Here is a 142,966-nt window from a genome sequence, read left to right on the forward strand (position 1 = left end):
TATCTTTATTCTTGTTGTTGTGATTCCATTCTCATCCCGTTTATTTTTATCCTTCTTTTCATTGTGTTATCTGTCCCTATCCTTGTTTTTGTCTTTGGTCTCGTTTTGTCTTTGGCCTTTTAATTGTCTCTTCTATTTATCTTTATATTCATATTTGTTAATATTGTTATTGTTGTGCTGCTGTGACAAATGAATTTCACCTACAGGGATTATCTTATCTTATCTTATCTTATCTTAAGATAATATGGATAATACACTACCACATTATGACACCTGATTTACGCGAATTTAAAAGCAGAATGGTATGTGGAAGAGGTCTGTTATTTGCACTACGTATCTTTGGGAAACACATATTAGAAACACATTACCGTAGCAGCTGCTTTTCATGCACTTTGGTGGAGTCATTTTGTATATTTTTGACATTTGATATTTTATTTTAGTGGCCTGATTTGCATGGTATACACTAATAGCTTTTGAATGGAGAAAAGAGGCCTCGTGTTCTGACTTACAGTGACTTTGAAGCAATAACACACACCTCGTAGTATCACACTGCATGTACTGAATTAATGATTTAGTCACTGACTGCATTTTGCTTTCCCAGTAAACCAAAGCCCAGATGTTTAACAGCAAGGTCATGATAATTAGAATAACTTATTTACAGTAAACAGACCAGATGAACAACATGTACTTTTTTCAAGATACATATATTCAAATAGTTTTTGTTTATATACATAAATAACAGGTACACACACACACACACACACACACACACACACACACACACACACACACACACACACACACACACACACACACACTTTATCCCACTGTCTGCCAGTGTCTTGCTATGTGTCCATATGCATATAAGAAAGAGGCCACCAAAATCACATGTTTATTATGTGTTAATGTATATGCATGTGTCCGCTCACATATTTAAAACATATACAGAATCTGTCTCATGGCGTCTACACTGCTGTCAGCAAATTTAATCGCAGGCTCTGTGACGGAGAATTGTTTCACTGCAGTCAAACAGCTGGAACCATCTTTCGGTTTGCGCCAATCATTTTGAAGTGCCTATTAGCCAAATCAACTGATTACCATCAGAGAACAAGTAAAAACAAAAAGAAAGGTAAGCCCTGCTGTTTGTATTACATGTTTTTTTAAAATGAATAAAGTTTAATGTAAGTGTTTCTCAGAATCCAACTAAGTTGCATGTCTTAGTAAAGAATATAAGAGCTGAGTCCCCTAGCAATACTGACACTATATTACTCAATATTGTCTACATCAATTGTTATCTATAGTTAATGCTTAATCTCACAACTAATGCTTAACTGTCCATTTTTTCGAGGGGTTGTATGACAACGTGACTTATTTTATAAAATTGTCATATGCTAGTAATGTGTGTGTATATATATGTGTGTGCGTGAGAGAGAGAGAATATATGGAGGGTTATTTTTACCAATCAGAGATAAAAGCACATACATACGTTTATCTCATGTATGCTATGCATTTACGTCTGTATGTTATTAAACTCAGACATTGTAGCTGCACATACACGTGACTCCTTTTTAGAAATATGTAAGTGGAGGGAATCTTCGTGCATGCAAGCGCACATTTGTGTGGCTGTAGGCTCACAATCTTTGTCATTCATTCATTGTTACCTTCATTCCCCTAATATGTTATACTTTCAAATATATTTTTGTTATCTTTTTTGCCCTGCTCACCCTGCTGTGTAAATTGTATGAAACATATCATGTGATTTTTTTTTTTCAAATTAATTCAGACTTGGGAACATGTTTATTTAATGCAAAACATTTTTTTCCTTTTGTCTTTTTTTTCCATTTAATTGTGGCACTTTAAGCTATAACATGCCAAAATATGATTTTGAGGAGAATCGAAATGGGTAAAAGAGACAGGTAAGGAAACTAAAATGATAAAACAACTGTATACATAATATATTTTGATTATGAAACTATAGTTTTCTGATGATTATAATACTAAAATAATTGGTCAAATTAGTAAACTCACATACCATCTTGGTTTAAAAAATATAAAGTTCTTATTTTTTGGGGGTGATCATAAACTTGGAAAAGTCAGCAAGTACGGAGTAAGGAGGCTCCAGTCACCCTGAGATTTTTCATAGGAAATCTGCACTTATAAAGCCTGCTTGAAAAAACACATGGCCTGATCCTAAAGCTGAAGAAAATATGCACAGAGATTATTCTGAATGCAGATCTTTGATCCTGCAGCCCCGAGTTCAACCACAATATTAAATCTGAAGCTTTTGCACCTAGCAGAATTGCAGCCGCGTGGTCCCCGAAGCGATGAACAATACTGAACAGTTGGATGAAGCTAAAAAAATGCCTCAAAAAATAACAAAGCACTAAAACAAATCACTAATGCTGTGTATATGCTGTTAGACTTGTCTTTCAGTTTTTGCATTAAAATATCGTGAAATGCAACAGCGGAAACTTCTGTTAATAATTCTGCATTGACATACAAACAAACATACACACATGGATCTTTTAGTAAAAAAAAAACAATGAGCGTGTGTGTGTGTGTGTGTGTGTGTGTGTGTGTGTGTGTGTGTGTCTATCCCTTTCCCTGAGAGGCATGAAATAACTTCTTATAGTGTGTGTACACCTCCAGCTGTGAGTGTCTGGTGTAGATAGATGTTGAGTCAACAACACACTAACAGGCATAACAAGCCACAGATGATGGGTTCTGTTGAAATCATAAAAAAACAGAATAAAACTAAAATTGTAACTTTTCATGACATTGATTTAATCCTTCACTTTATTTTGCTATGTATACATTTTCAAAATCAGGCTGACTTAATAAGCATTCAGGTTGAGATAGGTAATATCACCTCATAAGAACATTAGTTAACACACACACACACACACACACACACACACACACGCACACACACACACACACACACACACACACCATCATTTTCGCAATAACACTGCAATGACAGCTGACACATATGTTCATATTTGCCATGTTAATTCATTTAGCAAACTTCTGATATGACTGATGAATTATTATAAATTCTGTTTCATTTGAAGCTGTTTCACATATTTAGAGGAATCTTTTCAATGTATTATAGGCTCTTAAAAATCATCCAAACACACATTTGCACTAACATTTTACCCATACTACACTTATAAAACACTTTCTTAATAGTACCCTTTGATTTTGTGTAAGACATGCCCTATTTAGTAGTTTTATTCCATTTGTGTTTTAATGTCCCTCTGTTTTGTAATGTTTTTTTTAATTGAAAAAAAAAAAACAACTGACTAAAATAAGCAAGAAAAAGGGAAGTACAAATTAAAAATATTTTCACTTAACTATTATTTAAACAATAAAAATCTCCAAAATGACTTAACTTATGTTTCATGGAATGCAAAGCACTGACAATTTTGATAGTGATGTTAAAAATTGGAAAGACAAATCTGAATTTTCATAGAAAATCCTTGTATTTTTGTTTGTTTTATGTGTGTTTATTAGTGCAGATTCGTCCGGGTCGAGAAACATGCATAATTTGCTGTTTCAAGTTTCCGGCTGTTCCTCCACATCCTGTTTAGAACATGCAATAGATACAAATAGCAAGCTTGAGACAACTGTTCTGTGTTAAGGGTTTGCTTGAAAATATTCTGGCTTCAGCTCTACTTTGTATATCTTCTTTTTAAAGATAAGAAATTATTAATGCTTGTATATCACTATGTCATGAGAAAGAAATTGATATCAGAAGTCTTTTTCTTGCTTCATGATCTTTCCAGAATTTGTACTCTTTGAAAAAATAACTTCAAATCATGATAAAATATTACGAATTATTTGTCATTGTCTAAGATTAGTGCCGGAAATTACTGCATTTTAATTGGTGCTCAGAAAAACTACACAATACTGTTTTAATATTAGTTTGCTGGATTTTATCGCAGGACTTTTGCTGTTATTTTTAATGTGCGGTACTAACCAGGATTGTCTATATTGCTTATAATGCACTCGGCGTCGTGGTGGGGCTGGAGCCGATCTCAGCTGTCATTATCCTTTGGAAAATCTCTAATATTTATGAATAAATAGAGCTATTTTTTCAATTTGAGACACAGAAGTGCCAACTTTCATATTTATAGAACTATAAAATATTTTTTATGCAGCTGAGCAACCAGAACATAAAAAGAGTAATGACTCTTCCATGAGGGGAGACACCACTGCCTCCCAGGAGCCATTTTTAGGAAAACACACGAGATTGAGAAGAGATGTTGTGATTGAAATGTGTTCCGTATTTGTTCTTTATTTGTGAAATAATGATTATCTCATAGTTCAAGGCTCTGTAAATATACCAGAAGGATTGTTTCGTGGTAGCTACCCCGTGATGTATCTTGAACTTGTTATTAAATGGTTTATATCTGGATATATGCAACGCATACAAAAACGAAAAAGTTGATCTTGTCGGTTTGGCATCATGGAAATATTGGTTTCTTCAATACCATCAATTTCTGCTTGGTGAGTGTTGGAAAAAAAAAAAACTTGAAAAAAGAAACAAAAGTATTAAAAAATCAATTCCAACTGACACAGGACTTTTTGGTTGCCACGACTGGTCATTTACTAAGAAAGACTAAAATTTGGAGGACAGACTTTTTTCTGCTCCATGGATTAAACCATCAAAACTGAAATACATGAATAGATAAATAAATGTTCTTTCATTATCTCTAGTATGTTATCCTAAATAATTAACAAACGTATTCCAGTGAAAAGTCATTGGTATGGGAGGTACAGTAAATACTATTTCAGGAAAACCAATGTGTCATCATTTATTTTAATTTTTTTGGATTGCAGAGTGATTACACCTCCTGCCTCATAGCAAAAAGGTTACCAGTTTATTACCAACTGCAGGCTTCTGTGTGGGGTTTGCGTTTTCTCTCGCGTGTGCTTGGGTTTCCACCGGGTTCTCCAATTTCCTCCCACAGTCTGAAAACATTAATTAGGTTAATTGAAGACGCTTTAGTTTCCTAGACGTGTTAGAGAGACTGAATGGTTGTGTGTTTCTGTGTGGCCCTGTGATCGACTGGCTACCGGTTTAAGGTGAACCTGCCACTCACCCACAAACCGCTGCGATTGGCCATTGGGACCCTGAATGCACTTCAATGAAAGTGGACAATGAATGAACAAATACTCCTTTTTTTTGTAATTTTGGTCATCAACAGTTCTGGATCATTAGCAGTATTTTCCCCCTCATTTCAGATTTTATTTGAATAATAATCATTTAATTATATGGAGAAAACTGGCTGTTGCAATTATGAGATTTCTTCCATTTATACAATGCCAGACACATCTTTCAGGGGACAGATATCGTTGGCCATAAATAAACGTTTTTTAGATAGTAGGGTACATCATATTCTAGTGCACACATATTAACTACTTGACACACATTGTTTAAAATCTATAATCTCATTAACTCTACATGTGCAGCCAATTCCTTGAAAATGTCCACCATGTAATGAGAAGAGGGCAGGTGTGAATTGAAGCCAGAAAATTATTTTGGAAGAAGTCCTCAGGACTGGTCAATACTTGGTGTTACAGAGAAACTGCCCTGCACTTTCTAGTTCAAATAGGCAATAGAAAAAGTGAGTTTCTGACATTGCTTCTAGAATCCTCTATGCTGTAGATGTTGCAGCTGAGCTCTTCCTCATGCTATCTGCCCAGTCGTTGCATCCTGACATCACCATGGTTGGCACTGTATCCCTCACATCAAGAAATACATCTCACTGCCAGGTAAAAAAAAAATAGAGACGCAAACAAGAAATATTTCAACCCCAAACTGCGTACAAATGTGTCTTTCGTTTTGTTTATTTTGTTTGTTTTGTTTTTCCTTCCATACGGAGGTTTCCACCAGCAGCACAGATTTTGCAGCTGCTCATCTTTGAACAGAAAAGACAAGAAGAAACAATTAAGGGTCATGAACAAAGCAAACTATCCATAACCGCACTGAGTGAGTAGAAGGGTAATGAGTCCCGAGGATCATGCTGTAGTTTACGGGTGAATGAAGGGGAGCGAATTTGGCTAATGGAAAGGATGCACACTGATCAGTGCATAATGCCTGCTCAGCTCGAGGATTGAATGTCATGAAGAATCCCACATGGGGGAAGCTGGGGACACGAGTTTTACCCTGACAAGAAGGTGCTGTGGGCTGACACTCAGGGTACTCTTCCATAAAATAGATCTATCTTCTGGGGATCCTGTGGTAATCAAGGCCCATTAGGAAAAAAAAACCCAAAAGGATTCGGGTCATTGAACCAATGATTGTAAAACAGAGCTGTGTTGCCCTGGAAACTTGAACACAGCCGACATAAACAGTGTGATCTATTGGTGCCATCTGGAAAAGATTGGGCCAAAGGGTGCCTCACATTTTGCTTCTACTCTTTACTATATGTGAGGGGATCCATTACTGTGTTTATTTGTGAAGCTAAGCATTAGTCCATGGGTTGGATTATGTAGTGAGGGATTTAGAGTAGAATCCTACACAAACAGTGTTGTTAAAGCAGGATTTCTGATATATCCTGAACAATAATGGAATTACAAGACAGGGATTTTTTCTCTCTCATTCTCACAACCTACTTTATTTTCCAGAAATTGAAACCAGACCCGTCGAGAAAAGCGCAGCTCTTCTCCTTCTCTGGTGAGAGCAGGCTGGCCGAATCGGTTTTTATTATAATTCCGAAAAAACATTCATAGTAGAGCGAGCAAAGGAGAGGGTGAGAGGCAGACCCCGTGCTTTACAAAAGAATCCAAGTGTAAGCGTAAGTGTTAAAGCTGTAAAGGATAAACTTGGTGTTCTTCTACATTCTTTTTTTATTATCGACATACTCCATGAAAAGACCCAGCAATGCACTTATCTGCTTTTCATTAATGTCAAACTTATTATATTCCAACTTTCATTAATCACCATCTCCCCCGCTATGATACTTGAGAAAAAAAATACTTTGAAAATTGGCACAAATATAAAGTTTTTTGGAAATGTAAGGATTTTTTGACTTTATTTGTGAATGGAGTACAAAAAAAATCAACAAGCAAAACAACTAAACAAAAAAAAATTACTTTTTTGTCGGTATCCAATCTTAGTGTACATTTATTCCTTAACCTTTTTGTTAAGTCAAGATAAGATGCGAAGCCAAATTTGGGGCATTTAAAGAATTCTGACTGCTCTTGGATATATGTAGATATTACAGTAGATATTGTTTACATGGGTCTATCTAGTGAAACTACAAAGTTGGGAACAACTAAATAAATAAATTGACTAAATAAAACATATTTCTTTGCCAAAGTTGGAAATATAGTGAGCTCATGGCACCTACATAAGCCCTGAAAAAAAGGTTGCCAAATTTCATCATCCTGTCAACCTGTGTTTGTTAATATTGTCGTGAAATAGTGTGCGAAACATGAGAGGTAGCTGTTTTGAAAAGTAAGCAAAAATTTGGAGAACCCGCATTTTGGTGAGATGGAAAATGCCAAGACACATACCTGCTGACACATGCTTCTTGCATTCAGAGTTCACATTACTGTAATTGTGGCAGGAACTTTAATACATCTTATTCATTTCACTCACAAGTAAAAGGGATTTGCCTCAGGCCTTCATGCCGCCATTAACCTGTTTTCAATCTGACCTAGAAGGTGACCACATAATCATCTTAAAACAGGGAATGTGTTTGTGATCTGTTAAAATTCCGTCAATTTGAGAATGATGTTAAGTTGCTGATATGAGACAGCTGAAAAATATTCAACTGAATTTACATACATTTAATATCAAATTTTCCACATATAGTCAATTCAGAATTTTTGTCCCCAGAATTTCCCTCTGGGAGAAATACACCAAGAAAAGTTATTCTTACTTGCTATTTAACTAATCAAAAAGCTACCTCACATTGGGTACATGGACATCACAAAACTAAAACTTGGTGCCATGAGAAATCATTCAATAAAGGAATGTTTTAATATATTTTTTTTTTCCCCAGGTTATTGTTTCAATCAATTTGCTTGATTTATCATCATTGCTGCACCAGTAATTAAATTCCAAGATTTGTTACATTATTTGTCTGCGTAATGCGAAAAAAAAAAAAAAAACAACTCAGCAAAGGCATGGCTTGTGATTTTTCAGGACCATCACAGGATACCTCTACATCTGTTACTGGTTGATGGTACAAAGTGAGCTACCGGTGTAGAGTAAGCAGGCAAAAAATGAGGCAACAAGTGATCTTGCATCACAAGAACTGGCCTGGCAATGACGATGCCAACAAGAAGATGACGCAGACAGAACATGCTAAAAGAGACGGTGTGGGAATCGGGTGAGTCTGAGGCCGGTATCTTTACACTGGTCCTGATTACCAGTGATCAGGTCCAAGGGAGAGCAATCAGGCGATTGAGAGCAGGTGTTTGTCAGGAGGACGGAGCAGTGGAAAAGTACAGATTCCATAACTTAGAATCTGCAGACTGTGACAATGCAGCCATCCACACCATCTGACTGAGAACCAAACCACTGGACATCAAAACAGGCTTTTGAGAAATAAATAAAATGTAGATTCAAAAATATCAGGAATAATCAGGACTGATGGTTTCTGGTTGTCACCACCTCCCAGTCTCCAATGACTAATACCTTGCCATTATTTCAATTATATTGTTTCCCTTAACAACAGAGGGGTTGAGAGGAGATGAGGGAGTATTGTTTATTTGGATTGCCTTTATCTGTTATAGTGGTGAAAGCTGCTCTTCCTGGAAGCATAAATAAAACATAAAATCAATTAAATCGGCAATCCCTCCCATCCTGTCCTGTTTCACTAAGACATGGGGATGGCAGATGGAGGAAAGTTTCAGGCCCTTTGTCCATCTCTTTAATTCGGCTTCCATTGCGGATAAAGATCAAATGCTTTGGTTCAAGCAGGTTGGGATGGATGGAGAAAAGTGTCAGGGATACTATGCGATAGAAGACTCTCAGCCAGAATGAAAGGAAAGGCTTAGGGTTAGATAGAGAACCTTGATTTGCTGCGGAGACTCCTTATTGGAAAAACCGAAAGGAGAAGAAGAAAAAGAAGACCAAGAGACTGTGTTTTTGGCGTTTTCCCTATCGAATGAAAGGGAAGCCTCCCTGCAATTACATGAAGATGTAGGAGATCCCTGACAATTGTTTGTATTTAAAGGCTGAAATATGCAGTTTTTTTGGAGTTGCTGGGCTGGACTTTTGATTAGGTACCATCTGGAGCATGAAGCAAATAACACCGTAAAATAAGAGCACTAAAATGCCACTAAAAGTGCAAGAAGGCACAAAGAACAACATTCAGTGATACAGAAAAAGTCAAATAAAATCCACCTTTCAGGAAAATCAATATATTATACTGGAAGCGAAGGCCTGGTAATTTATGTTTGTTGTTGCAGTTTTGTTTGTTTGGTTAGTTTTTTTGAGAGGTCTTAAAAATGGACAGTGAAGGTACCTGTGAAAAGTGCAGAGGCAAGTTGTTCTATAAAGTGGGAGCCACAGTTTCTGTTCCCTCTGAGCTTCCAGGTAGCTCTGGGTACGTTTAGGAGCAGCTGATCAGCCGTCCTGATGGACCAGGCAGGAATATACGGCAGCTCAAGCAGATCCGAAATCTGAAGCGCTGGTATTTCTTTTACTCTCGCTTAGTTTGTTAAGCTAACTCATTTGACAACTCCATCAGAATTAGTTGTTACAAGGTTTACCAGGTTGATTTATCAAAGACAACCGAAAAAAAAAAAAGGTGCTGAATCGATCTCTTCATTTTCTTACATTTCCTTGATACCTGCTCTTTCACCTCACTTCCATCTTTTCCCAAAAAACAGTGCCTGTAAACAAATGCTACACTGTTTTTATTCTTGGGACGCAATGAACATTTGCAAAAATTTGATGAAAATAATCCAATTATTTTGTAGAAACACTTAATGGTTGTTGAATGCTGGTAAAATGTAACTGCCATTGCAAAGGTACACAAATATGTCATCATATCCATCTATCCGACCCAGATCCTTATCATATATAGAGTATGACAGGTTATATTGATGTTCTACAGATTCCAGAGAGCATTTATGTCCGGCCTGCTGTGCAGATTTATTGAAGTACTAATAGAAAGGGAACATAAGGAGCAAATAAATACAACATTAGAAAATTCAGTATTGATCTAACTTGAAGGCCTGTAAACCCCTGTATACGGAATTTTATATGCATGTAACTAGTCCATATACTGAAGCTTATTTGAGTGAATAGAACATTTCACTGAAAAACAATATGAAGGATATTTCTTCAATAGCAGCAAAGGTATTAAGGTAATATTCCCTTGAATATAAATGGCTGAAAGGCAAAAAGTGTTTCTAAAAAGTATTGTATTAAAAAGAGTAAGAGGAGTGACTCAATGAAACATTTTGAGACAACAATTGACATTACCGTTTATGACCGAGATGGGGGAATTTAGTTTGTAAATGGATACCTAAAAAACTAACATGAAAAAGGTTGGACTTCATATTAGAAGTCTGGAATATCTTCAACCTCAGTAGAGTGACTGGGCAACATTATCTTGAGTTTGAAGTGGGCTGTCAGGTGGAATTTCAAAAGCAGAATGAGCGCCGTCTTTTTCTTTAAGATTTTATTTCTATACACAAAAGAGGCATTGCATGTGGTATGTGTGTATTCCACAGTCGCATACTCTCTTCACAAATGCACAATTAAAACATTTACTGCACAAATTCCAATAAATTAGTCATTCTGAACTAGTCAAATGTTGAGAATTGGTCTGTTTCTGAGCTCTACATCATATTGAGGCACTCATGACAATCACTTGAAATTACCAATTTATTCTTTAAAAAAAAAAACATTTTATGATGGCCTCATTACAGTAAGCCAAAATTGCCTTGTTAGCGTTGGAGAATGTATTATGATGGTAACAATGATAACCATCTGTATAAGGTTAGGGGACAATGATCGTCCAAGCATATTTTAGTGAATACATCTCACTTTACAAGCCTGTGACTTTCAAAAGGAAAAACATGAATAAGTGGTCAGAACAAACAAATGCAGATTGGCTGCATACAGAGCATGTAGGGTCACTGAAAGTTGAATCGTGAGAATGATGTGACTCATAAGCTGTCCACCATTGCCATTAAAACATCAAATGATGGAAAATCTTTTAAGAAGAAAAATGGTAATCTCTCCGGTAAAGTTGTAAATTCGATGCCAAAACACAGAAACTGCTCTTAATATCATGACTCTCAACAGGGACAAAAATGATCACGGATATTCTCATAAGTATAACTTTTTGTAGCAATGGGACTGCTGACATAACTTGCAATGGTCTGTAAAAATCACAAAAAAACAGAAATTTCAATTTTATTGTTTTTTTTTTTTTTATATTCAGAGAAACAAGCCATGGTCCTTTCCTTAATTTGCTCAAACAATTATTTTAGAATAACTGCACTGTGACAGATGGATTCTGGGTCGTTAGCCAGCATGATCAATGCAATACCACAGTTTGTTGGACATTTTTGCGACATGCTTATCTTGCAGTGACATGTGGAATGTATGTAAGAATACATCTGCTGCTATGTTTGGATCACCTCCCAGCACAAAGGAACCCTACAAAGTCTGTGCTGAGTCTATTCAAACAACTATATTACTGGACCTTATCTGGCTTCAATGTGTCATGTATGACTTGGAATGCATTGCTTCAATGAAAGAAGAAAATGAAGAATAAAATCACACAGTTCCATTATTGCAGAGATTCAGGCTTGGTATTAAAACCTAATGTCCAGGACAGGGATGGATCATGATATTAAATCAATAGAATTCACAGACTTGAAAGCTGAAGTTACACCATCAGTTACGACAGCAATGTCAATAATGTGTTGAGTTTGCGTTCTTTATTTTTAAATTTTGGTAGATGGATAAGACATTGAAGCTTTATCTGTATGGTCAGTCATCGCAGGCCCCATTACCACATGCTGATATCTTTTAGTTCATTTTTTGCAAGGCTTTATGAAATTTAAAGAAATAGGAGGGTGATAAAATCAGAGCGGCGGCGACTCTTTGGTTGCGGGGATGAGTGGCGGGCAGATCTTTTAAATGATGAGAATATACAGATACATCTCTAAAAATGAGAATATCATGAAAAAGTTCAATATTTTCTGTCCCTCATTTCAGAAAGTGGAACTGAAGCTCAGATGATTTGAATATTGTGAAAAAATTCAATATTAGAAAGACATGGTGTCACACCCTAAACAGCGAACTGACTCAAAACAGCTGGTGCACTGAGCCACACAATCATGTGGAAGACTGCTGACTTTACAAATGTCCAGAGCACAGTTAGTGACATCCTTCACAGGGAAGGTGTGACACAAAGGTCACAGAAGCTGGTTGTTCATAGACTGCTGTATCTTAGAATAGTAATAGAAAGTTAAGTGGAAGGAAAAAGTGTGGTTGGAAAAGAAGCACGAGCAAAAGAGATAACCGCAGCCTTGAGAGGATTGTCAAGCAAAATCAATTCAAGAATTTGGGGGAGTTTTTACACGGCGTGGACTGGGACTGAAGTCAGTCCATCAAGAGTCATTCCACATAGATTAATCCAAGACCAAGGACAACATTTGAAGCGTCTTTACCTGGGCTGTGGAGAAAAAGAAGTGGACTGTTGCTCACTGGTCCAAAGTCCTCTTTTCAAATGACAGCAAATGTTGCCAGTCATTTATAAATCAAGGTCCAAGAGTCAGGAGAAGAATGGAGACCCACATCGCTCAAAGTCCAGTGTGAAATTACCACATTCACTAATGATTTGGGCTGCCGTGTCATGTGCTGGTCTACTGTTTACTGAAGTCCACAGCCAATACAGCTATCTAAAAGGACATTTTAGAGCACTTCATGCATCTTTCCGCTGACATGCATTTTGGAGATGCTGATTTCATTTTCAGGAATTGGCATCTGCTAAAACTGCCAAGGTGCCAAAAGCTGGCTCAATAATCATGGTGTTACAAAGTTTGATGGGCCAGCAAACTCGCCTGACCATAGACAATCCATGGGATATTGTTGAGACATGTGTTGATGGGGGACACCAGACCCATCCATGACGATGACCTGGGGGCCACTATCTAAGCAACCTGGGCTTCCATTAAATCTGAGCAGTAGCATTGGCTGATCATCTCCATGCCGTGGTGCAATGGTACAGTAATTCATGCAATGGAGGCCCTACAAACTATTGAGTGCATTGAAATGAACAGAATTGTCAGAAGCCTGGCATTTCAATTAATATATTGATCTCATGTAGTATACCCATTTTCTGAGACAAAAAAAATATGGTTTTCATTATCCAGTAATGTTTTGCAAAATTAATCCTATATATGCTAATTTTTAATAAATTGTGAGCAGGAGCAAACAACTCTGTTGGCTTGGTGTGCCCGCGAGCTGTAGTTTCCCCACCTCTGGACTAATCTGCACGATTTGTACCATAAATTATAACTTGAATCAGATAACAAGTGGTGAGCTGGGCTTAATTTAATGAGAATTTCACTCAACCATGGGATAGCATTGGATAATTGACAATAAACATACCTAATATCCAACCTGTCTGTGGAGGTTCTCAATCATCCAGCTCATGGTGAATTACTGTCGAAAAGTTCTTGTTGTGGCAACTGGACTTGAATTTCTTCACTTGAAGACATTTCAACCCTCATCTGAGAGGCTTCTTCACTTCCAATGACCTGTTGGTGTCACAGGACCGCAGGGGGCGGACTCAAGCAGGGACCCACACCTCAGAGCAGGGATCTGGATCGAAAGCGCTTTATTGCATTGAAACGGCAGGTAGGGTGTCGCTGGTAAGCCCCTGGCCCCGAGACAGAGTTGGCTGGGTCTCACCAGGACGGATGGCAGACAGGATGGGTTGCAGGCGGGACAGGCCTCTGGCAGGGTGGCAGACAGGACAGGTTGCAGACTGGACGGAGTCAGAGGTTACACCGGCCGACTGGGTCCGGTCGTAACAGGGTTGGGGTCCGGCCGTGGCGGGGTTGGGGTTGGGGTTGGGGTTGGGGTTGGGGTTCGGCCGTGGCGGGGCGCTGCAGTGGTCTGAGCGCCACAATCCCCCGGCACCAGGTAGAGCATGCCGCTGCCCTTCATAGGGATCTTGATTAGCGGCATCTGCTGCAGCTGGCGCCGATTACAAATTGGGATCAGGTGTGGTACCCTGACAGTTGGGAGTTTCCAAATATGTGTTTGGTGGCTCAACACAGGAGAGCCACCACTTCAGGACAGGACTCGGCGATCCACCTATACCTGAGGGATAAGGGCAATTGTTTTGAAGACAGCAGTATCTGTATTCTGCCCAGAGAAGACAGATGGTTTGAAAGAGGGGTCAAAGAAGCCATACTTGTCAAAACAGAAAAACCATCTCTGAACAGAAGAGAGGGCCTCGGACACAACCTTTCACAATAATATAACCTCATTCTGGGATCAATACCGAGACGAATTTGCACAAACGGACCAGTCCCATCTGCACCCGCTGAACAACCAGGAAAGATTCACCACCAGAATCCCCAGTAACTTCCACATGAGCCTCAGTCCATGTGATCTAACAGGTTTCACGCCTTTTGTCTGGCTTTACCTATTTATATTCCAACCCAGGTAATCCCAGAAAAGTTTCTCTTTTGTCCCAACGAACAACACCATAGCATAACAACCCCCTTAGACCTAGTTTCTACCAATCAACACTTCCTTTACATAATGAGCCATAATAGCCCAGACCCGCCCAATACCCTGGCAGTTATATTTTCGAAACTCCCCACAGGTCATAAAAACTGAAGAAGCTTCTCGGATGAGGCCTGAAATAGCTTCAAGTGAAGAAATTCAAGTCCAGTTGCCGCAATAAGATTTCAGCAAGAATTCATGCTAAATGTTATATTAGGGGGAGGTGTCTCACTCTGCAAGACTACGGTATGAGTTGAGAGTGATTTGCACGCCTGCCTTTTTTTGCAAAGTTGTTCCCAAGTTAGTTCTGCTGCTGGATGTTGAGGATTTAAAGTTCAACCTCACCTTTGGATCCCACGTGTTTTCTCAACACTGCGACACTATTCCGTCTGTACGCCATCTTCTCCTGACTAATGAGAAGCAACACTTGATTGTTGAAAAATGAAACATGAAAAACATTTGGCAGTCCACTCTGTTGAAAACCCAACACCCACTGATTTTCTATTTTTCTTTCCACATGTTTTGTTGTGGAGGGGGATTGCACTGACATCAGGTCAAGAGTCTTGACATTGGAAAAGGTCCAGTATTGTTGCGGTGTGCCATCTGGTGGTACCAGTAATGTATTGCAAAATTAATCCTATATATGCTAATTTTTAATAGATTGTGAGCAGGAGCAAACAACTCTGTAGGCTTGGTGTGCCACGAGCTGTAGTTTCACCACCTCTGGACTAATATGCACAATTTGTACCATGAATTATAAATTGAATCAGGTAACAAGTGATGAGCTGGGCCTGATTTAACGAGAATTTCACTCAACCATGGGATACCATTGGATAATTGACATTAAACATACCTAATATCCAACCTGTCTGTGGAGGTTCTCAGTTATCCAGTTCATGGTGAATTATTGTTGAAATGTTCTTGTTGTGGCCACTGAACTTGAATTTCTTCATTTGAAGATGTTTCACCCTTCATCCAAAAGGCTTCTTCACTTCTAATGACCTATGGGAAGTTTCCGACTATAACTACCAGGTTTTTCCAACCATAACGCTTCATTATAATTAAATACAAGAAAAGCTCTGAAACACACTTTTTTTTTCTAACAGCACGTTTTAAATTTGCACCAGTGATGTGCGGTGAGGTTCATGGCTGGTGAGGCACTGACGTCATCACAGTCAGATTTACAAACATATGAACCCTACAGAGTAGCTTATTCACCATTTTACTGACCGCAGTTAACGTGTTTTGTTTTAAATATCATATCAGCATTCTTTACATATACAAACTGTGGCATAGAAAAAAAAGTACATTTAAAAAAATATATTTTTATCATCTCTTACCTTTAGTTATAAATGAAGTCCATGCGCCGCTCCTTCTGAGGAAAATTATCGAAAACTTGCTTGTAGAAGTCTTCCTTATTTTCAGTTTAAAAGTCTCTCTGTCTCAAAAGAAATCTCTGCCAGTGATGACAGTCGTCCTTGATCGGTCCTGTTCCGACTGTATGTTTTTAGTCTTTTCAGTGCTGAGAATGAGCGCTCCACCGATGCTGTCGTAGCTGGAACAGGGACCACCGGCAGGAGCAACTCTGTCACCCCAGGAACAGTTTGTATGAGATCCTTCTGGGCCAAAGCCCAGGAGATTAACATTCATCGCTCATCATTTGTGGGCTATACAGCTCGATGAGATCGGGAAAAAATAACTGGATGGCTGCACTTGACTTTCTAACTGTTTACTGTAGCTTGCTGTTGCTAATTATATCATTCTGTAGACAGGTAGTAACAAGGCTCCCTGGGATCACTGGTGCCCCCTACCGTGAGGCACCGTTACTGCGTGCCTCTTCGCTGTTGTTTTATGACCACAAGAAAAACACGTTACAGTTGTTGACGAAAAGCATTATACACATCAGCTAAACTATGGAAAAAGTGTTTTTTTAATAGTGACATACACAGAGACAGCAATACGGTCTCAGTGCATAGCATGCCAGCACAGTTAGCATAATCATTGTGCAATCCATAGTGGGCTTGGCTGGTCGCTTTGTCACCGCACGTCTCTTCTTCATTTTTGAACGGTAAATGTGATTTTTTTTTTAGCGATTTTGAGAAAAATAAAACAAAAATGGTGAAGTTAAGTGGACAATAACTTTATAGTACAAATCACTGGATAAATATAACCATTTAATTCATTTTTGAAGTTTACATTTTTTCTTTCCATGATGACAGGTGAGTCCCGGCCTCCCCTGCCTCTACTGACTCCACAGCACTGATCTGCACCTCTGACCCGATTAGAGCAGTTGTTCTTTCAGAGTCTGGTTTGATTTTGTCACACCGCCAATGAATCCACCACACACGCCCCATTTCTGAACAGCATTTGATTAAGATCCTGATAAGCATAAAACACGCATCAATCTGTTCCCGAAACAGGTAACTGCACAATGAAGCCCATTCAAAGCTATGCCAGCAGGCTCCTCTTACAGCCCTTTTGCATGTTTCTGTATGCAGGGATCTTAATACTTTGTGATTCCAAGGACACCCAATCAAATCAGGATTAGCTCAGATAATCTATTACTTTATCATTATTCTGTTTGGCCTGTCTTCAGGGTATCTGGAGCTGATCACTACCCAACCCTATAATTAGATTGTGTTCACAAAGGACTGCTCTCCAGTTGATCACAGGACCACATGTTTTTTAGACTGTGTGTGAAAGCCAAGGGAACCCACAGATCACAAGAAATTTTGCACATTTTACACAGCTCCGGCCACGTTTGAACCTGCAGCCTACTTGCGTTAGGATAACGATTGCATAAGTAATCCACCATCTTATGAAGGGCTGCTGGTGTGGGAAAGTGTACTGATTGTATCAAATAAAGAAGTTCCTCTGTGTTCAGCTACTTTGTGTTTTCTGTGTATTGGTTAGTTTGGCACGACAATTAACCCCCATAGCCTAAAGTGGCTTTTTAAACATTTTCAACCAAATTATACCTTGTCCTTTTGTTGTGTTTGTGATAAGCATTTTTTTGAAATACATAATGTCAAAAGTGCTGATACTTTATTTTTTTGTCATTGTTTTTGCGATTTTGGTATTTCGTCACCATAAAATCAACTTAACACTAGCTTAAAAATATTTTTGTTTTTGTGACATATTTCGTGCTATTGGGATTTTTGCAAGCATTGCAAAAATTGCATTATTGATTCGTTCTACCACTCTACCCTAATATAACCACCCAAAAGTAAAAATGAATCAAAAGTAGAAGTGAAGGAAGGCATTAAGAGTTATAATAAAGGGCACTGAGGGTCTCTGATGGAGACAAATGGCAAAGTAACAGATCCTTGTCTTGTCATTCTGTATCGCAGAAAGAAAAGACCAAATAATTATTTTTGCAGTCTACATTCATTCATTCATAGGGAAAATGATGCCATGGCTATTGTGCGCATGCAACAAAGTGAGTCAAAGTGAACCTGTGTTCACTAACGTTAACAGGTCATACAGGTCAGAAAGAAATACAAAGTATCTACCATTCCAAATGGGAGAGTGGATTGTGACATGGATGCCTGAGAGTAACCTCTAATAATCTGTTATGTTCACTTTATGGTGAAATCAGATAACCAGTGAGGCTTAATGATGCATTTTAAAGCAGACCGCTGTCTAAAATAAGACAACAATACTTCTTTTCTCTGACTCTGTGAAAGGGGAAACAGATATCCCCGAGGGCAAATTGTCAAGAAATAAAACGGCCATCGCAACCTCAGGGGTTAATTTGTCAAAAACGCCTTTATGCAGGCTGAGCTTGCTCTGAATACAATTTTTGGCAAACTGTCGTCAGTAGTAGCCATGCATTTATGAGGAATCAGATTCTAATTTTTTATACATTTCAGATCAATTGTTTAACATAACGGTTTATCACCATCTTCCCCTTGCAGGCAAACTTTCTCCAATATATTCATATCATCACAGTATTGAATGGCTTTGGTCGTGTCAAGACTTATGAATAAACATTCTGTTCCATTTGTATTCATGCAAGACTAGCCCAAGTCAAAATATTATCTCGTTACTTGTGCCAAAACCTAATCAGATTCCAGCCATACCACAGACATATCTCTTTTAGGAAGGGTCGACTTCAGCATGAAATTCTTTTGCATACGTAGTTGTACCTGATAGGTGGGGACCTGCAGAAGGGCTTCCAAAATTTTAAACCTTTATCTTCGTCTTTTATTTATTTAAAACCTGTGGTCTCTTTAGATCTAAACAGGTCTTACAGGTGTACCAGACACCTGCAGACAGCCGCAGTCCAGTTGTGTGTCTCCCCTTAACTCACCTCAGCAATTGCAAGACAGCACAAGACATGGGATTTTGAACTCTTACACCGTGATGGGCAAGGAAGTCTCAGGCCATAAATCCAAAGTTTGGGTATTACTGCAAATTCCTCTCAGAGAACTGTAGTATCAAACACATACATGCCTTCCTCAACTATGACACCGGAATTTGGTGAACATTTTTTACCCGCCTTCCTATCTTTGTTGGAACAACGACTGGGAAGCGAGGAGAGGCGGAGGGTGGCTTTCTTTCCATCAGAGATGCAGCGCTGAGGACTTCTGCCAGCGACTACAGCTTTGAAAGTGAAACGTAAGAATGCTAGATCACAGAGGCAAAAGAAAAATGATACTCTCCTTGTTACTACTCCCCCAGCCAGACCCTTTGTTGTGGGGGCGTCTCCTTTTAACTTAAAACAGGTCTAGGCATCTCCTGTGTCCCTTAGACACACACACAGACACACAAACATAACCATGGGCTCTTTTATCCAGTGCATACAGATATATTCACACAAGAACATGTACATTCAGACTCATTTCTCCATCCTGAAAAGTTCGATGACAGCTTGTTAAATCTGATTCCACATGCAAAGTCTCGCTGTCTGCAGGAACGTTATCCTTACTGGTGGTTGAGATATTGTGTAGCCATGTAGATAAGGGCATCATATTATTGTCTCAGTCATATAATACTTTGAAAAATGGACATCAAATTCTTTTGTCTTACTGAATGTAATGTTGGCAAATTGCTCTTGAGACATAACGGTTTGGAGAAATGTTATTAGAATTGCTTTTATCATTATATCCCAGTGCAAAACAATAACGTCTTGGATCACTGGAAATACTTCCTTATTTTCACTGTGGGAGCAACAAGTTCCAAAGCTGAGTTGCACTGTGGCCCCCGAGGCAGTGTGGTGACTTCCAAGCCCGAGAGTGAGCCCATGCCCGTCATTTGGATATTCTAAAATCATCATCATAAGTTTTGTTTCAAACTGAACGATTAAATTTTTAACCAAACATGAGCAATAGTCATTGTTTCGCCTGGCGGTTGACCCACATACTGTGAGTATCACATATAAAGGACATTTTATTTAATTGCATTGCGTGGAGTTTATGACTTTAAAATGTAATACAATTTTGTTTTATTACCAAATCAACATATTGAATTCCCTTTTTTTTTTGGCAAAAAAGTAGTTGCTGTCAATCAGTCAATCAATCAATCAATCAATCAATTAAGCAACCAAGAGACCACCCCAGGAGAGATAGACCACAACATCTCACTTTAACAGTGCCATTAACATGCATGTACTGAAAATTATCCCCTCATACTTTTTTGTTTTGTTAGATTAAATCATTTGCTGAATCATACTGAAACTAAAAATAATGTGGCGCCACTTTTGATTCAGTAAATATGCTTTTTGTACACTAGTTCAATATTTTGTTCATGGGGAAACCATCAGATTTTTAGAAGCTGTGCCAGGGCCTGTGGCGTGGGGGGCGTAGCGTTAGCATGTGAACACTCATCTTTTTGGAATTAAAAGACGAGATGATTGACAAGTTTTAGTGATGGCTGTAGGGGAGAACCAGAGAACTTATTTTGGCCGATACACACATGCATTCATACACAAAGAAAAACATGTGTGCACGTATTCTTCCCAAGCAAACTGGAGAGAAGAACACTTTATTTATATTTGATCAGGATATCAAAATAAGATTTGACTCTAATGATTAACAAGTTTCCATCCGCTTTGTTAAACCATGCGTTCAAAGTTTTTAATAATATGTATACACAGCAAAATCAAGACAGTTGCCCCCATTACTGATTTAGGTTTGACAAACATTTTTCACATCTAAATTTGACAGTTCCCTTAAAAAAACTTCACAACTTTTACATTTTTTTTCCAGACCTGGTTGTTGAAATATCTGTATTTTTTTCTAATTTTACCATCTTACATAGCCACTGACTGCTTCTTGTTTTATAGGTGGGATTTAAGTGTAATTATCTACAGAGAATGGTGCAGAAAACCCTGTCTGAAATGAAAAGAAATGAGGCGTGATCTTCTCTACCACACAACAGAAAATCCATTAGGCTGACTGCAACATTTATTTAATCAATTATTGTCAGCTAAAACATTAGAGAGGTTTAATGTGTGGGTTTTGTTGATTCAGTATGAACACACTGGAACTAATGAAAGCAATGGTACTTTGGAAAGAATGTGAACTCCTGAAATCTTAAACATGAGCACAATTAAGATACAAATAACCTGAATAATTCAAACCATATTCACGCAGATTAATATTTGGGAGGCACGGTCTATTAGCTTGCCAAATGATTGTGCTGACATTGGAATTTAGATTAAAATCATCAGGTTTTGGCAGGGTGCATGGAGTTTGCTCACTGATTGCCCAACTAAAACACTTAGTGGATTCATTTAAGTCTTCCAGTGTTCAACATCATGTACAGGTTGATAAAAATGTGTTCCATCCTGACATGAAACTAAATTAGGGCTAAGTTATATTTATGTATTTAAAATAAAAACATTTCTCATACACAATACTGCATAAATTATACAAAGCACAAAAGCTCCACGACCTTTGTTTTAAAGGGCAAACTAAGACAACAATGGAGGTGTCTCTCGTTCAGTATCACATTACAAGCTTTTGACAAGGGAGGGTTACAATTTGCATAATTTGTAAGAGAGAACCCGGGAGAGCTGATTAGAGAAAATGTCAAAGTGTATTTCTATTTCAGCAGCAACTGATTGGACATGAAACTTTCCAAATGAGCCTCGAGGATGAAAAGATGTCTTTACATGATGGGCAGGAAAGACTGGAAAATCGACCAGACGGAAGAGAAAAGAAATATAGAAGGAAAAAAAAAGAAAAGAAAAGAAGAAAAAAAAACATAAAGAAATGAGATGTGGAAAAAGAAAAGGAAATAAATGAAAAAGTGAAGCCAAGAAAAGAAAAGATGAGATTAGTACAGAAACATGAGTAAAATAACTACAAGAGAAGGAAAGAAAGAAGAAAAGAAAGAAAAGGGAAAGGTTCTGGCTGGAGAGTGATATAACCCATTGTTTTAAAGAGGCATTAAATCAAAGCTTGCTGGATTCCTAGTGATCAGAAAGAATCATTCCAGAGCATTTATTACTTATTATGAAGTAGAAGAGCTGCACACCAAGAGTTTTATGGGGTTTGTGTTTTTTTTTTTTTTCTTCTTTCTTTTATAAAGTCCTCTTTGATTCTGCGGAGCAAGTTAAAATATCCACCCTTGTAAAAGAGTTCATGCAGGCTGGTATGGGGATTCAAAGTGCCAGGCGTATTAAAAAAAATGTCACGCCTTTGCCCAAAAAACTTATTTTTGAAGTTATCCTGGGGAAAGGTTATTTCATTATGCTGCTGAGTATCAAGGGTATTTTTCTTCCCATATTCAGGAGCAGTTTAAGAGTTTTTTCACATTACCCTAATACCTGGCTTTTGCACACAGTCTGCTTGTATATTTTACTTTCTATTGCAGAGGCAGACTGAAAGTGAAGAAGTTTTGATGCTCAATTTGGAAATCTATGCTTGGAAAAAACCAAAGTATCAGCAAACATTTTCAGTATGAGCAGGGACTCTTCAAGAAACATAGTTGTAGAGTTTGAGGGGAAACAAAGGTTTTTTTTTTTCATTTAAAGTTAGGTTGTCATATTGAAACATACCACTTGCAGAAAAAAAACATTATCTGACATATTGATTTATGATCTGAAAAAAGGGGAACAGAATGAAAAGTGCATGTAAATTGTTTGTGTTTGTATGTGTGAGTTTTGTGGCGAGTACTTCTGTGACAATTTTTCTCCTCAATGTTCCCACTGCCTGGTATTTATATACCATCGACATTGATTGCAGTAGCAATTTTGTATGTGTTCTGTTTCATATTCCTAAAAGAAATAGGGGAATGCATGCAGTTTAAATGTTATGCTGTTTTTTATAGCCGCTGTTAGATATTACTGACTGCTCTAAATATAATATTATGAAGATCCAATGTCACCATTAATTGTCAATATGTGACCTAAGAACAAATCAGTGAATAAATAAAGTTTAATTAAAATCTTGTAAAGTAATCCGAGCCCGCTTTTGTTTTGTTTTGGAAGAATTGTAAATACTGGATCACTGGACAGTGTGTGCCAAACCAGCCTGTAAGATGTAAGACAGATCAATAAATCTAACGACACAATATTAAGAGCCATTTTAATTTGTACTTTCAGCTCTTTTGTATTCTTGGATATTTCAAATGAATTTCAAAGACCAACCCTGTGCACTCTCAAAGAGGAAACAATTTATGCAGAGTTTGTATAACTGAGTGAAGCCACACAAAGAAAGAATCTGTGAGGAAAGGCATTTTCCATTTCACCTTTTTGTTGAAGACAACAACATTTTTGAACATGTTTCCCATGTGTCCTGGAAAAACGTATAGCATGTAATTGTGATGATGTAATTAGCTCGTAACTGTTTCAATTATATTTTTGGTCATTAAATAGCCATTATGGGGCTGACAGAAGAATTTTTCATCAGTGATTTACAATGTGTCTATCATCTCATCCTCTCTTGTTAAATGCGCAAAGCGACCCTCGTCAATGATTTGTCATTGCTTATATTTTAAACCAGAATTCTATTTTTGGATCACAGATGCAACAAAATTATGTTTTATCCTGAGACTGGCACTTGCGATTTAGTTTAATGCTACTTAAATTGGGATTAAAAGCTTGAAAAGGCTTTCACGGCAACATGAAGGGAGGTTCTTTATTTGCTGGAAAGTCATCTCATGAATGATTATGAAAAGTTTGATAAATACTAAGATGTAGTCACTGCCAAATCATGAAAATATATGTTATCAATCACCAAATCTCTAATAATGCTTTTGCACAAAGCATCATTTTAATTTTAATTTAGCGTAATATAGCAATGCAACACAATGCAAGATATACTATAACAACAGGAAGAGAGCTTACTGAAGAAAATAGAAGAAACAAATTCAAAGGGCTGGTAAACTGACACATTAAGGCTACATTAAGGCATGAGGGAATTTATTCAGTGATCAAATCGACTACAGACCTTGAAATACATTGGTCATCATGTTTGCCTGACAAGAGGAAGGTACATGCATATTTTTTTCACCTCTTTTTGTTATAGGTGCGCAGTGGCTCAGGCGTTAAGAACCACCATCCTGGAAACTATTGTTCAGTGTTTTTTCATGAGTTTCCCCAAGCCTGCTAAAGTGTGCTTGAGCAAGACACAAAAACCAAAACAGCCCCCTGGATGCTGCTTTGTGGCTGCCGACTGCTCATTATTCAGCCATGATGAGTTAAATACAGAGGACAAATTCCTATGATGCTTTGCTGTATGAATAACTGGATGTGACAAAAAAAGACACTTATTATCCAAGCAAGACAATGTTGATTAAAATGAAAAAAAAAACAATGAAAAAAAGGGGGGAGTTAATGATAATTGCAAAAGATACACAGCGAAAACTGCAAAAATCAAAGTGTCCTCATAGGAAACACTTTAAGCCCATGATACACCCGAGTATAGGAAAACATGGGTATTTGGGAACCCTCATTTGGAATGAAATCTTAATGAAACAGTAGGAATAAGGCAACATTTTTGACATAAAATCCAGAAACATTTCTGTGTGTATGCAATAGATTTGCTTTCCTTTTAATTGTAAAGTCTGAAGAGTAAAAGTATAAAGTACTATCTAAAAAAAAATTCTCTCCATATTTACCGATATACAGGACTAAATAATGAGCAAAGTGGATATATGCAGTTGCGCAGTAACTGATTATAGTGAGTCACTGTATTCGTTTATGGACATCGCAAAAGAGATTTCATGTTCTCATTTAAATATTTCCTGGTATATAATTACTTAAGTGTATCATTATATTTAACACTCTTTTCAAGACTGTTGCGCAATTAAGAAAACAAAAGTTAAAGTGTTGTTGATGTTGAGGATTTCAACTGCTATAGGAAAGTGGAGAATAAGGAATAAGTCCTTGACAAAGCATGATTAATCAGTTGTCTTTTGGTCTAATTTTCACACGGGGAGTATGATTAAATATGTTTTTTTTTATAGGCCACTGAACACTACAGGCTTTCCTTTTATAGGCCACTGAACAAAACAGGCTTTTTTTAACAACAATGTTTCTTTCATTTGCACTGCAGCCAGATGGGGTTATAAAAGATACCAATAGAACTATCACATTTATCGCTGTCTAACACTAAACTATCAATTCAGCAGTGACGTGCAGTCATGGCAGGCAGGAGAGGCTATGCCTCACTTGCCAATGCAATTGCGCAATGACGGATGACTGCTGGCATGCTCTGCAATGAGACTGTATTGCTTTCACTCTGTATGCCATTATTAAAATGTTTAAACACTTTTTCTATAGGAACTACATTTCCAATGTACAGTGTTTTTTTGTCAACAACTGCATGTGTGTTACTGGTTTCTTGTGCAGACGAATCATAAAACGGCTGCAAAGAGCCACTAAGTGAGGCATGCAGTTCTTCTGCCTCGTGGTAGGGAGCGTGACAGCAAGCAAGAATTAAATGTTTGTACATCTAATTGTGATGAAGTCAGTGCCTCGCCAGCCATGAACCTCACCGCATGTAACAGCGATTCAGATCCACGTAGGCCTCTTTACCAATTAATTTATGGTCTAAAAGTAGACTGAGACAAAAGAGGCGAATGTTGACCTTGCCTGCTATGGGAATTTCTGTGTTATCAGTTGAATAGGTGTGACAATTTGCTGTACGGATGCATTTTTTACCACAAAGAAACTGAAAAAGTGGCATTAAAGTCAGTGTATCAATTTAGTTTAAACATAGTATTAGAAAAATTGGGAAAATGCCCCTGGTGTGTGAATGAGAGAATAAATGGTTGTTTGTCTCCATAAGTGTCCCTGTGATTTATTAGCGACCAGTCCAGAGTGTACCCTGCCACTTGAACCAATAGTTTAGTCAGGATAGGGGGTAGATAATGGATGGATGGATATAGTATTAGACTTTACAGTATAACATAACCACTCAAACAATGATCTCATTGTTTGCACATCATTTACACAAGGTCCACATATCATATATATCTTTCAGTCATCTTTCAGTCTTTTTGACAAAAAATGAGAGTGAGTAAGAGAGAGAGGGGGAGTGAGAGAGGATCTAGTACCCCCACCTACCTTCGTAATGTGTTTTTAGCATCTCTATGACAACCCACTGACATTCAACATCCAACAAGCAGAAGTCTTCTGTAGCTGAACCCTCTGTTCTGGGTCTTTGAGAAAAGTGAAAGTTGTCAACTCATTATAAATGGCCACATTAACATAATGGTCTGTGAGACCTGTCGATGATATCTATCTCTACATGTGTCTGACCTCTAAACATCCTCTGTGATTGTCCTTATAATTTCAACATGCAAAAATACAGATGATCATTGTTGAATTTGTGGTTATGAGCATTTTCAGGAGACAATGTCCCACATGAATCCTGCCATTCTAGGTCAGATCTGTGCCTGTAGGGGTAAAAAAGAAAAGGACTATAGAGCTGGATTTGTATGTAAAGTATGTCATGTTTGAAAATGTTCTTTCAGTTCAAACTGTGGTGATTCCTATAATAGGCATATACAGTGGGGCAAATAGGTATTTAGTCAAACACCCACAAACAAGCAAGATTTCTGGCTCTCACAGACATGTAACTCCTTCTTTAATGGGCTCCTCTGTCCTCCACACATTGTCTTTATTAATGACACCTGTTGGAACAGACACACTCAAAACTCCACGATGGCCAAGACCAAAGAGCTGTCAAAGGACACCAGAAATTTTTTTTAGACCTGCACCAGGCTGGTAAGACTGAATCTGCGATAGGTAAGCAGCTTGGTGTGAAGAAATCAACCATGGGTGCAATTATTAGAAAATGGAAGACGTACAAGACCACTGATATTTTCCCTCGATCTGGGGCTCCATGCAAGAGCTCACTTCGTGGGGTCAAGATTATCCCGGTAATGATGAGCAAACATCACAGAAGCACACAGGGGCACCTCGTGAATGACCAGCAGTAACACACTAAACCGCCAGGGACTCAAATCCTGCAGTGCGAGACGTGTCCCCCTGCCTAAGACAGTACATGTCCAGGCCCTTCTGAAGTTTGCTAGAGAGCATTTGGATGATCCAGAAGAGGATTGGGAGAATGTCTTATGGTCAGATGAAACCAACATAGAACTTTTTGGTAAAAACTCAACTTGTTGTGTTGGGAAAAGAAAGAATGCTGAGTTGCATCCAAATGACACCATGCCCACTGTGAAGCATGGGGGGTGGAAACCTCATGCTTTGGGGCTGTTTTTCTGCAAAGGGTCCAGGACGACTTGTCCGTGTAAAGGAAAGAATGAACAGGGCAATGTGTCGTGAGATTTTGAGTGAAAACCTTCAATCAACAAGGGCGCTGAAGATGAAATGCGGCTGGGTCTTTCTGCATGACAATGATCCCAAACACACCACACGGGCAATGAAGGAGTGGCTTCATAAGAAGCATTTCAAGGTCCTGGAGTGGCCTAGCCAGTCTCCAGATCTAAACCCCGTTGAAAATCTTTGGAGGGAGTTGAAAGTCTGTGTTGCCCAGCAACAGCCACAAAACATCACTGCTCTAGAGGAGATCTGCTTGGAGGAATGGGCCAAAATACCAGTAACAGCATGTGAAGGCTTACAGAAGACTTTTGACGTCTGTCATTGCCAACAAAGGGTATATGACAAAGTATTAAGATGAACTTTTTGTTATTGACCAAATACTTATTTTCTACCATAATTTGCAAATAAATTGTTTAAAAATCAGTCAATGTGATTTTCTGGATTTGTTTTTTTTTCCTCATTCTGTCTACTCGTTGAAGTGTACCCATGACAAAAATTACAGGTCTCTTTCATCTTTTGACGTGGGAGAACTTGGCTGACTAAATCCCTTTTTGTTCTTCAATGCTTCATTAGCACATTCATTCATAAATGTGTGAAACCAAATAAAACCTGTCACTCATTTACAAAAATAAACTGAGTTTTCATTTTCAACAAATTTTAATCTTGCCTATAATTGAGACTAATTATTAATTCAAAATCAAAATATTGTGGCAAGCCAGGGGATCATAAGTCAGGCAGACTCAGAGAGAACCTGGAGTGTTATTGTCACTCCTGTGTTTCATTCACTGTATGGTGTCAGAGGGTGACCTTTTTTAAAAAGTGAATATATTGCAAAACAGGCACTGAGAGGATATTTCAAAAAAGTGCATGTCATTGTAGTGATCATTTAACAAGTATAACATAAAATATAACAAAACATTTTTGGATTACAGGATAATATGGAATAATAAGCATTACATTTTTGTTTTTTTTAATGTATCTATAATGTTGTTTAGTTTCCCTGTAACAGGTTCTACGATGTGCTATGATTCTTATAACTCGCTTTTGTCTTGAAAGGTAAATAGCAATGTAAATGGTTGATTTTAATGGCACAGACAAACATTTTAAGGGCATTTTCTTATACAGGGCTTATACTAGTGCTAAATATACAGGAAGTCATTCTGCAAATGCTACGCAAAGAACAGTGATCATGAACTTCATTGGATTAACCACATAGCCGTCAATTAATCAAATAAGTAAAAACACTGCATACTTTTTTATACTGATACATGTATGAGTTTTTTTTTCTTCTGTTTCATCTGTTTCTCATGTCACGAGAACAGCATTTCCTGAATAAGCACAGATCATGCATGCATAGTTAACGGAAAAAGAAATGCCATATTAGTCATATGCAATGAACAGAGTCTTGAGGTCTTGACAAAATAAAAGTCGGTTTCTGAACTCTGTATGAATTCAGCTTTATCCTGGCAGCAGCACAGACGAAGAACTTTAGTTCTGGCACAGAACTACAAATGAAATTCAATTTACAGTACGATTTAAAACACTTTAAGGTTACAATACAGAAATATATATGAGTTACGACAACAGCAGTTATAGTAATCGTATTTTATATGCCAAATCCTATTTATATAACCAACAACATAATTTGAAAGGGTGTTTTATATTCTTCTAACTGTCTTGCCTTTCAATTCACCTTGGTCTGTAACCGCTTCTTCTGTATCTTGAGTAATAACCACCCCAGTTATTGTGGTTGTGTCATAATTGTGATGGAAAATATGAAACCTGGCGAAAAACAACATTTAATTGAGTCAGACCCACAGCAGGCAGTGATATCGCTTTCAGCATTGATTTGTGACTTTTGCACCCCTTAAATATTTAAGTAAATAAGTATGTGCAGCTTGTTCTCCTGCCTGTGTTTTAAACCATGATGGACAGTCAAACAGCTAATGCATTACCCTCCAATGAAAGGCTGGATGAATTTGTTTGTCATGGACTTGGCTGTATTTGGTCTGTTAATAAATTTGAAAGAGCCAGAGGTGGAAGACTTCAGAGCCTCACCAGGGCATGATAACACCTTGTCAATTCAACACACATGTACTGCAGCATGCTGTGTTGCAGCCTCGGGGCACAACCCCAGCCACCATATGGAAGAGGTTTTCCACTCAGCTTTACCTCCAGCACCTACAAAACAGTGGCCCCGGAGCCAAATCTAACTCAGTGGTATTTGACATCGAGGCCAGCTGTAGATTAACACAATTTGCACCTCTGTGCAAGTAACACTGACATCTCCTTATGGACGCGCAACTTGGAGGATTTTGCTTTTGGTTCCTCATTTGCCGTCTCTTGGTTGATGGCTAAGTTAAAAAAAAACATTTCAGACATACAGACAGAGTGACATCTCACAAAAGTTTTATTAGTAAATATTACATGTACAAGGAATGAATTGTATTTCCAAGGTGTAATTTGAAAATAAAAAAAAGACTTAGAGCCAGATCACTTACTGCCATTTCAAAATACTTCTATGCAGAGTATTTTCCTCTTTTTCAAGAAAACTCAAATACTGAGTCAAAAATTAGAAGGCAAATATTCACATTTTTCCTCATTAACATTTTGGAAGTCAGGTTTTGTTTTTACCTCAGTATTTTTCACTCTGCACCATTAACTAAATCAGTAAAGTAAATGCTTTAGTGCTTAGCTTGGGCACTTTTGAATTAAACTGTTATGATAATGATAATATCAGTGATGCTATGTGATAGGAAGCATGAAGGTGAGGTTTTTTGGTATTTATCAAGCCAAACTTTCTGTGATGTGGAAATCAAAAGTCTGTATTTTTACAGCTTCAAAAAAAAAAAAACTACAACGTCGGGGGCCAAATTTTTTTGTCTAACATGTCACAAACTGCGACGCTTGTTGCGTGGCAACATGATTGTGCACTTTAACATTGCGCAAATGCTTGAGATGCTGGGTGAAAGCTCTTCAGCAAGTCATTGCTCTTCAGCAAGTCATTGGTCATGGAGGTGTTTCCCTCTTACTACTGGTTTGGCTGTTTGTCATTTTGTAAACAGGACATATATGCATGTTTCCTTGTGTATTAATTTTAGCCTAAATCTGTTGGTGGCTTGTATTTTTGTTGAACCTCTATCATCAAACGCTAGCTTGCTTAGGATTTTTATTTTATAATTTCCCCTCTAGACTTGTTTTCCTCCTTTTTATACCCCATCTATGCATTTGTTACATTTGTAAAACAATAATTCATCCAATATTTGCAATGAACATTTTGCGTCATACTGAAATTTCTGAAAATAAGGCACTTTTGAATGATAGGTTCAATGATAGCGCTTTTATACTTTGGATGAATAGAGCAGTTGTAATACACTGGCAATAGTGCAGTATGTATGTTAAAGCAGACAACAAGAATAGTGTACTCGTGCATGTTGTTTGACTGATTACAGGGGGGCCAGTCTGGGGGTTAAAATGCCATGCAGAGTTGTTGTCCTAGTCTAGCCCCGGGGTGTATGGGGTGTAAGAACTGAAATTAAATATGGTGGGTCAAAAGAAAAAAATGATTAAATAGCGGGATAACTACAAAAAAGAGGAGTTATAGGGAAAAAGTAAAAAAAAAAAGGAAGAGGGAAAACCAAGCATGACCATGGATAGGGGAAATGAGGAGGAAATAAGAATGGAGAAAAGGAATGATTGAGAATGAAAACATGAGGCATTTGTTGCCCAACCTTCAACTGACCCATTAGTTTTTATGTTTTTTGGCACAAATAGAGGCTATGTTCCAGAGTGCTGACAGGGTGGCTTAGATGGTGTTAAGCTTGTATGGGCGGAGCATTGCGCTGTTGGGGGGAGGGCTGGTGGGACGTAGGAATGGGAGGCCGAATTGCCCTCTGACACGACCCTGTCACATGAGAGCGGAAGGAGCACCTACTGTAGGCCTGCTGAACAACTTGGGTCAAGGTAAGACTATCATTTTCACCTGAATTTGTAATTCTTCACACTGCTTGTACTTTACGCACCTCCAGTTTAACCTTTTCAACCTCTACCAAAATCAAAATGTATATATATCTAGTGGTGATTAACCACTGGAAATTTAAATAGTAACAAGGTGTGTTTGACAGGGCGTGTTTATCCTTCTATAAAGCATTGAAAAGTTACCATATCCATATGGGTGAAAAACAAGAAAAAAAAACCTGACAGAAGCTGGCTAAATTGTCAACTTGTTTAGCATTACACAATAATAGCAGACAACAGCTATTCTAGAAATCCACCTGAACAATGTGCTCTCAAAAGCCATTCAGTTTGGTTAAAGGACTAACATCTTTCACAGCCTAAACAGAGGCTCACATTCATTACACACAAGCTTGAAAGCTAAACTTTCAAAAGAAAAAAAGGGGTTTAGCCTGACCCGTGGCAATGCTTAACAGGTAGTACTCATTTTATTACCAAGATAAAATTAATGCGTCACGGTGTATTAGGATCCATTTACATTAATACATTGTTTTGGACCCTGCAAATTTCAATCTCTTGTTGAACCATAATGTACTTCCATAAAAGTTTTTTTTTCATGTTATTGGAAGAAGAAAAATACATTTTTTCAAACCTATTTATTTTTTTATAGGTAACCACATTCAATTGCTCTTACCATAAAAAAACGAAAAATCCAATACTTTAACTACAAGTCAGCATTATTAGGGCAATTATATAACTTAAATGTGTATGTGAATGTGTGTGTGTGTGTGTGTGTGAGAGTAAAATGCAATTGTCATTTGTATTCAAAATGTGTTAATCAGCTTTATGACCCTGAATGATTGTTTAAGAATGGGTTTGAATCAGCATTGTACTGCCCTCATGTGTTCATGTTTGAACACAGTTTTTCATTTTCATCTTCTCACATTATGTGATGTGTTTGAATGAGAGTAAAAAGCTTTGTAACCTGTATTCAGCAGTTTTGCCAACATTTTCCAATCTTGAACGTTGTTATATTTTCTCCCTTTGGGGTCTACTTACAGTGGAAACTGTACACTGCTTTTTTACCACTTCTAGATAGAATACTATTATTTGAAGATGGTGTATCAACTGTGTATCAAATTATTTCTAAAGCAAGCATTTACAGCTAATTCCCTTACATTCTGCAGTCGTTGCTAATGTTGTTAATGTTGCTGTTCTTCTTCTTGTTGTCAGTGTTGTTTTGGCATTAAAATGGGAACCAAATAACCCCACTGTAGTCGCTAACATAATAATGATTTGGCCATTTTGAAGAGTATTTACTTTAAACAGTGAATTTATTGTAATTTAATAGTATAAAGGTAAGTAACCATCTGTCAAGAAATATTTTGTTTTTCACTCATGTATTTCTCTGTGTCTTTTTGGCTACATAATTGATATTATATTGAGACTAAATCCCTTTTGAAAAGGAAACACTAAAACCTAAAACACTCTCCAGAAATCTTCATACAAGTGTTAAAACTAGTATTTTTCCTTCTTGAAAACACACTCTGTTGCAGAAATTCAATTCTGCATTATTTTGTAAACCAGATAAAAATACTTAGATTTATTTGATCTTGGTTGAATCAGTAGCAGGAGTGGATTAACAAATTCAAACTTATTCTATTTTTTTTTCTTTGGTCAAACTTCCATCACTGTACAACATGTTGGGAAATGCTATAAAACTCACATTCTGCCCTCTATACTTAAACACTTATCTTCAGTTTTCAGTTTTGTTAAACAAATCTCTTTCAATCTCTATAAAACCAATAACTACATAGTTCAAGTTTAAAACAGGGCATGTGTGAAATAATGATGATGAAAAGTTTAATGCTTCTGATTATTTTGTATAATTTCCAGACTGGAGAAATGATTGAAGAAGTAAAAATAGAAGCTGTTTCGTACCTGTTACTGCGCTTGTCATTAATTCTGTTTTGTGTTTGTTAATAGGTTATGACTCCGACAGCAGAGAGGAAATTCTGTTAAGAGAGAATGAACATTTGTAATCGGTGAGTAAGTGTATGGATCTCCTCTGTCACCAAACAACCCCAGAAGAAGAAATACACAATATATATTTTTTAAAGATATCCATGTTTGATTTTAACTATACTTACACTGCGCTGAATTGTAATTATAATGCAATAGAATCATAATTACAGTCATTTACATATAATACTTGATAAGAACAATTTTAACATGTTATTATGCAGCATAAAGTGTCTTTGCATGAATAATTGCTGGTCACCTGCTCGGAAAAACATGATAGTCACAGTTAATGCTTAAAAGAACCCTCAAGTGTCGTATTGTTTTAATGCATATCGGTCATTTTCTGTCAATCTAAATGGTTGATTTAGAAATTGATTTAGAAAATTTGTAAGTTGGTGGTGTCAACAGTTTAGAAGATGTTTAGAACACTCAGTGGATGCATGAATTAAGGTGGGGAAAAATATACTTGGCTGTCTGCAAGGTGCTGCATGTTGTATAAAATACTGTATATTTCCATAAATGCAACTTCAGATTTTAATGATGGAAAATAGCAATTGAGGTTATTAATTACAATTTATATTTTATTGTATTTCTTATTCTCCCTCCTTCCTACTATTATCTATTATTTTTATGTTTTTGCTTGAAACTCTGGCACAACAATTTCCTTCGGGATAAATAAAGTTGATCTTATCATATCTTATCTTATTATAAAATAATCACTTCAAAAGAGGCCCAGACTGTAGTCACTAACACAATTCATTATTTGCTGCATGTTTTCCGGCAGCAAAACATTTTTGAAATTTTCTCATACATATCGAATTCTTTCCTCTATTAAGACTAGTGTTGAAGGCTACTGGCCTCTGATAGTCTAAACAGCAAAAGGTAAAAACCAACTGATCGCTTCACTCTTGTCATATTGATTTTATAACTCTTTGTATGCATCTTATGATTATATCTGCTATTTGACTTGACCAAATTACAAATCCATGTGATAAGTTTTTACTCTTTTTGAAATATTAAGACTGTGCTTCCCATTTTTAATCACAAATTAATTGATCAAAAATGAAAACTTCACCTACTCTAGTGACTGCCCATGCTGCTGCTGGTCTCGATTAGTCCCTGCTTGAAAAATAAGTTCTTCTTCGATCTTTGAAACTTCACCTGTCCCGTATGCATCAAATGCCCGCTCTGTGCAATGCGATCGAAACAAAGCAATTCAATATTGAATTCAAATCTCTCATTAAGGATACAGCATCTGTTCATAACATCAACAGAACCAGGGAGCCAGCCATGCAACTTAGGTGGGAATAGACAGTAAAAGTATACTTGTTTTATGGTATTTGCATGTCATTATTTTAACATAAACATACTGTGGTAAAGATTTTCTAGAACAGCCTCTCCCTTTCGAGGCATAGATTTGAGATTTAAAAAAAAATGTTTTCTCTTGTACATCGCTGCTTTTACTTCTTTGCAACAAAATCACAACTCTTCAAAATGTAAAAAAAATGGGAAAAGTAAAAATAAAAAGTCATACATGTCAGTCATGTCCTGGATGTGGAGCATATGACTAATTGCAGAGGAAATTACTACTTTATTGAGTTTATTTTTCTGAGACAGCCTGGCGGAACATAATGGATTTATCATTAAAAAGGGAAAACACAATCTAGATTTTCAGCCAATTGTTTGTTACCCCAAGAATTCTATTGTGCGGGGAAACACGTTTCCCTACCATGCATTGGACAATGAACACTTTGCATTTTTGATTTTGAATTCCAGCTATTTAATGGGTAATTTGTCTTTCAAGAACATGTGGTTTGGCAAAATAAAATATTAAAAAAAAAAAAAAAAAAGCAGATACATGAGCCCGCTAAACAGCTGGAACATATAAAAATTGAAATCCATAACTATAGCAAATGATGATTTCTCTTCATGACATTACAGTTGAATTGAATATCAGTGACATAAGATGCATGGTCACACAGCCAAGCAACTATATACAATCAAGGATTGTGTCAACTCGCATTTGGAAAAAAGGAGGTCAGCATATATGGCAAGCCTGTCAAGTTGTCTAAAAAAATAAAGTCTCTACTCCTAGAAAAAAGTCAGACTGCATAAAACATTTCATATCTACTTTTATTTCATTTCCTGACACCATTCTATCTCCATTCTATCCATCCATCTCTCTCTTCCTCCCCTTTATCTTTCTCTTGCTCTCTCTTTAACAATGTCAAGTTGCAAGAGCAAAATTGTATACCTTCAAAATCACCTACATAGAAAATGTTGTGCATAATATGCACGAAATATTCTAATGTAAAGGATCAGTAATACAATAAAAATGGGAGAAAAAGGGGTAAAAAAAACAACAACTTTATTACATTGAGATATGTGAATAGGAAAGAAAATGTTGAACTGTGAAAGAAAGAAATCTTCATGTCTTTGCATTTTTCTAATTTAGCAGGACAAGAATATTTTGTCTACTTTTATTTTAACAATTAATACAAAGTATCTGATCTTTGTTGCCTTCCTCTTGTATGGCAAAGTTTCCTCTTAACAGTCACAATATACACGTACACATGTATTATATATACACACCACATATGTATATTACGTTTCTCTTTGTATAGCGTGGTTTCATTGATTATTCAAAATTATTCAATGTAGTGTTTATTCAGATGGCATTTTTGGCTTTTAGTAAGGCATATTTCAATATTCAAAGGAAAACATACTTGAAACATATTAAAACCAGACAAATCAGATAGTTAATGTTCAGCAACAACAACATCCAGATGACAGTCACCTGAGTGTCCATCTCATATTGTCATAGTTATGTTTTCACATATGTTGAGGAAGCGTTGCTGTGTTTCAGGTTCAGTGAGGCTGAAATGACAGCATTACTCGGCAGGAATCAGGTTCGTGTGTCTTCCCTTTTCAACAGCAACACTGTCTCACTTGGACTACAGTCACTGTGAGCAAATAGTCCACGGTTTGTTGATTTAGAGTTAGTGAGCGGTGCTTCAGCGTAATGTATGTTTCCCAAAAGTTGACATAGTTTGTGTTTTATCTGGAAGAACTTTGACTTGGTCTGATTGTTGATTGTCTTTTAACAGATTTGCGGATTGGAGTTGGGTTTAGGGAAACATTGAACATTCTCAATTGTTTTGCTTTTTCTTTGTTTTAATACTGCTCTGCATGCCCAATGAGTCTCAAAGGGGTGTTTGACAAATTAAATTCTTGCAAAATGAATAACAAAATCTTTGGCAAATTCATATTGTTTTTACCTGTTTCTTTGCTTTACCGGTGAAAAATGTTCAGATAATGATCCTATATGACACTTATGTTGTAGCCTTGCATATGTCCATCCATGTTAGTTTATCAAACTGATATTTTAAGCAACCTGCAAGATAGGTTTGTTTCAAGACAGGTCAATTGTGATTTGGGTCTCTTTTTTGACTAATTCTTATTTGGATGTGCATAGTAAATATCCCAATACCGCAAAACAGTGTGTCTGAAAGGCAAAAATCAGAAATGTCAAAAAACGTGCGAGAAAAGATAAGATAAGATAAGATAAGATAAGATAAACTCTATTGATCCCCATAGGGGAAATTCCTTTGTCACAGCAGCGTAACAGTTATAATGTTAAGAAAAAAAAAAAAAAAAAGGGAAATAAAAATGAATACCAATAGAAATGCAAAAGCAGAGGACAGAGGATAGCAAGGCAAAAAAAAAAAAATCCACCACAAATCAACTAAGCGACAAAGATTGGACATTCCTAAGACAGAAACACATTTCAATTTATGGAATCAAGCATTTAAAAGCAGTTGTAATTTGCAATGAGATATGATTGGTTGAATGCATGTTTTGGACAGTCAGAATATCCCATCTGTCTGTTCTCCAATGGAAAGATTTTGTGAAAAAAAAAAATCACGATAATTGAAATGTAAGATGTGGTATATGAACCCTGAAAAAAGTCGTGGTGGCTTTTTTGTTGTTGTCTTTTGTGGTTTTCAGAGCAATTATTACACTAACTGTGTGCAATTCAAGAGTAGGCTTTCACTTCAAATAATGGCTCAATGTTTTCCAAATAATTTCAATTAAAATCCTGAGAATAAAACACTATGAATTTGGTTTGACGATTGCTGCTTTTCAACAGTACCTCATAAGGAAATCACTTCAGCTTACAGGCAAATTGAAATAAAGTCATCATATAAATCTTGTTGCCAGATTTTCAAAATGCTATGAGACACCAATTTAATCAAAATGGATTGACTGTCATTCAGTCATGACAGTCAATCAACCCACAATATGTTGTGTCCAAAAGCAATACTGATACATTGGGCAGACTTTCCGAATCTTGATTTACAATGATAATTTGAGTTGCCAATAATCGGGCATGTTTTCCAAATACCACCTCTTGATGGTAATGTTGTCCATTCACAAAGCTTTGAAACAGTTGAACTTTAATCACTTAAAAGTTTGTGAGACGATTTTCACATGTCAAGGTACTTGTATTTACTAATAGATTTTATCTTATATAATTTCACATAAAAACACTGGCTGAGAGCAGAGTTTCAGGTATTTAAGACTGGAATTAACCCTCATGGAGCACTTGACTCCTGGATCCAACACAGCCATCTGGGTGAAAAGAGTCTTGACATCAACAGAAGCAGGTCAGTTAAGCTGTGTGACAGTGTAGGTGAGAGTCATTGGGGTCAGTTGTAAGTCACCGACCCACATCATTTTTAGAGTTATCAGGGGTCATACAAGTTCAAGGGTCAAAATGATTTGTTCAGCTTTGGGAATGATCAATAAACAAGTATGTGTGGCTGAAAGATAGTGTCTTAGAATGCTCCTTTGTTGCTAGTTGTGATTTTGACGATGCGTTTTACCCTTCTCACAAGCCATATCTCCTCCTCCATCTATTTTTTTTTTCTTTTATTAAATGTAAAACAATTTGTGGTCTTTTCCTTTTCTACATGTACATACTTCTCCATGAAAAGCTTTGCTACTTTGTTGTAAAAGTCCTCCTTGTTTTATTTAATCTATCTTGTTTATTTTATCCTACATTGCTTATAGTAGGACAGCAGTATCTAGCACCTGTCAACTCGCTTATGCCCCCTCAGGTGAGGCACAGTATTGTCTGCCTCACCTCATGACGGTTCTCTATGGATTATTTTCCGATCAGGGAGAATAATTGTATCACACACTTATGCTAAAGACATTACACAGCTTGTAGAAGGTTGTGGTGTATATAATAATATGATAAATCTTTCTACAAGCATTCTATTGGCGGCATACTGAGAAACAATCCCGTGCCACACAGCTTGTGCAGAGATGAGCTTGGTTGCCGAACCTTAGCTTTCTTTATTTTTGTTCCTTTTTTCCCTTCCCCTTGCACTTTCAGGGAAAACAGAAGTCCCTGATGGCGGAGAGTTCTGATAGGTCCTAGCTAGTCGGAAAAAGGAAGAAGTGAGCAGTGTGCAAGGATTTTGGATCAAATATCAGTGTTTTCATTTTCAATTCATACCCTGCATTAAGACAAAGCCAAGTTTTTATATTTTTCTATGTTGACTGGAGCTTTGAACATGTCCGCTTCCCCCGATTATATCTTGATCCAAGTGTCATTGACATATTTCCACCAGCAGGTGGGTGCAGTGCTCCTGAAGGAACAGACAGCGCCACACGCTACTGCTTCTATTTCAAGGTTTCCCAGCGCTGGCAACAAAAGTGTGCCTGTTGCAAAGCCAAACCTCTGCCCTTGTTGTATCAGTGGTGTATAATGACAATGCAGCCGTGCACAAGTAAGGGTGGTCTTTTATGACGTTGGTCTAATGGTCAAGGTTTGTCCTATGCCAGTCAATTATTGACCATTGTGATGGCCCAAGGGTGGGAATACAGATGAAAACGTACTTCATGTTTAGGAGAACCATGGCTTCATATAGGGTTTTAAATATTATAAAATATAATATATAATAAATATTATTTATCATTACGCATGAAAATGTACTTCATGTTTAGGAGAACCATGGCTTCATATAGAGTTTTAAATATTATAAGCTGTTATTTTTGTGCTGTGGCGTAGTATGTGATGGTGACTGAATTAATCCCACTTATGATCGATCTTGGGTGTCTTTCTCTCCTTGTGCATCACCGGAATTCCATCAATCAAGATATGCTGGCTTTTCCTGGTTTTCTAGTTGTAAATTGATTTATCTAATACTTGGTTGTTTTTCCAGTTTTGGCGAACAACTAACTGCTAACTACTTTCTGCACTAGGATTTAGTGCAGCTAAAACTTTTATCCCGTGTTGTTCTGCCTCTGTATCTTATAGATAGTTGTTTGTGGTAGCTGTTGCGTTGATGAGATATACTGTAATACTGTAATACTGTGATTATATTGATTAACTGAAATCAGTTAAACCAATTAAATTCAATCATAAATTTGTGAACAAAATCATAAACACAGGACTGTTTTGAATTAAATTCATCAAGTTTCCTCATTTGACTTTAGATGTAATTTTGTTACAGTCTCAGAGTTTTTGTAGGGAAAAGAAGGAGATGGTAACTTAGCCGACTTCAATTGCTGATAATTTATTTGTTTCTGCTGTCTAGTTTGATGATAAGTAGAAGTAAAAGAATTTAAATTAAATCATGTGAAGAATTAGACTTATCGAAGATATGTCAATGAATCATTCTTATTTTCCTTCTTAATATTCAGATTTGAATTAAATGTTCTTGATGGAGAGGCTACTTTACCTTCCTTAAAACAACAACAGAAGTTCTTGCTCTTTCTCAAATGTTACAAAAATAGTACTTGCTTAAATAATGCCTGTTGGAGCCTATCTTTCCTAGTCGCCAAGAAAACAGGGACAATTTATTTCCATTTTCAAACACAATGATTTTCCTTGGACATACTTTTATTGTAATTCATGAATATTGAAAACAGAAAACCTATTTAGTTAGTATTTTTTGTCATGTGAAACTATCAAGAATCTTGTTACAGGCAGTGGCTTTTTGCCCTTATAACACTTATAGAACATTTGACAAAAACAATGAAATAATAACAAAGCCAAAAATGAATGGCAGCACATAAAATCCATATTTGAAACAATAGAAATAATTCTGTGGTCCATATCCCACTTCCCACAGTGTTTGGCTCATTTACATGTGTGTGTGTGTGTGTGTGTGTTTGTTTGTGTGTGTGTGTGTGTGTGGGGGTGTGTGTGTGGGTGTGGGTGTGGGTGTGAATTTGCTGTCTTATTTCTTTCACAACACAGATGGGAGGAACTTGAAAAGAATGTTGCTGACTATCAGGCAGCCTGAGGAAAAAAACAGCAATCGACATTTAAACGATTCAAAGCAACTATTATATATCCTGGATTGTCTGGTCTTCAGTGAATTTCAAAGAAGGTCTTACACTCATTTAATCTCAAAATCTTGAAATGGTGTGTTTTGTGAAATGTTGCAGTGTTTTGTGAAATGTTTTGTGCTTTGAAATGTGGTTATATATATTTTTTTTTGTTTGTTTTATTTTATTTTTTTGTGTTTTGTGAAATGTTGCAGTGTTTTGTTAAATATTGTGTTTTAAAATTCAAGGCCATTGTACCTGAGGCTGTGTTTTGTTGTTTTGTTTTTTTTTCTTTTTTTTCTTTTTTTTTAATAAAGTACATAGTTCCTCAAGATCCTGCCTGGCTGCAAAGGTTTTTCTGCATTTGGGTCCACCTGCCTCCACCTACGACCAACCGTGACACAAAGGTTTTTTTGGGGGGGGGGCAAGTCAAGAGGAGATGGAAACTAAAGACACACAGAATTTAAGGCAAGGACTTCCCAAAAACAATCATTTTCACAAAACTTAAATTTCTCATTATATTTATGATATTTTCACAGCGACACAGCTACAGGCTACAGTATGTTCCGATGTGCATCTTTGTTTGTGCAATGCCTTTTTCAGACCTATTATATTTTATTTGTGCCTACAGAAATTATGCATTGAGTACGGGTGATGCAGAAGCATGTGTGTTTTGGTGATATTGAAGGGTTTACTGATGAAGAAGTTTTTTGTGATTTTAAAATAACACCTATACATTTCTTTTGAGATGTCGACTGAGGTGTGGAATTCAGACCCCTTGAGTATATGTATTATCATTATTATTTTTGCCGTTATGTTTGTGATTCTATGTGTATATTCCAGGTTTTTAGGTCAAAGACGAAAACATGGAATCTTCGACAATATATGTCTATGCATATTTATTGTTGCATCAACCTTTTAGCATTTTTAGATTGTTGTACGCATTATTTGTGGTTCATGTAGTGCATGCAATCAGTCCAGTACTAGATATGCTTAAGGCCTATTTAGGAAGTAAGATTATTTTCCAGTGTGATGGGCTTTTCTGTACAACATATCTCTAAACAAGCATTTTACACTGGTATTTCAATTGAATTAAAGAATGCCTGACTTCCATACATCCAGCTTTTCCTATTTTCTACCGGCTTTTCAAATGTGCAAGTTTGTGAAAAATAAAAAGGGTTAACAAAAGAACAGCTGCTCTGTGTACCAATGGGAAGATAGGCACCGTATCAGATGCCTGTTGTTATCAGTGTACCCTCTATCAGCACAAAAACAAATAAGAACAAAGGTCTCCCTTAAATCAGAAACACCCTCTGTGATTTTCATAGCACATTCCTGAATGTTTGATAACACATGACTGCAAAAAGCTGTGAATGCAAGAAACATCTCAGATGAGAAGTTTTAAAAATCATCGAAAAGGTCAAAGTAATTTTAACTGCTCGATCACCAGAGAGTGGACGTTAGACTTGAGTTGTGTCCTTGGCATAGGTTTTATATCCTGCAAAGTTTTACAGTGAAATGACATAGTTATTGTTAAGCTAAGATAACAACTGAAATCATTAGGACAATAATTTGGAGTATTTTAATTATTTTCAGTGTTTTGATTTAGGTGAATAATGATTTTTAGAGCTTGCCATCTTTCTCATGTTAATTGAATAGAGTCTCCAATACTGAAACGAAAGAGGACCAATACATTACTGTAAGTCTATTATTTCTGGGTCAGAAATAATTAACTGGTAATACATTCTTGCCTGCAGAGAGGGAGGTCGCTGCGCAGAGATGGCTATGGTATGCCTGACAGACTTTGAAGAGTATGCAAAGGAGCATCTTTCAAAGGCCACCTGGGATTATTATGCAGCTGGAGCAGACGAATGTTGCACCAGGGATGACAATCTACTGGCTTACAAAAGGTAAAGTGGTAAGAAAAAGTTCACCCTGATCAGGAAATGGTTTTGTGTAGGTCATTCAATTTTGTAATTTTGTATTTTTTCATGCCATTTCATACCTGCAACACACCTGGACTCAACTCATATCCAAAAGCTATTATAAAGCAGAACATACGAACAACTTATTTATGTTGGATAGCTGCTGTTTGAACAATGTATTTTGTTTTTTAAGCATTGACATTTCCCAACTGTCCATTTTATATGTAATTGCTGAGGTTAGTCAAGACTTCTAAACACGTTTAAAGAAACTTAATTCCCAAATAACTACATGCATTAATACATAGAAGAAATAGAATAAAATACAATACAGAATACTGAATTATATTTATTTAATACATCATCTTGGGGCATCAAATATTTTCTTTTCCCTCTTCCCTACTTCTTATTTTAGTTTAGTTTACTCATCTCTCCTAGCAGAAAATAGATGATATCATATTCAGAGAATTGTTGTTCTTTATTCAAGAGGGTTCGATTACATATCAAGGAATTTGGGAGCCGATAAAACGGTCTCTAAACAATCAAATCAATTTTCTTGTCTTGACATGTACAGCCATGGTTGTCTACTATAACTTATTTCCAAAAAACATTTTCTTGAAAGAATGGTGATGATTGTAGAGAATGTTCGAATGTTCTATAATGTGTGCAATTTGACGTGCAAAAAAATAGTGCACATCAGTAACTGACATGCTCTTAAATGTATGCTTACTGTGACTATGCATTTCAAATACAGAATTCGCCTGAGACCTCGTATCCTACGTGATGTATCTGTCAGTGACACACGAACCACAGTGCAGGGAACTGAAATCAGCTTTCCGGTTGGCATTGCACCCACTGCCTTTCACTGCCTGGCCTGGCATGAAGGAGAGATGGCCACAGCACGGGGTGAGGACTGTGACATTGCAAACATTTACATATTTGTATGTAACACTTCTAGGTAAACACCTGGTACGAATGAATTTCTATGTTATTACGATATCTATCTATCTATCTATCTATCTATCTATCTATCTATCTATCTATCTATCTATCTATCTATCTATCTATCTATCTATCTATCTATCTATCTATCTATCTGTCTATCGGTCTGTCTGTCTGTCTGTGGTGTTTTTCTGTTATCTCTAAAAACTAAAAACACTTCAGCAGCAAATCGAGAGCAAAATCCAAGCAAAGACACTGAGTTAGTTATACTCCCCCAGATTAGAAGAAATTACATTTTTCCTCACACTAGTGCTTTAGATGCGAATTTAATTTTACGGGGGTTTCTGTTGGACATGAAGTTACGTAATTGATGTTAGATTCAACAATGGAATTTTGTACTGGTATTATAACATTTTTACAAGACAATGTGACGTGGAAGCGAAAAAGGCTCACACAACTATAGTGGATATTAACTCTCAGTTTGAGCTGTGTTTACTACGTCCATTGTCCAGTAATAGCATATCAATTTCTGCCCAACAGCCACAGAGGCCCTAAACACCTGTTATATCACTAGCACCTACTCCACCTGTTCAGTAGAGGAGATTGTGGCAGCAGCTCCAAATGGTTACCGCTGGTTTCAGCTTTATGTGTATCGGGACAGGAAACTGTCAGAGCAGATAGTGCATCGTGTGGAGGCTCTAGGCTTCAAGGCCCTCGTCCTCACTGTTGATGTCCCTTACACTGGAAAGCGCCGCAACGATATTCGCAACCAATTCAAGCTGCCGCCACACTTAAAGGTCAAGAATTTTGATGGAGTCTTCCAGGTAACAGTACGTTTGTTTTTGTATTCTTTACAATCCCAGAATTATAGTGTAAGCCTTCCCACACAGAGTATTACAGGAAAATAGAGCAAATGTGGAGAAAATACAAGCAAAAACTCACCTTGCAATTTGATTTCACGCAAACGTGCTGAACACACGGTGGTATTTTCTGCTATTCAATTTGCTTTCTAATTTGAGAAATTAGCCTTTGTTTTATTTTGTTTTTGTTTTTTTTTTTGTTGTTGTTATTTTTTTATTTATTTAATGAACATGCAGAATTTACATTAATGTTTTAAAAAGGGCCTTGACACGTATTTAACTGAAAACTACGTAGTACGGAAAGAATTTTCATTTGGTTTGTCAAAAATGTTTCAGTAAATTTCTGACAATCAATAATTGATCCCTGCCTTCAAACTTCAAGTTGGATATAGATCACTGCCATTGTTGTTAGGTTAATGCCACCTCTAAAATAAGTGTTATCTACATTTAGTATTCAGTAGTTTTGGATCAAATAGACGAGGCAGGCAGTTGCACATATACCATATACAATATAAGCAGGAGACCGCCGGACCGGAGGAGTATGGGATCCCGGCAAACACTTTGGACCCGTCCATCAGCTGGAAGGACGTGTACTGGCTACAGTCCATCACCCGTCTGCCAATTATTATCAAGGGTATACTGACCAAAGAGGATGCTGAGCTGGCTGTGGAACACGGTGTCCAGGGTATCATTGTGTCAAACCATGGGGGAAGACAACTGGATGGAGGTCCAGCCTCGGTAACCGCCGCTTTACATTAAATTCTCATGCCACATTCGAACACCCTGACCGCAAGGCGTAAAATAGAATGCAGGCTTGAGAGGACATATATGTTTTCTTTTCTAAAATCAAATTCTGAAATCATAAACATTTGTTATACAGTTGTGAAAAATACATGCGGCCAGACAGATCCATTGGATTAAATTGAATTGAAAACAAAGCAGCCAAAATACGGATACAGTGGAAAAACCACAGGCAATAAGGAGTCGGGAACTTATAAAAGGCAAAAAGATGGAAATGACACGGAGAAAGAGAGCATAAACATTCATACTCTTTTTGGCCGACTCTCACCCACTCATTGACTTTCCCTCAATACATTCCCTCAGGAGAAAACCCACCATTACAAGGGATGTGCATATTTTTTGTTAAATTTAAGAGAGCTCTCTAAGATTTTTCATTAGAGGAATGGAGGGAGTCATTCTCATTAACTTCTGCAAATTACTAATTGTTTTGTGTGTGTCAGCATTGTTAATTTACAAGAAATAAGTATTTGGAAGACAAAAATAGGATACATGAGCAAAAAATTCAGCCATGTAAATTATACTAAAACTTATTTTTAAGATTAAACTATAATGGGATAAACATAAATACCAGATAAGTTGTGAGTTTTAGAGAACAAGAGAGGATTGTCCGAGATGGAGGTTTGCAAAGATGAAAATGTTTAGGTTTGTTTATGTATTTTTATGTTATAAAGATATTCGATGCAAATTTGTATTGTCAGCTCAATATAAAGGTCTGAAAGGCCCCAAATTCACTACTCACATTGATGAATAGAATAATGAAATCTTTATTATGGACCTTGTTCCTCCCCAGGATTGAAAGTGGGACTGCACCCTTTACTCTTAAATGTTGGAAATTCAAGCTTGTAGTTCCCCTCAATCTTGTGCAGTTAAAAAAAATCTTAAATTAATCACAAAGAATTCTGTTAAAAGCCATGGTTCAACTTTGGGCTTGCGGCAGTATGCCAGGACTTATGGAATCCAGTCCAAGAGTTTAAAATGTGCACTGTACTGACCTTGTGATATCTTTGCCCCTGATTGTGACAGATTGATGCACTGTCAGAAATTGTGGACACAGTACAGGGTCGGATTGAGGTCTATTTGGATGGAGGGATCAGGACAGGAAGTGATGTTTTGAAAGCATTAGCCTTGGGAGCCAAATGTGTTTTCATTGGTCGCCCAGCTGTTTGGGGCCTTGCGTACAAGGTAAGCACTGATAACCGTTCGCCCGTGGTGGTGTTTATGTGTGGGAGGCAGGGGTTTGTGGGCTGTCTGTGAAGCGTATACAAAATATCAAGTGCCATAAAATTCAATGATACATTATTTCATTGAAACTGGGCTGGACTGTTAAAGACATTTCACCTATCATCCCAGAGGCTTTTTTTCAGTTCTATCTGTAGATGTTTCTGGTACTTACCCTTCTCGGGGACTGACCCTTAAGAAATATGTATCTCCTGGCCACAATCAATACTTAGTTTGAAAGGCCTCAACTATGCCTGATGAGCTGGTAGAAGCAACTGAGAGGGTGAAATTGTGGAAGATATGAGGTCCTTATGTCACCAACCTATCATCATTTCAGTTCTTCGAGCCATATTGATCCAAGCGTAAATGAGTTTTGGAGTAAACATTTGAATTGTGTTGCCTAAAGACTGTGTTGAAGGTTGCCTGTTGAGAGACTGTCTTTCCAATTTAACAAAGATGGCTTTTTAACCCACCTCTTATGACATCCGTCCTCCCTTAACAAGAGGTAGACATCCCTGTTTCAAAGGAAGACTTATTGTCCTTAAAAGTTAAGAGGACTGCCATCAAAGTAAATAAAGATAGACCACATGAACATTTGGTTCTGCACTGTGGTTTTTCAATAATATTGCACAAATTCAACATCTGTAACTGGCCCTATGAAACTAGCTCAAACACTGCATGAAGGTATCCCTCTGAAGTGAGCCTCACTGGTTGGAGGAAATACAAAGATTCTTATACTTTCAGACAATTACAAGGCTATTCTCTCTTTGTCACAGTGAGCTCATGAACTTGCTTTTCGTTTCTCATACCATCTCCTAGTTTTTTGGGTTATACATGGGACATGTATGACCCAAAATGTGCCCAGTCACATCAACTGGTATGACTCGAATGTCCAAGCACAACAATGCAGAGGCAACCTTGGACGACACATCTTACTTTTCACTAATGTCACCTACCTGTCTTGGGTTTACACATGGGCAAACTCAACCGCTTAATCATAATATGAAAAGCCGGTTTCTCTGTGCTGGACAACCTGTTCGTGCTGCAGTTATTTTGCTTATTTTATTTCCACAGTTATTTTGCACAGTACTGTGCATTGTCGACAATGTACAGTACTATGTATTCCATATTTCAGGACAGTACAAGTTTCTTCAAGCAAAAACAGAGATATCCAATGGACACACCAATGTCTCTCATTGTGGAAAACCTCAATTGAAGAGGTTGACAGCAGAGCTGTATGCCCCTTCTGGGTCACTTCTGGGTCAAGGACACCAGACTCAGGATCTAAATTGGGATGTTGAAGCGTTCACAAATGAGATGAACAGAGTCAACAACATCAAGTTTTCACATGGAGATGTTCAAGTGACCCTAGATATTCAAATGGCAGGGAAGGTCGATAAATCACAGCCGGACCCAACTCCCGTCCAACCCCAACTCAGTTGAACATACCGGCTCATCAAGGCATACGTTATTCCTCCCACTCTGATAATTAACTTGGTTCAGGAGTCACACCTTGAGAGTTTAAGACTTAAACTCCTTACAGTTTGTGAGAACTCAAGAAGCCTGAATGACAGATGATGGGCTTCAAGAGATTAAGCAAGTGTGTCATCAGTTTAAATTCGCCATTTTGAGATTTATAAGCAATACTGGGGTCATACTTTTATTTCAACACCCACAAAAATTATCAACTACAATGTGATGAACTTTTTTACCACCACATTAATCAACTTCACATTGTTTAAGTAAAACGACACTGGAAATGTATGGATTTAAGACCATTTTAGAACATGTTTGTAATTTGGTATGTGATCTTACAGGGTGAGGATGGAGTGAGGGAAGTACTGCAAATCCTAAATGACGAGTTCCGTCTGTCCATGGCATTATCAGGTGAATCATAGCTGTTTTAAACAAATCAGCAACATTAAATCACAACTTTATCTTTTATCATCATCAGTGTGTCAACTCAAGAAAGGCAATTCTGTCCTCATCCTGTCCAGGTTGCCGAAATGTTGCTGAAATCAACCGGAACCTCATACAGTTTTCCAAACTGTAACACACCAGCAGATAGGAGCAATGTGGACAATTTGCTTGCTGAAAAAACCTAACTGTGAAGCAAAGACCGGTTGTGAAAAAAAAAGATCTTAAACTACTTTCACTTCAGAACAGAACTTACTAATTTTTCTTGTCTGAAAACACACAAAATAAGCCTGCATAATTTAGATATGACATCTAGTATGTATGAATGCAAGTGTGCGTGTGTGTGTGTGTGTGTGTGTGTGTGTGTGTGTGTGTGTGTGTGTGTGTGTGTGCGTGCGGGGGAGTTTGTGGGAGTGTCTTGTTAAAGCTGTGGGTAAGGTGGCAAACAAAGTAATTGAACAAGGAATGTGTTTGGATTGGAAAGCAGAGCGGTACTTTTCCTGAACACAACTTCTTTGGTTCCACTGTATTAAATGGAAAAGTAAATGACATAATGTAAACTACAGTTGAGATGCTACCAGTGCTTGCAGTTAATAAATGCAGAGGTGGTTAAAATGTTTTGTCCCATTCTGGATCACTAGTTAGCCCTAACATTAATGATTAATTCATGTCTTAATTCACTTTACAAGGTTTCATTTTTTTTCTTTTTTTTTTTCTTTTTTTTGGAATTGGAAAAAAAATGTAATAGTTATATTCATGGGCAAAGGTAATTATAGCAATGGTTATAGCAATATCCCAGCTGAAGTAATGTATGTCTGTATGTATTATAAAAATTGGGAAAGCGTTGCATTCCTATAAAAGATATGTTCGTCAATGCATGTTTGACACTCATAATGTTTTCTGAGGAACAATTTGTATTCAGGAAAGGTGGAAAGATAGCTGTGATAAATGGCCTGATCAAGAGTTATAATACGTATTTTAACTCTAATTCATGTAAAAACGGTCGAAATGAGTTTGCAGTATGATACATTCTTCTGTAAGATATGATTGATTGAATCCAAAAGAAGAAACAAGTGAAAAGGTCATATACAGGCGAATATATATACATAAATATATATATATATATATATATATATATATATATATATATATATATGCAGTATATACATACTGCTTTTTTACCACAATTGAAAGTGTACTAGACTAATTACTTTATCAAATAAACTGAAAAACATCTATAGCTGTCATACCTATTTGAATGTTTTATTCACCATATCCTTATGTAAGTACAGGGATTACATTTATTAATGTTAAGCTGTTTGTGTTTGTGATTTTACCCTGAAGAATAGAGTTTTGTCTTGTCATTGTGCTTTGTTGAGTATGTTGTGGACAGCCTCATGTTTGTAGCATACTTTGCAGGGTAGAAGAAAGGGAAGAAAGTAAATAAAACAGGAAGTGACAGAGGCCACGGTTAGAGAGAAAAAAAAAAAACAGTCTTCAGACATTTTAAACTTTCCAAAAGCAAGCTCTTGCCATTTAACTCTTTGTTCCTGCTCAGAGTTCTTTGCTGGGTTGGGGACCATTTCTTAAGGTAAGTCACTGACACACATTATCTTTGGCTATGAGCTTTTATGCTGGCCTTTTGAATACCGTTTCTGACAAAGATAGTACAAACACTTAATTCACGTATTTTTATATATCATCTGAACCCTATGTGAGCTTACACAAATCACACATCATTTATGTCTTACTTTTCACTCATTTGCAGATAAGGTTGTACATACTTATGATAGTAAGTTGGTCTATGCTTTTATTATTACCGGTCAAGAACTGGGTTTCTCTGTTAATTTCAATGTGAATTTCGATAAAGCGAACTAAAGATCAATGACCTACTATCGGTCAAAGCCACACCACTTGCAGCAAAATTTACAGGGGCACAATTTTCCACTTAAATTAAAACATAATCTTGTATGCATGTCGCCTAAAATTGAAGTTAAATGATTAAAAAAAGTTTTTTCTTCCAAATACAAGTTGTCTGTGTGGATCATGGTTAAGCTAAATTAATAATGTAAAATTCCAAAACCAGAGTCCATGTAGTACAGATTGAATGAAACTGAATTTGACAAGTGTCTGAAAACATGATATGGCAAAATAGGAAAACCATCAAAAAGTCAAAGTGTGGAAATGCTATTTGAGTTTTTTGCCTTCTACTGTAAGCAATTTTTTTTTTCTCGTAACTACCATTATGTCATTACGTCAGATGATACTGTCATAGCATTTCATCACTGTTCTTTGCCATCAATTAAGTATAAGAGTAACTAAATAGAGAGACTAATGATCTGCTTCTTTATTCTTCCCACATTTAAAAAGTACATTTGTTCAATTGTGTTCTAAGTCACACAAATACAATACATTTAAAACCTTTTGTTATTCACTCATTGTCCATATTACTTATTCCATGCTCAAGGTCTTGGCAAACATTTTCCGATGTCAGACAAAATGATATTTTACGATGCAATAGGTTATACCATTGAGCAAAAGAGATCCATCCATTCATATACACCCCACATATGAAAGCATGAAGCATGTATGTTATTTGTATATTCAATTAATTGGAATTTTATTTTACTTTTTGTTGTTGTTAGTATTTATGTTTTGCTTTCCAAAAAACAGGTATGTTCTGTAACTTCCCGTTTTGAAGGTATTTATGACAATCTTGTTTGAGCAGTTAAGTTTATGTTGCTGTTATCTATTTATGTTTACATGCATGGCTATTATTTTTGTCATTTTGTAGCAAACTTTTACCTGTGTGAATTTCAATAGCATGTGTCTATTCAATTGCATCATACATCACACTATAAATCAAGCACGTCCCCTTGGAAAAATGTTGTCTTTAAATCTCACATTTGACAAGAAAGTCTCTCATCAATATTTTGGGGAAAGACAGGACATCACGCAAAACACCATCTTGTGTATATGATCTGACAAAGAAGATGGATAATAACTTTATTCAAAATGTCATTTTTATATTTCATTGCAAAGAAAGCTGACACCCCCCTCTAGTTAAATCAATGGCAGCACCATTGCTGAACGTTGTTGAGCAAATTCTAAATCTAGGCAAAAGGCTTGAAAATGTAGAGATACCAAAACAGTTACACCCATTTAGAATCAGAATACAGAGACGTGAAGAGGAGGCCCACGACTTAGCTGTTCATCAGCCCGACAGCCTAAGGGGGAAGACCTCTGTAGCGCAATTGTTTTGCATAAGGCAAAGGAGCAAACCATCCATGCGAGGGGTGGTTGGGTCTTTCATGATTCCTGAGGCCCCATTCTGGAGTTAGGTTTTATTTACTCTTCAATATTCAGCCCGGCTTTGCAAAGCCTGGATCCAGCACAGAAGGACAGAAGAAGAAGCTTTATTTACTAGATTTTATTCCAGCTGTGATGCAGTGGACGGCCGAGCCTTTCGCCATACCTCCTCTGTGGCCTAGAAGACAGAGGAGGCGCCGCAAACAAAATTGGGGCAAGCGGTATAACATCTGGGCGAGGCTACATGCTAGTCCACATAGGCTGGCTCTTTCCAGTTTCTTCCTCATTGATGCCATGTAACCGCCAAAAAAGTGGACAAGATTCAGGATCACCTCACGCAGGATAGTCAGCCACAAGACAATCGTGACAGATGCCTAGCTTGATAACAACGTTTAAGATCCGGCTGGGGAGCTGGAGGGGCGCTAACTATTCCAGGCCATCAAGACTGCAGCCACTGCTAAGCTCAGGGGCAGATGTTTGTCATTGTACATCACAACTCAAAGTGTACCGTTACGAACATCAGTGGCACGTTCTGCTCCCCTCATGTAGAGTCGCTGACAGTAAAATGCTGGCCATCAATTTTGCATTATACAAATTGTGGCCATCTACATTCCACTACAGGCTAATGCTAAGTTAGCAGTGAAGGATTTAGGCTTTACTTCCGGATCAGCAGTCAGATAAATGCTGATCCAGCTGTGATTGTGGCTGGGGGCTTTAAATATGTGGAACTAAATGCACTTCCTCCTAAATTTCACAAACTCATAAACTTCCCAACCAAGGGCAATGACATCCTGGAGAGGGGTTACTGTAACATCCCAGGAGCATACAAGGCTGTAACAGCCCTGTATCTGGATATGTCTGACCACATTTCCATGGAGCTGATCACTTTGTTTAAACCTCTGATCTGTAGGACCAGACCAAACACCAGAACAGTGCAGTTATAGACTGAAGTGGCTACACAAGCATTACAGGACTGGAGGTCTACACCTCATCTGTCCTACACTAGTGCAGTTCTGCACTGATACTGTGCCACCAACAAAGACCATTAGGGTCTTTCCAAACCAGAAAAGCTGTATGAGCAGTGCAGAGAGGCTTCTACTCGAAGTCCAGAATGCTGCCTTCAGTTCAGGTTACAGGCTCGCTTACAAAAGGAACCAAAAAGTACTAAAAAGTGAATTCAGCCGGGCAAACACAGTACAAGCAGAGCAATGAGAAACTTTTTTCCAACAGTGACCCGCAAGATGTTTGGATAGGCATCAGGGCCGTGATTCTACCCTTTCCGACACCTCGAACACTTTCTTTGCACTCTCAACATACCAGGCAGCAGAGAAACTGTTCATCTTCACTCGGTGAAGGAGCCACAACAACCCCTGATCCTGCAGCTACACCAAGTGAATTCCACCCAGTGGAGGATCACTCCAAACAAAACTGCTGTGAGGCCTTAAAATCATGTGCAGATCAGCTGACAGGAGTGTTCCTGACATCTCGAATCTGTCCCTGCAGCTGACCACAATCCCCGTCGACCTCACAGCCTTCGCTGCTGTGCCTGTGCCTAAAACTTTGGCTGTCACTTGCCTCCATGACTATTGCTCTGTCACCATAATCTAGGTAATTACCAAGTTCTTTGAAAGAATCCTCCTGAAGCACATCAAGGATGCCATCCCTGCTGGTCTGGACGGCCACCAGTTGGCATACAATGGGGAACCAGTCGATGCTATCTCGATAGTACCGTGCACAACCCTGTCCCACTTGTAGCATCCCAGCACCTATGTTAGGATGCTCTTTGTGGACTTCAGTTCATCTTTAAATACAGTAATCCCGGATGAGATGGTACTGAAGCTCCAAACCTGGGATTTTCATCACAAATTTCTGACCAACAGGCCTCAGGTGGTGTGAAATGGGAACATGGTGTTGCTGAAAATTGCCATTAGCTGTCAGACAGAGAATCTACTGTACATGGATTCTGCTGTTTTTAATTTTTTTTTCCCATATATCTTTGCAACCTGTTATTTTATTTCACTTCAGAAAGCTGAGCAGCGATCCGGCCCTGGTCAACCCAGAGACGCTAACGAAATGAAGTAAGCTGCTTTTGCTTTCCAGGATATCTGACTTTGCTCTTGTATATTGTCTCAAAGTAGCACACAATTTGAACATGTGTTAATATAAATAGCTCAGTAAGGTGGATTACTTTAAATAGATTAAACAACAAGTAACATTTTTTTCCTTGCGTAACGAGGTGTTCATGGGTTAGGGTGCAAGGGCTGTCATTACATTAACTGAAATACTAGGTACAAAGTCAGATGTACAACAGAGTTGTTTATGCCATTTTTAAACTGCTTTAGAAATTTACATAAGTAATGAAAAAGGTCTGGTCCTTTTGATGAAAACTATGACACTTCCCCTTTAGATACATAAAATACATACTGTAAATAGGTGAACAGTGTAAGCATTGAAATGAAAAATACAGTTGAAAAATATATCACAGTCTGACAAGAGAAAAACCCAATAGCATTTTCACACCAACAACCCATTCAGGAGTACATTTAGTTTGGGTTCGCGGAAGGAGTTGATGTCTAAGGTCTGGCGTGGAGGAATCCAAACTTGTTTTTTCCCTGTATAACGTCCCCTCCTCTGCAGGGGTGGAGATGACACCTGGCCTCGAAGGCTGAGCCGGAGATTGTCTGGCTTTGGCAGTAGACGTCATTCTAGAAATCCTACACATCAGCAAGACAGATCTCCAACGCCACCCAACAGGCCTGCTGAATATGGTGTGTCCTATTTTCTTTCTTAAAAATATGAAGAATTTAAAGAATAATTGTGCATGAATTATAAGATCAATCAAGGTCTCATGTAAGATTCCCCACAGTGACAATGTTGTTTTCTCTCATCACATTCTTGGATACTGTAACATATTAGAAAAGTCTGAATACTTCTGTGAGTTTAATTTTTGTGTGCTCATTATTTCTCTTTAATGTTTTTTAACTCATTCTATACCACTTGCTCTATACTGCTTCATAAATCCATCCATCCATGTATCTTCTGCTGCTTATCCTGCACTCAGGGTGGTGTGAGATACTGGAGCCTATCCCAGCTGTCATCGGGCACGAGTCAGGACGGACTGGTTGCCAGTCAATCGCAGGGCCACATATACAGACAGGCAATCATTTACTCACTCTTTCAGGGCAATTTTTCCAACTTTTTCCAATTAACCTCCTGCATGGCCATCAATATACATCATACAAATTGTGGACATCTACATCCCACTACAGGCTAATGCCTGTAGCGGAGTACCTCGGTAAATTGAAGATTTTATGAGAGAGGTATTGGTTGTATTAATGTGGCTTTGCCGTTAACTGTTGAGTGGTCCAAATGCTATACTGTACCTTTTGCTTATTGTTAGCAGGATAGGCTCCAGCACTCTTGCAACCCTTTTATGAAATAATAGAGAATGAATTAATGAGCCAAAGTCTAGGGGCTACTCTAGAAGCTTCTTGGTGATTTTTCTAATGCAGCTTTTACTGCTTCTTCTCCTCCCTTCGATGGGGTTCTAGTGTTAGATATTATAATTTTGTAACTAAAATTTTATATATATTTTTTAATTTGTTTTCAGATCTCTTAACAAATCTGCTCCTCTTTCATTCCTTATTCTTTTTTCTTATTCGGTTGCTTTTTTTATGTATTTTTTCCTTTTTAGATTTTATAGCCAACAGAGCTCTTCCGCCTGTCTGTGATCCAGTACCCCGTCCTGTTCCAGTACCAGATCCAGCTCAGGCTGACCCACCAATGAGATCTTCACTTGAACATCCTGATAAAACAGAAAAGTCTCCACGCTCTCACCAACCACCACCAACAGTGTTGAGTAGCACTGAGCATGGAACATGTGTATTGCAGGTATACATTTATAAGTAGAATTGAGATCAAGTAATGTTTGATAAATTTCATAAAAAATATGAATATTTTGTATTCTTCTGTATTTATCTTGGCTTGGGACAGGCTCCAAACTCTAAAACATTACCATCCAACAACAACAGTGAATAGGCAGTTTAGACTTTTATAATAATAACAATTTACCAAAGTCCAATATACCACACACAATCATACTTTTTCTCACAAAGGGCATTGACTCCTTTCGAACAAGGGAGACATTTTGTGATGTCACGCTGGTTCCTGGGGACAGCGAGGAAACCTTTCCAGTCCACAGGGTTGTCATGGCTTCATGTAGTGACTACTTCAAGGCAATGTTCACAGGTTCGTCCCTCTCATCACATGAAGAAGATCATTTTATACTGTATGTGTATACTGTATACATATAGAGATAGATAGATATACATTTATATAAATCTGTGCCCCATCTTGGCGGTGTTGTGTTTTCTCCAAGCTTGGGTACCCTACCAAACTTGGGCCTGGGCGCTTGGGGATTCTGCACAGGATCCCAGCTTTTCAAAGGATTGCGCTCTTCTGGACATAGATGTCAGATGTTCTTCCTGGATTCTGCTGCAGTCCACCTTGGGGGCTACAGTTCCAAGTGACCCGATCACTACCGGAGTACTTTTGCCTTTAGCCTGCACATCGTCTTCTTTGAGGCCTGTTCTCCAGCTTCTCATGCTCTTTCTGTCCTGCTGATAACTTGAAATATCACAGAATATTGGCTTGGTTGTTCTGGGATAACTTTGCACATGTCTTCCACCTTGACCCCAGCACTGCTAGACTGATTACAAGGTTGATGACACAATGTAAGCCTGGAAGATAACTCAAGAAGCCAACTCAAAAGGTGGTATATACCAAAGAGATCCAGGACCCTCAGCTTATTCACATAGGTTTGAACCCTCCCCAGCTAGATCATCACCACCAGTGGCTTTAGATACCGATTTCCAAGTGGGACAACAATAGGCCACCTCCTTGACATGAATTACATCAAACTGTATGCCAAGAATGAGTGTGACATCAACTTCTGATTCACCTCACCAGGATATACAGACATGACATCGGGATGTCATTGGATATTGTGGAAGGCAACTGCAGAAGAGGGAAGATGATTACTTGTGAAATGTTCCTGCCACTGAAAGAAACCAAAGCAACCACTATCAAGACAAGGAAGCTCCTTACATTGCATGGAGGTAACTGCCCTTAGTCAAGTGTCCCGGGGCATTACATTAATTGGACCAGTGAGTGTAAAAGCCTGTATCCAGGAAAAAACAACAAACCTTCAGAGGTACATCAGGAAAATGCCCCCAAGTTATGATCTTCTGGGAGAATGCCTCAAGCAGCAGCAGCCCAGTGGGCCCCTGGGAAGGCATACATGGAGCCATATAATAAAAAGGCAGCTCAATTTGTTCATAGGAACATCTTTACCTAGTATGGGCATGTCCTGGGATCAAGGTAGAAGACACCCTCAAACATGATCCAGAACCATCAAGTCAAGATCCTGTGGGAGTTTCAGTTCCAGAAGGACAAAGCGGTGATGGAGAACCAACTGTACATAGTGGGGAGTGGACAAGCAGCAGACGGCAGCCGTCATGGGGGATGTAGAGATCCCAAGTGACAATCAAATCGGGGAGAAAGAATACAAAGAAGCTGAATAAATACTACAGCATGCCTCAAATGCAAGCGGGAGAAGATGTTTGGGGGGAAAAGACAAAAGTTGTCAGCGCAATGATTTGGTCCCCTGGAGCAGTAGCCCATGCGCAGGGAGAATGGCTCCTGCAGATTCCAGGAAGAAGCCTTTGAGATCTCTGTCCAGAGGAGCACAACCCTGGGACCAGCAAAGATGCTACACAGGATCCTCAACCAATCTGGTAGAGGACCCAAGCTTGAAAAATATACAGTAACCCTCACATTGGGCGACAAAGGGATTTTTTTTTTCATATGTTTGAATATTAATAGTCTTTTGACAAGACCTTCTTTTTATTTTCCTCTCATCTTTGTCTCATTGTATCTCCTCAGGAGATATGAGGGAGAAGCATATGAGAGTGATCAAGCTACATGGGGTCACTAAGTTGGGTTTAAAGAAATTGATAGAGTTCATCTACACGTCTAAAGTTAGCATCGATATCGCAAATCTTCAAGAAGTATTGGAGGCAGCAAACTTTTTGCAAGTGATGCCTGTTCTGAGCTTCTGTAATCAGCTTCTGATGAGTGAGGTAGGAGGATTTATTTCATTGACATTTTCCACATTTCAAATGATTACAGGTGTTCAAATACAGTTTTGAGCAATATAATAACTGTTAATATCTTATGTAAGTCAACATATAAGTCAAAAGTACATTTTATCTAATATCCAGTTTTAACTTCTGTATTGATCTTTTATTTAGATCAGCATAGACAACTGTGTTGAGGTGGATCGTATCACCACAGAGTTGCTACTGGGAGACATGCAGAAGATAAATATTGGTAAACCATGGTAAAATGACCTAGGAGAGAAGTCACAAAACACACCACATTTGCCTTATGTACCCAATGTTTGTGACTGCTGGAACTATTTGTTATTTAAATGAAAGCAATGTCTTTTTAAAAGTATTTAATGAACATACAGATGACCCCTCTTTGTGTCTGATCCGTAGGTGAGTTTGTGACACAGAACCTCTCATTGTTGGTGCAGGATGGTCACTATCTTCAGCTCTCAGAGACCACCATTGCTAATTCTCTGGCCAGTAACTCCTTAAAAGGTTTATCTGAAATGGAGCTCTTCCACATCGCAAAGAAATGGCTGGAACATAACCCTGCGAAATGCTCTTCTGTTTATGCCCTGATGCGCAATATTCGTTTCCCACTGATGAGCCCCTCTGAGCTGATTCAGATCTCCCAGAATGACGAAGGCAGTTCCTTGATGACGGCTGAGACAGACTCCCTGAACCTTCTTCTAGAGGCCAGCAACTACCAAATGATGCCTTTTATGCAGCCTGTCATGCAAACTGAGCGAACACAAATTCGTTCAGATGCCACACACATTCTTGCGCTTGGCGGAGTGATGCGTCAGCAGCTGGTGGTGAGCCGGGAGTTAAGAGCATACGATGACAAAAAGGGCCATTGGACGGCATTGAGGCCCATGCCAGTGCCATGTTATCAGCATGGTGTGGCAATTCTGAATGGCTTCCTTTTCATTGTTGGAGGTCAGAGCACAGATTGATTTCAGAATCTTATGAGAGTATTTTCATTTTTAAAAAGTTTCATTTCTCCAAAACAATGGGTATTTGAAGCCGGATATTAGGTTTCAAATACCGAGGTAAACATGTTTGGGAAGTCCATTACTTAACACAACTCCGCATGCCTCTGATTACAAAATCTTCAGCATGCTTATAATTGAGCTCTAAAACTGCAAATAACCATAACGATATCAATTTAAAAATATGTCATTTTACACATTTAATTCTGTGAAAAAACATCCGGATTTTATACTGTTTTTCATACGAAAGACATGAACACCCTTGCAATGCAACTCATGCAGCTTCAGATATCAACTTTAACTAAATATATCTACAGATTCATGAAAATGTACTTAAAGAAAATAGTTGCATAAAATAAAGTCAAATCGATGTCGTGTTGACTCCTGTCAATAATATTTAATTAAGTATTTTGTTTATATATTTATTTAGACTGTTAATATGAAGTATTTTTGTTTTCAGGTCAGACTGCTTATGACACCAAGGGTAAGATGGCTACAGACAGCGCGTACCGGTATGACCCACGCTTCAATGTTTGGCTTCAAATTGCCTCACTGAACCAAAAGAGAACTTTCTTCCATGCCAGTGCAGTGAATGGGACACTGTTTGCTATTGGTGGAAGAAACGCCACAGGAGAGATAGGTGAACCGCTATTATTGTCACTACCTTGACTAAAAATAGTATTTGTAATGTGTCAATGAGGTTTCTTGGTCATCTAGGTCATGGTCTTTCATTGTAACTGACAAGCATAACTTACAGCAACAACAATGCTGTAACCATAAACTTCCTTGAACCATAAAGAAAGCACCTAATTGCACACCCAACGCTGACTTGTGCTCTTCCTTTGCCGCTTTCATCAGATACTGTTGAGTGCTACAACCCAAGGAAAAATGAATGGACATTTGTAGCCAAAATGGCGGAGCCCCACTATGGACATGCTGGAACCATTTACAAGGAAAGAATCTATATCTCGGGTAATACTTTTGACACTGTATTTACGTTCATTTATATTGGGTTTTACCTTTGCTACTGTATATTGCTGAGTTTTGGCAGTCACTCATTACTTGCTCACTTACTTGCATCACTAATACTTATTTGAAGTAACTGCAGAGAAAAAGCAAACAAGATCACTGATGATCCTTTTAGTTTATGAATGCCATAGAATAAGAATCCATGTCAAAGGCAGTTATTTGCGTGAGAACTAAAAATGAAATGTTAAGATAGAATTTTAAAAAATAAAAAGCATGCAGTAGACCGGCCTTTTTTTAAATACCTAAAGTGAAAAGTAGTTAATTATTTTTTTTAAGATTGGCTATAAAGGGGGGGGGGAGAATATAGACTCTTATTTGTTTTTGAGTAATACATTAAAAGCTGAAGGGTTTTTTTTTTGCCATTTGGGTTTGATTAACAGATAGGAAGGTGGAGTTGAGCTACTTAAGCTAGATCGAGCGACACTGATAACTTGTTGATGGCAAAGTATGTGTGCCTTATTAAGTTGTAATTAATGGTTGTTAATTACAACTTAAAAACAACAATGCTGTAGAGAGGACACCTTAAATCCACAAACTCCCTTGGACAATGTTTGTAGAATATTGAAGTATTAATGTTTGTATTAAATCAATTTTTGTCTTCTCCAATCTGATATATTTTTTGCATTTACACCTGCATTTTGCTATATTATCCATTTTTCTGGAAGACCAAACACAGGAGGAGAAGCCAAACTGTCAGCATCTACTGCTGAGCATCTTTCAAGGCTCTTTGTCATCCAGGTCACAGCCTTAAGTTGTCAAATCTTGTGCTTGAGACAGGACTTGCGGAGTTCCTTGAACACCTTTCACCTCTCACCCAAGATTCTCATCAAGTTGTACACTGTGTCGGAGGCCCCTTCCTTCGTTTTCCGAGAGGGGCCCCATCTGTTAAAAGAAACGGTGCATTAACATAACCCCATTCAACCTATTGCTGCCAAGCGACACAGTCATTAGCATAACATTAACATTCAACCTAGACCAGTGCCCGAACCCCGATCCTAGCGGTTATACACTGGAAACTCCCCACAATCTGTTACGACTGATGAAGCTTCTTGGAGAGAGGTGAAACTTCCTCAAGTTGCTATGAGACTAGTTGACAACCAAAGATTTAGTGCTAAGTTCGTTGTAGCATGTGAAATATGTTCTCATACCAGTATATATTTTTGTAACTCCTCAACAAAACTTTCCATGTCTCACCAAATCGATCGCAGGCAATAGAATCAATTGTATAAAGGGAAATTCCCAAAACCTAAAATTTGAGCGGAAATAAAATCAAAAACTTTGATTTCGATTATGATAGTGATCAATGAAATAATCCGGGTTTACTCGTTTCAATATTTGTCTGGTGACAGACACAGTGCCTCAAGATAGTCATTGTCTATTGATCTTTACTGAGCTTTTGCTTGCTTTTTTTCCAACGAGTCACTTTATCTAGCCAGTTTTGGCCAAGGGCTATTCATCGTGAATATTCATCTTCAGAGATAAACACATTATCAATGCTATGGCAATGCCTCTTGTGACAATACTTCTATTCAGCTGCTATTACAGCTGAATTACTTTAAACAATGTGGAATTACATTTATTACAAAATAAAGCTTTGGAATGTATCACTTCAGTAAGAAGTTGCTATTTTTTTTGTATAACTATGATATAGCGCATGATATGTCAGAGTCCCTTGCATAGTGGACTAGTATAACAGTTGCAGCATAAGAATTGTTGCAGCTGCTATCTTTGGTTATAATTTTGAATGGCCTTCTCAGAGTCTGTGTCCTTTGACATGTGATGCAGTTGTGGTTTCCGTGAACAATTCTTTCTCAAAACACGTGCAGATGCTGTCTGTTATATTTGCAGCAAGTTCCTGAAGTATGATTAACCGATGTGTATTATGATATGTTCATTAAAAAAAGATTGCAGTATAAAATTTGAGCTGTCAACAATTTCAGTCGCGTGTCCTTACAGTCAATAGGCTTTAACGAGCAGGGGGATAAACACTAGTGGTAAAAAAAGGCACATTAAATGTCATTATTTCAAGAGCAACAACTTCATGTTGTGCAGACATCAATTTGGCAGGATGAACATCAAACATGACAGCCAGCAACAGCTTGATCGGACAGTGAACTCCAAACCACTTCCTGCTCTGCAAGTTTAAACATGCTTATCATAGATAATCAGCACTTCTGCAAGGACATCGGTTTCTCACATGAAGCCAAAATGGAGGCTTCACATTTCACTCTGACATTTTGAAAACCACATAAATAAGTCACTGACACATTTCTTTGTGGCTGGAGCATAAAGTTTGTGTCAATCCACCCACCAGTATTTAAGTTGTGACATTGTTACAAGCAGTGTACTGGAAAATGCAAACATATAGTGCATTTATATGCTCACAACTGAAGGGAAATAATTAGAGCAGTAATGAGTAAAATGATTAAAATAGATACACTTCAATAAAGTGTGAGATGTCACATAAAACGATCTGGTCTATCACGTGGTGTCAGTGATAATTTTGGCGAGTGAAATCAGTTCGGGCCCTTTTTTTTTCATTGAAATTTCAGGCTTGAGTCTCATTCCTGTCCTGTGACAACCCAACGTTTTGCTGTAACCTTTAGCCAAAATATATTATCTTTTCTCACATATAAGTTAGATATATGTATATAAATACATATATACGTGTGTGTGTGTACGTGTGTGTACGTGTGTGTATGTGTATGCGCCTATATATGTAAACATGTAACATAAACACTTAACAGATGCTGCAGTCAGAAAATGATGAAAAAATATACTGTAAATAAGAGCAGCAAATGATGAAAAAAATATTTTATAAATGTGAAAAAAATATCAATAACCTTGAGAGTCTCAGTTTGAGGCCAATAGACCTGAGTCCTTTTGAAGGTCAAGCGTGACCAAATATTATCCCATGCTTATTGGTTATTGCAAGATTTTTTTTTTATTGCAAGGTTTTTTTTTGTTGTTGTTGTTGTTGCCTTTATAACTTCACTGAGGGTTCCATGTATGCTTTGGTGGTCATGTGTCATCAGCTGAGGTCATGGATGAGTTTCACAGAGATGTTGTTAAGATGAAGAACAAGGCAGAACAAGTGGTTTGATGGTTAGCTAAGCATAATCATGTTAATATTTTATTTTCTCACAACTCATAATACTTCCCCCCTACGGCAGGCTCTCATGGCTGAAATTCAGTCATAATCACATAATGAATACCATAACCAAATCAATTAATTGACCAAGAACTAGCAGAGAAATACATCCAAGCAATACTTAAATACAAAAGCAAACACAAAAGTAATAGTGAAGCCATAAGGTCACTGTTCTTTTCAGTCCGACTTAAACTAGAAATTAACTAATATAGAATATTAGCATATCCTATAAAACCTTGCCCAGTGAGTGACATCCAAGACAGTTATCAAAAGCTCCAAGAAATACAGACCAACCTTTGAAATAGATGCAGGGGACTATTGCCGATGATGTAGCTGAACAAACTATGCTTGTCTTCTGTGAGGCGTTGTCTATCTGTGATAAGGAGAAGACATTTATTGTAGTGGAAATTAATTTTTTGCAAATTGGTGTGAAGGCATTCTATGTAAAGCTATATTTTAAATTGTTGGTCCTCTGAGTTACCATCATGTGTACACATCGAGGAGGATGTGCTTTTTTTCATCGTTTTGACCCATTATGGGATTCTTTTTCGGAGGTGAAAAACTCTTGATCAGCTTCTTTATCTGTACCAGGTTCTTATGACCCGCTTCAGAGTTAAGCGTATCTGTGGAACTTGCAAGCTGCAGTGCTGCATCTCACAACTACACTTACATTGGTTTACTTATCTCACCACATGGGTTCACCATGGGTTTAAAGATTAACATGTCTCCAGTATATAAAGTAATCAGCCTCGTTATATGATTTTCTTGCATCACTGAAGATCCACACACAAAAGGCACGGATTGGCAATGACAGATGAATCAAACACATTCTTACAAGTGAAAATGTGATGATGTTATAGAAAGAAATGCTTTTGGTTTAGTCAGTGGCCGTACATGTGCCAGTAAATGGATATCGCTTCCACACGGATCTGTAGCTGAGTCATAAAACCCTGCAGCCTGGCACTTCCACAAACAGTCATGGCCCTTTTTAGGAGCAACAAGGTGGCAGATGTTAACAGCCTCAGGTCAATCTGGTGCACACAAACAGGAGATTCACAAACTGAAAAACTGTGATAACATTTTAACTCTCATCAGCCCTTTTTTACATTTTCCTTAACAATCTCCTATTGTCAGGCCGTACATTAAAAATAGATTCCCTGTGGGGAATGGCTTCAGTTCTTAATTTGCTTTCTCAGAAATGATGGACTCCATGCTGTTCAGGCCCAAGATCTTTAAGAATTGATTAAATATGTGTCAGAGTGAATACACATTGCATTATATGGACAAATACTCCCTGTTTCCCGGTGTCCCACCTCTTTTGACCACTAAATATGACTGCAATTCAAACAACTTTTCACCCACAGTGATATACAGTATATTTGGCATTGCTCTTTCCACTCTCAAGGATAAAAGCTTTACTTTGAACAACACGTGTACACTTGACAATATGTACAGTCAGTATATTTAACCAGTACATATAGTCAAACAAGGATTTAAAATAATGGGGTTGGACCTAATGAAGTGGAAAAACTTGCTTTTTCGTTAGAATTCAATCCAGGGTCACAATGTATCCATCCATCTATCTATCGTCTGCAGCTTATCCTGCACTCAGGGTTGCGGGGATGCTGGAGTCTATCCCAGCTGACATCGGACAAGAGACGGAGTGCACACTGGACTGGTCGCCAGTCAATGGCAGGGCCACATATACAGGCAGACAATCATTCACTCATTAATTCGGGTCATAGTTTCCCAATTTTCTTCAAATTAACTTGCCGTATGTTTTTGGACTGTGGGAGGAAACGGGAGAACCCAGAGGAAACCCGCACAGACACGGGGAGAACAGGGTCAATATGCAATTGTATTTAAATGTATGTGTGTAAATGAATATCTGGACTCTGGACACAATCTTATCTGCTTTGTCCAACAGGTGGTATCACACATGACGTCTTCCATAGAGAGCTGTGGTGTTATGACCCTCTTTCTGACACGTGGAGTCAAAAGGCCGACATGACCGAACTTCGTGGATTGCACTGCATGTGCACTGTAGGAGACAGACTTTTTGTCATGGGAGGAAATAACTTCCAAGGAAGCAACAGCTATGGTGACGTCCTCAGTTGTGAAAGCTACAGTCCTGAGACAGACCAGTGGACGATGTTGGCGCCCATGCCCCAAGGCCAAAGTGATGTTGGCTCAGCTGTATTTAACGGAAAGATCTATGTGGTTGGAGGTTATTCTTGGGACCAAAGATGTATGGTCAACATTGTGCAGCGATATGACCCAGAACAAGATGCCTGGGACAAGGTCACTTGTGTCTTCGAGCCCCTTGGTGGGATTCGTGCCTGTACTATGACAGTACATATGCCGGAGCAAGCGGTGGATGATGCTCCGATCCAGGAGATCTCCCAGCCCACATTTAAAAGCTGACTGCTTGTAATTCTTTACAACACGCACCTGCATTTCTATTCAAAACACCTTAATCCTTTCAAACCAAATTGTAATGTGGGTAAAGAATATTGCAAGGATGACATGTTATGTAATGCTGTATATTTTTCATCACAACTTTCCAACTATTTTATCCTTAATACTCTGCTGGTGTGTCATTTCCCAACTCTGTATTCTTTTATTAAAGGCAACACCTGTTCCGCTCTGCTGTTAGGGTCACACCGTTGTCAGAAATGTTGCCAAATAAAATACTCATTTTTTTCTATCATCAGAGGCCCTCAACTCAATAATATACCTATTGTATATAATGTTTTTTTTTCTTGCTGAAAGTTAAAAAAAGGAGTTTCCCTGATGCTCATCATAAAAAAAAAATTGTTACTTTTTTGCCGTCTGTGCACAACTATCAACAGACATTCCATCTGAATAACAGTGAAAAGAACCTTGAGTTGCCACCCTTCACACCCAGATAAGGCAACAGACAGCTGGGATATCAGTGACTCTTATGCCAAGGACTGCAAATACTGACTAAAAGATGAGCCACTACTTTAGAGAATACAGTATCTTTACAGTGTTAAAGATACTATATCTATACAACAATATAACATTCAAGCACTCTGTGGTACAAAAATGTCACGGTTAAAATGGTTTCAAGTTACATTTTCATCTTCAATATACATGATTGAAACTGCACAAAGACATATTGAGCCCTTTCTTTGTGACTGAATGAAAACAATTACATATTTTGCTACACAACATTATGCATAAATTAAAAGATAAATCAGTTCAAAATAAGCCTTATTAGCACAATGACAGTGACATCAAGGATCCCTAGTTTGTTCAAAATATGATGTAAAATGATTACATTGAGCATTTTCATTTTATTTCTGTGTTCCAACAGTTAGTTCATTTATTTGGTTTTATACATGTATGTAATAGTGTTTGAAAGCAGCATTGTACATTTTTTGGACATTGTGGAGTCTTGTGGATTCTTATACAAATAATTACTTTTTGTGTTTAAGGACACACATGAAAATGTAGTTAGACTACAATTTTAAATGGCAAACAATTGCTTCTGCAAGCCATTACTTTCAACGTGCAGATGATGTCTTCAGATTTAAAAATTACCGATAACCGAATTTCCACTTCTTTCTTATTCTTTGAAACAAGCCCCCTATTGCCAGCCCCGAGCACAAAACCAGGCCCAATAAAAGGTCCTCCACACAGAAACTGTCCTTGTCATATAATACAGCCTGCCTCTCATTTTGCCTTCCTCCAGACAGTATTGCATTCCACTAGAATGTGGTGAAGGAACTTGTGCATTCAGAGCTCAAAAGTGGTATTCTTGTCCGCATTTTTTTCAGCCACTTCTTTTGACACTCACGTGAGGACATTCTTGAGGGGCCTTGAAGTGTGATTTTTCAGCTTTTTTTCCAAAGGAAAGTTCATTGTGATGTCTCTAACAAATGAAGTTTGTGTGGTGACTGGAGCTTGTGGATTCCTGGGAAAGAAGTTGGTGAGGCTGCTTCTTGAGGAAGAAAAATTGGCCGAGATCCGATTGCTGGATAAAAACATTCAGCCTCAAGTTGTGCGAAGTTTTGATGGTAAGGAAATATCTTAGAATAAAAAACTCACAGCAAAGTATGAAAATAAAAATGGTTCCTAATTAAATGATGTTGTGGTGAAAAATTGCGGTCAATTCTATAAGAATAATGTCATGAATTAAATATATTGAAAAAAATTGTATTTGACTTCATATCATTTATTTAAATGAATTATGTATCTTTTCATATTTATTTATATTTTAAAGTCAATTCTAAAGTTTTTGGGGGAGCGGAGTTGCTGGTCTGATCGGCCCAATATTAAATTAGTGATTTGATTTGATTTGAGGGGCTAACAGAGGTGGTAACAGCAATCTATTTTTTGCTGTTGCTTCATATGTTTTAAGAAAGCTTCATTTAGGAACAGAGAAGACAAGGGGCAAAAGAATTTTTATAGAATAGCCTAACTTTTTGTCAACAAGTGATGTACTGTTTTCCAGACTGCAAAGGGGGCACAAAGGTCAGTGTCTTTGAGGGGGACATCAGAGATGGACAATTCCTGAGAAAAGCCTGTCGCGGTGCTTCACTCGTCTTCCACATTGCATCCATAATCGATGTCCAAAATAAAGTAAAGTACAGTGAGATGCACAGTGTCAACGTCACAGGTAACAGCGACACTCTAGATATAACGACTCCCAAAGTAGAAATTTTTGAATGTTCCATTATTTTTGAATGATTTCATTGTTTTAATCAGTATTATGCATCACAATGTATAGAACAGACATATTCAGTAGTACAATAACTTTGCTTTTAGTGTCTCTGTATTAACTTAAATTCCTAACTGCCGGTTCTGATAGAAAGCTTTACTGCTTAAACTCAGCAAACGTCATCTATGCACAGGTGAATAAAAGTCTATTTCAGTAAAACATCTGTGTAAGGGTGCTCCCAATTCATATTTCATTGAGTGAATAGTGCAAAACATTTGAATGAAGTTGTGATCCTACTTAATCCTATATTTTTCCAATATATTTAAAACACTTTAAAGTGCATCTGCTCATAAATAAAAGCACTTGTCTCCAGTTCAAAAATTTTGGATGTCTTCTATGGCGGGGCTTGCAACAACATTCGTCCACAATGACAAATAACTGTGGTTGGTGTATCTGCTGACTCTGCTTTCCCACAGATTATCATTTAGCATACAGTTCCACTTGATAATTTTGAACATTTAAAAAGTAAAACAAGTATTATTCTTTGCTGCTTTAAAATAAAACCTGTATTGTGGAAAATCAGTATGTTGTTTGTTAGGTGGTTGTCAGTTGTTTAATTGTCATAATTAGCCATTTGTATTGTTACATTTGTACATATTTCATGATTGAATGTCAAACATGCTGTAGTGCAAGATACATAACATACTGACATGGCACACTAGTCCAAAGAGCAGGTTAAAAATGATTGAAATATTATTCACAGTAGTCACTGGTAATTTGCTTATCAGGCTTAACTTGTCCTCCAGGGCATAAAGAACAATTAGTCAGATTTAAAATTTACTGTTGTAATCTAGAAACAAAAATGACCTTGAATGGATGTTAAAAGAAAAACTGCACATTTCAGGAATGGTGACATTTTCCAAAAGCCAAAACTAGTCAGGAGATAGACTTTTTAATATGTTTTGTTCTCACTCTCAGTCTATCACCAAGAATGGTCAACTTCATGAATCAGTATTAGTTACCGAGTTGATCAGTATAGAAAAAAAATCAGCGCGTGAACTTTGCTAGTCATGCTGGGCCCTGATTTTAATAGGTTAACAACACAAAATAAACTTGATCACTTGAACTTGAATTTGCAAAACTTTGCACAAATTGCAAAAAGCAATCACCTGTTGCAACACTCACAGGTTAAACATTTTTTGAAAGAGGGATGCAAGTAAATATTTGAAAATATTCTTTTCGAGTGGGGGCTGAAAAGGAAAATGAAAGTTGCATCAGTCAAAAATTAGAAATGAAGCTGATCATTGCCTTACCTCAGCTGTAGGTCTCTCCTTGCAAGAAACCAGATGTATAATAAAATGCGTTATATTGGTTTCATTAACTTTATCTTTGTTTTCCAGGCACGGAGCTACTTCTGGATGCATGTTTTCAAGAGAATGTAGTGTCTTTTATTTATACTAGCACTGTAGAAGTGATGGGGCCAAACCCCAAGGGTGAGCCCATTATCAACGGCTGTGAGGAGTCAGTTTACAAAAGTTCCCTTAAGTTTGCTTACAGCAAGACCAAAAAACAGGCTGAAGACAGAACACTCGAGGCGAACGGCAAAGCACTTCAGAATGGAAGTCGAATGGCCACTTGTGCCCTCCGACCCATGTACATCTATGGGGAAGGATGCCGTTTCCTTCTGAGCCACATGCGTGATGGCATAAAAAACATGAACGTGCTTCTCCGAATGTCAGTCCCGGAGGCCAAAGTGAACCCGGTGTATGTGGGAAACGTAGCTTTAGCCCATCTCCAAGCGGCACGCGGCCTCAAAGATCCGCAGAAAGTAAAAAACATAGGGGGAAACTTTTATTTCATTTCAGATAACACACCCCACGTGAGTTATTCTGATTTCAATCATGCTGTGATGGCACCTCTTGGTTTCCACATTCAAGAGAAAATATTTTTGCCCCTTTCCATTCTTTACATTTTCTGCTACATATTTAAGATCATGTGTATGATACTCCGCCCATTTAAATATGTCGCCCCCCCACTGAGCCAGGAGCTCCTCACCATGTTGAACACGCCTTTCAGCTTCTCCTATCAGAAGGCCAAGAAGGACCTGGAATACATCCCCAGGTACTCATGGGAGGAATCACGCAAGCTCACCATCGAATGGCTTTCCTCAAAATTACCGCAGGAGAGAGAAAAAATATGGGGGCGATAAATGTACACCTTTTTCATCATGTTAAAATCACACTACAAATCATTTCAATTGGGAAAAAGGCAAAACCCAGCATCAGTATTATATAGTTTTTGTGTATCATCTTAACCACATGCATGAATAAGACAATGTGTGGAACTTTTGCACCTGCACAAGGTTAGTAGTTGCTTTGCCGCCTTTCTTCAGTCCAAATCAGTAGCATCGTTTTATATTTTGCGGTTTTAGAATTACAAATAAACTGATTGTCAAAGAGACAACTCTTATATAAATGGGCTTACTAAACACCCGTTGCATTATAACTTTAATCTTATTGCTTTTACACATTAATGCTCATTAATGTGGTTGTATCATTAATCCAAACAGACTCTGTATGCGAAAGAGGATTTAAATTACAATGACTTATTGTCACTGTATGGATTTTAATAAATCTGCTGGGAGAGCAATGTCATTCTGTATTTTCGTGCATTCCTTAACTTTTTGGGGGAGGTTCCATTATAATTTTTCAATATGAATACTTAATATGAATTTCAAAATGTAAACACATCACCTTTTGGTCTTTTGTTTGCATGGTGACAAATATGATTTTTAATTGACTCACTTCATACACACTGTATTAACTGACAATGATTTTTGGAAGTGTTCCTGAGTCCATGTGGCCATATCCTTCACATAAAGATGTGTTTTTTTAATGTAGACGCATCTGAGGGATTAAAGGTGAGGGCATTCAGTATTGTTTTTTTGCCTTGCCACTTGCACACAGAGATTTCTCCAGATTTTCTGAATCTTTTGATGATGTTCAGGACCGTAGATAATGAAATCCCTGATTTCCTTGCAATTGCACATTGAGAAATAGTGTTCTTAAACTTTAGGACTGTTTGTTCACATAGTTGTTCACAAACCTGTGAACTTCGCCCAGTCCTTGATTGTGAACAATGGAGCTTTTCAGGGATGCTCCTTTTATACCTAATTACAGCACTAACATGTTTCCAGTTCACCTGTGAAATATTCAAAATAGGTGTTTTTGAGCATTTCTCAACTTCCCCAAGGAATGTGTTGCTGGCATCAAATTCAAAATGAGTTAATATTTGCAAACATTTTATCAGTATTAGCATTAAATACATTGTCTTCGGAGTGTATTCAACTGAATATAGGTTGTAAGATGATTTGCAAATCATTGTAATTTGTTTTTATTCACGTTTTATACAACTTCCCACATTAATTGGAATTGAGACTTCTATCTATCTATCTATATATGTAGAAAAATTCCTGAAAGTAGAAAACTTAGTTAAACAAATCAGAGTAATTAAAAGTGGTTATGTATATATTGGACAAAATGCCGTGCCGTGCTTTCTGGAAATGTTGTGACCCCTTCGCCCCCTTGACGTAGCCCAGGGGTCAGCAACCTTTACCACTCAAAGAGCCATTTGGACCCGGTTTCCTGAAGAAAAGAAAACACCGGGAGCCACTGAACCGTTTTGAAATTTGCTCTTCAGTATTCTCCTGGAGGTGCACTATTGAACATCAGCCAATGTAAGACAGGCCTTCAGTTTCTTCAGTTACATTGGGTTCCTTTGTTACTATTATAAGCCTCACTCTTGGTGTTATTTTTCTTGGTCGACCATTTCTGTGGTCTTGAGTATCCTCCATTTGCACACTATCTATGTTCATCACCCCCTGCATGCCACACTGACGTCCTGTCAGAGCTCTTTCAGCTGTAGACTGATACCACAGAGGAGCTCCACTGAACGCCACAGGAGCTCTTTCCTACCTGAGGCTATCAGACTTTATAATTCCTCTCCCTTCAGCTGCATGGAATCTTAAAATCTTGAAACCTTAAAAAAAAAAAAAAAAAAAACCTCACCCACTTACTGTAAATTGTAATAATTTAAACTGTAATAATTCATCTGTACATATGTTCATAACTGTGCAATTTTTCATAATAGCTACATGTGCAATACTTATTTGTACTCATGTGCACTCCTTATTTTTCACTTGTTACTTAAGACACTTTATAGTTTTCACTTGTTACTTAAGACACTTTATAGTTTATTTGTATTTCTTATTCTCCCTTTTTCTCTTATTTTTTACTGTTTATAATTTTTTTTTACTTTTATTTATTATTGTTACATTTTTCTTGTAACTTCAGCACAACAATTTCCTTCGGGATAAATACAGTTGTTCTTATTCTTATTCTTATTATTATTATTATTATTATTGTTATTCTTATTCTTATTCTTATTCTTATTTTTATTCTATCTGAATGACTGGAGATTGGTGGAGTCCAGACTCCTTCGAGATGATCTTGTAACCTTTCCTAACTCCATGAACATCACATCACAACACTTCTTTCCAAGGTCTTCAGACACCTCCTTTGTTCGAGCAATGATAAATATTAATATATTATCAATATATTGATGAATATTTTTTTTCAATAGATACATAACTAAAGTCTTTTTTTTCATATTTGATTAACAGGACTTTCTGCATCTAATGTGTGGACATGTGAAATCAGATGATGTTTTAATCACAGTCACAGAAAAAACAAAACAGTGTTCACAAACTCTCAAGCCCTACTGTACATACATACGAGCCATAACTCATTCACATCAAAAAAAACATTTTCTGGTAAGTAATTAATCATTAATTAAGTATTTTTGACATTTATCAAGTGCCTTTGCCTTAAATAATGCAAATTGAAGAGATTGTTGTCATTCTATTTTGGTCTAAACCCCCCAGTCCTGAAATTTACATTAACAACAATTCTACCATTAAGTAAAATTTGTAGTATTCATTCCAGGTTGTATTTTTTCCTGCAATGATTGATTGGTACCACCAGATGGTGCATTACAACAATATCGGGCCTTTTCAAATGTCAGAATCAGAATCACTTTATTTGTCCCCAAGGGACAATTGGAAGGCACGTGAAATAGCATTAGCATCAGAGATCCTGTATTTACAAGTAAAACATAGGCTGTATAATTATACAAATGGCTGTATAACTATAAACATCTGTCTTCGTCTTTTCCTTTCAGCTTTTCACTTCAGAGGTCGCCACAGCGAGTCAACCTTCTCCATCTAACCCTATTCTCTGTATCCTTTTCTCTCACACAAACTAACTTCATGTCCTCCCTCTCTATGTCCATAAATCTTCTCTTTGGTCTTCCTCTAGACCAGGTGCGTCAAACTCATTTTCACCGAGGGCCACATCACCATAATAGTTGCCCTCAAAGGGCCATATGGAACGGTAACCGTATAAATGTAACTAAATGTAACCTCATGTAAAAGAGACGTAACTACTCCTTAATGTTGGGCCACATAAAGTGACGTGGCAGGCCACATTTGGCCCGCGGGCCTTGAGTTTGACACATGTGCTCTAGACATCCTGCCTGGCAGCTTCAATTCCAGCATCCGTCTACCGATATATTCAGTATCCCTCCTCTGTACATACCCGAACCGTCTCAGTCTGGCTTCTCTGACCTTTTCTCCAAAACATGTAACATATGGCCTGTCCCACTGACTGGCTCATTCCTGATCCTATCCATCCTGGTCACTCCCAAAGAGAATCTCAACATCTTCATCTCTGCGACCTCCAGCACTGCCTCCTGCCTTTTCGTTGTCACTGTTCCTTGACCATACAGTATCGCTGGTCTCACCACTGTCTTGTACACCTATCCTTTTATTTTGGGTGATAGTCCTCTATCACATAGTATCCCAAACACTTTTCTCCACCCATTCCAACCTGCTTGAACCTGTATCTTCACCTCTTTTCCACACTCTCCATTGCTCCCCTAACTTCTCGATCTCCGCTCCCTGTAGCCTCACCGTTCCACACGGGTTCCTCTCATTCACACACACATATATTCTTACTTGCTGGTACTAACCTTCATTTCTCTCCTTTCCAGAGCATACAACTATGAATATCTGACCATCTGTACAAATAAATTATAACATTGGAAACATTACATTTAGGGGGAAAGGAGTGGGGGTGATGGGAGTTTCCTTAGCTGTTTGGAGTTGAGGAGCTTTGGGGACGAAGGTTGCCTTCCTTTTCTGGATTTTGATGCTGGGTCAGTGGAGTCCTGAGTAGAGCTATTTGAATCCTGGGAACAGGGTGTGATCCTGAAGGATCTCGTGAGCTGTCCTAACAGTTTGCTGGTTATGAAGGAGGGGAGATCTGACAGGGTGGCCAATGATTTTAGAGCAGACCTTGGCAGTGCGCTCTGGACGGTTCCTGCCCTGTAGGGTGATTGAGTTGAAGATCTCAATGAAATGTAATAGAACTTGGTCAGGATGGAATTGTTCACGTCAAATGGCCTCAGCTTCTTCAGCAGGTATTGTGACTAATAACATTTTCTGAGGATCTCCTCAGTATTTATTAGTTACTATGGGCATGTTCAGATTGAGGTAGCATCCTATTTCATCTATTTTTTGATTTTTTTTTTTTTTTTCTGTGTATCCATGTTTCAGTCACTGGGGGAGAACTATAGGGGAATGAATTTTAATTTGTGCACATCAGTAATGATAATGTCCAGACTTGTTTTTAGAGACTCCATGATGAGTTTGATAAAGTCTCTAAAATTACTTTCTGGTTGAAAATGTCATATACGAAACTTTTTGACATATATGAACTATATCTCTTGATGTCTTTCAGTTATTCACAACTGACAATGCATATTTTGTTTATATTTTGGCCTGGAGTAATGAGGAAAATTTGATTTGAAATTATCAAATTCTGTGCTGCAGACATCTGTAGGGCTCAGCTCATCTAAATACAAAATTAGTGAAATATGATTGTTGGAAATATATTTGATCTGCCCTATAGATAATAGAAGCAATGGAATCTAACAAATAGTCAAATTTGAGCTTTCCTTGCTAAAGTAAAACCCTATTTAATTACTTTTGATGCCCCCATCCAAACAGTACAGTCAAACAAATGCAACCAGATATTATATTGCAGCCCTTCACTGGTTTCAGATTTGGCTTTTTAAACTAATGCTGCTACTACTACTACAACTAAAACGACTGCTAAATAAAAGAAATTCCTTTGCCTCTTTTTTTTCTACTTGGATTACATTCAGCATTGATAAAGTGCCAGGTTTCTGTCGAACATGGATATGTCGGTATTTGCAAGAAACATGGATTATGTAAAAGAACACTAATAATGAGAAAACAAAATCAATTAGCTGTTCAATGGTTTGCTGCTGACACAATAGACTGACCTCTCTCTCGCCCAAACACATGCACAAACACGCAGCAAGCCCCCAGAGAACAGAATTTTACGCATGCAGCCTTTGGATGGCAATGAGGTCATGGATACACCGCCAGGCAAAGAGCGGCTCAGTAGCCCGTGGAGGGAGGTTTGAATGATCGTGGGAAGGTTTCTCTCTTTACAATCGGTTTTCGACACACAGCTCACAGCGATCGACAAACAGTAATCAAAGGGTCCCTCACAAAAACTTATTAACGTACCTGCTGCTATAAAATGTCACTGTTATAAAACTGCCGTGACTGTGAACCCATATGTGACGCCTCCTTTTTATGTCATTTCTAATCACACAAAGTGCATATAAGAGCATTCAATAAACCATGGAAACCAAATATACCAGCTAGGAAAATGTATCAAATAGGCCTTCCTTACAAACACAAACCATATCCTCAGCACTTTGGTGGTGTAACTTCTCTAGTAAACACATTCACTGTGTAAATATTTCTCCCATAACAGCAGCAGTTCTGTAAACAAACTCAAAGAGTAACTAGCTGTAATTACTCCTCAAAATACAAAATATTTATAACTTATCAACTACAGTCACATTTGCATCACTCTTAAATTCACTGCAATATTAGTGGCACACATTCTGCAAACAATTTGAGCAATACTGTCAGTATGCATCTTTTAATTTATTGGTTTTTCTTCTTTTTTTCTCTCATTTACACCTCCAAATTTCAGTGTCAGTCTACAGGTTTACCTTCTGAACTGGCTTTCACACCAGTCCAGCTCTGGTGCAAAATTGTCCTGATGTCTGCACAGGGGTCTGTGTGACCTCACTCGGGGTGAAAGAAATAGTCTCTTGGGTAATGACAGTTGCAGATGGAAAGGTCCCTCCTGCAACCTCACTACCTCACCCATTTACACGTGTCATGCCCTAACTCCGTCGTATGTTTAATTTTTTTTTATCCTTTTTTATCCTTGTTGGTGTCACTCCACTCACATCGTGTTAATTTTTGTCATTGTTATTGTCACTGTTTCCGTTCTTATCCTTGTTGTTGTCGTTTTGGTTGTCTATTCTCACCCTTGCTGCCTTTTTTTTCATTCTGTTATCTATTCTTATCCTTGTTGTTGTTCACTCTGCTGTCTATCTATTTGTGTCTATTTGTATTTGCAGTCCCTATGTCCTCTATTGTAAGTCGCTTTGGATAAAAGCGTCTGCCAAATGTAATGTGATGTAATTTACGGATGTCTTTTGCAATCTTTTAATTTTCTCTCCTATTGATATTTATACTCATATTTATTGATACTGTCATTATAGTGCTGCTGTGACAAAAGAATTTCCCTGTGGGGATCAATAACGTATGTCCTATCTTATCTTATCTTATCTTATCTTATCTTATCTTATCTTATCTTATCTTATCTTATCTTATCTTGGGCGTCATGTTGTTCCATTGAAGTCCCATAAACAAGAATGCCGTCCATAAGACTTAAGCATCTTCTACAGGAAGATCTCTAGTGGACTTGTTATGCTCAAAGGTCATCTCTTGAAACAGTCCCTCCCAAACAGTGCAATGAATTTTGTCAGCTTGCAGCTGTCTGGATTCAGTGGAATTTGCCAGAATCCACTGGCAGAGTCCAGGGAAGAAAAAACTGTCTCACCGGTAGTTAGGGTGTAGTGTTCTCTTTCACCTGACTTGTTTACTTTTGTCTACACAGATCCTGGTTTTGGCTGTGCACCTCTTCAGAACTGGAACCACGGGCGTGGACCATTCAGAAGGTTGTGCTGCTCGATGACCCGGTTGTTCTCCATTCTTTTCAGTTTCTCTATTACTTTTTGTAGCATGGGAGAGGGTACACTACATGCAGTGTGCACAGCATTGTGGTACGGCATCATCTCTCAGTTTGATTTTTACTGGTTTAGTTTTACACGTGCCATGCTCACCATAGGCTTGCAGATTACAGGTGCTGGGTTTGACTTCATCTACTTGCCTGACTGGGTTCATCCTTGCTGAAAGAGTCTGGCTGAGTATGTTGTTGGCTCCATGTCCACGGACTACGTAGGCTGTGAATGGATAATCTTTCCCTTTGTGACTGACTGTCGCATTGAAACGGCCCAGACACAACAGTTCTCCAGGGCCGTCCAAATGTATGTCAGATGGTGAGTGTGTAAAATGTGTCCTCATTTATTACAATGATGTTGACTCCTGCATCAATTTTGAATACTCTCCAGGTGGAATCCACACATAGCTGTACAGTCCACTGTTCACTTGTCTCATTAACGTCACACATTGAGCCTGGAAAATATGAGGTCTGCACAGTCCTATCAGTCTCTGTCACCTCATTCACTGATCTGTTGCAGCCCAGTGTTCCATTTTATGACAGTTATGCAAGTCGCATTCTCTGCAGGTCACTTTTCATCCATGTTATATCGTGATTTATCGTGTCTTTCCTACCAGAGGCTATCGGACTTTTTAATTCCTCTCCCTTCATCTGCATGGAATCTGAAAATCTAAAACGTTAAAAAAAAAAAAAAAAAAAACACACCCACTCACTGTAAATTGTAATAATTTAAACTGTAATAATTCATCTGTATATATGTTCATAACTGTGCAATATTTCATAACAGCTACATGTACAATATTTTTTCATACTCTTTTGCACTCCTTATCTTTCACTTGTTACTTAAGACACTTTATAGTTTTCACTTGTTACTTAAGAAAACTTTATAGTTTATTTGTATTTCTTATTCTCCCTTGTTCTCTTATTTTTTACGGTTTATACAATTTTCCTACTATTATTTATTATTGTTATATTTTTCTTGTAACTCTGGCACAACAAGTTCCTTCGGGATAAATAAAGTTGTTCTTATTCTTATTTCCTAAATTTTCCAGATCTCTTGTCATTTCCCCCCCATTTTCTATCTTTCGACTTGTCTTGTTGTCGCTATTGTGGTTTACAGCTGGCGTTTTTCCATTTAAACTGCACCCCGTGTACTGACTCGACAGTGTCTCCCTGCAGGCTCGCTTGTACTACGACTTCGATTTCCTGACAGTCTGAATTGTCTACGCCGACATTAGGTCCGTCACAGATGAGGTTCTCTTTGGGAGTGACAAGGATGGATAGCATCAGGAAAGAGTCCATCAGAGGGACATAATCTGTTAGATGATTTGGAGATAAGGACAGCGTAGCCAGACTGAGATGGTTCGGTCATGTTCAGAGCAGTGATAGTGAATATATTGGTAGACGGATGCTGGAACTTGTGCTGCCAGGCAGGAGGTCTAGAGGAAGACCAAAAAAAAAAAGATTTATGGATGTAGTGAGAGAGGATATGAAGTAAGTTGGTGTGAGAGAGGAGGATACAGAGATCAGGGTTAGATGGAGAAAGTTGATTTGCTGTGGCGACCCATGAAGGGTAAACCTGAAAGGAAAAGAAGAAGAAGAAGAAGAGGCATTCGGTCCACCATCAGCTGGAACTTGCAGGAAAGCTCCCTGTCCAGGGATATTCTCCTCTTTGGTTGCACCAAACTCACAGTGCTCAGATAGATCATACAGGGCTCAAATAAAACACTCAGCTCTTTCCGCTGGACTCGCTGGTGAAAAACATGCCTGTTTTTCGATAATATTCCTCTGTGGAAAGAGACGGTCATCAAACTTCCCCACTACAACGACATTCAGTGTCATTGCAGTGTCTATCCTTAGCAAACGGAAGTGACTTGTAAATGTTTTCCGTCTCATTGCCCATCACATAAATCATCTTTTTTAAGTTTTGTAGCGATCATGTATTGCTCAAACGTTGTTTCTGGTCCGGCCACTTTGTCGCCTTATCGAAAGAAAAGTTCACTGAGGGATTAAACCTCAACTCTATGCGTGTCAAAACACTTCCACAACCCTCATCTGAGGGGCTTCTTCAATTCAGAACTTCAGAACTGATGAGGATGAGGGGTGAAACGTCTTCTACTGAAGATATTCAAGTCCAGTTGCCACGACAAGAAGATTTCTCTTTCTCTTTCTCTTATCTCCAGGATATGGTCAAGCCACATGTCCCTCTTCAAAATATACCTCTTCACCAAGCACTACCCCACTAATTGCACTCAGCCCCCAACTCCTCCAAAACAAAACAAACAAAAAAAAAAAACAAGAAATGAATATATGTATGTATATTATTTTGAGATGGCTATTTGGTATAGAGTGGTCACTTATGACTTCCGACTACTTGGACTTTGGATCTTCGGTGACTGACTTGCACTTTGTGTAAGTCGCTTTGGATAAAAGCGTCTGCTAAATGACCATAATGTAATGTAATGTAAAAGATTTCTACAAGAATCCACCATGACCGGGATGACCAAGAACCTCCACAGACAAGTGCAGGAGTATGTTTGTATTTTTAAGTTACAACCCTATGTTGTTATAACAATAAGAGATATTCGCCAAGGCCTCTGACTGACATAGATAAAACAAAAAAATCAATCAGATATCACAATATGGTCAGGAGACCTGGCATCTTTCTGACCATGTAGTGTTTTGGTGACCTAATCCCCTGCTTGGCTTGGCTTTTATACCTTATTTTATCAGTCTGCCAGTCCCCTCCCCATCTTTTTTGCCACCCACCCACGTGTCAGCTTGGACCGGCACACTGGGCACCCGACCCTGTTCCAGTGGAGCTGGACTTGTACCTCGTGATTTGCTTAAAAGTGCAGCTGAATTAATGTAAGCTTTAGCCATAGTTCTACTCAGCACAAATGCCGTATTTGTTTTCAGTGAGTCACATGAGCCTGACCTATACAGATTACCTCTTGTTTTAATTAGATATGATTACACACATACACAGGTAATGTTTTTTGGGGGGGACTCCTGATACTTTGGCATTAATTGTTCACACTTTTTGATCATCTCAAATAATCCATATAATTGGAGCTGGACCTTTTCTTTCTGCTTCCTTGTTTGCTCTTCACATACATTGAGAATTAAGGATCCCCTTAAGTGGAAAGGGCCTATTTATATTTTGAGAATATCACACAGATTTTTCACATCTTTGTCAGGCATCTTTGGACATTGGATAGCAACCCGACATTTAACTCTCATTCATCGACCAGGGGATGGACGTTTCACTATTCTGATATTGATTCTTCAATAACCGCCGTTCAATATTTTGGAATCAATACATTTTTCTGATCGATGCAATACCATGTGCCATTTGTTTTAAGCAGTACATCTGTCTGTGAAAATGAGCATGGACTTCTGTGTCTATATCAGAAATGACTACAAATTAAATGAACCATTATCTTATTAAACTACCCTAAATATGCGACTGAGCAATGTGAATCTTGGATAAAGCTGTGTTTAACAATTTACCTGACAAATGTAAAAGGTTCACATGCTTGTGTGTATCAGAAAATACAGACACTTTTGTTCATAGAATGTTATTAATGGAGATACAAATTCTGTTTACATCAAGTTATAAATGAAACATTTTTTGAAAAGCAAATACTTGAATACAGCCGACAAAATGAACTTAATTGCAGTCGAATTATCTATTATAATGTTAAAGAAATAAAACATATCAGTGACCTATTTTATTGCCATTCCACTATCATTTCTTTCAAGTGTTTACGTTTGTTTTGTTTTGTTTTGTTTAAGATAATTCATATTCCTTTTCAATCAGTCATATGTTGTATCTCTAAGGAGCAAAAAAGAATCGGTATCGATATTGATGAGAAGACCACACTGACAACAAGAATACCATAAACTACCGGTATCGTACCAAAAAAGGGGGGAAAAAAAAGAAAAAGAAAAAGGAAAAAAAAAAAAAGAGAGTTGGTACTGGCCAGCCCAAAACATCGATCCTCCAGCGCTGCCATTGCAGCGGATCGCAGCTCCACAAACGGAGAACAGCCAGTGAAAGGTCGCAAATCGCAGTTTCTCTTCAACCAATATTTGATTTCTCTTCTCTCTTTCACTGTGAGGCTAAAGGTGAGCCGTCAACCGACGTAAACAAACGCTTCGAGCTCGACGCTCCTGCAAAAATGCAATGGGAACACCTGACGATCCTCTGCGTTTTGACGATCCACGTTTGTTCGCTGCAGGCAGGTACGATACCTGTTCATCAATTTCTTCTTTGTTTTTTCCCATTTTTTTTTTTTTTTGGTTCAATGTTTTGTATTGCTTCTAGTTACTCTCTTTCAACATACAATTCCTGATAATGTCGAATAATCAAATTCAAAGTCAGTTTTATTGTCAATTTCTCCACATGTACTAGACATACAAAGGAATCGAGAGGACTTTTCTCACTTTCCCACGGTGACATGAGATTAACAAAATAATAATGTGCACATTAAAAGTAAAGAGCACAACAAACAGACAAACATTAAACTATAAAGTGCATGTAGATACAATCTACCAGTACCGAGGTGAAAGGATGATAGAGATTTAACAGCATAAAAACCTGAAATTTAAAAATATATGTCATTTGAATTTGAATGAAGAGAGTAGCAGCAGTTTTTTGAACAGTTTAGTGGAAAAATAGTCATTAAGAAGGTCAGAAATGAAGTGGATTTAAAGGCATAAAAAAGGCAATATATTTGAATGAATATAGTAGCAGCATGATGGATCTTACCGTAACCGTGTCAAAATGGCAGTAGTTCAAAGTGCAAAATAGTGCAATATGTTGTCAACGTATTAAAAAATTTGGCATCACTCAGTCCAGATAGGGATACATTACACACACGGGGGTGTGTGTGCGTGTGTGTGTTTGTGTCTGTTTTTACACACAAATATATATATGTACACAGTGGGGCAAAGAAGCATTTGGTCAGCCACCAATTGCGCAAGTTCTTCCACTTAAAAAGATGACAAAGGCCTTTAATTTTCATCAGAGGTACACTTCAACAAAAAAATTTAAAAAAAAAAGTCTGATTTTTAAAGAATTTATTTGCAAATTATGGTGGAAAATAAGTATTTGGTCAACTACAAACAAGCAAGATTTCTGGCTCTCACAGACCTGTAACTTCTTTTGTAAGTGGCGCCTTAGTCCTCCATATGTTACCTGTATTAATGGCACCTGTTTGAACTGGTTCAAAGTATAAAAGACACCTGTCCACATCTTGAAACAGTCACACTCCAAACTCCACTACGGCCAAGACCAAAGAGCTGTCAAAGGACACCAGAAACAAGATTTCAGACATGTACCAGGCTGGGAAGACTGATTCTGCAATAGGTAAGCAGCTTGGTGTGAAGAAATCAACTGTGGGAGCAATTATTAGAAAATGGAAGACGTACAAGACCACTGATATTTTCCCTTGATCTGGGGCTCCAAGCAAGATCTCACCTCGTGGGGTCAAAATGATCACAAGAACGGTGAGCAAAAATACCAGAACCACATTGGGGGACCTAATGAATGACCAGCAGAGAGCTGGGACCAAAGTAACAAAGTCTACCATCAGGGACTCTAATCCTGCAGTGCCAGACGTGCCCCCTGCCTAAGAGAGTACATGTTAAGGCCTTTCTGAAGTTTGCTAGAGAGCATTTGGATGGTCCAGAAGAGGATTGTGGGAATATCTGATGGTCAGATGAAACCAAAATCGAAGTTTTTGTGTTTGGAGGAGAACAAATGCTGAGTTGCATCCAAATAACACCATACCTACTGTGAAGCATGCGGGTGGAAACCTCATGCTTTGGGCTGTTTTTCTGCAAAGAGTCCAGGATGACTGATTTGTGTAAAGGAAAGGACGAACGGGGCCATGTATCATGAGATTTTGAGTGAAAACCTCCTTCCATCAGCAAGGGCACTGAAGATGAAATGCGGCTGGGTCTCTCAGCATGACAATAATCCCACACACACCACACGGGCAATAAAGGAGTGGCTTCATAAGAAGCGTTTCAAGGTCCTGGAGTGGCCAAGCCAGTCTCCAGATCTAAACCCCATAGAAAATCTTTGGAGTGGGCTGAAAGTCTGTGTTGCCTGGCGACAGCCCCAAAACATCACTGCTCTAGAAGAGATCTGCTTGGAGGAATGGGCCAAAATACCAGGAACAGCATGTGAAGGCTTACAGAAACTGTTTGACCTCTGACATTGCCAACAAAGGGTATAAAACAAAGTATTGTGATTAACCTTTGTTTTTGACTGAATACTTGTTTTCCACCATAATTTGCAAAAAATTCTTTAAAAATCAGACAATGTGATTTTCTGGATTTTATACTGTATATATATGGATGTATAAATTTTGTTTATCTTGAGTGTGCTTTTTGAAATATTTAGTTGCAAAATTATTTTAGTTATAAAGTTAAATTGCAATTTGGTAATGCATAATGCATTATCCTATACTGCAAACGGCTCTGTTATTCAAATTTTAGAAATACACCGCTCCTAAAATACAAATAGAATAGAAACTAAATAAATAAAAAAGCCACAGTGTCTTTCCTCAATTTTGATATATACAACGGAAAAATGGCATGAACAAATGTATGCAACAATAACAACACCCACTGCATCATATTTATGAAACGCTAACCGTTTCATTTCAATTTTCTTATTGTATTTTACAAATGAAATAGCTTTTATTGAAAGAACATTTTCAATGCAAATCTGTTTTAAGTGTTTGTACAATCAGTTTATGAAAACCATTGCAAAGGATGCAGATAATTCAAACAGCATGTTCATTGTCAAACCAATATAAATTGAGATCAAATCCCAAATAAAAGAAGGAACCTTTTATCTCAACCAAAGTTACATTTGAGTGCATCTTGTAAGTCATTTATGTAGGTGAAATGAAAATAATTACATTTACATTACATTCTCTGTAAGCAATTGATTTCAGTGATTGATTTTTTGGGGGAAAAGATGGTGATACTGTATGTGTGCACCAAAAACTAGGGACTAAAGGGGAAACCCATGTTTGCAAAACCAGTACAGATTAAGAATAATAAAATACATAATTTTCTTGATTGTACATCTCTCAACTCAAAATTACATATGGAACAGATTAGAGAATTAAGGAATTAATTATTATCAAACAGCTCCTCCAAATCTTACATCGCTGATAAAGTATGTGGGCCAGTTGGCGTCCTCAGGTTGGTATTTATATTAAGCAATAATGCTGCCATCTGTTGTTTGATTAGAAGAAAATGTTTAGACTCCCATGTTTAGGTGCCACAATCCTCAGACAATCTGGCATTTATGATGGTCAGAAAGATATTTTTGCCAGCTGTTGCATTGTAATGTCTAAACGTGAAAAAAATACGTTAAAATAAGTTCTAAAATGAATAATATTTTAGTTAGGAGTCCAAAGCAGATGCTGATCGTGACGATCGTACTAACAGTACCACCTGTCTGCCACACAAAATGTAGCATTTCTAGTCCCAAGATTGTTTAGAGTCCTAAAGATGTTGACATAATCTGTCATGACAAGTATGAAGCTTATTATTACTATTATTATTATTACTTATTATTACTTATATCAAACTCTATATGGAACAATTGAACTGCACATGTTTTAATAATAATAAAACCCAATATATTCAATACAATTGTTTGTCTGGCAATATAGTAAGGCTGGAATATACATTCTACTCCAACTGTCAGCTACTGCAGAAGAATGCAAAACAGACATACCAGGTCCGTCTTTTGTGTTAAATTTTGACATCAGTGCTTTTTAATTCATTTGCATTATTTTCTTTAACGAAACCTTTCAATTAACATTTAACATCAATAAACATTTCAATTATCCGAGTTTTAATTGGTTTTGCTTGGTGGGAGGCGAGGAAGGGGAAATGTGGATTATGTGGAAAGGTTGGGAGACACAGGGATTGTGGGATACAGGGTTACTGATGATACAAGATATTGTGAGATTACAATGTTGATTTTTCATTATTATCACTATGCTTTGCTACTTTTTTATCCATTCCATTATTGACAGAGCTCAGACCCATATACCCTTGACTTAATTCAAAATTTCACCAAACAATGCAGCTGAATCTACAGTCACGACTTTCCATGACTCCTTGATTCAATTATAGACACTGTCAGTAACAATCATATCACTCAACCACACACTTTTGCTTTTCATAACATTTTAGTAACACAAGACTTGCTGCTATTCTTTTTTGTTGTGGGAATTCAATATTTGTGAAATACTGACACATTAAGTAAGTAAGTAAGTTACATCATATGTCTTTCTGAATTCCAAACAGCTGAAGGTGAAAACCAAAAATTCGAACAATGTGCCGACCTCAGCAACACAACATTGCTGCAGAACCAGAAACATCGAGAGGAGCTGCAAGTCCAGTACCTTCTGCTGACAAGGAATAATGCAGACTGCCCACAGGCATTCAACCAGGACTCTCTGAATAACATAGAGCAGACCTACTTTAATATTTCCCGCCCAACTAAAATTGTTATCCATGGGTTCCGGTAAGCATCATAAGCTTTGTTGATTTTGTTTTTTGTCATTGTTTTGTGTTCAGTTAAATGCAATGGCTTTGTTCAACTACGTCTGGAAACAGAGTTAAAATTATAATTCACATATACTTTATACCCAGATTGACATATAACTGCAAGGGATTTGTCATGAATCTTGGGTATTGGTCAGGACCATCACCAGCCCTACAACAGCGTCCCTCTGTTTGAATTACTGTCTTTTCCTAATGGCACCTCCATACAAGTATATTTTTATATTTGCTGCTGAAAATATGCTTTATTCATTTATTCATTTATACTGCAGCTGTCATTGGGTGAGAGGCAGGGTACACCCAGAATTGGTCACCAGTTGGTCAAATAGCCACATATAGTCATTCAACCATTCACTCCCTCATTGACATGAATGGGAAATTTAGTTTCCAATGAATCTACCAAAATATCCGGACTATTGAGCCCATCTCGATATAAGCCGCACTGGCGACATGTAGATAAATACATAAATACATGCATATATACATAGAAGTACTTGTCAATGAGCCGCAGATGCCCACATTATAACATTACATATTTACACAGAAATATGTTACAGAGAAACTTTTTTTTTTACTTTTAATTAAATACATACCTGTGCGTTTTTTCCACACAGTACCTGTAACACAGTTGATGAAAAAGATTAATGATAAATAGCACAAGGAAAAGTCCATCAATAGGGATAGCCCATCCCTTGAACCCCAGACTCATACCCCCATTTCCTAATCCTACCCTATTACAGGGCCACAGGCAGTAAACCTACTTCAGCAAAAAATCTTGCGCAGGCCTTAGTGAGGGCCCAGGATTTGAACGTGCTTTTGGTGGACTGGGTCTGCGAGGCCTCCTTTGCCTACAATCGGGTGGTGGACAATTACAAGGAGGTTGCTTTGAAGATATCTATCCTCATCAACAAGCTGCAGGTGAGACGGATGCTAAAGAGGATTTAGAGACATGTCTATATGTTTCTTACAAAACAGAAAAGAGGGCTGACTTTCTGTGGGTTTTGTTTATTTTTACGACAGGAACGCGGATGTAAACTGGAATCCTTTCACTTGTTTGGAATCAGCCTCGGGGCCCATGTCGCTGGTTTCATAGGAACTCTTTTCATGGGCAAGATTGGAAGAATCACAGGTGAGATCAACATCTTGTTTTAGTCATCATTGCCATAGATATGTAGAAATTAACTGCTAATGCTGAAATATTATCACGCCAACAGTCAGTCTTTGACAACCACATTACAATGTTGTAGATGTTATTTGTAAGGAAGACTAAACTTTACCAACACAGCTACCAAATATTTGCTCATCAATTTATTATGGTGATTTCAACCTGTCCATATATTCAGGCTATATTTTGACCACACAAACATACTAATGCAAGTGTCTCAATATTCATGAATTTCGGCTAAAAAGCAAAACCGAGGAACCTTTGCAGTACTACTGGTAGGTGAAACCCAGAGTAGGTACGCTGCATATATATAGGACTGTCTCAGAAAATTAGAATATTGTGATAAAGTTCTTTATCTTCTGTAATGCAATTACAAAAACAAAAATGTCATACATTCTGGATTCATTACAAATCAACTGAAATATTGCAAGCCTTTTATTATTTTAATATTGCTGATTATGGCCTACATGTTAAGAAAACTCAAAAATCCTATCTCAAAATATTAGAATATCATGATAAAGTCATTTTTGTTTTTTTTTTTAAATTGCATTACAGAAGATAAAGAACTCTGTCACAATATTCTAATTTTCTGAGACAGTCCTTTATGTACCTGATATCACTGCTAATAGTGATGGATGTACAGCAGGGGGTTTGAAAACTTCCTCTCCACAACTGTACTGCAATACAAAGTCTCTCTTGTTCCTGAACAACTAAGCAAATTTTTACAACTTAAGATGAGTGGCAACTCTTTAAATGTGTTAGCATTTTTCTTTTAATAATAAAAAGTGCAAATGGAATTTATGTAAAATATATTTATGGAACAGTTTCTCATTGTACAGTTTTCAGTCAATTAGCTGTTGCCTTTGCTGTCAGCAAACCTCTATTATAATGTTGAGAATCTAACGATAGGCAATGTTTATCAGAAAAGAGAAGGAAATTTGCCTGATCATTATTGATATTCCAAATACCTTCTGTTGTGCACCTGAAAATATTTTGTTTTTGTCCTCCAGCCCTTGACCCTGCTGGACCCTTGTTCAAAGGAGCTGACACCTTCGACCGCCTGGACCCATCCGACGCTCTTTTTGTTGAGGCCATTCATGCAGATGCTGACTGTATGATAAGTCACACACACACACACACACACACACACACACACTCATGTGTGTCTCTTTGAGTTACTACATTCTGCTGTTTGTTTTTTTCCCATCAAACATTGCAGTTGGAATGTAGCAAAAACTGTAAAAATCTGTAAGGTACTGACAAATTCTTCATATTTGTTTTGCCCGCATCAGATTTTGGCATCTCCATCTCTGTTGGTCATGTTGACTTCTTTCTGAACGGAGGCAAGGACCAGCCTGGATGTGTACGCTCCCACTTTAGTTCAAGTGAGGATGGACATCACCGTCAGCTAAGACACCTCGAGGAGCATTTATCAATGATGTGACCTCCTTTTGGTCTAAATAGCAATTCGGTTTTACTATGCCATCCGACATATACAGGACTGTCTCAGAAAATTAGAATATTCTGTAATGCAATTAAAAAAAACAAAAATACTTTTTCAAGATATTCTAATATTTTAAGATAGGATTTTTGAGTTTTCTTAAGATGTAAGCCTTAATCAGCAATATTAAAATAATAAAAGACTTGCAATATTTCAGTTGATTCGTAATGAATCCAGAATGTATGACATTTTTGTTTTTGTAATTGCATTACAGAAGATAAAGAACTTTATCACAATACTCTAATTTTCTGAGACAGTCCTGTATGTCTAAGTACATCTGTGATAAGATTTAAGGTCAAAAGGTTGTGTATTTTTCAAAAAAAAACAACACTGACCAAATTTTAAATCATGTCGGATCTGAGGAAAATTTCATTTGGTTTTCTCTTGCTTTATTATTACAATATCTTCTAGGTTTTTCCAAAAAAATCTCATGGAGGGTCGCAATGTAATTTCTTTGGCTGGATTTGATGAGCGAGCGACTTCTTGAAATATTTTTAAATTGTGTTGTTGTCTGAAAACAGAATATAAACAAAACCTCATTCTGGTTTAGATATGAGTCTACTTTTGTAAACTTAACATGAGTCTCCAAGAACATTCAGTGTGTTTCTTTCTTTAGTGTATAAGTATGTGATATGTGACCACATGAGGGCCGTGTATGTTTACATGAGTGCACTGAATAACTCGTGCCCCATCATCGGCATCCCGTGCCCGAGCTATGAGGACTTCTTGAACGGCAATTGTCTGGACTGCAATGCATCGGGTGGGAACTGTCCAACAATAGGTGAACACATTCAATATTTCTTTTTGCTTTTTAGCATCCTCCTGCTATCTGTTTATTATTTTAACCTGTACAAATTCTGGAGAATATTTTGGACAACAGATAGTGGAATGTTACTTTCAAACAACAATATTTGCCCCTGCATTGGTGTTATATGTTTTCTCACAATTACTTCTATTCTCAAGTTCCAGTCTTCATTTCTTGGCTATTCCCCTCAGGGGACACCACCATGATTGGAAAGCCTCCATCTGGCTCTATCCTCCTCTCTTGCATGAACTGACTTCATGTCCTCTTTCGAAAAATTTGCAAATGTCCTCTTTGGCCTTCCTCTAAGCCCCCTACCTGGCAATCTCAACTTCAGAAACTTCAGAAGTCCTTCAACCAATATATTCACTATTTCTCATCTGAAAATGTCCAAACAATCTTTCTGACAATCTTCTGACCTTTCTGACCTTATCTCAATACAATGATAAATTATTAATTTTGTTAATTAATATAAATGAAAATGTTATTAAATCTACACATACTTAAAAAGCATTAGAATCACAAGACATGGCAAGGTAATTGTTAAAAAGGAACATGATCAATATTATTTAGACCCTGCAGGATGTGGATTGACAGGGCTTTGGATCTGTAGTCCAAAGTAATCCAGTGATATACTTCAACCATAATATTAAAAACTTTCCAAAATCCTTCGCCAACACAGTACCAGGAAATGAATGTTCAAGCCATGGATAGGAAATATAGGGTTATTTACATTGTCCTCTAAAATGCTAAATTAAACAAAGACATTTACAAGTGTAGGTGAGTTTCTGTTCTGTTTCAGCGTCACCTCCAGATATAGTGCGAGGCTTTACTCGAGTAGCAGCTCTTATCTGGTCACAAGGCAACATTTGGCAGCTTTTTATCATTCTGCCCCTTTATACTCATAAACACTATATATCAAAAACAGGACCATTGTTAAAGTACTGCGGTGAAATACTGTAATGACCTCACGAACTGTGTTTGTATGTGTGTTTCAGGTTTATCAGAGAACTCCAGGATTAATGCGCCACTAATTCAGAAAGAACAGAATCTTTTTCTCCTCACATCTGCTTTTTCACCTTATTGTGGTGAGTTCTGGAGTGCCCAATTATATTCCCAAAGGAAAAAAAAAAATGTTCCTAATTTCCTTATCTGAACTGAAAGAAGGATGCTAGAAGAATGCTTTTCCCTTTCGTCCAGCTCTTATAAAAAATTCCAGTTTAAAGGGATTTCAAAATCAAAAGAATTAAAATGGGAAAAAAGTAATTTAAGTATTCAGGCATATGTTTGGGAGATTTAAAAGACAACACACATGTTTTATGCTCACACTGGACATCATAGATTGTTTTATAACTTAATGCCAGGAATGAGCTTTTTAAAGATGGAACAAGCACGGGATCGACATAAAACACCCAGGATGGGATAAAACCAGAGATTTGTAGGACGGCAAGAATGCAAATAAAGTCATGAACTATTACTTGGAGACATGAGGAGAAGATGTGTCCGTTGTTCTGTAAACCAGTGTTTCCCATCATTTCTGAGCCACGGCACATATTTTACATTAGAAAAATCAAATAAATATGTCAAAAACATTTTTAACATCATAGAGTGAAACTTTAGTCTCAATTTACTTAGTGTGAAATCTGGCCCTGTTTAGTTGAACACAAAGCTGATATTCTTGCAGGAACTTAGGAGAGACGCGCATGAAGATCTCCTTCAATTGCTGAGTCGCTCTCTTTTTTTTAGTCTTTATTACAGTCGTGCTTGAAAAGCCCAGCTCACATAGGTATGTTGTGGAGCTAAAATAGCTTTATTTGCCAGGATGGGGAACTCCTTAGCAACAGTCAACCAGGTGTATCTACCTGCAGCTGTTTGGGCAGCAGCAGGTAGATACACAGGTTAATTTACTAGTTGTTGCCATCTAGTGGAAGCATTTAATTGTTCTCCCTGTCACTGCTTGCTTGCTTGTATCTTCGGTTGTTTACACAGATTAACAAAATAGTCTGTTGTCATATCTTGAAGTAAAGAGTGCTAATTTGGAGATGGCGTTTAAGTTTCCTTGGAACCATGGCGGTGCTGGACAGCTTTTCCCCGCACATTAGGCATAACGGAGTCGGTTCGGTTGGTTCCCTAGTAAAAGTGAATCCAAATGTAATGTAACTTTCATTGTATTGTCTTGAGCTCACCTTTTTTACTTTCTTCAGACCACTGCTTATACTTGGGCCTTAATCTGGGTCAGAATGTTCTTCAGGACCAGAGGGTCCTGATTGAGTACTTTTTCATATAAAATATTTATCCATCGTATAGCACTACCCGCTTTGCTGTTAGAGCCGCAGCAGGTAGATACGCAATTTAATTCACTACCTGAACATTCCTGGGTCGATTCCCGGTTCCTCCAAGCCTGTCGAAGAGTTGTTGAGCAAGACATTGAACCCCCAAATACTCCCCCGGCGCTGTTCCTTAGCTTCCTTCTGCTCATGGTTCACCCATAATGGGTTAAATGCAATGGTCAAATTTCGCTGATGTTGTGCTCTGTGTATAATTGAATGTGACCATAGAGTCATTTCTTTTTCTGCATCCTCCCCACATAGATAGATGTACGAAGATACATTATTTACATTAAATAAATCATTTTTGGACCAGTCAGGTGAAAGTGGGCATCCACAGCATACCTGTTGATCTCTCACGGCACACTAATGTGCCGCAGCACGGTGATGGGGAAACACTGCTCTGAACCATGTGAATGTGACCTGAGGAATAGAATAAATGAGGTCTTCTAAACCAGACCTGGGAAACACATCCGGCCCATTTTGCTTTTTATCCGGCCTGCCAAACTATTTTCTTTGAATATTTTAATAAGTATTTTCAATCAATATTGAATTTAGAAACTCATTATTTTTTCCCTTCTGTTTAATTTTGTGTGAATGATTACATACAAAATGATGTCAATACATTTATATGAGGGGTATCAAACTCGTTTTGGTCTGGGGGCCACATACAGCCTAATTTGATGTCAAGGTGGCCGGACCAGTAAAATCAGAGTAACACTAGAAGTAACACTAAGTCCAAATGTTTCCTTTGTTTTTGTGAAAAGGAGGTCAACAGGTAAATTAAAAAACTCTTTAATGAACTGTTCCACTAAGAAATACATGACGAGTTAATATTAAAAATGAATATTAAAAAAGAATGGATGAATTTACACCCTAAAAGTGTTGAGTTAAAAGAGAAAATCTTGTGGCAGGGAGCCACAAAATATTGTTCCGAGGGCCACAATTGTCTAAGACCCCTGATTTATACGATCATTAATGATTTTTCAGTAAAAATAAAATGGCAAAAAATGTAAATATTTAATTTGCAATTTTCTTTTTGTTCAAAAATTACCAAAACCATAGATGAAGAATGGAAGATCTGGAACTAAAACAGTCATCTCAATGGTCTTACATTAGACATAGAGAAAATGTGAATGTCTGAGTATATTAACATGAAATTTTCCTTTTGATACATGCACCGACCAAAAATGTTTGTGAACGATGCGCAATCCCTTAGTTGCTTTTCATTTTAATTTGTACCTGTAAAATGTTATGGAAAGGTCAGTAGTGAAAGGAATTTGTGGGAGAAGAAGATATAAAGGATAGTGTATGAAAGAGGAGGATGATTCGCTGTTGCCAAAACACCCCAAAGGAAAATGAATGAATTCATTTATATTAAGAAAATACAAAAATTATCTAACAGTGAACACTCAACTAAATGCACTTGGTGAGATCCAGTATGATTAAGTATTTACATCATCGAAAGGTTGAGGAATACATTCAAAAAAACCATTAGCGATTTGGCCTTTATAGAATTGTATTCTTAAAATTGATAAATTAATTCCAGAAATTGGATGGTTATTAACCTTTGGAAGTCCAACCATGGAGGATAGTTCCTGCTGATGGGGGAAAAAAGACTTCGGCTATTAGTCAAAAATATGTTTAAAATGCGAGCATGTTTTGATTATACTTGTTGATTAATTGTAAGTTATTGATTTATACTAAACACTTTGACTTTAAACACTAGAATTTACTTATCAGTATAGGTTTTATATTTTGTCTCACACCATCACAACCATGTATTCATCCATGGGTGGTGCTTCCTCCTTTTAGTTCATCATATCCTGCTGGAGCTGATGGTTTCTCCTCTGAGTAGAAGTGCAGAGCTTGAGGTGACACTGCAGACTGAAAACTTAGAAACAAAGCAACGGCTCAGGCTGTAAGTACCAGATCTCCAAACTCAAACATTTACTTGCGCAATGCCCTTGGGATTTTAAATGTTTCTCATAAATGTTTTTGACTTACCAAAATGACAAAAACAATTCACCTTTGGAATACTTTATTCAGAGACACATTAAAAAAAAATTCGAGAGGATTATACTTTTTAGATTGGATATGTCATATGTACATGCACTGATGAGGGCAATAATTTAACCATTCTGTTAGGCAACCATGAAATATACAATGGCGATAAAATTAAAACACAGGGATTTAGTCAAAAGCCCTATACAACTTTTGATAACATTTCTAAACTTCAACCCTCCATCTCCATCACAACAAATTGCTTGCTTTGTTTAGACTATTGTAATTAAAAATAATGCTTTACTTTTGTGTCAGTAGACCTTGGAATAACATTATTTTGGAAAAAAAATTAAAGTATGTGAGAACAATGGTATATAAATCAATGTCAACATGAAATTACAAATGAATTAATTGCAGGTTGAGGCAATTACTGATATTGCCTGTGTATTTGATGATTTTAGTTATTTAAGTCTTTACCCAGGATGGTCACGTGGAGGAGTTACAACAAATATGACAAGTTTTCATATTCCCAACTTGGTTACCTGGTTAAAAATAAGATAGTTCTTCAGGTTTGGTTTCAGCAGTTTAGGCTTAACTCTAATTTCATATTATAACTCCTCAAAATGACCTGAAAGAAACTCTTGAATAGTAGTTCAAACAGCTCCAAGAAACTAAGCAGATCTAGTTGGCATGATTTAATGTATCACGGAAAACAATGACCTGGATGGCTGAGAGACTTCCCAGGCTAAAGAATGATTTACTGTCAAGAGTTTTTTGCTCAAAAGTGCACTGACCTCCATGTTGTAACATTTCCTGAGATCCTGAGAAGAAATAAAATGTGTCATATTCTCAAACTAAAGGGACTCATTCAGGGAGCAGAAAATTAGCCTTTGCCTAAATCCTGCTGATATTGATACAAAAAGCAATAAAATGCAACCTCCTAGGTGGAGGTAAAATCAGACTATTATGATAAAAATGTACCTAAAACTATTGACATTTTATATCAGATTAAAATTTACATACATGTTGTGTGCATGTGTGCGTGTGCCTGTATATTTCAGTCAAACAAGGATGACAGCATACAAGAAAGTTTTGGCTCTCTCTGCAACTCTGTGTGAGATCAGCTCCATCATTGTGAAGAACACTGGAGCCTTCTATAGACAGAGAGACGTCCACATTCAGTCTGTCTGTCTGTCCGAGTTCCCTTCGTCCAGGTACATTTAGATTTTAACGTTATGTGTGTGTGTGTGTGTGAGATCAAAAGAGACAGAGGAACTTAAAAAAATGTGCATTATTTAGGTTGTTCTCTGCACATCTGGAATACACAAGCAACAGATTTAAGGAATACTGTACTGCTCCAGGACGATATTCAAAAATGTCTTAGATAGGAAACCTGTAAAGCTGTGAAAAGTAGGTCCATACATATTTCAGACATATATTGATAATAATAATCATCATTCAGCGATAAATGTCTTAATCTTGTCACCAGACATCTCAACCATTTGAGGATATGTTTAAAATTTTGATGGTATTATTGCTTAGAAGAAAGTTTCTGTCACTCAGAATCTAAGTAACTAAGTTATTTGATTGTATTGTAATGAAAACATATGTTTTAATTTCTGTGTGCAAATTTGCACAAACAAATGTGCCACATTATAAATTCAAATAAGTTTTGTTTTACATTTATAATAGTGTTATATCATGATGAATATGCATGAAATCCAGATCCTGATTTTTTTTCTATCCTTTTTTGTTTAATATATGAAACACCTTTGAGCTTAATTTAGTCTTAGAAACCTTATCTTGAATTTGAAATATTTTCATCATAGTCTACAAACTAAAACATGCACACATTTTTCAAGTTTCATTACACTCAGTACATGTTATAAATAATCCTGAGAAAATATTGTATTTTTCTGAGTTCTATTTACTGTCACAGCTACTATTATTAATACTCTAACACTGAATTTTCAATAAGCTGCCAAAAACCCGCCATTTTTTTCCATTCACTGAATGGTGCAAATTGGTCATGCTTGCCACATTCCACGTATGATTATGCATTATTGGAAATATGCCACTCCATTTCAATACATCCACTTTTCCTCTTTATACACTTATAAAGCCCATCAGTAAGAGCAGTTGATGAATTTCTTGTCAATAGAAGTGTTTTTTTTTCTGTTATTACATGGCATTGCATGAGCTGTGAAACTGAGAAAGAAAGCAGAAGTCAATATGAAATTCTCGCAACATGTTTAAACATGGCACATGTGGAACCTGAGCGGGTCAGCCATTGAAACTGTGTTTTTTGTTTGTTTTTTCAGACCGAAGGGCGCACTCTGTGTAAATGACTTTAGTGTCAGCCGGGGAGCATTATGGTCACATGACTATGTGCAGGTATGTGACCTCTGAGGGTCGCGATCATCAAATACAATAACTGTCATAGCCCTGAAATAGGCAATGAATTTCTTTAGTCATGTCAATTTCCCATGTCATTTATGCCTGTTAGTTTGCACCTTACTTTGGTATGAGATGTGGCGACTTAATGCAATCTCTCACTTTTTAGCTATTAGATCATGAAGAATATCGTTTGGTGTAATAAAGAAACAAATGTATGGCTGGCATTTTGTTTTCTGTGTTTTTACATGTCAAACAGTAACAGCTAAATGGTGGATAGTGGATTTTAAACAATTCAACAATGAATTAAATTTTATTTGTGATGCGACAGATATTTGGAAGTAGAGTATAACAATAAACAACCTAGCGTCGCAACACACAAATTAGTTAATGGAAAAATATTGACGATAATACTGACTGGTGTCTTCATCTGAATGTCATCTATCCATTCTTTAGAATTACTAATAGACAATAAAAGAGCTCACAGTATAGTGTACATTAAATACTATATTAATTTCAGAAAAAGAATACAAAAAGTGTACAGAAATCCAAAACAACTCAAACAAACAAACAACTAAACTCGAAGCCGAATGACGGATAATTCTTTCCTTTGTTCAAAACAAGCCTGTCACGACAACCTAACCAAGCAAATGCCACCTGGAGGAGGAGGAAGAATAATTAGTAAATAAATATTCAACAAGACATACCTTCATAAACATTAATACAGCTGATATCTAACTAGGTGAAACTAAGGATATCGTCAGGTAACACGAAAGACGTGGTTTAAAAAAAAAAGTCTAAAAGGCGTCACTATTTCTGGATCAGGCTCCTGTGGAAAGGTGAATGAGGGGAGAAAAGTAAAGAGATGATGAGAATTCTTCCATCATGGTTCGAACATGTTTGGGGAGTGTAACACATGGCAACGTATAGATGCCACTTGAACTCGCTTCATGGAATTGACATGTAGTGATAAAAACAGCCGGTCTCTGTTTGCTGAGACCAAAGTAAAAAGTAGCCACAAAAAACTAAATCAGCTGACAGGTTCTCAAAGTAGTGGAAAAAAAGGGGAAATTCTCCAATGGCCTACTGGGTCATAGAAACATAATACTTAAATATCATGAAGAAGATATCTGGCAAAACAAAGCAAGGAAAATATAAGAAAAAAAAACACAGCAACTCAAACAACTTACTTTGGCATTCATATACTGGTTGTGAATATATATGATTATCTAATTTTCATTATGGTTAGCCAAGAATCAATGCATGTAACTGATTTTTTAGGTCCTTTCTATTAAGGCGATGCGTTTGTCGCAAACCTTTAATTTGACTTTTTTTTTATTGGATACATTTTTTTATATTAAAAGTTTCACAAATATGCTATTCCAGCTGGCATTCACTCTCTGCAGCAAGAAGTAGAAGCATCCCAAAATGTCTCAATCAGTGTTTTTGATCAACTTTTTTAAATAAAAGTATAAACTACTTTACTTCAGACACGTTTGTGGCCTTCTATTACAACCCAATTACCAAATTTGTGATACTGTCCAAATACGTGAGGATCTGACTGTACATTTATTACAATCTTTACAGGGCATAAAAAATCCAATTAAGATGCAATTAATTGTGAAACTGTCAACATTTGCCTTTCAAACCAATCAAACTGCAATTAAAATAGAAGAAAATACACATGAGCAACAAGAAGGATATGGACGCAGTGTTGTAAGAAGTGACATATTACACATTATACCACTAAATCCTAAATTCAGTACTGTTCCTGGGGACTCTTCTCACAGTTTGGGAGTGTCTGTAGGAGCCAGCGGAGCTCTGCCTCTCTGGTATCGAGCCGGTATTGTCCGATCACTGTCACCTCCTAGCGTAAAACACAAAAGAAATTAGACAATAATGGTACTGTCACATCTTTGACTCTATGACAGACATAAACTCTGTTTGGTTACATGACTTTTAACTCAGAATGGGATGATGCGTGGATGAATACTTCCTTTGCCACATTGCATGCAAAACCCTAATGTCAGTTATCCAAAACAACAATGGCAAGTAATGGCTTTTGTTGGCCACAGCTACACCACACAAGCCTGCAATACAACTAACTGTTCCCGCTCAATTCCAGATTAAAAAAAAAAAAAAAAAATGGAATTCCTTGCACCGCAAATCACAACCACAAAATTCCCAGCAACCGGAAAATCACAAAGAAAACAAGCATCAACATAAACCCCAACATTTGTGACTCGCGACAATACAGGATTGTCTCAGAAAATTAGAATATTGTGATAAAGTTCTTTATCTTCTGTAATGCAATTACAGAAACAAAAATGTCATATATTCTGGATTCATTACGAATCAACTGAAATATTACGGCTTACATCTTAAGAAAACTCGAAAATCCTATCTCAAAATATTAGAATAATTTAAAAAAGTAATTTTTGTTTTTTTTTATTGCATTACAGAATATAAAGAACTTCATCACAATATTCTAATTTTCTGAGACAGTCCTGTATATTAGAGGTAATTGCTGGGTTAGTGTTTCCTGTGTAAAGCTGGCATAGGCTACACTCACAAGAATCACAGGGATATTACTGGAAAAACTTTGATTATCTAGCTTGCAACTAACAACCCCCTGCCCTGCACAGTGAAGTCCACGATTATATCCAACACCAATTTTAAGTCACAGTCAGCTAATACATCTTCACACCAGATGACCTGTCACCTGAAACCAGTTTAGTACCCAAATTTGTGCAATTCATAGTCACAAGTCACAATACTAATACCTGCTTAACTCCACTTTAAAATACTCCATACTTTAATATATCACTCTCAAATTCCCAAAGGCGTTATCAGGCCATAGCTTTAAAATTATGATTGTGAAACAAGTCACTCTGAGGAGGTTGTTGTTTTTAAGAAAAACACAAAAGAAGAGATGATATTCTTTTTCTTATTCTCATTCTTTCTCAGCGTAAAGCCTAGTTCAGACATGCATTTCAAATTTAAAATCATCAATCATCCTGTAAGTATACTGGATCCCACTGCATTCCCTAGATTGAATGGGTAATACATACCCTGTAACACACAAAAATATTTTGGGACATACTTTTGACTTGTACAACTTTTATGTCATGTTGTTTTATGTTCACAGAGTTATTGTTGGTTGTTATGGTCGCCGTATTGTAATCAGAGAGCGAATATTTACAATAATCGGGTGAATAATATTTCTCTACTGTCAAAAGTCAAAGGGATAAATGGCAATACTAAAAATGATTTGTATACAGAATAAAAATACGACTGTAAATGCAAGAGAAGTTGCAGTACATGTTAAAATCCCTTGCAACTGTAAATGTGGGAAAAAAAATCAGGCATCACATAATTGTAAGAGGAAAAGAAGAGCAAAAATTGGTTACAACTACCTAAACTATATACTGTATATATATTCCTCCTTCGAGTGATAAATAATTTGATAGCATCTGAATTTGGGGATAAAACACACTTGACAAAAAGAATTAACCGACTATGAACGGTCAAGGAATACACACACGACCCAATGGCATATGACTTACATTGGGACCTTCACAAGGTAAGTAAATACCTAATTGGGGCAACAGATTTCTCAGATCGCTTTGCCATTCATCTGAAATAGAATTTACATGATCCAAAAAAGAAAAAAAAAGAACTTTTAGACTCAATGAGAGCATTTTGATTTAAAAAAATTAAATGAAGGAACACATCAAAAAACAGAAAAAAGACATTTGTATAGAGGGGAATGCCACCCGACAGTTTGATGGGACACCATTAAAGCTGTAATCAGTGGTTATCACAGAAACAAAAGACACAGTAAAATCTTACTCGATATCAGCCAAAACATTCAATGCTTTAAATGAATTAAATTAATGTTTAAAAATATATATATTAAGCATCTTAAGCCAAACATCTCCCTTGTGCAAAGTCTGTGTGTTTCACCAATTGAGCCACAATGGCACTTCCCTTATTAGATATACACCTTAATTTGTGAATGTAATTATAAACCTAGTAAACAAAATAAAAATATGTGCTGCTGAATAACTTCACTCTTACAAAACACATCACTAAAGCGCAACAAAAACACCAACATATTAAAAACAATGGCAATTGGTTGCAGTTCTTGGAAGCTGATATTGCTAATGTTGCCATGAGGTTTATTACCAAAAGTTAGTACTGATTAACTGTCACTAGTGCAGGGGGTTACTGAACCCTCTTAAGGCTGAAGAAAGAAATCAAAGCCAGGCAAGTTAAAATTAACTTTGTGTCTTTGAGTAGTGAAATGCTGCTGTCTAAAAAAAATACACAGCAACCAACCAGCAGCCGTCTCCTATTTCAGGAATACTAAACACACAGACGCAAACATATAAACATTTAGCCTCAAAGAGGTATGGTTGTGCACAACACAGACTAATCATGTTACTCATTTACTGTTTAACAGTTTTCTACAATTCTTTTTTTTCCTCTTTTATATGTATATTTCTATGTCTATCTCCACAACAAAGTAAAGTCAACTGTCAAATGTTGCAGCCAGAGCAGACAACTGTTGCACTGCAGCTGGCGTGAAGGAATTTTTGATCAGGGTCTCAGTATGGAATCATAGCTGAAACAGTTCCCATGCTGAACAAGAAACCATTCAAACCTTATGTACTCCAACTTCAAAACATTACTACTTATCAATGTGGAATGTATTCAGTTTTAAATATAATGGAGATACTATTTTAGACATTAAAAGTAAGAAACTACCCAGGGAATATTCAACAGCAGAGATTTCCTATAGATAAATAGATAGATACATAGTCTTAAAAAAATGTATGTGTTACCAAAAATGTTTATTCTAAGTATTTGATACAAGGGAAGTGTTATGTCAGCATGGTGGGGCAGCAGCTTCTGCCTTATAGCAGGAAGGTTTGTTTCCAACAGGAATTAAATTTTCTTCTCCATGTCTGCAGGGGATTCCTCCGGGTTCCCCGGTTTCCTCCCACAATCCAAAAACACACAGAAGGTTAATTTGAAATGCTCGATTGCCCAGACGTGTGACTGAGAGAGCAAATGGTTGCGTGCTTCTATATGTGGCCCTGTGATATATTGGTGTCCAGGGTTTACCCCAACCTCTCACCTCTCAATGACAGCTGGGATAGGCTCTGGACTCCATAGCTGCAGGATAAGCGGCGTAGATAAGGAATGAATGCTATGCTACGGTTTAATGTAAGTATGGATACCAACTTCTCATTGCATGGTCAAGAATAAACCTTCATCGCAGTCAGTATTGCACAATAATTTTGCACTGTTTATCATTTACTGTTCTGTATGCTGGGTGTTGAAACACTGAAGTCCATCAAGCACACAAAAAATAGAAATATTTTGAGTTTGCAAGTGAAACAGTAAAGGATTTGAATGTTATCAACATTGTGAGTTTGGAAGCCGCTGAAATAGGCTGTGTGTAAAATTAGCTCCACCCGTTTCAGAACACACTGATACTGTGTATTTATTAGTACCAGTCAAAAGAGTTGTGTTTCTGTTCTGTATGTTCAAATAAATCTTGTTGAGTTTTCCAATTCAAGACTGCTCATGATTCTGTGTTTCTTAGTTGATCTTGTATTATATCCTGTCCCCAGTCAGGGTTTTGTTTCTTGCAGCATCATCACCTGAGCCTGTGCTAAATTTCAAAGCCAGGTTAATAACAACTGTGCACTCCAAGTTATTCATGCACACACCACACCTACACCATAGTCTGCTCAGGTGAGGTACTTACATGTAGCTTAAGTGGTGACCCAGTGTGTTAGCTTCAGCACCCTGCCTCTCTACTTCAAATAATCCCTCTCACTGCCATATTCCATTAAGGAGCCCACAACATCAGAAAAGTCTTCAAGGACCAGGCTGGTGGAGTCCTCACCGGAGAGGAGCTCTGCATCTGGTGCCCTGGGGAGCTGATTTAGTTCATGTGGTGGGGTTTGGGAATCACACAGCGAGCCCTCGCTTGGTCCCAGCAGGTAGGGTTGGAAAGGTTGATCTGGATCTGACTTCTTCTGGTCCGGTGTTTGGTCTTCGCCTTGGGTTTGTTGCTCCTTGGAGAAACCGCCATCACTTCCGCTGCCTCCCTCACTGCCCTGCAACAAGGGAGCCAGCACATGGTAAAGGCTGGGCAGGCGGATGTCCAGGAGCACGCCGCTCTTGATGTAGAGCTTGTTGTTGAGGCTGTAGAGCTTCTCAGCTATGTCGTAACCAAGCATGACGGAGAAAAGGCGAGCGATGTAGCGCTCCTTTGACATCAACATGAAGAGGCGGCGACGGCGCCATGAGACATACTGGCAGTCCTCCTCTGCTGTCAAAGTGACCTGAAAACATAAGGCTTGTTTTGTTATAAGATTATATTAGAAGAAAATGCTCATGGTCACATAGCTGAAAAGGTTTTACCAAGTGGCTATGTAATAACATGAATATTATTATTTTAAAAAAGGAAAACAAACTATCAAGTGAAGGAAATTATAATTACTATTGTGATAATTAATGCAGGGATCAGCCCTCTATCAGTGCGATTGTGATCATTAATAAATGAAGTTTGCATAATTATAGTGTTTTGGCCGCAAAGTTTTCAAAGTTGGTCAATAAGATCTAGATATTGTGATCCAGGGTAAACACAAGTAGCGTGACTGAATGTAAAATTATTTAATTATACTATAAGAGTAATACTTTGTGTCAGTATATAATGGTCCTCGTTATGAAACAGCAAATAAATTGTAATGTGAGTTTCTTCATACTTCATTATATGATCCTTAGTACACAAAATGTGGAGGATTCATAATATCTGACATAAAATCATTTTGCGAACATATTCCAAATCAGAAGTTCAATTTATTTCATAATTCCCCCTGGTGACAGGCTCTGGTGGTAAACTACATGAAATCCTCGTTATGTAATAATTTTCAACAGACCATATTCTGGCTTGTTTGACAGCCCCTGGCATTGCTGCAACTTTGCACATGAGCTAATTAAATTATCTTTTTTAAAGTTCTAGGAGTAAACTACTTCTAAGCCTCTCAGAGTGAGCTGCATGAGTAAATACCTGGAATTTTCCCTCTTCATTGGGCCTGAGAGACTCCCACTCTGGGGAATCAAGGAACTGGTGACGGTGAATATAATGCAGAAACTGCCCCTCCAGAGATACCTTGATCCTAATGTAAAGAGAGAGAGATTTAACAGGTCTGATAGAAAAACAGGGGATTAAAGAATGATAATGAGAGCAGAATCCATCTGTCCTTGATAAGCAAAATAAATTTTATAATGCAACTGTTTCAGCCTCATAGGCCCTCACCTCAAGACATACAACTATTTGCACACTCAGTCATGCATCTGGGCAACTTGGAGTTTTCATTTGATCTGCTGTGTGTTTTTGGAATGTGGGAGGAAACCAGTAAGAGCAGTTATCTTGGAACCAAGTGTTAGTGGTTCAATTCCAAACCTCCTGCTCGTCTGTCAAAGTACTGGCAAGCAATACACTGCTCCTAAAGCAGTGCTCTGACTATCTTGTTGGCTGTTTTGGCAAATAATACGTTCAATTTGATGAGGATTCAAGTGTAGAAGATCTAAACAAAACCTTGAACTATCAAATATCCTTATGTAGCATAGATTTGCATTTTGATTTGTTCAAGTCATAATATCAGATACTAGAGACTTTTTGCATTATTTTTTTCCCATGAAACACTGTAAATCTGCCTGTGAAGACACTGCCTGTGCAGAGTAAGAAGTTAAATCTCTTGAGCGAATTCAATGAGGTAGATTCTCATGCACATGGATCTGAAAAAGGACTAGTTTTCCAATCATATGATTGGATATTTCTTCAGATAATGCAGAATTCTAGTTCTTCTGTCTCAAAGCAAGAAAGCCTCTGGTTTGATTCCTCATGGTTTCCAGAAGAACAATCCAATCCAAAATGCAAAAAAGTAAAAAAAATATGCAGATTTGAATTTGAGACCCTAAATTGCCCACACTACCCTGGGATAATACAGACAATGAATTGTTTTAACATTTAGACTATTACAAAGTATATTCTCACATATCTGTACTTTTTTTCTACCAGGAATTCCAATGAATAGAACTGTTAACATGTCAATCTGCACTTTTCTTAACTTGCGCATCCAGCGAATCAACCTTTTTTCAATTTGCGCTTTGTTAATTTGCACACCCAATACAGCCCTTTTATCCGTATTATTTATTGTTGTGTCTACTAACTTACCTAATCCTCCCCTACCAACACCCTATCCAAATATCTTGCTTCACTGTGGACAGCAAAGTAAAAATTACATTGTACAGGGAAACATGTTTCCTGACTGCACGAATGACGAACAATATAAATCTTGAATTCTTTCATTCCATTTAAAAAGCAAATTGCATGAAGCAATTCAACTGGCATACTTTGACTACAACCTCTCTAAAATAAAAAGAGCATAGGCCAGGGCGGAAGTGATCTTCCTAAGAAGCCAACACTAGTTAAACACTTATTGTAAAACTACAATTTTTTTAAATGAGGTAGCACTGAAAATTGAAGAGTGAAGACAAACCACTATAACTTATTTTACCATTTTCCAATTGTTTTCTCAAGACTTCTAACAGAGCTTTGAAAATCTGTAAAAAGTTTAGCATATTTAAATTACTCCAGCCCACCATTAGCTTCCTAACTTGCAACCTTTTGAATGAACCACCTGTTATCAAGAAAAAGTACTGACAATCAAGACTGCACCCCTTTTACAGAAACCACAACACAATGTTCACAAGTATATATACACATTACAGTGGACACAATATGGGTGCCATTGCTTTACATGTGCACATTTAGCCAGATACACATGGCCCACCTCCCAGAAAGTAGAAAGGAGAGCTGGTCAATAGGGGTCTTGCCCTCCACGGCATACGTTTCCCCTGTCTTCATCTCCACCACCTTGTTCCCAAAGGCTCCTGCAATTTCCTTGAATACCTGGACGGGGACACCTAGGGGAAGGTAGACTGCCTGGTAGAAACAGCTGAGCTCCTCGCTGGGCAGACCCTCCTGGTGCACTCGGTAAATGAGGTGGCAGATTTGCACCAGGCAAACCAGCAACAGAAGGAGATTCCAGGTGATGACATCGAGCCCACACATTGTTAGCCAGCCCCAGAGGGCAAGGCACATGAAGGCAGGAGCAAGAAAACCAAAGATAAAAAGGCATCCATGAGGCCCGCTGCCCCCCATATAGCCCAGAAACAGGACAGTGTTCCCCAAATGGTAGATAGCACCTTCTGTGCCATTGTTCCAACTGTTGCAGGTAGGAGAGTGGAACAAGTTGTCCAGCAGAGTCAGATTTACTCCATTCATGATGGAAACTGTCAATAGAGGTTCAAGAGACTTTGTGCCAGAAAAATAAGAAAAAAAAATAGATATCGTTTTACTTTTGTCCTAGCAGTTGCCAGATATTCATTTTGGTCACAGCACAAGCCAAATAAAAAAGAATAAACTCTTTGCCCTCTCTGCATGCAGAGGAAAAAAAAAAAAAAAAGTTCTTGCAGCTGTACTTTATGCAGAAACACAGCTGAAAAGGATTTCTTCTCTCATGGTTCTCCTCCTTTGCTCTGGCTTTTCACACTCATTTCTGTTTCTTGATATCGCGGTCTATTCTCCCCTCCAGCCAGCAGCACTTTGGCACCAACAGCTCAGAGAGGGGATAAGCAAAAGGGGCGTTTACAGAGCTCCAGAAGGATAACCATGTTTGGAATTGAAACCCAAGGAGGAAAGAGCAGAGGACACAAAACAGATCTGCTACTTAACATGACAGGGGGAGTGGGGCAGGAAATGGGAAGGACAAGAGGGACTGAAATATGCTAAAGGGACTCATTTGTCACACTAGGGTCTGATCATATTGGTTCTCTATCCAACACAAGTTCAGCCTTCCAACAAGCATTTAAACAGAAATGGGATACAGCAGGTCAGATTTCAGGTTTAAACACCTACTATTTCACATTATCTACTGCCTTGCCTCCTCACGGAACAAATCCCAAAACAAAGTTGTGTTTTGGTTGGTTGTTTTTTTAATTTATGCAAAGCATTGTAGAATAAACCCATTTGAATAAAAAAAAAAAATATATCTATTCCCTTGTGTAGCTAACAATAAGTTTCACTTCTGTGGGCCAGTAAACATGTACAGCCTTCTTTTTTTTAATTCAGATTTGTGCATAACAAATCTGAAAGTATTCATTTTTAGGTATGTATGCATTGTAATAAAAAGCACCATCAAGTTAATCTTTTCAATTAAAGCCATTAAACAGCTGTGTGTAGCACAACTAGTAAGCTGAGCACATGCCTCACATCTTTAACGTATTTGAAACTTACCTGAAATTGTCGTTCCATCATTTAAAGTCAGCCTTCTTTTAAACAGCTGCTGTCTAACATGCAGCCTCTGCAGATGCAGTTTCATAAACCAAAGAAAAAGCACACTTCCTTACAGCGTTTAAAACTTCCAGCAATCCCTAATACATGAAACAGCACCACTGCAGGGCTCACGAAGACATATTTGAAGTAGTGACTTTAGCATGTAGGAGTTATTTTTAAGTCCAAGTTCATACCAGGGACAGCAACTGTGGCGTTCAAGTCAGGGACCTTCAAGTGCTTAAAACGACAATGTTCCCAATTTAAAAAGCCAACAAGAATCATTGCATAGAATTTATTCAGTTCAAGAGAAACTCATTCACACTTATAAAAAATTCAGAACATCAGCACACCAGTGACTCCTCCCAGTTAAATAAGGTGTAAGGATAGCAGCAACACACTGTGGGAGAAAGAAAATTAGATTTTACAAAACAATTCTTAAAATTGAGACACTGAAAAGTCCAAAATTTCCTTTTTCAGAGCCATCCACACATTACTAGCCTTATATGCAGCCTGTGACAGGTTCAAAGAGAAAGTGGAACTGCTCAATTTTAAGTTAATAGAATTAATGATTTCATTGGTCAAATCTTGCAAACTAGTCCTTCCCTGCACAGTAACTACTCAATCTCATCAGTAAAACTTTTGAATAATTCACTGCTAAGCTGCTCTAAATAATTATAATTCTGCTTGAGATCTCACAAACTGATGTTCAGCTGCACATATCTGTATTCATGAGCCAAATGTAGCACCAAGAAATTTCATGCTAAACTGGTGAAATAGAGGGATTGGATGCTTACCTCAAACCAAGGTTAAATTTTGAAGCCGAGCTGCCTCATGCAGTCTTTATGTGCTTCAATCAGTTCTGTGCAGTTCTCTTCTCCTTTTTCGATGATACTGCGAAGGTAGGGAGGGGGTGTCAGCTTAATAACTTTTTTATTTTAAAAGACAGTTATGAGGGACATACCATGCATCCCTAACTTTCTTTGTTTCAGGACAAGCACAGCATGGCTTTAGGGGCTTCTTCTGCTCAGTTTCCAGAGCTGGAGAAGCAGGCTCCACAGAGGCAGCAGCGTGGGTTGACATCTTCTGGCTTGGTTTAAGAAATGAGTGACAAAATTGGGCCTGTCAAGGAAGTTATTTCATTCTTCATCCTAGTTAAGCCACTTTCACAGAAATGCATCAAATACAAGCCTTTTAATAATTCAACCTTGCTATCATGGGGTTAGTACGTTCTCTCATGCTCTCAGGAGAAAGTAAATATTCTAAGACCACCAAGGTCAGAGACCAGAAATGGCTATGAACATAAATCTTTAAAGAGTTTCGTTTTCATTAACACACACTTCCATCCACAGTAAACGAGATTATCCGCAAAAGCTGCGGGGTTTAAACGGGAGTAGAGCAGATTTTCAGTGTTAATTTTAACTAAAAATGCACAAATCTAGACAAGGTCTCGCAACTAATCGCCAATTACTGGTTTTATTTGGGAAAACTAACGTGCCGTTTCTGTCTGACACGATCACCATATTGCACTTTCATTTCATATAGTCTTATACAAGTGAAAGGGGTAAAACAACTGCGATTTAAAAACTAAATGACATTTTACTGTAGTGTACCAGCTCCGCTGTGTTGTCTTATGTAAGACAAGCGCATGTACAGTAGGTTTAGCTAGCGGAAGCTAACCATATTAACCTTTTAAAATGCTTACAAGCCTGTCGTTTGTCAATTCACACCAAATAAAGGACATGACTAAATTAATAGAAAGCCCAATGCCGCTTCAATTATCCACTGAAAAACACACAAAATGAATTTGATGACATAACTCACTTGCTTAGATAACTGAAGACAGTGACAGCCTCACGTGCAAAATGACGGCAAAATGCAAGCGGTGTTGAAAAAAAAAATGCGCAGGCGCAAATGTGCGTGTGCTCGAGCTTTATAAGTCTTGGTGACGTCACCGTTTAGAAAACGACTTCTGGGACTTGTAGTTTTTGAAGTTTATTGTCCTGAAGGTGTTGGTTGCCTTTTACTATACTATTTTACCCAGAAGGTTGAGCGATCGAGACAGATTTGCGAGTCAGTAATAAAGCGTTCTTAGATCGGTTTCTCTACACAAGAAACAAGATGTTGAAAGTGGGATAATCGCCGCAAGAGGAAGCGAAGTTTGATGTACGCAGGAAGTATTGACAAAAAAGGCTAACAAGAGCAACAAGTGTCCGCTTTCTTCAATATATACAAAAAGGAAATATGGAAAAGCTAAGTCCGCTAACACATGTGCATTTTACGGGAACTCTGGCAGGTAAATGATTTTTAACAGATTCCAGCATTCATAAGGCTGCCAGTGGATGTGATGAAGACAATTTGGAAAACGTGCCAAGCTTCCTGCATGTGATAGGTGAGGATGAGTAGGATCTTTTTTATAGTTTCCCACTTTTAAAATACGCTATGTTTTTCAAACACAAGAAAAAGGGCTGGGAAACAGCAATTTAAACACCCAAACAAATACAGTCACTAAGATAGGCTGAAACAGGCTTGGATATTGGAAATGTGGAGAAATAAATATTTTGTTATAATGTTGTATTGTTTATGATTGCTGTCAGTTATTGTCTTTGTTGGTATTTCTCTGGTATGGAGGGAGTGCAGAAAGTGATTTCATTACATTGTCACAATCATCATATTCTTATATTGTATATTTATACTGCTCTGATGTTGAAACAAAACACTCAAACGGGAGCACTTTAAACTGCAGATAAAGGCTGTAATGCACAGTTTCCTGGTGCTATATGTAATTCTATCAGAGCCAGAAGTATACCACAAGAAAAAACATGTGATATTTGATATGGTAATGCATTACATCCTTGTGTGGGGGTCCAGTCGAGAAGAACATGATAAACGACTTGAGACAGGTGCTCGAGCTAACACAGCAAGTAAACTTAAAGTTAAAGGAGACAAGTGCCTGTTTGGAGTAAAGTCATCAAAAAGGTCAGCAGCACTCAGATGTCTCATAGAAGTATATGGTCACATGAACAGGAAATCTGCTTTATAAATCTGAAGAGAATGTTCAACAAACGAGTTCTCCCAAAGAAAAGCACTTGATTATCATCCGACACGTCACAGTATGGAGTAATGCCTCTCAAAAAATAAAGAGTTAATCTGTTGTTACATGTGGCTGTTCGTGGTTTGTCAGCACAAGAAACAAACATAACAGAGAGGAAATAACAAAAGCTGGAGAAAAAACGGCAATACAACCCAAATCTCGAAACATACAGGCCACAAAACAACGTTCTGAGGATTTTTTCCCAGCACTGACCATGCTCAAAATTAGATCATCTAAACACAAGCCTTCCAGCAGTTCTCTGTTACTTTTTGAAATATAGCAATACCACTATGTTCGTATAAGACACGTATTTTTTTTTCACATCTGGGAATTTTATATGACATCGCTATAAGGTTGTAACTGATACCTTTTAAGGTGAAAAAAGGTTTAAATGGACCTATAAATAAAGAGCATGACAATTGACTTTGTAAATGCATTTCGGCCCTCTTTATTTTAGAGGTATGATTAGAGGCTATTTATTATTAACTAAAGAATCTCATCCTTACATGTCTTAGAAAATACAAGGCTCAGATATGCCCAGAGCTGCTCTGTGTAGTTGCAAACATGTTCATTATTTTTAGAAGAAAGATTAGTTCATCATGATGAAACTATGCAGGAAAATATACAAACATTCAACAAGATGTTAACATAACATTTTCCATGGGGCGGATCCAAACAAAAAGTGACCTTTATAAACATAAAAAAGCACTGTGAGGCTATTAGAACTTAGTAGCTCAAAAAGATATGATGAACATTTGAAGGAAGAGCTCAATGTGCATGTCTGCACACCTTTGGTATTAATGGGTTCTTTTGTGTGTGTGTGTGTGTGTGTGTGTGTCCTGAATCTAGAGTGAACCCTGTTGTAATGTGATTATCTGACGGGGCCATATCATATGATATCTCTGATTAATATATCTTTGAAACATGTATCAGATTGTAGGTAGATCTATTATAAAAGAAATCCATGTATGTTGGGAGCTTGGAAATTTATAGTAAAAGTTATATATTAAGGTTTCTGTTAAGTGTCAATCAAATTCTGAAAATAACCTCTACGGAATTTCAAAGTGGCAATAACCGTGCTTGAAAACAATTTATAACAGTAATAAAGAAATAATTTATGCTCCTGTACCCTAAGAATCTCTGCCTCATTTGACTTAGTTATATTTCAGCTTTGGCAGGTTTTATTAAATAGCAGATTGTGTAAAATTGGCTGCAAAATAATGATGGATAAAAATATACATCAGGGGCTCTTGGGAGTGGAGGGGATGAAATATAATTTTGTCCTCAGTCTGGGAAAGGGTTGTGTCTGTTTCTGTGTTTATTGGTTGACTGTGTGTCAGCACAAAAAGTAATGAGTAAGCGGAAGTATTAAAACAAATATTCTGTTTTTGTGGGCCAACTCTGTACATGATTTATTTATCTGCAGCGCTCTGTGTGACTTATTTGAAACAATCTTCCGCCAGACTTTGTTCTGCCTCTCCACAGTCTTACATCCTCACGAAAAACAACTAGCTCCAACAAGAGCCAAAGAATATGATTACAGCAAACCTACCTCAAAATGAAAACAATAAACAATCACAAGGCAAGAATAAACATCTAACCAGGGCGGGGGGGGGGGGGGGGGGTGAATAGAGCAGACGATATGAAACATTCTGTTTTTTTATTTTTTAATAATGAGTAAAAGTTCCACAATATTGTCATATAACATGCTGTGTCTGAGCTTTGTTGGTGCCTAGTGCACCTTGCAAAACATTATTGAAGGCTCACAAAATCCTCTGGAGGAATTATGGGTATATTGGTGAATCTAATTTTATGGACAGCTTGGCTCGGGGGTTAGAGCAGTCGTCATGGAACCGAAAGTTTCTGCTGTTATTCTCAAGCTGCTCCTCGCCTGCCAAAGTGTGCAAGACACTGATCCCCTGACTGCTCCCAGGGCGCCGACCAGTGGCTGCCCACTCCTAATGGCGTGATGAGTTAAACGCAAAGGACGCATGTTGCTGATGTAACACTGTTTGTATAACTTATTTTTTACAAAAAAGGTAAGTCTACTTATAGTGAGTTTGTTTTGTGTACACAACCCCTAACTTGTTTATGACAATCCACCGCTGGGATACTGGGATACTTGAATATTAAGGCATAGTGCTGATTAACACAATAGTCCAAATGTATTCTAAATCTTAACACTTCATCATCAAATTGTATCCAGTCTGCAAAGATACCTGAGGCAAAGCCCATTCCCTGATGGTCGGTGGCTGTGAGAGAACTGTAGTAGAGATTCAAAAGAACAACATAAAAGAGGATAAGGTGGCAACTTTGCACGGTAGTGACTAGTAGGTTGATTTTACATAGAGTACAGAAAATTTATTTTAGCATGGCGTTTTGAGCAAAAATATGCTCTTCTTCAGGGGGTCATCAAAATATGTATACCAATCTCTTGGTGTGTGGATATTTTTCAAACATTTTTTTTAAACCCTTATTCGGTCGTTGCTTTTGATCCAGCACCCATCCCTAACTGGGAGGTAGATGTGCGTGTTTTTCTTTTTTCTCAAACTTTGACTCTTGTAGGTCCATGATCAAGTGATAGAGAATAAAAGGCCAGCTAAAATATTTTGCCCAGTAACTTGATTGAAAGATTGTTACTACATAACACTCAAAACACTTTCAGGACTAAATCCTTCAGTTTAACACTCAAGGATTTCAGAACATTTTTTTGGTTCAAAATACCAAAAATATTGAACAATCATAGATGAAAAAACAGGTATTTGTAACTATTCAGAACCTGAAAAAACTGAAAAAATACTTTGGAGGCAACGTCTTATGAGTTCCCATGTCATTCCAAAAATATACTTAAATCTGAATATCTCACATTGATAATGAAATACGGAATGACCAAAATAGATTATGCCTGTTTCAGCCCTTTTACATTTACATTGGTGATAAACTTAGTTACTGTGAGTCACCCACCAAAGTAATACAATTCAATTCACTTGAGTCAATGTGCTGCCCCAAAAATTGTGCTGTTTGGCAACAGATATAAAGTGTCTGCACAGACAAATGAAGCTGGCTCTCAGCTGCCTCAGCATCGGGTAACAGCAGCAGTGTTTCATTACATTCCCTGTAGAAATGACCAAAGCTGAACTTGGATCTGCACTCGATACCGCAGGTTCACACACAGGTTTGTAGTTCACATGGTAATCATTGTGCATAGCCCACCACACATACACACAAACACACACATATTTCCTCAAGAATTAATGTAATTTGTTCTTTATCCTCTCAACATGACTGAGCTGAAAGTCGGATACTGAATTGTTGATGAGCTGAGAGAAAAAGAGAAGAGGTGGTGGTAAGGGGGGGGGCAGGTAGAGAAATGATGGGAGACATTAATAGAGTGAGAGAGGGAGGGAGGGAGAGAACAGAAAGGCACAGATCCTCTCTTTTCACTTGACACAGCTCCAGAAAGTCTGTAGGTTAAGCAATGGAAAATTACCCCGTCACTAAGAGGGGAGGTCAGTGCTGTTAGGGAGCAAAGTCACACTCCTCTCCTCCTGAGAAGAAGCCGTTGCAGTGCAGTGAGAGGATGGCCTGAGCATTTGGCTCACCAGAGCACCAAGAATGAACATGGAGAAACTAAAAGGTCCCGCGGCTGGATGCACTACAGCTACCTGTGGATGGAGAGCCCTGCTGCTCCCACAGCTAAACAGACAGTCCCTGTACATGTATGGCAGCGAAGTGGCTGTAGAGAAGGAATGCAACCGGCAGCTGCAGAGTGGAATTTTTGTTATTCACCCATTGAGCATCATGAGGTATGTTGGAACATCACGGTCAGCTCGGTACTGATCTATTTTTAATTGATGATTTTTGATTTTGTTTTGTTTTTTTTTCCATTGCTGTTAATGTGTGTTTTTAAATTAATGATAAACCCAATAATCATGTTGCATGGTAATGACATGAATTTCTGAAAGGGAAATAAAGCAATTTAATGGTAGTTAAATGTTAAATTAAGTTAAATGCTCATTGAATGATATTGAATCAAATACCAGGGGATTACAAGGAAACACATGGTGGTAAGCATTAAGCTTGTGTAACATGTCCCTAACAGCTGGCATCGTACTAGACGTTCAATATTTTTTAGATAGTTCAGGTCAGCGTTACATGAGCTAGGCAGTAAACACAGAGTGACTGGAGACGCAGACTTTACTTGCAGAGTCAGCATATAGTATCACACATTGTCACCTGTGTTATTTTTTTTTCTTTTAGGAGCTACTACATCATGTGCATGGTGGCCATCACTTTTCTGAATTTAATTGGGATTCCCATGGAAATAGCATTCCTGAATAGAGACACTGGGCTGGCATGGGAAGGTTTTAACATTTTCTCAGACACGCTGTTCTTGATAGACGTAGCTCTGAATTTTCGGATGGGCATCATGGCAGAGGATGGCGAGGTGAGAGTGGTTGTATTCTATTTTCAGACACAACCTGGAAGACTATAATCCCCCTGCAGACGAGTACACGTAGTCTGTCTCTGCCCCATCTGTAATCTGTTCAGTACACGAAAGGCTAGATTATAACCCAAATCCCCTAGCTCCTGGAAATGGGTGAAATTGCCACCTGCTATTTAATTTAAAGTGGAAAGTGGAGTAGTGTGCACTGGATACAACGTGATATATAGTTGCCAATTTATTTCTGTGCAGGTTGTATAATATTTGTTTTCATATGTTTTTTGGCATTAATCAAGATAATCTCAAACGGTCCGCATGCGGTGTGTACTCTTAACTACACATAAGTCCCTTTTATTTACATCTATGACACTTATTCATGTTTGTACATTAGCCAGCACTGAGCATATTGCTGCTATGACACCAAAACACAATTAGACTCCTCATCTTCCCTTACTTTTGGACCAGTTCGCAAAATATTTGCCCAGTTTAAGAGTTTATTTATACATCAAGTAATCACATGTTCTACTGATCTTCCTCTGTATCTGTTCATTCTGCTGCTCTGTTATGTTTAACAGGAAGCTATTTTGGATGTCAAGCGGATCCGAACGATATACCTGAGGACATGGTTCATACCGGATCTAATTGCAGCTTTCCCAATCGGCTACATACTTCTATTTGCAGTAATTACAGAGTGCTGAAACAACAGGCAGAAAAAAGAGAACTGTCTTGTTTTTACTACAAAGATAGAAAAAAAAGAGAAAAAAAAATAGGAAAACATTGTAACAGCATTAAGCTACTTAAAACTAATCAAACAAAAAATATACTTCAATGGAATGGAATATCATTTAAAATTGTCAGAATTCAACCAAAATTGCAGTTTTACATTTTTTGTGTTGTTTATGGTTATCCCAGTCCCACCTTGCTATTTTGTTACTCAAGGATTTACAGTACAATCATGATGAAAACCCCTCCAAGACTACCAAGGTGATGAGGATCCTGATGTTTGTGCGGATCCTCAGCTTGATCAGGCTGGCTCGCGTTTCGAGACTTGTCAGGTTCTTCAATGAAGTCGAAAAAGTGAGTTTTAATGAATAATTCGACCTTGAAAATATCTTGAAAATAGCTATTTGAAAAATTCATCTGTGGCGGAGAATTAACACAATCAGACTTCCATGAAATCTGATTTTCAATACCTTATTATATTTATTATCCTGCATCTAAGACTAGATTAATCAAAGATATCTTCTCGATATTTATTGGCATCTCTTCATGAAACAAACAATATAGTGGCTCTGTAAAAATGTGTTAAGTGAATTAAGTTAAGAAAAATTAATGACTGTCACAGTTTCTGTTACTGACTTTTTGAATTTGCAGTTAGATTGAAAAAATACAATTAAGCTTTCTGTCATCACTGTCTATATACGATAGTTTCTGAAATAAATAGTGAAATATAACATCATAAAATTTTCCCTGTATCCACATGTTTTAGTCTTTTCTCTTCCCAGGTGTCAAATGCAAATTTGGAAGTGGTCCGATTGTTGTTCCGCATCTTGTCCTTATTCATGATGATTTTCCTGCTCTGCCACTGGAATGGCTGCATTCAGTACTTTGTGCCCATGCTGGAGGAGTTTCCCACTGACTGCTGGGTCAGAAAAGAGAATTTGATGGTACTGATTTCTGCAAGATTTCTACAGATAATCAGAATAAAAATGCACCACTGAATAATGCATGCATATGGGGTTTTAATTTCACTCAGCAGTTGATCATACATGAAAAAGCAAAGTGTAGGATTAAGTAGCATCCTATGATAATGCGACAGACACTCTACTATTTCTGTGCAGGAAGCCCCATTGGGCCTCCTGCACAGAAATCAGGTGAGAAGTTATTAATAGGGACAAATTTCATCAAATCTCACCAGCAGCTGAACAATCTGAGATAGGACTTTCATCCCGGAGCCTCCCACATCGCTGCAAATTTGCCATCATCCTGAAACAATCAGTAACATTCATACAAATGAATGAGTAAAAACTGACTGGTTGTATATCTCTATATGTGAAATCCCTGAGATTGCCTGGTGAAACCCGGTTTTAACCCTTCCTCTCATCCAATTCCCATGAATGAATGAATGAATGAATGAATGAATGAACAAGTTTTAAAATGTAGTTTCAGCTGTCACTCTGGCGAGGTTTACACACTTAACCTTTTTTGGCATTTTCGTATTCCACCCTGCTGTGTTGTGAAGACTTGCTCGAAAGAAAAACATAGGATACAATGACAGCTTCATGCGAACATAAACTATGCAAAATCCTAATTATTATTTTCTATTTCTGATAACAGGGCTCTCTTATTTCTACTCACCAGATCTTGAGGGACTTTGAGGGAATTGTCCCTTTATTTTGGTTCCATTTTCAAATGCTACATTACATTTCAGTCTTATTTCCAGTTATCCAACATTTATGCAGAAGAAGATACAAACCAATACTTTGCCTTTTTTACAAAAAGCCTTTGAAATTTGCTGTTACCATGAAAATACTGAAAATATAACAAACCGCTATATTTTGCAGAATGCCACAGTTATCGTGAAGTACTCTTGGGGTGTTTTTCGTGCTCTCTCTCAGATGATTGCTCTCTCTTATGGCTCAATGGATGCACCAACAAGTGAGAACTTTACAGCACAAAACAAGTGTATTCTTTAACTTGTCTCAAAATTCTTCCTAAACTGGGATTTTTTTGTTTTCATTAGATTATGTTGAAATGTGGATTGTCATGGTCAGCATGGTGTCTGGTTGTCTGATGTACACTGTCCTTGTGGCCAATGCCACGGCCATGATAGCCAACATCGACCCAGCAGCGAAGGAGTACAAAAGCAAGGTTCTTATGGATAAAATCCTCATTGAATTCTCATGTGCCCCATTTGCAGGAAGTGTTTCTCCAAACTAATCAAAATTCAAGTTCAACTTATTACATAAATGTACTCGACAGATGGGCCATTTGGAACACTACATGGCCTTCATGAAACTTCCAGCAGAGCTACAGCTTCGGATCAGTAACTACTATCAGGCCCGCTATGGTGGGAAATGGTTTGATGAGAAAGAGGTTATGAATACGGTTTCCTCTGCACTGAAAGAGGTAAAGTATTGGGCTTGCTCATGTCATTGTTTTGATTTTTTTCCATATTCATGTATTTACCCTCTAACCTTTTTTTTTCAGCAAATCCTTACTGCGATGTGTAGCAAGCTGATTAAAAAAGTCCCGTTATTTGAGGATAAGGACGAGACCTTCATCAACTCAATACTTCAAAGACTGAAGTACGAAGTTTATCAGGAGGGAGACGTCATTGTAAGACAGAACGTACCTGGGGACCGCATGTTCTTCATCGATCATGGTCAGGTCCACATGGAGACTGATACCTTTGAGAAGGAGCTGTGTGACGGGGATTTTTTCGGAGGTGTGTTAAATTCTAACTCTAGCTGTTGAAGATGTGTCAAGATAGGTACATAAATCTTTTTTGAAGCAACTGGACCTGTTCAGTTTTTTTTTGAAGGCATTTTCTCTGATGACAAACACAACATCTTCAAATTACTGAACAAGTTCAGTTAGATAAATAAAAAGCAAGATAGTTGTTGAGCTGGACTATGACTGTGAAAGATTATGGATATTTGATATCAACAACCAATCAAATCCCATTCTTTGCTCCTTCAGAGGCTCCATTCCTAAACCTCAAAAGTGTATATTAGCATGGAAATGAGATTAATGATAATAATAATAATATCATAAAAATATGGCAAAAGCATATGCATATCAAGAGAAGTATCTTCTTTAAGTGGAGTCACCTATCAATCATAAGGTAGCACCTCCCATAACCCCTGCTTTATAATTTCATTTATTACTTATTATTATTTAGAGGTAAACAACTTGCTTAATGCAAACAACACGATTAAAGGAAATAAGCCACATGTAAAGTAAGTTTGCAAGCTGACTTAAACATACATTCATAATATATGAACCCAATTGTAGTTCCTTTTTGTCTAAACCAGCCATACAAGAAACTGTCTACTTTCTTCCTTGCTCTTATCTCTTTCACACATTCCAACTGCATCTGCAAGTCATTGCTTATTTGCATAAGTAAGCAAGATGTACTTTTAAAATTTGCTGCATAATCAAAGTGAATACATTTATCTTTTCCAATAGGGGATTTATTTAAGTCTCAGGCTTTTGGTGAGAGCCAGTTCAATCTTGCTGGCAGACAACCTTAGTAGGATTTAAAGTTAAGCAGGCTTCCCAAAAAAGTCTGCGTATTTAATTTAGGATTATTTGTCAGATCTCATCCTCATCATTAGGCTTCACTCAATTTATAACCACATACTTATCGTCGTTTCTCTTTATCATCAGAGACCTGCATGCTAACCAGAGGCAAACATCTGGCCACAGTAAAGGCGCTGACAGACTGCCAGTGCTTCAGTCTGTCCTGGGGCGATTTTCAGGAGTCACTGGAGGGGTTCCCAGATGTCATGAAGGACCTACAAAATATAATTTGCCTTGATTCTCATGTTGGACTGGTGTAGGACACGCTACAATAACACTATATCTACAGATTCTGTGATCATTAGATGTACCATGATTACTCTAAATGTGGATGCAATTTGCATATGTATTTATTTAGATGGACGCTTAAAATGTAACCCATCGGTTGTCATTAGTAATCAATAAAGATTAAATTATCTAACTCTACTCTATGGATTTATGACCGCTGCAGAGATTCGACTAATTATGCTCATGGTTATACAATACTATGTTGTGTCCACAGGTGTATTCAATGCCTCCCTTCCTCATGTCTTAACCCGATTGTTATGTTTGTTTTGTCTACAGCATTTCTAGCTTCATTCCCCAGTGTATATAGTGATACAGATCCTGTTTCTTTTTGGATATCTATACCTTCGTGCAATTGACCTTGTGTTCAAAATTAAACCAGTGCTCTTCGACTACCTTTAAGTTGAGCAAGAACTTTATCACAATATTCTAATCTTCTGAGGCAATCCTGTATATATATAAACCACCTCTGCTTGTTTGAGTGCTCTCTTTATGATGGGAATGACTCCTCTTTTTGCTGTTTGAGACACACACACATATACGTCTCATCAAAACCTCACACCTGCAAAATGAACCCAGCCTTCCCCTCATCATCTGTCCGATTGTTTCAGTGAGTTCAACATTGAACTACAGGACCATTCACTCAGTCATCTGCATAGTAATTCACCTTGTTCTCTTCTCAATCATTGTATTAGTGTTAGTAACTGTGTTAGTTCTTCCCCCCAGGACACAAAAAAAAATAGTTTTATTTCCAAACAATTTCAGTAACTCTTAAGAAGACAAACTGATCTTCAGAAAAGTAATGATGATCATTTTAGATTTATGTTTTATAATTTGAGAGAATATTCAGATTTTCCTCATATCAAATATAATTGTAGAAAGCGCAGAGAAATGCATGTAATGCTGTTTAAAGTGTTTGAGAAAAGAGAAATGTTCATACAACGAAACAGTTTTCTTAAATATTCATTGTCCAATACTTTGACGCTAAACTCACAGATGATGTCAGTGTAACATAAGTTAAAGCTTGTTGGAATGGACAATATTCAGCCTCTGCCCATATTAAATTTAAGAAAAAAGAACAACTTGTGTTTGGATGAAGGTACAAATTAGAGCTTTGTTGGAAAGTTCATATTTATTGAGGTGTTTGATCTACATGCCATCTTACGTGTGACTTTGTTGGCTTAAGTTTAAGTTTACATGCGCCTTAATTTCATCTAAGGTATTATTTAAGTGATTGTGAAAAATGTCAAGCACTCCAGGATTTCTATAATTTAGCAAATACTTTGATTATATAATTTGCCAAATAATATGTGGCAGAATCTGAGAAAATGAGGCACGTGTCAGATTTCAATTCCTGAAATGAATGTTAGATACTTAAATATGCTGTGTGAATTTTACTTTTTTTTTCTCCAAAATTTAAATTTTTAAGATAACTCATTACACAGCATAATTTAATGAAACTCTGAAAACAACAAAAGTGTGGGACATTGCCCACACTATAGTAATCTTCTTCCCCTATCTGTTTCACCCAAACACACATACAGTGCCTGAGGCCAGCCTGTGGTTGTACTCATAAATGTAGTAGGAGGCCGAGGGGAAGTTACACTTCATCTCCATCCTGCCAGGCACAACGTGCACAGCCACACCATCTCCAAGACCCTCCTGCAACTTCTTAAGCATTCGTGAGGCCAAGTAACGCCTCGCCCTCCCCGGATCGTCTTCAATAGAGGCATAAACCTCGGGTGGCGGGTTGGGAATCTTCCACTCAAGGTCAACGATGAGTTGATGGATGCGACTCTTATCCAGGGAAGTGGGTGTGTCACGGTAGCACGCTATGACGTGAGGGATCGGCGCTTCGGAGATGACAGAAAGGAAATTGTTGCTCTGTTGTTCAGCTGGTGTTGCTTCATTTTCATCCAGGATCTGATTCTCATTTGAACCAACAGCAGGGAACAGCATCACTGCCCAGCGCAGCCAATCGTAATTCTTCTCCAGTGTCTTCAAGATGCATGCCGCAGCCTCCTCGGGGGGTGCGCGGTTCTGCATGGCGTCATTCAACTTTTGCCGCACATCCAATTCTGCCTGCTCTAAGAAGTACCCCAAGCAGCGGCCTCCCATGTTCTTCATCTGTCTCTGAAGAACACCCAAACGGTCAGACCAAGTCTTCATCAGAAGGGCCTGGTCTCTGCCTATAAGAGACGCCTGCGTGAAGAGGCACAGCAGACCAGTGCCCAAGACTAAATTTACCTGAAAGAAAGAATAATTTAAAGTCAAGAGTGCTCACACAGAAGAAAAAAATATCATAGAACTAACATATTTTACTTCAATTATGGGTCAAATTAAAGTTGTTTGTTTTAGGGTCAATGCTTTTAGTGAGCCTGAAAATATACCATCCATGCACAAAACGTAGGACTCTTTTCTTGAAGTAAAAACACAACATGGATAACAATTTTTGGGCGAAGTCGTTTGATTTTTCTGGTGCAGCTGGTCAATTTAAAGCCAGCTGTTTACAAAGCAAAACTGACAATGCATATTATCGACAGCACACCTAGTTGTAGATGGAGGGAATCACTGCCTGGTTTATCAATGGAGTTATTGTTCCTAAAAAAGTGCAAAACACATGTTTTGAATATCTGGATTGGCCAAGCTGAGCCTCAGCTCAACACTGCAGCTGTACATGAAAGAAAAACCATGAACATGCAGGAGCATGTGGATGTATTAACAAAACAGCTCCTTCAGCAACAGGCTCCTTCACCCCAAGTGTGTGAGGGAGAGATTCTGCAGGTCCTTCCTGCCTGCTGCTGTTCGACTATTTAACACACAGTTCTGCTCTCAATAAACTTCTCTTTCGATCAATCATTCATTCGCTCTTTCATTCAACTACTTAAGTGCCAACGCATTGACTCTCCCACATATCCACACACTTGGACACCGTACGTGTTACTACTGCACTGTTACCACAGCCAGTTTTGCTGTTGTTTGCTGCTCGTCCCAACTTTTTCACATTCATACTGTTTATACTGTGTATACTGTTCATATATTGTCATATTGTTTATGTGCAACTTGCTAAACAAGTCCTAAATGTTTATATATATTGTTATTGTTTATTTTTTTATTCTTTTATTTTTGATCACTTTTCTTACACTGTTCACTTTCTGCTGTAGGTGGTTGAAATTTCCCCACTGTGGGATGATTACAGGACTATTCTATTCTATTCTATTCTATTCTATTCTATTCTATTCTATTCACAGCCACATATATACACTACTACCTGGGGGACTAAATGAAGCAAACTCAATAACCCACTGTCATATAAACAATATTCTGACAAGTTATTTCTTCTATTGTTCAAGAATATTTATCAGCCACTCTCTGTCAGCCAGATTGCGACCTCTGTAAGTGTCACTTGTGTCGTTACCGTCGTCTTCGTCAACTCTCTCGGTTCCTTGTTCCCTGTCATGTGAAACTTTCCAGGTTTTTTTTCCCTGATCGCCCAGTTCTGATCCTGTCCTTTCCTAAGTCACCAGCTTCGTCTGCTCCATCATTAGTTTGTTCACTCAGACTTTTCGCCTCACTTGTTCACTCACTCCTTGTCTGTTTGGACCGCCACAGCCTCTTTCAAATTCATCATTACATAACCCCTTGGACCCAATAATTTTTGCCATGGACTGCGTTTTTGTCTGTTCAAAGTCAGTTTCAAAAGAAAAAATTTGGAAATACTTTTAAATTCTATATTTTTGAGCTTCATCTATCTGAACACGATTTGGTTTGTATGTATATATGATGGAAATGATATTTAAAAAGAAAACAAAATCCCAGCATGATACGATATACCTACTATCATTTTATCAAAACCTACAAACTATCTAATTACAAAATATAAAAGTACCAAAAAAAAAGACTTACTGTAATTAACCACAGTTGTTGAGTGTAATTCAAAGAAATATTGTTTTAGTTTATTACTTTATTTTTTCCTACAAAATAATTGTTGCTGTCATTTATTTTTTTTCCCTGCAGTAGTTAAAAGGGTAACCCCCTCTTTGTGGAAATGTATAAAATAAGGTAACATGAAATATCAGTGAGCCTCTTAATTGAAAGTACACATTTTCACCTTCACCCACCTTGGCACAGAAGTCCTTCAACTCCCAGCGCTTGGGCTTGCAGCTTAAAATAATAGTTTCCAATAGTGCTGGCTGTTTTGTCAGTGCTGATACCCCTGTTAGTCGATTGTAGAGAGCTGTCAGCTGTCTCTCCAGCCGGTAGTCCTCAATATATTTGAGAAACATCTCTGTCTCCTTCTTGGTGAAGTCAGACTGTGCTCTCACCTGATGAACAAATGTGGGACAAGGAGTTTAATTTAAGGTGAAGGCTGAATTTATCCAGCAACATGGTTATCTTTTCAATTCAGGGGGCTAGATAGTTTGGAACAGAAATCAGCAATTCTCCAAGCTACCACAAATTGACGTGAAAATCAACATATGCCTTGAAATAAATCAGGGAGTAAAGTCTATTTATCTATCTATTTTGCACAGTTAAACAGGAGGTATATGGTATAATCCTAAAAGGTCAGGAAGGACTTAACAGCTGCCTCTGTCATACATCTGGCCACAAACTACATTTATATAATACACTTAGCAAAATTAATTTCAGTAGCAACCACATTAGATGAGTATTTGTCACATTATCCCATCAAGATAAGCGCCACTGTCACAGCCCTCAGAAAAGAAAAGAAAAAGCTAAAAAACTGAAAACCTGCAGGTAAATGACTCGCATATTGCTATCAGCAGTTATCAGCTTGCGGAAAACAGGGACAGATTACAGAACAGTGAAAAGCTTTAATTCCACTGCAACATGTCTTGCCTCTGTTGTCCTTGAACGGGACATATTATCAAACTGATAATGTATTAAATATTTGCTAATACACCTGGAGTGACTTACAATGTCTTGCCTTCAGAAACACTAAAATCTGACAAATATCTTCAAGATTTTTCAAAATGAATTATCCTTATTTACTGGGTGTTTCTGTATGCTGCCAAATGGTTAATTTGATTATTGTTTCTACTAATAAAATTATTATTTTTATTATTATTATTATTATTATTAGTAGTAGTAGTAGTAGTAGTGGTGGTAGTAGTAGTAGTAGTAGTAGTAGTAGTATCATCATCAGTATTAATATATACATTTATTTACTGATTGGCATTTTTCAAATTTTAAATATCCCAAAGTAAGAAATCTGCACTCTATTATTTTGATCCCAAAGGGCTACATTATATTATAGCCTCAGGAAAAAAAAAAAAAAACAGAACGGAAAATCTTCAAATTCTCTAACATGGAGTGATTGCTTTATAAAGATGCATAGATTGTTATGGGCATGTGTCTTAGGTTTCTCATAAATGACTTAGTGAAAGTCATCATCAGCTAAGCAGCTTTCAATTTTAAGGAACCCAGAATCTTAATAAAAGCTTAGAGAGGCACTTAAATGGCTCCGTTTGCCACATGCATTTGTACTAGCTTTACCTTTACTGAGCTTTGTTTTGTAAAATGTATTAAGGTGGTCTATTGAGTATAAGTCCCAGAAATGAAATGGAATCCTCACAGCAGTGCTGAGCTGATAGTAGACCGCAGCCAGGTCATCCTCCAGCTGGTGGACCTCTTGGTTATCCAGGAGACCATGGCCTGATGTTCCCATCTCCAGATCAATGTTGTCGAGGTCATTTTTGGTCAATTCAGTGTCCTCTGCTGTAGCATTGCCATTCAGTTGGGAACAGATCCTCTGAACCAAGACCCTGAGTGCAACAGTTGCTCTTTACCACTTAGAACATGACAGCTCCCCATGAGACAAAAACAATTTATTTACAAGTGATTCTTTATTGTTATATTTTAATGTTTGATTTGAAAGCCTCATCAAGTAGCACACTATCTATAATACTCAAAGTGGAAACTCACCTGGTAGTCTGGATGTAGACAGCTGGTTCCAAAACCCTCCCAAACATTGCCATTATGAAAGACCTGAACACAAAGAAATTAGCCATGGAGAAGCATCAATAAATGATAATGATATTCACATGGTTTACACATTTAGGTGAATTAATTTAGTGTCATCACCAGACAGAGCTTGACTCTTGGTATAGTATTGTTGAAACTCACCTTGATTGTTCTGCGTGCAGGTTTGAGCTGACCTTCACTGGCCGCCTCACATTTATACACCTTCCAAGACAAATATATCTGATAAGTGCAATGCCAGCCTATGATAGCTACAATCCCCAGTATGATGGCAATTTTTGAGGAGAAGTTATGACCTGGATTCATGGTTTGCTAATCAAAATGTTAAGATATAGATCATTTCATATCTTATCTCTATGATTGCCATGCTATAGTTGTGACTTAGATATTTGAGATGATGCAAGAAGTCAAAGTCAGTCTTTTAAGTGAAAGTCAATATATATGGCTATTATAGGTGGTGTCTTTATACTTTTTTTTGTATTTTAAAATGAGATATTAGATTTAATTTGTTGCAGTCCTGTTTTCTTCTTTCTTCTTTTCCTTTCGGCTTTTCCCTTCAGGGGTCACCACAGCGAATCAGCTTTCTCCATCTAACCCGATTCTCTGTATCCTCCTCTCTCACACCAACTACCTCCATATCCTCTCTCACTACATCCATAAATCTTCTCTTTGGTCTTCCGCGAGACCTCCTGCTTGGCAGCTCCAATTCCAGCATCCATCTATCAATATATTCACTTTCCATCCTCTGTACATGACCCTACCATCTCAGTCTTGCTATTCTGATCCCCTTCAAAACATCTAACATGTGCTATTCCTCTGATAGACTCATTCCTGATCCTATCCATCCTGGTCACAGCCAAAGAGAACCTTAGCATCTTCATCTCTGCGACCTCTAGCTCTGCTTCCTGTCTTTTCATTATTGTAACTGATTCTAGGCCATACATCATGGTCCATGTCTAACCTCATCTGTCAGCCTGTCTATCACCACTGCAAACAAGAAGGGTTTTCAGAGCTGATCCCTGGTAAAGCCCCACCACCACCCTGAACTTCTCTGTTACCCCTACGGCACACCGCACCACTGTCTCGCAGCGAGCATACATGTCTACATACATGCAGTCTAACATACTTCTTTGCCCCTCCAGATTTCCTCATACAATACCGGAGTTCCTCTCTTGGCACCCTGTCATATGCTTTTTCTAGGTCTACAAAAACACAATGCAGCTTCCTCTGGCCTTCTCTGTACTTCTCTATTAGCATTTTCAAAACAAATACTGCATCTGCAGTTGTCTTTCTTGGTATGAAGCCATACTGCTGTTCACAAATGCTGACTTCTGCTCTTAGTCTAGTTTCCACTCCTCTTTCACATACCTTCATTGTATGGCTCATCAGCTTTATCCCTTTATACAGTAGTTGCTGCAATACTGCACATCCCCCTTATTCTTAAAAATGGGCACCATCACACTTGGTCTCCATTCTTGAGGCATCTTCTCACTCTCTAAGATCCTGTTGAATAATCAAGTCAGAAACTCTACCGCTGCCTCCTCCTTTCCATCTTCCCATCACTCTTCTATCATCTGTCAATACATTTCTCTCTCTATCCTTCAACTCCCAGACCTGTTGTACATCCTTTCCATCTTTATCTCTCTGTTTCTGAACACGCTGTCCTCCTCTCCTTCTTTGACCTACAGTAGCCCAGTTTCCATTGGTACCCTGTAGGTCATCGGTACCAATGGCGGTTGTTATTAACCCGGGCCTCGACCAATCCAGTATGAGATTGTTAGTTTTGATTCGCATGCTTGGTTTTGTCCAGGCTTGGGACTGGCTCAGCGAAACACTTGCCCATTCCCTCCCGATGGTGGCTCAGGGAGACACTGGCCTGTGCCGCCCTGAGGCTGACATTAATTTGTTGCAGGCCTGTGCAGAAGTCAAACTGGAATTCGACCAAAAGCAAATATTGCCTGTTTTAGCTATTAACCAGGGACTACTTTTGTTATATTCACTTTATAACAGGCCACATTTCCCAATAATAATAATCATTATAAATAAAATTTTCATTTTTCATGAATTGTTGCTCAAGAAGCTATCCAAAGTATTTTGCTTCAAATGCAGAAAATATCAAGCCCCTTTCAGAGCACTCTCTAGCAGCCCCTCTCGCCCAAATCTCCCTTGTTCTTGAAAATAGCCATTAGAATACTCTTTTTCAAGCATCCTGTCACTCGACTGGGTTTCACAACAACCAGGTCATCAACTGTACTGCCATCTCTTCCAGATACCTCCATACCTCAACAGGTACAGTGTATTATCAGGACCAACAGACTTTCCTTCCATCACACCTGTGGCACCCGTCACTACATTATCCTAAATCCTTAATTGCCCTAACCTGTTGCATGTCCTTTCCATCAATCTCCCTGTTTCGTCAATCGGTAAAAATCAGTCCCTCCTTCCTTATTATCCAACGAGCATACAAGACATACCCTCCTGCAGTGTCTCACACAGCCACCAAGTCTCCTTATTGTCTCTCCTTCCAGAAGGCACACCAAAGTACTCTCCTGTCTGTCTCCCTGATCACATTAGGTTCAACTTTACAGCCATCTGGAAGCAACTCCTGACCACCCAGAGCCTCCCTAAAATCCTCCCTGAAAATCATCCAACTCCTCTGAATTTCTACCATTCTGTCCTATGTTGGCCTTTGTCCTCTTCCTTGCCAGCAGCGTCATCTGAAACTCTACAATCGTATGCTGTCTGGTTACACTCTCACCAACCACTACCTTGCAGTCACTTATCTCCTTCAGATAATATTGTTTATATAAGTGGTAGTATGCCTGTGACCGCTTGCTCTAGCTTTTCCTGTCATGGTCTCAACTCTCAGGACTAGAGTCTTGCCTTTCATCGTCTCTCTTTACCTAAAAACACATCGTCCACCCCTCCTTCCTCAACCCACAGTAACCCAATTTCTACCAGTACCCTGTGGGTTATCAGCCCTACTGGTAGACCGGGGGCCTAAACTAATCCAGTATGAAAGTCATAGGTTTCATTCACACTTTTAGTCTGGCATAGGTTACGTCAGATGCCCTTCCTGACACAACCCTCTTACATATTTGTGCCCCCTTGGGCCTGAAGTGAGTATGAAACTTACTTAGCTGTGTGACAATAACCCAACTTGGAACAACTTGATCTGTCATTTAGAATTGAATATCATCCCTTCAGTTAAAAGCCAGATGAAACACCGCTGAATCATATGTCCGTAATACCCTGAGTGAATTGAAATATATGCAAGGTAGCAGGCTCAGACACCATTCCAGGGTAAGTACTCAGGGAGCGTGCCAACCAAGTGGTGCAATTGCTAAAGGGCATCTTCAACAACTTGTTGGATAAGCTGTTGTTCCATTGTTTAAGATTTACAACCATTACAATCATGTATTTAAATAACTGTAGCCATGCTCTGACTCATGTAATGAGGGAGTCAAAACAAAACAAAATTTTGGTCGCAAGCTTTCGGCTTCAGAACACACACACCTCAGAATAAGAACACCTAAATTAAAGGACAGCATGCTGCAATGGACAAACCACCATAAATATGGAAAACTATGAATAGACAAAAGCATTTGCCACCCCAAGTCCAAAAACATGTAGCAAAATGTACATCGCCGTTCTGGGATAAATATCATTGCTGACTATTCAGAATAGTCTGTGGAATCCTGATAGCCATATTTTTCCAGGTGTTCCTTCAGGGTTTTGAGGTCCTCGGCTACCTTAAGTTCAATTGCTTTGCAGGCCTTAGTGAAGCTGTTCACCCCCATTTCCTGGTCTTTCTGCAATTTCATTGCATCCTCCACCTGCCACGACAGGACGCATGAAGTTAAAAGACAAAACCATTCAAACCTACGGGGGATAAACCCCTTTGCTTCTTTGCAGGTACAGACAAATCAAGGCCACATGGATCCATACTGGAAAAGGGTGTGGGAAATTAAGACGAATGCCACTTTTGGAAAGTATTACATTCGGAAAAAGAGACATTAAACATTGTTCAGAAATCACTGTGGCGACCCCTGAAGGGAAAAGCCGGAAGCAAAGAAGGTGGTATGGAAACTGATGTCTGGTGTAGTACTTCCTCCAGTCCGGTAGGTGGCGGTAGTGAGCATAGGTTGGTTCTTACCTATTATTCCAAAACTAAGAAAAGAAGAATTCTTAAATCGGGGAGGCGGCAAATATAGTTTAGAAAAATCCGAAACTTTTGTGTTGACGATATTTTATCAACTCACCAGCGATATACTGCGATTTGCTCGGGATCGGAGGTATAAAAATGGATCCAACAGCGCTATTCTTTTCCAAGTTTAGGAAGCTGGCTGTGACTTTGGAAGCGGGCACTGAAAAGCTTCAACGCTCGTTTGAAAATCGCAGCGACGTCGATGACAGCGGTTTGTGACTTCGCGGCGTCGTCTGGTCTTCATCTCCTTTTCAAAACTGCATTTCTTCAATAAGGTTTGGTTTTAACCTTTTTTTTTAGAGAGGGTGGTGAGAGCCGCGGACGCGTACCGAGAACTGGACGGAGACGTCAGAAGCCTCAAGGTAAACGGACGACGGTTTCAGAGTCAATAAAGCACTGCATTTTGTTGACACATTGGGAAAAAAAAACGGCTGCCATGGTCATTAGGCCTTTACAAAGTTTTTAAATAATCACTTTCAAAATATTATTAAGAATTTTTATATTAAAACTTGTCATTATTCACTCTTAAAATTGAAAAGCTCACATTAATTCAAATGTCATGCAGAGCCTATTTAATATTAAGACAAATGATTTTTGTACTTGGCAAATTTACTGATGTTACATTACCATTGTTATTTATTAACTTATTTTCAGGACTTTTATGTTTTTGTAAGGGTATTCATATCGGATTTCAGATTTTTTTTGCAATAAAAAAAAAAAAGTTAAGCATGTAAATTTGATTATTTGTTATCATATAAGTTTAATTCAATGGGAAAAACAATGCCATTTCATTTGTTTTGTAAGTGTGTGTGTGTGTTGGCAGCTGATGGATGGAGTACCATATTAAACCTTGCCTAAGGCACCACATTAGATAGGGCCAGCTCTGTGGATATTGATGAATGAAATGTTTTTCCTAATGTGATGCTTTCCAAAAGTGGTATTCACCATAATTTCCCCAAACTGGTAAGTTCCCCAAAGGGATTTATCCCAGTGGGTTTGACTATTTTTCTGTATTTTAACTTCCATGTCACATCCTACAGTGGCAGGTGGAGGATGCAATGAAGTTGCAGAAAGCCCAGGAAATAGAGGTGAACAGCTTCATTAAGGCCTGCAAAGTCATTGAACTCAAGGTAGTCGAGGACCTCAAAATCCTGAAGGGACACTGGGAAAAATATGGCTACCAGGGTCCCACAGACAAGCAGGGCCTGAATAGTAAGTAAAAAAAAAAAAAGGTTATGTCTCTTTTTTTCAGAGTGTATCTAAACTTCTGGTTTCAACTGTAGTTGGGTGGGACACATCTGTGAGATACTGGCATAGATTTGTTTTTTTTTCAGGTGTAAATCATACTTTACATTCAATCCTGTTGTTTATTATATAAACACCTGTTTAGTTGGATTGATTCTCATGGCATCAAGCAGATCGGCAATGTTTGAAATACCTAGACCTGACACCATGCTATATTCATAGGCATTGAAATCCCTTTTGTTTGCCTTTCTGATGTGTTGTTTTAACCATAGAAAGTCAGCTAAAGTTCAGATAAATCTTCATTCTTTAGGCATTGAGTCACTCCTGTTTGATTGGCTGATATAGATTTTAAGGTTAATAGGATGTTGAACAGGTGTACCTAATAAAATTTCTTGGGAGGGAATTGGGGAACCTAGTTTAGCAGACCATTTGGGAAGTTAGTTTTAAATTGCTTGAAGGAACACACAAGCCGAGGGATGGGCAAACTACGGCCTGCAGGCCACATCCGGCCTGTTGGTCTTTTTAATCTGGCCTGCCAAAGATTGGTACAGAATTCATACTTGATGTGAATGATTGAATGATTAGATCAATGAATATAGGAGCTCAAACAGGAGATGATTTCATTTTTGGAGCTGCTTGAGAATTTTTCTGAGCTGAATGACACGGATTGGCTTTGTGATTTATCCTTTACTGTGGACATACTGACACACATGAATGAGCTGGATGTGAAGCTCCAAGAGAAAAACCGTATTGTGCATGAAATGCAAGCAAACTTCATAGCCTTCAAAACCAAGCTGGTTTTATTTGCAAAGCAAATATCAGACAATGTTCACACAAATGCCAGACAAGTCTAATACGTACTATTAACAAATGCGCCTTTTTTATATGTAATGTATCTTGTGCTGACCCAGCCCGTCTGTCAAATTTTAAAAGTCAATGCAGCCCCAGAGCCAAAAGGTTTTTCCCCTCCCCTGCACTAGCCTGTCTTTCACTCATCGTTGTTGACTGAGTTTGCAATACCATTAACCTCTTCATCCCTTTCTCCCGAGATATGAAATATCGCTGGAAGACTGTGAAACAATGTCATTCTTTGTGACGCAGAAATGTAGAATTTTTTTTTTTTTTTTTTTTTTACGCAGAAGTCAGAGGTTGTGCATCAGAAGAGGAAGCTGACACATTGGATGAGAATAGAATAATAAATGGAGGACAAGACAGTTGTCAAGTGGAGACTCCACCTTTAAAAATGTCACCACTCCCCACCATTGATTTGATGCGGACCCCTCAGCTCACTGATTTTGGCCTGTCCGAGATGGAACTAAAGAGAAATTTTGCTGGGATCAAGAGATGTTTGGAAGTACCCCCAGCACCTCAAATGATCCTCCCCCATCACACACTGAGCACACCTGCAACACCACCTATGACCTTTACTCCAAAACGTGCTTTGCGGATGGACGACGATGATCTTCAGACACCCCAGATGCACAATTTTGGCATCTCTGAGAGCACCGTGTGGCTGAATAACGACTTCACAATAGATTTGTTCAAGAAGAATATTGAAAAGCCACAACGGTAGAGTAAAATGAACATTTTATTTATTGTATGTCATTTTATAGATTTTCTGAATGTCTTTTTGTTTATTTGCCTTTAAAACAGACTAATACAGAGCCCCACTGAACCACAATTTAACTCTCCAATTAGAAGCATTGAGAAAGAAGGTAGGAAAATGTTAGTCCTCTTCATTCTTATTAGATTTTTATTAAGGTTTTTGTCCTCACTAAGAGGTCTTGTGTTTGATATTTTCTTTAGCTTTTAATCACTTGTCAGTCAAACAATATAGACATTTCCTGGTTCAGACTGGGAAATTCTTAAGAAGTTCAAAATTATGGCATGTCAGGAAACTAAATGAAATACAGTGCTTTTTGTAGTATAACAAACTGCATAATGTATTTGAGACAAACATTAAATCAGTGTTTGCATGCAGGTGCATCCCAAAGTTTAACTTAACTTAAATTGTCAACAAATGCAAACTCCTGTATCTTTATGTTAATGTTGTACTTTAATCCTGAGCAAACTTGTGATTTTTGGTGTTATTAGGTGAAGATGATCTAGAGTCTTTCTGTCACTCTACTAATCTGGGTAGCACCCCTGAAGTCCCAGAATTTCAAGCGCCATACATGAAGTCTCTGGTCAGTGCCAAAAAGGTAAATCAATTGTTGTACCGGTGTGTAAATGTTAAGTAATTTATACTTTGTTTCAGCCAATATTATTGTGATCAAATGAGATATCCCTTTCTACTTTCAGAACCACAAATACATACTTGATTTTTTCTGTTTGTGTTTTGCAGAGTGAACAGCTTAAAACTGAGGAAATGAAAGCTGAAAATGGCCACATGACTGACCTTACAGCGCTGGATTTAAATGAAGGAAAAGGGTCCAGTCCTACATTGGAATATCATACGCTGGAGTTATCCATCTTAGATTCGGAGAATAAGCAGCTACCAGAGATGCCCAACCTTGAATCCATTTTGGGAAAATCTTTACAAACAGTAAGACTAATTTAGGATGTCCCCAGCCCCTTTCTACAGCTCTTACAATTTCAGTTTTGGGGATATTTTGTTTAAGGGGGGTTTTCTTTACAGAGGACTGGCTATCTGGAAGGACCTAACAATACAGTTCATATTAGAATGTACGAGGTGCAAAATTATTAATTCCTCAGGCATCCTCTCACTCTCTCCTGTGGAACAACTCAGTCAAAAACTACTAACACCTCTTTTAGAAACTTCCTTACCTCTGCGGGTATTTCATCAGGAACAAGTTCCTCTTTGCTTTTCATCCTCCTTTCCCTCCCTTTATGTAATCACTGCAACCTGCTGCACATTCTTCCCATCGATCTCCCTCTTCCTCTTTACTGTCCAAGTAAGCATACAAGTCATCCCATAGCCTTTTGTTTGGTCTTTGTCATCTGTACATTCCCCTACCCTGCATCTCCTTATACCTATCTAACCTCATCCCCTATTCTGCCTTTTGCTCTCTTCATCATCCTTGCCAATATTTTCATCCTACACACCACCATCAGGGTCCTGACCGATCCAGTATGAGAGTCATAGATGTAGTTTGTCACACTATAAAGGCTTGGGAGTAGCACAAGAGGAGCACTGGCCTATGTCACCTTGGAGTGGCATTGAGAAGTCTCAAGCATTTAATAACTCCATTTAGTGTTGACTTGGATTAGTTTGCTTTAATATTGCAATTCGTGTAATGTTAAAACATTTAAATGTACAGAGTATGAAAAAAGAGGATGTTGGGATTTGGCTATTACATTTTCAGAAAAAAAATGGAAATGGAAAAAATGCTGTTAACTAAGAATCCATTCAAAATTGTTAAAATTAATATTAGTTGTGACCATTTGCCTTGTAAACAAGAACAAATTTTCAACCACTTCTGGTCAAACTTCTTCAAAAAGTAGCTCCTACTGGTTTCTGAAAGTTCTGAGCTAATAGCTTTGCTTGACCTCATCTAACTTTAAAGGAAATTAAGTTTTATGTTTGTTATGTTTAGTTTGTTTTTGTTGCTGCACTGATTCCTTGGTTAACAACTGCATCTACAATCCTCAACATTGCTTCATCAAAAGAGCTGTAACAGCACAACTTGGATGCCAGGTCTGCTTCGAATTCTTTATCTAGGAGAGACCTTGCTGATTCAGTATTCTGTATCCACTTTTTGACAACCTCACCTTTGTGGCAGACTTTGACTGTTCCTCCCCCAGTTTTAAGCCTCACACACCAATCACTGTATTTCAACCTACATGGGAAATTGATGTCATTAGAACCTGTTTGGTATAATTGGTTGATCATATTCCTGACTATAATCCTACAAAACCCCCAACTTTGCAAGTGTAACTAGAAGAATTGATGCTGGTTTGAAGGCTCTATATCCATCCATCCATCCATTTACCTTGTGGCATGTGCTATCTGTAACCAAGACATTAACAGTAGAGTGTACTGATAATCTGTTTACAATGCCAGCTGTCAGTCGATGGGATATATTCTGCAGCTACTTTAATTTATTTGTCTTGAAGAATCCTATCAGTGATGTTGATATTTCCAAATTATAATGTTTTGATGTTTGAGCCAGCACCACACAAGAGCTCCAGCTCTTGCTGTTCCTTTATGCTAATGTTCTGCAGTAGTTCGCATCAATGAAAAGAGGGAAGGAAAACCGGTGAACCAGTAATAGGCTTTTGGGTGGCACAAGTAGTGATATGCCTTAGAAGGAAAGGCCTTTGCTATCCTTGCCAGTGTAAGAATAGTTGTTAAAGTGAATACTTTCAATCAAAGTTCAAGGTGTTAACTCGGCTTCCAAATTCCTCAGTTCTATATCCGATTAAACATCTGTGTGCTGGACAAACAGTTCTATCCTTGTAGGGCTCCTAGAAAGTAACAGGGCTTAAAACACATATTGCCACTGTTTTGGTTCCAGATTAGTCTACTATGAGGTCGGGGGGAATACCGGGGCCTTGGTCTGAGGCTATTTTGGCAGCAAAGGGGATCTTTACAATATTAGGCTGGTAGTCAAATCAAATGATAGCAATCCTATCCTATTAACATGGATATTACTGTGTGATTAAATATTATACAGTGTACATTTTATACTTTTTGACCTTTGTTTGCAGATTGTGTCCCATACTCAGTCGAAGAAATTTGTAAATTCTGAGCTTCAACACATCATTCCAGAAAACAGGTGAACCTCTTTCAAAAGCATTTGATGGCAAGGTTGATCTACAAAGTAAGGTCTGGTGATTGGTTTACACACTTGCTCACAGTGGGGAAATGTTACACATGAATATATTAGGCAATTTAGAGCTAACTGGTACCAGTTGAGCAAAGCTTTATTTTTTGTTTTGTTTGTTTTTTTTCCTGATATTCTAGATGGGTATTTTTTATCTTGTTTTTTTTTTTAAATACGGTTGCAAACTGCTAGTTTGACAGGCACTGCGGTATTATTATATTATTAAGTATTGAATACTCTTTGGTTGTTTACTTTTTCAACTGTTTATATGTTTGTGTGTTGGCTATTGACTTACAACTGACAGCTCTACAGCAAGTTACAGACTTACAGACGATTTGTCTTTTGGAGAACTTATCTTCTTAGGAAACATGTTAAGACTCTGCAGGAAGGTTTAAAAGCTATGATCATGCAGGAATTCTCTAATGAGTCACTTTTGCCAGGTAGCCAATAAATTCCTAATTATCTAATTGGGGGGAAAAAAAATGCTTTTGCTAACCTAAACAAATTAATGATTGTTCTGAAATATTTGAAAATTAATTTTTAAGTCGTAAACTTTACCAAAACTTGCTATGCCAAATGCGAAGAAAACAATTACATAATGTCATATTCATTTCCGCTAATGAGTTTAGAAACTTCTTTATTCATAAGACGTAATAAACTAATGACTGGTTACAAAGGAATCCCTTAAAAGCCTGTCATTTACAAGACAGAATGAGAATACATTTACAATGTTCTTCCACTTATCTTTGTGAAGAATGTAGACATTTAACCATCAAGTCCATAATGGCTAAATATAAAGAGAATATCTAATGGGAAAGGGGAAAAAGGAGTGAGTGCCCCTCAGCTTCAATGGATTAAGTAGGTCTGCATCAAAAGCCAATGTGTTTCGCTAAAAGCTATTTCTACATTAGCTTGGATATACCTTGAAAGTGTTGTCAGTAAATATATATATATATATATATATGACACTGAACACTGTACAATTTAAAATGGGGGAGAAACAAATCATAGCATCGCTTGAAGTTTTGTGTCATTTTCCCAAAAAAATTTGAATTCAGTGTTGTACTAATACTATGATAATTATTTGTGTCCTCTCCCTGTCCCTGACTTCCTTCTAGATTTTGGACGCTATCTCAGGTGTCACAGAGTGAGTTTCAGAGTTTACCGGGTTACCTGAGGCAGATGACTCTGAACAGTCTCAATCAGGCAGTGAGCAACATCAACAAGTACTTGGAATGTCACGGTCAGTAAAATACAAGAAAAAAAAAATGCATTCAGCTGTGAATCGTAAAAGCTTTCTTCACAAGTCATTTTTCCTCTTCTGTTCAAAATCAGATATTGTCCAATAAGAACAAATATGTTGTATTTTTCATTGCATCTTGTTTTTTTTATATATATTAATTAGCTCCATGACATGGTACCTACAGTAACATTTTTGGGGCGGTGTAGTGGTTTACATGCCCACAGTCCAAACCCCATCATGTCCCTCACCACAGGATAGGTGGAATAAATGAGTAGAATATGTATCTTTACTCAGTAATGTTCTACTCTTAACCCAACTTACTCACTTGCACAGCACAGAGATGGAAAGTGCTATATAATAATGTATTATCATTATTATATAATGTCATTAACTCAACCCATATAACTGATCTCACTCTAGTTACTAATCGCGTCATTACTTTGCCCACCTTCTGGGAAATACATGTTTAAATATGCTTTCTTATTTTTCTAACTTCTTCCTGATATCAAAGGAGGACTTGACCTATTACATGAATACAATCTGAACGTTATTGTGTTTGTGCACTGAATTTGATATGAACAGCTGCTGGCAACTGTTTTTGAAGCATCAGCTCTGTTGCAACAGCAGAGAGCCAATGTAGGTAGTAAAGAAATTAAATAGAAATGAAAGAAGTTGCTCTGTTACACCAATAACATTGTTTAAAGGGCCACTTGAGAGGTACCACACTTTTAGGTCATGCATTTAGGGTATTGAGTATTGCTGCAGCTGCCACCTTTTAATAGAAAATCAAAATATCTCGACCTACTTTTTAATTAATTTCTTTTGATAACTTCAACTGACAGATATCAGACTGAAAGCTGTTTGGATCAGCTTTCTAAAACAACTACTGCTACAAATTGTAATGAGGTACAATTTAGGACATGGACTCCTTCCTCAATATCTGGATGCAGTATTTTCAGATAGCCTTGTCAAAAAATCTTTATATTGAACTTATGTCTTATTAACCGGTTATGTTTTAACCAATTTTTTAATTTGGCTATGCATCAACTTCAGCAGTGTATAAATACAAAAAAAAATATATCTCTTAGGAAGATTCCCCTTTGGTGATTTTTATTTTATTTTATTTTATTTATTCATTAATAAACATGGCAATTCATTGCTAGAAAGTTCCAGAGGAATTAATGCGCTTATCTGAAAGTGATCAAGCTCCTGTTTGAAATAAGTTTGAAATAAATTTGAAATAAATAAAACAAACCATGCCTATGATTTCTCATCTGCACCATCAGCAGGTACTTCTCAAATTCCCAGAGAAATGTTCTGATTATTAAGAACTTGTTGGCACTGGCTGTTGTCTAATACCTTATCTGTATTTTTCATTATGACAGTTGAACGGAGAGAGTTCCAGATTGAAGAACTAAGGAAGATTACCAATATTGGAACCAAGGCCCCCATGTACATTCTCTGCCTCAGTGAGCTCAAGAGGTTGGAACTTGTGGAAAGACCAGGGAACACTGCTGTGTACAAACTCAACATGCACAGCTAATGGCTGAAATACGACACTCTGTTTCAATCCTTTAGAATTTGCGATTCTTCAATCGTGAGTTCATATACAGTTTAGCTGGAAGATTTAATTGTAAACATCTTTGCAAGTTTTGTTTGTTTTTTAACAAAGCAACTACAGGTATTCAATATGTTTGAGTGCGGTTTTCGGTCCAACTTTCTGAATCCAGAGATGTTTTGGACTTTTCGAAAACAAACAAATTTTGTCAAAAGATGAGTCTTTAAATAAAGGGTTTATAATTAAATATATTTTATTTGATCTTAAATGTGTGTCTGTGTGTGTTTGGGAGCATGTGCACTCCAAACATCTCAGGGTTTTAAGTCAAGATTTTAAAGCTAGATAACTAAGAGTTCTTTTCCTCTGCACAGTTACAGCATTACTTGACTTGGTTTAAGTGGTTTTCCATTGCTTCATAGTACCTCCTCAAGGTGGGCGGGGTTGTCATTGCAAGCCATTGCCAAACTACAGTGATGTCATTTTATTCACGACACTAAACACAAATAATGGAGGACACTGAGGCGATGGTGTGCATGAGCTGTTATTTGTCACACCCAAAGCAAAAGAAGAGAGCCAGAGAAAGCTATAGGTGCTGCAATGCAGCAGCAGCCATGCTAATGTACTGTACAGCGCTCTTCTAGTTTTTGTTTTCTTTTGTAAAGGGGGTTGTTTAAAGGAGCCTTGTCTGCTACTGTGGGCGACTGAGGTATTTAGTCAGTGGTTGATCTGGTTGATGCGCTTGGCTTTGTCACTGAGGTTTGTTGTCCCTCACTGTGTGTGGGTTGAATAAAGGGTCCCAATTTTCTTTCTGTTGCTTTTTCAGTGTTCTCTTTGTTTCATGGTGTTTATATATAATGGGAAAGGGATGAGTGTCCCTCAGCTTCAATGGATTAGGTAGGTCTGCATTATAAAACAATGTGTTTCCCTAAAAGGTATTTCTAAATTAGCTTGGACATTGAAAGTGTTTTCAGTCAATATATGTTTGACACTGCACAATTTAAAATGGGGAAAACAAATCAGTTTTGTAGAATTTTCCCCCAAAAAAAGGGAAACAATGTTGTACCGACACCATGAATTATTTGTATAGTTGTGCCTTGTCCCTGTCACCAACTTCTTCCATCTCAGATGTCACAGAGTAAGTTTCAGAGTTTACAAGGCTGCATATGAGAGCAGTCCCCTGCAGAGTGCCTGTTGCCATTGGGTTTTGTGCAAGGAGGTATCTTCCCAGGTGCCAGGGTTGACGTTAAAGGTATGGAAATCTTGTTTACAGATGTCTATAGCAAAGCTGAGGTCGGTCATTACATCTTTTGCTCGATGCCAGCTCTAAAATAAAACCACCCTTTGGAATTCTTCCGTCATTCATTCGCTGGACATCCTCCAAACCAGTACTGCATTAAATGCTTGGAACCTTTGCTCAATAGCTAATTCAAATTCAAAACTCGGACTTTACCAGGACTGCTGCATGGGATATTCAGTCATTCCAGGTGATGCCTACTATGCTCTTATGGCAACTAAGATGCAAGCTGTTGAGTCCATGTTCTTTAAGTTCAAATAGGGTCCAGGTTTCACAATTGTACAGGAGTGAGCCGATGACAGGCTATGTATAACTGTCTTTGACTGGACAAAAAGTTTGTTGTTGACCCATACTCTGATGGTAGGCTTCCCAAAGCTGAATTAATGTTGCCTTTCAAATGTGGTTGTTGAGTTGAGTATCGTGTGGTAAATTGCTTGAGATGGCGGAACCAAAGTTGTTGAAACTACACTCCCCCAGTGTGAAGCTGTTAATGATGATTGATGGAGGGGGTCTGTACTATGTCCCAGTGTCCATTTGTTTGTTTTTTTAGACTGTTGGTCAGGTCGAAATCATGGCATGTGCATATGAATTTCACATCATTTGCATTTTAACTGGTTAGGTTGTTGATGGCCTTGCATAGCCCCTCTACTGTTTGTCCTGTGTCAAACTTTTTTTAACACAGGATGGCACTCTATGCGGCTTAGTGCTAAATGTGTTGTCGGTGTCACAGAGCACAGAATATAGTGATCTTCCACGTGATTGATTTTACTTTATTTATTGATTTCATTTGCATAATTGTCTTTGTTTTTAAATGAGGAAATTCTCATAGAGCTTACAGGGAGAAACTATTTCAGTATGACTTAAGATGTCGCCATTCAGATTCTAAAGCCAGATTCATAGAAGGACCCTTTGAACCAGCAGGCCTCAGCCTTTATTGTGTTACAGGTTGCATATAAGACCAACCGTCAAGGTTGTCAATAATGACTGGAATGACAAAGTGCATAAAAAAAAATCTCAGAATAATGTTTAATCAGTGGGAGCTCTGAGCGACAAATTCTAACTCCTTTTTTTTTTTTTTTACTTAATTTTACTAGCTTGATGGTAAAATGTTATTTAGCCAAAACAAGCATCCATCAAGTGTCAAGTGACAAAGATGGATGTATTTGGGAGGGAATTCAATCTTCTTTACGGGTACTCCCATCAGCTTTGCCACAGCGAATCAACTTCCTCCATCTCATCTATTCTGTGGAGGAAGAGAATCTGACAAACATGTCACAGACATGTCACAGATATAAAAATATGCAGCCCCCCAAATTTTTGTTAAACGCTTTATGTATGGGTGCATGACAACTGATCAGACAACTACTTCAAGGCACCAGAAAAGACCACTGTTTTCTTCTGTTTAAGCTGATCAGTTTGTCTGTGAAGGTTCTTAGTCATCAAGTTTCACCACTTCTCTGAGAGGCTTCTCGATTTGGATGTGATATTGTACTTGTTTTAAAAGCGTTTTTTTTATTGATAAAATTTAGACTGAAAATTTTTGAATGTCCCATGGGATTTAAAGAAATCCAATCATTTTTGGTGCAGATCTCTGGAATGAGAATGCTGCTTGGCACTAACAACACCCTAAAGCTACATAATGATATTGTCCCTCTAAATACAGTAATGACCTGTAAGTTTACGCTTTAAAAATGATGCAACTGAGTCAGCCATTTACTTTGGACACACAGGACAACAGCTGAATCCAATTCAACTTATTGTCAACGTCATTCACGGCTTCAACTCTGGTTTGGTCAATCACATCCCAAAAGACCCCTCTGGGATGCCATATAACCCCCACTAAGGAGGATTAGCTGTCCCCAGCAAAGTCCTGAAGGGGCTTAGGGAGTGGTGGTTGGCTCCGACCAACTGATTGTGCCAAAGGCTTTTCATCCTCTGACTGCTAGCCAGCTGAGGATTGTTGCTGGTAGACTGCCAAGTGGTCTCGGTGAAGAACCACCAACTGGTTCTTCTGCCACAGACGCACTCTGTCGACCACATCCGACAGTTTTTCGTGGACCCTGCACAGTATTATTCAGTGGCTGGTGAGCTTTGGAGAGCAGGCTCTTGCTGTCCAAGTTATAGATCCAATAGTGGCTGGGGCAACTATTTAGTGGCTGGGGTAATGCTAGCTCCAGGCGTCATAAACCTGTTTATGCTTCAGGCAGCACTGAGTGCAAAGGATAGACGAATGGTAGTATGTGGCCCCTTCATCTTCTTTTTATTGCCAGTTCTCTTGGGCATTGGAGGCTCTAACTTCTCATCTTAGTCAACTTCTAACAAGAAGTGGAAAAGGGCAGCAGGCACAGAAATAGTAAAAAAAATAACCATATGGACATTATATGTCAATAATTTTACAGGTGATTTAAAGATGGGCTACTATGAACGTATTATACAGATGGTTATGTACATTAGATGTAATAGCATATGGACAGGAACTATGGTGATAATTTTATAAGTAAAATGTACAAATGAAAAGTTATGCTATGAAAAAATACAGTTGAAATGAATGCAAAATAGTACATTAATTAAAAGTGACAGTAGCTGCCTAAGGTTACCAAGCTAGTGTAGTGTTGTGGGGTGATGTGTGAGTGCAGGACAGAGTAGTAGTGGAGTGCAGTCTGATCTGAGTAGGAATGGGGGAAGTGGGGGTTGTAAAGGCGTTTGTAGGGGTCAGAAAGAGTTCAGTAAGGACGCAGTTCCGGGGAAGAAGCTATTCCTCAGTCTGCTAGTCCTTGTCCAGGTGGAAGCTCCTGAGGCACCTACCTGTGGACAGGAGGGAAAAAAGTTCATGGGCAAGTAGGGGAGAGTCCTTAAGAATGCTGCAAGCTCTATGAAATCTGCATTTCTTCTGGATGTCCTCAATGGTCAGAGTTTCTGTGATGTGTCGGGCAGTTTTCACCACCTGCTGCAGTGACCTGCACTCAGCTTCCATACCAGACTGTGGCACAGTTCGTCAGGGTGTTTCCGATTACATAGCAAAAAAAGGTTACCGGGACGGCTGAAGGCAGGTGGTTCTTCAGTGTCCTCAGGAAGAAGAGGTGCTGGTGAGCTGTTTTGACCCGGCAGGAGGTGTTGGTGGTCCAGGACATTTAAGAATTCAGGAATGCTGTTCAAGGGATACAGAGAACGTCAGAGGGAGCTGCATTTTACTGTTGTAGATCTACAGAAAACATACGAAATGGTGCCAAGAGAGGAACTGTTGTACTGTTTGAGGAAGTTTGGGGTGGCAGAAAAGTATGTTAGACTGGTACAGGACATGTATGCCAGCTGTGAGACAATGGCAAGGTCAAAATGGAGTTGGCAGAAGTATAGTCCTATATGTGCCTACCTCATTATGTGAATCAATTTCCTAAATATCCTATTGAAATCTTTGTAACTTTCAAAACAACATTCAGTTATTATATTGTACACAAAAAAAGCAATCCGAACCCTTAAAAAAAACAACACCAAAAAACAAACATAACAATATATGTCTTTTAGTGTTAATATTACAGTCTTGACTTAAACAGCAGCTCATCATCCTTATATTTATTAAGTGTCTTTTGTATGATCTTATAAACTTAATTATGTTTTTACTTTGCTTTAATTCAACTGTAAGACTATTCGTAATGTAACCTGTGAAACTGAAACACATTCATTTCAAAGATGTTTTTACAAATGGCATTTTTGTAATATAGTTCCCCTTCTAAAATATAACCCCCTTCTTTTTCTGCAAACAATGTATTTATTGTATTTGGAAGTAAGTGACTCCATGCGTTGCATACTATTTGTGTTATTTCGAATTCAACCAGTTTCTGAAATTTTAGAATGTGTGTTTTCAAGAAGAGTTTATTTATTTGTGTTTTGCAAATTACTTTCAAATAAATTTCCCCAAACATCTTCACAGTAACTCAAAAATGGTTAAATCATATAGTGTCTAATAATGCATCAGTTAGTCTGTGCCCTGTTTTATCCAGGACAGCAAGCTGGCAACTTCCCTCCGTCCTATTAATGTGTGTTTTTCTAACAGATAATATATATAAAGGGGCTGGGGGGTTACGTCATTATTGTGAAACAGTAATGGCACATTGTCGGCTTCAAGAATAGATGTTTCCTTTTCCGTATTTGAGACAACAAAATTATGACATTTTCTTTTGTCCTATCGTTCTTTGTGACGTGAACGTCTCACGGAAAAATGCACCCTGGCGATGCCCGTCCAGCGCA

At 37.9% G+C, this 142,966-nt stretch overlaps 9 protein-coding genes across 25 annotated transcripts; 6 read left to right on the top strand and 3 right to left on the bottom strand.

Annotated features, from left to right (window-relative positions):
• Positions 1-31,336: 31,336 nt before the first annotated feature.
• Positions 31,337-49,685, top strand: hao2 (hydroxyacid oxidase 2 (long chain)). Of its 13 annotated transcripts, none has more exons than XM_086145261.1 (12): positions 31,396-31,430; positions 33,408-33,466; positions 36,310-36,352; positions 40,717-40,849; positions 41,105-41,255; positions 42,545-42,697; positions 43,464-43,615; positions 44,192-44,481; positions 45,028-45,249; positions 46,336-46,494; positions 48,348-48,417; positions 48,528-49,685. In XM_086145261.1, exons 5-12 carry the CDS (start codon positions 41,227-41,229, stop codon positions 48,581-48,583), a joined length of 1,131 nt encoding a protein of 376 aa, XP_086001387.1. In that variant the 5' UTR covers positions 31,396-31,430; positions 33,408-33,466; positions 36,310-36,352; positions 40,717-40,849; positions 41,105-41,226; the 3' UTR covers positions 48,584-49,685. The 13 variants fall into 13 exon arrangements, with proteins under 13 accessions (XP_086001393.1, XP_086001392.1, XP_086001394.1 ...); XM_086145262.1 differs by having other exon boundaries at positions 31,397-31,430; positions 36,310-36,408; XM_086145257.1 differs by lacking the exon at positions 36,310-36,352 and having other exon boundaries at positions 31,363-31,430.
• A 132-nt stretch (positions 49,686-49,817) lies between these two features.
• On the top strand, positions 49,818-65,769 carry LOC147234667 (kelch-like protein 9). 2 transcript variants are annotated; one of them, XM_086145256.1, is made up of 11 exons: positions 49,818-50,038; positions 53,782-53,834; positions 54,394-54,524; positions 55,451-55,647; positions 55,872-56,004; positions 57,700-57,896; positions 58,068-58,146; positions 58,317-58,865; positions 59,379-59,558; positions 59,777-59,890; positions 65,026-65,768. In XM_086145256.1, the coding sequence occupies exons 2-11, from the start codon at positions 53,830-53,832 to the stop codon at positions 65,520-65,522; spliced, it is 2,082 nt and encodes a 693-aa protein (XP_086001382.1). In that variant the 5' UTR covers positions 49,818-50,038; positions 53,782-53,829; the 3' UTR covers positions 65,523-65,768. The 2 variants fall into 2 exon arrangements, with proteins under 2 accessions (XP_086001382.1, XP_086001381.1); XM_086145255.1 differs by lacking the exon at positions 49,818-50,038 and having other exon boundaries at positions 53,658-53,834; positions 65,026-65,769.
• A 1,038-nt stretch (positions 65,770-66,807) lies between these two features.
• On the top strand, positions 66,808-70,380 carry hsd3b1 (hydroxy-delta-5-steroid dehydrogenase, 3 beta- and steroid delta-isomerase 1). The gene is made up of 3 exons (XM_086145273.1): positions 66,808-67,141; positions 67,579-67,743; positions 69,186-70,380. Exons 1-3 carry the CDS (start codon positions 66,991-66,993, stop codon positions 69,992-69,994), a joined length of 1,125 nt encoding a protein of 374 aa, XP_086001399.1. The 5' UTR covers positions 66,808-66,990; the 3' UTR covers positions 69,995-70,380.
• Positions 70,381-81,046: 10,666 nt separating this feature from the next.
• On the top strand, positions 81,047-96,059 carry pla1a (phospholipase A1 member A). Its single transcript, XM_086145274.1, has 11 exons — positions 81,047-81,287; positions 85,386-85,605; positions 86,384-86,561; positions 86,664-86,772; positions 87,819-87,920; positions 88,101-88,193; positions 88,926-89,090; positions 90,110-90,199; positions 93,254-93,359; positions 94,504-94,656; positions 95,764-96,059. Exons 1-11 carry the CDS (start codon positions 81,224-81,226, stop codon positions 95,849-95,851), a joined length of 1,368 nt encoding a protein of 455 aa, XP_086001400.1. The 5' UTR covers positions 81,047-81,223; the 3' UTR covers positions 95,852-96,059.
• popdc2 (popeye domain cAMP effector 2) lies at positions 93,463-105,909 on the bottom strand. Of its 2 annotated transcripts, none has more exons than XM_086145276.1 (4): positions 104,716-105,909; positions 102,927-103,035; positions 101,757-102,198; positions 93,463-97,703 (listed from the first exon to the last, which is right to left on the bottom strand). In XM_086145276.1, exons 1-4 carry the CDS (start codon positions 105,207-105,209, stop codon positions 97,621-97,623), a joined length of 1,128 nt encoding a protein of 375 aa, XP_086001402.1. In that variant the 5' UTR covers positions 105,210-105,909; the 3' UTR covers positions 93,463-97,620. The 2 variants fall into 2 exon arrangements, with proteins under 2 accessions (XP_086001402.1, XP_086001401.1); XM_086145275.1 differs by having other exon boundaries at positions 101,616-102,198; positions 104,716-105,905.
• A 628-nt stretch (positions 105,910-106,537) lies between these two features.
• Positions 106,538-108,154, bottom strand: cox17 (cytochrome c oxidase copper chaperone COX17). 3 transcript variants are annotated; one of them, XM_086145278.1, is made up of 4 exons: positions 108,081-108,154; positions 107,221-107,378; positions 107,054-107,150; positions 106,538-106,656 (listed from the first exon to the last, which is right to left on the bottom strand). In XM_086145278.1, the coding sequence occupies exons 2-3, from the start codon at positions 107,337-107,339 to the stop codon at positions 107,066-107,068; spliced, it is 204 nt and encodes a 67-aa protein (XP_086001404.1). In that variant the 5' UTR covers positions 107,340-107,378; positions 108,081-108,154; the 3' UTR covers positions 106,538-106,656; positions 107,054-107,065. The 3 variants fall into 3 exon arrangements, with proteins under 3 accessions (XP_086001404.1, XP_086001405.1, XP_086001403.1); XM_086145279.1 differs by having other exon boundaries at positions 107,221-107,342; positions 108,081-108,152; XM_086145277.1 differs by having other exon boundaries at positions 107,221-107,346; positions 108,081-108,152.
• A 4,584-nt stretch (positions 108,155-112,738) lies between these two features.
• hcn5 (hyperpolarization activated cyclic nucleotide-gated potassium channel 5) lies at positions 112,739-118,525 on the top strand. The gene is made up of 10 exons (XM_086145281.1): positions 112,739-113,156; positions 113,611-113,797; positions 114,370-114,474; positions 114,734-114,871; positions 115,300-115,461; positions 116,359-116,452; positions 116,538-116,665; positions 116,777-116,923; positions 117,005-117,242; positions 118,187-118,525. The coding sequence occupies exons 1-10, from the start codon at positions 112,966-112,968 to the stop codon at positions 118,357-118,359; spliced, it is 1,563 nt and encodes a 520-aa protein (XP_086001407.1). The 5' UTR covers positions 112,739-112,965; the 3' UTR covers positions 118,360-118,525.
• A 143-nt stretch (positions 118,526-118,668) lies between these two features.
• On the bottom strand, positions 118,669-124,540 carry LOC147234673 (uncharacterized). The gene is made up of 5 exons (XM_086145282.1): positions 124,532-124,540; positions 124,331-124,393; positions 123,981-124,170; positions 122,506-122,709; positions 118,669-120,631 (listed from the first exon to the last, which is right to left on the bottom strand). Exons 2-5 carry the CDS (start codon positions 124,381-124,383, stop codon positions 119,909-119,911), a joined length of 1,170 nt encoding a protein of 389 aa, XP_086001408.1. The 5' UTR covers positions 124,384-124,393; positions 124,532-124,540; the 3' UTR covers positions 118,669-119,908.
• A 4,056-nt stretch (positions 124,541-128,596) lies between these two features.
• ska3 (spindle and kinetochore associated complex subunit 3) lies at positions 128,597-137,593 on the top strand. The gene is made up of 10 exons (XM_086144570.1): positions 128,597-128,805; positions 128,895-128,956; positions 129,635-129,806; positions 130,979-131,408; positions 131,493-131,554; positions 131,934-132,040; positions 132,184-132,384; positions 134,511-134,578; positions 135,745-135,869; positions 137,255-137,593. Exons 1-10 carry the CDS (start codon positions 128,691-128,693, stop codon positions 137,410-137,412), a joined length of 1,500 nt encoding a protein of 499 aa, XP_086000696.1. The 5' UTR covers positions 128,597-128,690; the 3' UTR covers positions 137,413-137,593.
• Positions 137,594-142,966: the final 5,373 nt, after the last annotated feature.

Source organism: Fistularia commersonii, chromosome 4 (genome assembly GCF_037954325.1).
Source record: "Fistularia commersonii isolate RoL2024-O1a breed Wild chromosome 4, RoL_Fcom_v1.0, whole genome shotgun sequence".
Taxonomy (NCBI): Eukaryota; Metazoa; Chordata; class Actinopteri; order Syngnathiformes; family Fistulariidae; genus Fistularia; species Fistularia commersonii.

What these genes read in the sequence shown, in the direction of transcription:
- hao2 (XM_086145257.1), top strand. Translation starts at nt 41,227, where the DNA reads ATGGAAACTAAAGACACACAGAATTTAAG. An exon ending in AGAGATGGCCACAGCACGGG is followed by an intron (nt 43,616 to 44,191) that starts GTGAGGACTGTG and finishes TCTGCCCAACAG; the next exon opens with CCACAGAGGCCCTAAACACC. An exon ending in TCTGTCCATGGCATTATCAG is followed by an intron (nt 48,418 to 48,527) that starts GTGAATCATAGC and finishes CATCCTGTCCAG; the next exon opens with GTTGCCGAAATGTTGCTGAA.
- LOC147234667 (XM_086145255.1), top strand. Translation starts at nt 53,662, where the DNA reads ATGGTGTTGCTGAAAATTGCCATTAGCTGTCAGACAGAGAATCTACTG. An exon ending in ATCAGCTTCTGATGAGTGAG is followed by an intron (nt 57,897 to 58,067) that starts GTAGGAGGATTT and finishes TCTTTTATTTAG; the next exon opens with ATCAGCATAGACAACTGTGT. An exon ending in CTTCCTTTTCATTGTTGGAG is followed by an intron (nt 58,866 to 59,378) that starts GTCAGAGCACAG and finishes TTTTGTTTTCAG; the next exon opens with GTCAGACTGCTTATGACACC.
- hsd3b1 (XM_086145273.1), top strand. Translation starts at nt 66,991, where the DNA reads ATGTCTCTAACAAATGAAGTTTGTGTGGTGACTGGAGCTTGTGGATTC. An exon ending in AGTTGTGCGAAGTTTTGATG is followed by an intron (nt 67,142 to 67,578) that starts GTAAGGAAATAT and finishes ACTGTTTTCCAG; the next exon opens with ACTGCAAAGGGGGCACAAAG. An exon ending in GCACAGTGTCAACGTCACAG is followed by an intron (nt 67,744 to 69,185) that starts GTAACAGCGACA and finishes TTTGTTTTCCAG; the next exon opens with GCACGGAGCTACTTCTGGAT.
- pla1a (XM_086145274.1), top strand. Translation starts at nt 81,224, where the DNA reads ATGCAATGGGAACACCTGACGATCCTCTGCGTTTTGACGATCCACGTT. An exon ending in CGTTTGTTCGCTGCAGGCAG is followed by an intron (nt 81,288 to 85,385) that starts GTACGATACCTG and finishes AATTCCAAACAG; the next exon opens with CTGAAGGTGAAAACCAAAAA. An exon ending in ACAAAGCAACGGCTCAGGCT is followed by an intron (nt 93,360 to 94,503) that starts GTAAGTACCAGA and finishes TGTATATTTCAG; the next exon opens with TCAAACAAGGATGACAGCAT.
- popdc2 (XM_086145275.1), bottom strand. Translation starts at nt 105,209, where the DNA reads ATGAATGGAGTAAATCTGACTCTGCTGGACAACTTGTTCCACTCTCCT. An exon ending in TCCTTTCTACTTTCTGGGAG is followed by an intron (nt 103,036 to 104,715) that starts GTGGGCCATGTG and finishes TCTTTACATTAG; the next exon opens with GATCAAGGTATCTCTGGAGG. An exon ending in ATGAAGAGGGAAAATTCCAG is followed by an intron (nt 102,199 to 102,926) that starts GTATTTACTCAT and finishes TTATGTTTTCAG; the next exon opens with GTCACTTTGACAGCAGAGGA.
- cox17 (XM_086145278.1), bottom strand. Translation starts at nt 107,339, where the DNA reads ATGTCAACCCACGCTGCTGCCTCTGTGGAGCCTGCTTCTCCAGCTCTG. An exon ending in AAGAAAGTTAGGGATGCATG is followed by an intron (nt 107,151 to 107,220) that starts GTATGTCCCTCA and finishes CTACCTTCGCAG; the next exon opens with TATCATCGAAAAAGGAGAAG.
- hcn5 (XM_086145281.1), top strand. Translation starts at nt 112,966, where the DNA reads ATGAACATGGAGAAACTAAAAGGTCCCGCGGCTGGATGCACTACAGCT. An exon ending in TCATGGCAGAGGATGGCGAG is followed by an intron (nt 113,798 to 114,369) that starts GTGAGAGTGGTT and finishes TATGTTTAACAG; the next exon opens with GAAGCTATTTTGGATGTCAA. An exon ending in TGACGGGGATTTTTTCGGAG is followed by an intron (nt 117,243 to 118,186) that starts GTGTGTTAAATT and finishes CTTTATCATCAG; the next exon opens with AGACCTGCATGCTAACCAGA.
- LOC147234673 (XM_086145282.1), bottom strand. Translation starts at nt 124,383, where the DNA reads ATGGCAATGTTTGGGAGGGTTTTGGAACCAGCTGTCTACATCCAGACT. An exon ending in ACTATCAGCTCAGCACTGCT is followed by an intron (nt 122,710 to 123,980) that starts GTGAGGATTCCA and finishes TTTGTTCATCAG; the next exon opens with GTGAGAGCACAGTCTGACTT. An exon ending in TGAAGGACTTCTGTGCCAAG is followed by an intron (nt 120,632 to 122,505) that starts GTGGGTGAAGGT and finishes TCTTTCTTTCAG; the next exon opens with GTAAATTTAGTCTTGGGCAC.
- ska3 (XM_086144570.1), top strand. Translation starts at nt 128,691, where the DNA reads ATGGATCCAACAGCGCTATTCTTTTCCAAGTTTAGGAAGCTGGCTGTG. An exon ending in CTCTGGTCAGTGCCAAAAAG is followed by an intron (nt 132,041 to 132,183) that starts GTAAATCAATTG and finishes TGTGTTTTGCAG; the next exon opens with AGTGAACAGCTTAAAACTGA. An exon ending in CAAGTACTTGGAATGTCACG is followed by an intron (nt 135,870 to 137,254) that starts GTCAGTAAAATA and finishes TCATTATGACAG; the next exon opens with TTGAACGGAGAGAGTTCCAG.